Source organism: Lissotriton vulgaris, chromosome 3_1 (genome assembly GCF_964263255.1).
Source record: "Lissotriton vulgaris chromosome 3_1, aLisVul1.2, whole genome shotgun sequence".
NCBI lineage: Eukaryota > Metazoa > Chordata > Amphibia > Caudata > Salamandridae > Lissotriton > Lissotriton vulgaris.
The window spans coordinates 1,588,340,708-1,588,484,886 of NC_141689.1; positions in this window are offsets into that span (position 1 = coordinate 1,588,340,708).

The window sequence follows — 144,179 nt, forward strand, 5'->3', positions numbered from 1 at the left end:
TAACATACATTTTAAAAGACCACAAATATAATTTAACCTTGATATTTTCTTACAATTATCCTGAGTGAGACAATTCAGTATGATATCTCTCGTGAAATGTGTCTCCTCCCTAGTCCAGATACGATGCCACAAAGTTAGAGCAGCTTTACTATTTAGGTCAGTTACATATGGTGTATCATTCTCCCTGTGCAGTATGATAGTGGCTGTAGAAGTTGGGACTGCTAGCAATCTTCTTAAAATTTGATTCTCAGGGGTTTGCAACAGTGAGATAACTGACATTCCCCACAGGGCCCCTCTGTAACAAGTCCCAGTGATACACTTTGACCCATATAGTTTTGAAATTTCCCATACTGTTTTTTTACCGATGTTTAGCGCATCCATTTTATTTCAATGGACTAAGAGCCCGCATTCTCCGCCACATGTCACTTGGCATGCAAGTGAATCCCTAGGCCACCATTACCCTTGGGTAGGTAACTTTAATTCTGTTTCATAACGTGTGGGAAGTTGGCCTGATATGTGGTGTTTCCAATTCTGGAACCACCTTGTATCAGTCCAAACAATCCCTTATGGTGTCTGGTTGTAAGTCAACCTTGTTAGACAAGCTATTCTAGGGGTAGCATGGACTAAGCAGCCTTAAAGGCTTAACTTAAGAGGTCGTGTTAAGCGAGCTGTTTTACCACATACAATCCTGTAATACCAAATGAAAGGACACCACACAAGTATATATTATAAAAATATATGTATTTATTTCTAAAATAATCCCCAGTACTCTTTATGAGCAAAGGGGCACAAGCGTTAAATCAAAAGCACAGTATAACATACAAGTTGCACAATTATGGATGAGGGCGGGTGGCCACTCAAACCATATATTAAAAAAGTGGTATAAGAGATACCAATCGAACAGTGGTTAGGCCTAGCGCCTAGGGAATCGCTGGAAGCAGACTGGACTAGCAATGCTGAAGTCGGGAAAAGCCCGCGGGATTCGGGTGCAGCACGTAAAGTGCGGCTTGCACCAATGCAATGTCAATGGTGTGTAAAAGTTACACAAAGTGAGTTTAAAGATAATTCCGCTGAACCTAGAAGAACAAAACTTAAGACACAGACCCTAGAGGTGTGTACCAATGTGGGCACACCAGCGTTGCAATGTTACCTCACCCACAGGAAGCGGGTGCATAGGGTCGAAGTGGCGTCGGGTTTTGACACGCAGGCTCTTGGTGCTTGGAGCTGAAGATGCTGCAGGCGATGGGAAGCAGAAGTGTCCGGTGTGATCCAAGGGAGGATCGAAGTCGAGAAGTATCTGAAAGCAGAGGGGACAGAGTCTGGGTCACTCAGCAGTGACCAGGGTGGAACCAGGACGGAACCAGGCAATGTCGTGCGCAATCAGATGGTTGTCGAGGAGCTTCTCTCCGTTGTCACGTGGGCTCTGGGGCATCTGCACGTCCAGGAGCAGGTCACGATCTGTCCCACGCAGGCTCTCGCCGTCAGCGCCGTCGGCTTCAAGATTGGAGCAAACAGCACTTGGCAAAAGCAATCCACGCGGAACCGGGAGATTGCTTCTCACTCAGACCAGGAGGGTCAGAGCGGGGGCTCCTTTTCACAGGAGCTGGTACAAATCTGGAGCAACCAGTAAAGCAAGTCGGTTTAAGGTTTTCGTCGGCACAGGGGCCACAAGCCAGCTGGCAAGTGACCTGACCAACGTGTCAAGCCAACACAAGCAGAAGGGCCCCACGCAGCACTCGTCGAGTGTGGAGGGGGTAGCTTCGGTGCAGGAGCAGCTCAGGGATGGGGCTTCTCAAACCCCAGTGTACAGCTTCGAGGGTCACTCGTGGGCTGCACGGTCAGCGTCTCGTGGCCTTTCCAAGATGGCGTGCCCCACGCTTCCGGTCGCCTCCACGGGTCTCAGCTCTGCAGGGACTGTGGATCGGGCTGGAGGAAGGCAGGCAAGCTTAATCTCGTTGATCTCTGTCGCTCGAGTTCCGGTGGGAACTGCAACAAAGCAAGGGTCGAGGTGCTGGATGGTGCCTGTTTGCACAGGGTGGTCACTCCTTGGCCACAAGGGAGATTCTTCAGTCTTCTACGTTGAGTAGGATGTCGAAGGGTCCAGAGTTTCGTTTCTTATGTTTCTTCAGGATAATCTGAGTTGCATTGGCACTGCTCCCACTCTTATTCGAATCTGGTGGGCTGGATTACCTGCTAGGTCCCCTCCTATGGGTGGGACCCAGGAAGGGGGTGGATACACCCCTTTCCTTTGATCCAGGCCATGCTGGGACTGGGGCTGGTGTGCCCCAGAACCGGTTTGGCCGGATTATGCAAGGGGCAGCCTTGTGCTCCCCAGGCAGTGTCTGGTTTCTTTGAAACCTCCCTGCTACAATCCACTATCTCCTGTCTGGGGTGGTGTAACACCGCCCTGCGACAGGAAACCCTTTGTCCAGGCCACCATTGGCTGAGTTTTGGTCAGCAGCAGGAGGCCAGACCCGTGTCTGTGGCAGAGGCATCCATTTTGTGGATCTGAGGCTCTTTTAAAATCAACCGTGTTTCAGTAAAGTAACATGTCTTCTCCCTCTTGAAGGGTGGAATGCTACCCCCGTCGCCAGAACTGGCGAGGGGGTAGTATTCCAATTCGTATGACACCTTACACGACATGTTTTTATAAAGCCGAACCAAAGTTGCTATATAACCGCGAGGATTATAAGGCACTTAATAGTATATGGTATGGCATTATCCCGGATCAGCTTAGGGAGTTGTTCCCGACAGCTGCAGACAGGCTCAGCTCATGCCAGAGCTCCATCTCACATTAAACCACGCACTCTGCCTCCAGGATTGATAATGCCTTCCATAGGAGTGACTCACAGGTTTATATGTGTCCAGATATAGGTTTAGATATAGGTATACCATATCTAAGCAAGGGGTGATTACACCCACTTGCCCAAGCTGAGTGATCAGCCAGTTGTGTCAATTTAAGAACCAGCCAGGGGTGGAAAAAGCTATGCTTCCGGCCCTGGTAGGCCTTGGTGGCACCTATGCCCTGAGCACCTATAGTGCATGGTACAGGGGCTGACAAGGAGTCCATTTCCAATTGTGGTATGTACCTATAGCACATGTATTACAAATTTAGAGAGAAAACAGCAGGCTGGGGGTCTGATTAGCAGGCCTATAACCTCAGTAAGTCGAATACCAGTGAAGCAAAAAGCAAAAATTGGGGTGACCATAGGATAGCAGACCCTACTCCCCTACACAACCCCCCCCCCCAAACGCAGGGACATTAAACTTAACCTTGACCAGATAAGTCTTCATGTTCTAAGTGGAAGTACCTGGAGAGACAATCTGCATTACCATGGTCAGTCCCTGGGCGGTGCTCCACTGTAAAGTCCATCCCCTGTAGGGAAATGGACCACCTGAGCAGTTTGGGATTTTTACCCTTCATCTGATTTAGCCATAAGAGGGGCTTATGGTCTGTCTGAATTAGGAAGTGAGTACCAAACAAGTATGGCCTCAACTTCTTCAGGGCCCAAACCACAGCAAGGGCCTCCCTCTCAATAGCGGACCAACGTTTCTCCCTGGGGGTCAGCCTTATGCTAATAAAAGCAATAGGCTGGTCTTGACCATCTTGATTAAGTTGTGAAAGCACAGCTCCCACCCCCAACTCAGAAGCATCTGTCTGTACAATGAACTGTTTGGAGTAGTCAGGACTCTTCAGGATAGGTGCAGAGCACATGGCCTTCTTCAGGTCATCAAATGCCTTTTGACAGCTAACTGTCCACTGAACCTTTTTGGGCATCTTCTTGGATGTCAAGTCATTCAATGGTGTCACAATGGGCCCATAGTTCTTTACAAATTTTCTGTAATACCCAGGCAGGCCCAAGAAGGCTCTGACTTGTGTCTGGGTGGTTGGAGGAGCCCAGTCCTGTAAGGTCTGGATCTTGCTCTCCAATGGTTGAACCTGACCCCCACCTACTAGGTGGCCCAGGTACACAACCTTGCTCTGCCCTATCTGGAACTTGATAGCCTTGATAGTCAGGCCGGCCTTTTGCAGGGCCTCCAGAACCTTCTTCAGGTGGATCAGGTGATCCTCCCAGGTGGAGCTAAAGACAGCAATATCATCTAGCTATGCTGCGCAAAAGTCATCCAACCCAGCAAGGACTTGATTCACCAACCTTTGGAAGGTGGCAGGTGCATTCTTCAAACCAAAGGGCATTACCACAAACTGATAATGTCCACTAGGGGTAGAGAATGCTGTTTTGGCTTTTGACTCTTCAGCTAGTCTGATCCTCCAGTAGCCAGCTGTCAAATCAAATTTGCTCAGAAACTTGGCTGAAGCCAATTTATCAATAAGCTCATCTGCTCTTGGAATGGGATGTGCATCTGTCCTAGTGACAGCATTGAGACCTCTGTAGTCCACACAAAACCTCATTTCTCTCTTTCCATCTTTGGTATGAGGTTTTGGCACAAGGACCACTGGGCTAGCCTATGGGCTCTTTGATGGCTCAATCACTCCAAGCTCCAACATCTTTTGCACCTCAGCCTTTATACAATCCCTGACATGGTCAGGTTGCCTGTAGATCTTATTCTTCACAGGCAGACTGTCACCAGTGTCCACCTCATGGGTGCACCAGTTAGTTTGACTGGGTGTGAGTGAAAACATATGCCTGTGGGCCTGCAACACCTGTCTGCAGTCCACCTGTTGCTGCTCAGTGAGGCTGCCTGCCAAGGCTACTCCATCAACTGAACCATCATCAGGGTTCTTGGAAAGCAGGTCTGGGAGAGGGTCACTCTCTTCCTCCTGATCCCCATCTGTGGCCATGAGGAGACTCATGTCCTCCCTGTCAACAAATGCTTTCAAACGGTTTACATGGAGCACCCTGTGGGGGCTCCTAGGGGTTCCAAAGTCAACCAGATAGGTGACTTCTCCCTTTTTCTCAATGATAGGGTATGGTCCAGTCCATTTGTCCTGGAGTGCTGCTGGGCCCACTGGGTCCAACACCCACACCTTCTGGCCTTGCTGGTACTCAACCAGAACAGCCTTTTGGTCATGCCAAGCTTTCTGTAATTCTTGGCTGGCCTCCAGGTTTTTGGATGCTCTCTCCATGTATTCAGCTATCCTGGAGCGGAGACCAAGTACATAGTCCACTACATCTAGCTTAGGCTTTTTGAGAGGTAACTCCCATCCTTCCTTCACCAAACATAGGGGACCCCTTACAGGGTGGCCAACCAAAAGTTCAAAAGGGCTGTAGCCAACCCCCTTCTGTGGGACCTCTCTGTAAGCAAAGAGCAAGCAGGGTAAAGGGGTGTCCCATTTCCGCCTATGCTTCTCTGGTAGTCCTTTTATCATTCCCTTTAGCGTCTTGTTAACCCTTTCCACAAGCCCATTGCACTGAGGATGATAGGGTGTGGTAAACTTGTAGTTTACTCCACACTCTTTCCACATTGCTTTTAAGTATCCAGACATGAAGTTGCTACCTCTGTCTGAAAGAACCTCCTTTGGATAGCCCACTCTTGAGAAAACTGCAATGAGGGCTTTTGCCACCACAGGTGCTGTGGTGGGCCTCAGGGGAATTGCCTCTGGGTACCTGGTGGCATGATCCACTACCACCAGTATAATTCTGTGCCCAGATGCTGTTTGAGGATCCATGGGACCCACAATGTCTATTCCAACTCTTTCAAAGGGTACCCCCACCACAGGTAGTGGTATCAGGGGGGCCTTTGTTGTGCCACCTGACTTACCACTGGCTTGGCAAGTGACACAGGAGCAACAAAACTCCTTGACATTTTCTGACATGTGAGGCCAGTGAAAGTGAGGAACAAGCCTGTCCCAAGTCTTGTTCTGGCCTAAGTGTCCTGCAAGGGGAATATCATGGGCCAAGGTGAGAAGAAAACCCCTAAACTTCAAAGGTATAACCAACCTCCTGGTGGCACCAGGCTTGGGGTCTCTAGCCTCCGAGTAAAGGAGTCCATCATCCCAATAAACTTTATGGGCACCTTGAGCATTCCCTGCAGCCTCAGCAGCAGCTTGCTGTCTGAGGGGTTCAAGTGACGGGCAATCTAATTGGGCCTGCCCCAGGTCTGCCCTTGAGGGTCTCCCTGTCCCCAGAAACTCAACCTGATCAGGTTCAAGCTCCTCAGAGATAGTCTCCTCTTGGACTGCAGAATCAGTTTCCTGTGAAACTTGATCCTCAACCTGGGGCAAGTGGGAAGGCACAGCCTTAACCCTCTTGCTCCTTCTCTTGGGTTGTGGTTGGTCTAATGTTTCAAGATCCACCACTGATTCAGGAAGGCACTTCTTAGCCTGAGACCTTGTCACTGCAAGGACATGAGTTGAAATCCCTAGCATTTCTGCATGAGTCCTGTACTCCACTTCTGACCAAACTGAGCTTTCAATATCATTGCCTAACAGGCAGTCTACTGGGAGGTCTGCACTCACAACAACTTTCTTTAGGCCATTTACCCCTCCCTAGGAGAAGTTCACAACAGCCACACTATGTGAAGTAGTGGAGTTGCTTGCATTGGTCACTAGGTAACTCTCACCTAGTACAATCTGACCAGGGTCCACAAAGTCAGGTGTCACCATAGTGACACTGGCACACGTGTCCCTGTAGGCCTGAGCCAGTTTCTCATTGATTAAGGGAGTCTGCCTATATTTGCCCAGGTTACTGGGACTCACTGCAGTGGTCAAAGATAAGTCCACATCATATAGGAGAACTACCTGTGTGGGGATTCTGACTAGGCCAGATTCCACCTCAGTACCCAAGGTTAACCCTACTAACCCCTTAGGTTGTGCACTACCACTGCTGACTGTACTAGGGGGTGCAGTTGCTTTAGGAGCTGCAGTGGCAGGAACTGGATTTTTCTTAGTGCATTCACTGCCCCAGTGTGAAACTGATTTGCAGGTATTACACCAAGGTTTCTTTGGGCCATCATTCTTCTTTTTCTTTTTGTCATTTTGGGAGCCACCCTCCTTATTACTAGTTTGGGGGCCTGAAGACTTCTGGTCCTTTTCTTTATCTTTCTGATTCCCACCCTTCTGGTCTGTTTTCTTCTGGTCACCATGGTTCTGGGGTTTCTGCTTAATCCTTGTTCTGACCCATTTGTCCGCCTTCTTTCCCAATTCTTGGGGAGAGGTCAGATCAGAGTCAATAAGGTATTGATGCAACAGCTGGTTCTGACAGTTATTAAGGATCTGCTCTCTCATTATAATATTGTACAATCCTGTATAGTCTGAGACTGTACTTCCCTGCAGCCAACCCTCCAAAGCCTTAGTGGCACAATCAACAAAATCAGTCCAGTCCTGAGTCTGCTTTTTGGGTGTCTCTGAACAACAACCTGCATTGCTCAGTGGTTAGGCCAAACCCTTCAATAAGAGCACTCTTCAGGACAGAGTAGTTTTTGGCATCCTCAGGTCTAACTGTGAGGAGCCTATCCCTCCCTTTCTCAGAAAAGGAGTACCATAAAATTGCAGCCCACTGGTCCTGAGGAACCTGCTGTACCATGCAGGCTCTCTCAAGAGCAGTCATCCATTTGTGGATATCATCCCCTTCCTTGTAGGGGGGCACAATTTTTGTCAGGTTTCTATTATCATAGCTCCTGTCTTTCTCTTTAGGAATTTTGCTGCCACCAGTGGCATCTAAGCCACACAACTTTTGTTCTCTTGCTAAAGCAAGTTTAGCTTGAGCCAAGGCTATCTCTTCCCTCTCTATCTGGAGTTGGACAGCGATCATCCTGGCCCAATGCTCTTTCCTCTGGGGGTAAGTCATTCCCCTTTGAGATTCTCTTGAGACACTAGAAACATGAGAGTCTCCTGATGAAGATCTCCTCCTTCTATTGCCTCGGAGAATTAAGTTATGGGATCTGGGGAGGTGCTGGCCCTCTACACTCCCATGTAGGTCCAGGTTGGTCTGGTTAAGCCTGCCAACCTGTGCCTGGGTCACCCTCTGATCCTGATTCTCAGGCTCCTCTATCTCTGAGCCGTCTTCCTCCTCTTCCTCCTCCTCTTCTTCATCTTCTGGAGAAATCTCATTCTCAGGGGAGTTCACACCCTCTCCTGACTCTAAGGGAGCCTGACTTACCTTATCTAAGTCATCCTTTTCCAGGATGGCTATCAGGGAAGGAATGGTAGGACCTCTGCCATTCTTTAGCCCTCTTGCTGTGCATAAGGCACCCAAGTCTTTGTGGCTAAGGTTGTCATATCTGGAAGTTGCCTTGGTAAGGTCAACTGCTACAGGAGCAGAGCCTGAGGCTCCACCTGCATCAGACATGACTACTAGTGAGGTGTAAGTGGTGCACTTACCTACACTAAGTGTTTTCCTACTGTACCTTGCTAGTGAGTTGTAGTCAGGGTGTGCTAATCCCTTTAATCTACAACTACTAAGTTCAGTAGAACTTAATATGCTAAGCTTTTGATTTATATGTACCTAAGGTACTTGATGTGATCTTTTAATTTGATAAAAAGATTGCAATGGTAAAACAACAGCAAGCTCAAATCCGCACCGCTGCGCACCAATGTGAGAAGTTGGCCTGCTATGTGGTGTTTCCAATTCTGGAACCACCTCGTATCAGTCCAAACAATCCCTTATGGTGTCTGGTTGTAAGTCAACCTTGTTAGACAAGCTATCCTAGGGGTAGCATGGACTAAGCAGCCTTAAAGGCTTAACTTAAGAGGTCGTGTTAAGCGAGCTGTTTTACCACATACAATCCTGTAATACCAAATGAAAGGACACCACACAAGTATATATTATAAAAATATATGTATTTATTTCTAAAATAATCCCCAGTACTCTTTATGAGCAAAGGGGCACAAGCGTTAAATCAAAAGCACAGTATAACATACAAGTTGCACAATTATGGATGAGGGCGGGTGGCCACTCAAACGATATATTAAAAAAGTGGTATAAGAGATACCAATCGAACAGTGGTTAGGCCTGGGGCCTAGGGAATCACTGGGAGCAGTCTGGACTAGCAATGCTGAAGTCGGGAAAAGCCCGCGGGATTCGGGTGCAGCACGTAAAGTGCGGCTTGCACCAATGCAATGTCAATGGTGAGTAAAAGTTACACAAAGTGAGTTTAAAGATAATTCCGCTGAACCTAGAGGAACAAAACTTAAGACACAGACCCTAGAGGTGTGTACCAATGTGGGCACACCGGCGTTGCAATGTTACCTCACCCACAGGAAGCGGGTGCATAGGGTCGAAGTGGCGTCGGGTTTTGACACGCAGGCTCTTGGTGCTTGGAGCTGAAGATGCTGCAGGCGATGGGAAGCAGAAGTGTCCGGTGTGATCCAACGGTGGATCGAAGTCGAGAAGTATCTGAAAGCAGAGGGGACAGAGTCTGGGTCACTCAGCAGTAACCAGGGTGGAACCAGGACGGAACCAGGCAATGTCGGGCACAATCAGATGGTTGTCGAGGAGCTTCTCTCCGCTGTCACGTGGGCTCTTGGGCATCTGCGATGTCCAGAAGCAGGTCACAATCTGTCCCACGCAGGCTCTCACCGTCAGCGCCGTCGGCTTCAAGATTGGAGCAAACAGCACTTGGCAAAAGCAATCCACGCGGAACCGGGAGATTGCTTCTCACTCAGACCAGGAGGGTCAGAGCGGGGGTTCCTTTTCACAGGAGCTGGTGCAAATCTGGAGCAACCAGAAAAGCAAGTCGGTTTAAGGTTTTTGTTGGCACAGGGGCCACAAGCCAGCTGGCAAGTGACCAGGCTAAAGCGTCGAGCCAACACAAGCAGAAGGGCCCCACGCAGCACTCGTCGAGTGTGGAGAGGGTAGCTTCGGTGCAGGAGCAGCTCTGGGTTGGGGCTTCTCAAACCCCGGTGTACAGCTTCGAGGGTCACACGTGGGCTGCACGGTCAGCGTCTCGTGGCCTTTTCAAGATGGCATGCCCCACGCTTTCGGTCGCCTCCACGGGTCTCAGCTCTGCAGGGACTGTGGATCGGGCTAGAGGAAGGCAGGCAAGCTTAATCTCGTTGATCTCTGTCACTCGAGTTCCGGCGGGAACAGCAACAAAGCAAGGGTCGAGGTGCTGGATGGTGCCTGTTTGCACAGGGTGGTCAATCCTTGGCCACAAGGGAGATTCTTCAGTCTTCGACGTTGAGTAGGATGTCGAAGGGTCCAGAGTTTCGTTTCTTATGTTTCTTCAGGATAATCTGAGTTGCATTGGCACTGCTCCCGCTCTTATTCGAATATGGTGGGCTGGATAACCTGCTAGGTCCCCTCCTATGGGTGGGACCCAGGAAGGGGGTGGATACACCCCTTTCCTTTGATCCAGGCCGCGCTGGGACTGGGGCTGGTATGCCCCAGAACCGGTTTGGCCGGATTATGCAAGGGGCAGCCTTGTGCTCCCCAGGCAGTGTCTGGTTTCTTTGAAACCTCCCTGCTACAATCCACTATCTCCTGTCTGGGGGGTTTGTAACACCGCCCTGCGACAGGAAACCCTTTGTCCAGGCCACCATTTGCTGAGTTTCGGTCAGCAGCAGTAGGCCAGACCCGTGTCTGTGGCAGAGGCATCCATTTTGTGGATCTGAGGCTCTTTTAAAATCAACCGCGTTTCAGTAAAGTAACATGTCTTCTCCCTCTAGAAGGGTGGAATGCTACCCCCGTCACCAGAACTGGCGAGGGGGTAGTATTCCAATTCGTATGACACCTTACACGACATGTTTTGATAAAGCCAAACCAAAGTTGCTATATAACCGCGAGGATTATAAGGCACTTAATAGTATATGGTATGGCATTATCCCGGATCAGCTTAGGGAGTTGTTCCCGACAGCTGCAGACAGGCTCAGCTCATGCCAGAGCTCCATCTCACATTAAACCACGCACTCTGCCTCCAGGATTGATAAGGCCTTCCATAGGAGTGACTCACAGGTTTATATGTGTCCAGATATAGGTTTAGATATAGGTATACTATATCTAAGCAAGGGGTGATTACACCCACTTGCCCCAGCTGAGTGATCAGCCAGTTGTGTCAATTTAAGAACCAGCCAGGGGTGGCAAAAGCTATGCTTCAGCCCCTGGTAGGCCTTGGTGGCACCTGTGCCCTGAGCACCTATAGTGCATGGTACAGGGGCTGACAAGGAGTCCATTTCCAATTGTGGTATGTACCTATAGCACATGTATTACAAATTAAGAGAGAGAACCGCAGGCTGGGGGTCTGATTAGCAGGCCCACAGCCTCAGTAAGTCGAAAACCAGTGAAGCAAAAAGCAAAAATTGGGGAGACCATAGGATAGCAGACCCTACTCTCCTACATAACGCTCCAGAGCATTTGTTTACAACGCTGACTCAGTCTTCTTTTCTTCCTCCTTCAGGTCCATTTGCAGCAGAAGCGGTTCGCCGGCACCCTCGACAAAAGGAGAGAGACACACGTAAGGTTTTGTCCTTTCTTGTTTAGTTATACATTTTGGTTAATATTAGAGATCATATTATATCACTCGAGTGCAGTTTAAGCTATGCTTGTGCTCCACTCAGTGCTTTCAGACTGGCCTCGTCTTCCTGAGAGACCGGTCTAATAAACCAAACAAAATTGATCGAAATAAAGGGACCCTGTCAAGGTAAAAGTACAGGAAGGACCTTAAAAAGAATTGTTGGGCTTCCGCACATGAATCTGGTCTTCAAGGTGTAAGGCCTTCAATAGGTGGTTGGGAGAGTACTCTGAAGTCAAGGAGTCTCCTCTCCTGACACCCCGTGAGGTCCATCAATCAACCTGAGGAGCTCAACAGTGTTAGGTGAGTTCCCTGCCCGACTACACTCCTCCAGCAGTCTCCCCAACCTTCCTATTGGGATCCAAGAGATGGTTATGCACCTGGGCAATGCGTCTGGGCAAAGCATCCTGCCAGCAGCCTTTATTGGGAGTGCAGTCACACTCCATTTGCAGTTTTCCTTCTTCCCCTGGTTGACGTCCCCTCAACTCTACGGTGACCACAGGCCACTCTTCCTGATCCTCAGCGGGGCTTCCACTTTTCCCCACATGCTGCTCAAATCGTGATAGCATTTCAAATTTCCAGGATGGCTCTGCCCACTATCATCCAACATCCTCTTTTCTTCCTTTCTTGTCCGCTGCAGTTGCAGCTTGACATTGTACTTCTTCTGTGTCAGTGCCCCAGGGAATTTCCTGTAATGACAAAACGATCTCAGGCCATTTGGGACAGTGCATGTGACACAGCCCTGCCAAGCACCACGCATCAGTTGTTAGGCTAACACATTTTATTGTGGTGGTTCGGATCACCACACTATAATGTAAAGTTAAGCATTTATAGGACTTCCTTGAAAACACCAGGACTGAGGCAGACAGATAGAAGCAGGCCGAGAGATGCTGCCAAAGCAATCATATTGAGCAAGCAGCGCATACCGTGTACTGCTCTGGAGTGTGTGTTAGTACTAAGTAAGTTTTCATCATGAATACCAGGTCCGGCGTGTTGAGCGCTCCGTACATCATCTCCTTGTGTTTGCTTTGTTCACCCTTAGTTGGCAGGTTATGCCCATATGTTGGTCCCTTGCTCACTTTGCCCCTGGATTCAAGCTAGCCTGGCAGACAGCCACAGCCGGCAGTAGGTGTGCCTGCAGGGCGGTGACGTGGGGAGGGGGAGGGGCAGGGTGGGGGTAGTAATGTATGATTCCTGAGTTTTACAGGTAAGTAAACATTTAAATAAATAAAACATATTTCATTGCGCGCACTGCATCGCATTTGGGGCCACAGTGCACTCACCGGAATTCATTTTATTTATTTAAATGTTTACTTACCTGGGAAGCTCCGTAATCCATACATTACTACCCCCCCCCTGCCCCTCCCATTCCCCACGTCACCGCCCTGCAGGTACGCCCACTGTCGGCCGTGGTTGCTAGCAGTTGAGGGGTGTCACCCCAAAACCAGCCCCACCATGCTTGTTTCTGGTCATGGAAGACCTGGCTTAGCAGTTCGAGCTGGACTTCCCATGAGGAACAGAGTTTAGACTGATTTGATTATGGTTGGGTCTGAACTGGGAAGGCGAAGTGAGCTAAAAAACAATGATGGATTCAACCCAGATCTAATAGTGGTTGGGGGTGAGTGTCTGAAAAGTTTCCGCGCTTCTCAATCATCTCCTTTTGTTTGTTTGTTCACCCTAAATTGGAAGAGCATGCCCCGACGTGGGTTCCTTGTTCACTTTGCCACTGGGTTCAAGCTAGCCGGGCTGATGAGAGGTGTTGCCCCGAAACCAGTACCAGGATGCTTGTTTCTGGTCCAGGAAAGACCTGGCTTGGCAGTTCGGGCTGGACTGTTCCCATGATGAACAGGGTCAAGAAAGATTTTCATATGGCTGGTTCTGAACTGGGGTGGCGTACTGAGTTAAAGAAGGATGATGGATTCAACCCAGATCTAATAGTGACTGGGGCGAGTTTCTAAAGAGTTTCAGTGGTCCTTCCATCATTTCTTGTGTTTCGCATGTGTTGGTCACGCTGGCCAGGTGGCTCGGCTGCAGCATTCATTATCACAGCTATGCTGCTCAAACTCAGCCCAGACTGGCCGCGGCGGTATTCACATGACGGAGTCACGTGACTGCAACAGTCCGTGTATGTCCATTTGCTGGCAAGCGAAGTCGACTGTCTGAGAGTAGCGCAGCGAGCTGCGGTTATGTTTCTCTAGTTATTGCTGCTGCCTGCCCTGCTGCAGTAATACGGTGCCTCCTCATGCGCAACAGTATTCATTGACTGGGGACTGTGTGAATCGTGATTTTAAAATGTGTTAATAATCTTGTTTAGCATATTTAATTTACAGCCTGAGCCTGTAGATAATTGTTCACCTCGGACTGGCGGGCTGTGCTCAGCTGACTGAGACCACCAGTGTTATATTGGTTAATTAGCAGCTGAGTGATCTGGGCTGGTACCTCTCAGCCTGGTCGATCTTCTTAGAACTTATCCTACTCAAATAGGTGTAATTTCTGATATTTGTTTTTATATTTCCCTGGGCTTCATTGCTTGATTTTGCTCGCAAGAAAGTGGTACTTATAGTCGTTGAATGTACCTCATAAATACACTGAAACTATGAAAATGTCACACATGAGCAATCTGAAACCTTGGCAGTTATGGTGACGCAAGCCAGCCAGGGTGGTATAAATGGTAATTCCTTCTCCTCTGGGCCCTCTGTGTGACAAGGTCCTTTAAGATACACTCTAGTAAATACTTATTTTAGGCAGATGTACGTCGTTACAACGCATGCTTTTACAACGCATGCCTTTACGATGCAACTTTTACAACGCAAGTCGTTACAATGACTTGCGTTGGGGGGCGCTGGATAGTGAATAGTTTAATATACTATTCCAACTCCTGTCCCCGTGGATAGTAGGGAAGGTGTTGGATAGTAAATTAAAACAATTCCCTATCCTAGAGCACCCCCCAGCGCAAGTTGTTTAAATGACTTGCGTTGTAACGGTTGCGTCGTAAAGGTACTGCGTTGTAAAAGTTGCGTTGTAAACGCTGTTCCCCATTTTAGGCTAGCAATGAATAGTTAATACAGGAAGTTCAGCCTGTAAATGAATCGATGAGGTTAATTAAAGAAAAATGTATATTCTAGCTCATGTTTGCTGCACAGGTGTTTAATGACCAGTCTTCAATGGTCCATGGTGGTGCATCAATAGATCTGTTACTAAATGGACAGTGTATTATTTGGGTATCAATATTGACTGCTTCAACCTAATGAATTTATTCACATACTTATTAAAAGTGTCTAGAAAGGAATCATTCTCCCCCATTTAAAACACATATGTGAAGAAATGTCCCCCACCAATCACTTAGGTCCATATGTATGAACACATTTTCTTATAGACACAGAATGGGTAAAACCCTTTGATACATCTGGCCCTTAATGCTGGTATCTAGTTTGTGGGGCTGGCTTGCAATAATTCGTTTGTACATACAGTGACAAAAGTTCCCAAGCAAATGTTCAACAGATTTCTGAATTTCGATGTAATGTGATTTCCATACAACATTCAATTTCGGAATAATGAAAAATTACTGCATAAGGCAATAATGCAGTAGTAGTATAAGCTTATTTTCGACAAGGCAAATCATAAAAGCTAAAAAACACACACACCAGTTAAGATAACGATAAAAAGATAAGAAACAGCGGTTCGTGCACCACATATCACAATAGGCGTACAGGTTCTTCCTTCCACAACAGTATAGTTTCTACATCCTGCTTCCAATAACAAGTTGTCATTTTAAAACGGCGTGCGATAGTTACTTGAGGCGCTAGGTGCTGCTACATACGACACCTCAGATCGAAGCCGATCCAAATTGTAAGTCAATGAAAGAGTGCCATGCCCATTAAACATGAGCCACTTGGAAGCAGTTCATCGTAAAGACTCATTCTTACAATAAGAGCTAAAATTCATATGTTTTTAAATTACAGCAATTAGAAAGATGGAAGATTTGAAAACGAAGGCTAAAATATTCTTGATGCACGTGGCAATATCTCAGGTGTTTCTGGGAAACATTAGCCAGGTTAGGCCTGGTGCAAGATGTTCATGTAATATGATTACAGACACAGGCACAGAATCCAGGAATTACCTGGGAATAAAGGTTTTAAGACAGACATTGCTGGTATATCCCCCCATTCCAGAGTGATTTACTTGCAATTTTGAGTTAATTTCACATCTCACTGATACCCACATATCTTTCATTCTGGTGCAGAATCACCACACTGTAATCATGGATGCAGTTGTAAATGGGAAACCAATCCTGACAACATGATCATTTGTAATCTCAACAGGAGCAAAAACACAATGGGGCATATTATCAAGGGGGTTTATCTCCGCTTTTTTGGCTTTAACAGCAAAGAAAGCGGAGATAAAATTATCTCCCTATTACCTAGCTGTCGCTAACACCAGTTAGCGACAGCTAGTAGGAGATAGCGACCATCTTGGGCCCGCTTTGCATGTCAGTGTCGCCTCCTGCGCCTCCCTTCTGCCGCTGTTGCTGCCCCCGCCCCGCCACTCCAGCCGCCGCCAACACGATCGACCCCGCTCCCCCCCCTCCCCACGGTAGCCGTCACCCGTGGCAGCACTTTAGCAGTTTTCCGCACGGCAGGAGCCGCAACAGCCCAGCAACAGTCTAGCTCGCACAAAGACTCAGTATCCCAGCAGGCATATCAGTATATCGGCAGGAACCGTAGGAGCCACATACACCGCCTTACTGGCATACTGCCAAGAACTCATCCACACCCTTGGAGAGTGTACGTGAGCATCAACGCGGCAGGAGCCGCCAACTCTAACACCACACCAACGCCTCAGCTCTGGTGAGCGGCCGAGAGGTGGCGTGGCGTGACCGCAAAAGCGCAGTGGTGCACTACTAGCCTTGCTAGCCTTGCCAGCCATGCCCGTGGAGCACCCCCTCAGTAGTCTCTGCTGTCGTAGGGTTGGCGAGGGTTGGCACCGGCCCGCCGGACAACTGACGGCGGAGGGAACAGGGCGTAGGCGGTCCGTCATGAGGTCTGGAAGGGACAGAAGACCTCCAACAACTCAGCCAAATAAACGGAAACTGAACAATACAAGTACATCCGCAAGTCCAGTGTCCCCTGGAAAGACCAAGCTGACCTAGTTGACCCCCTGCGGAACAAAGGCACCCGAAAACACAAAGGGGTACGAAACCTCACCGGAAGGAGCTGACGAAGGACCCAGCCTCAACCCACTTGATAGGCCAGCAGAAGGACCAAGACTAGGAGCAGAGGACAGTCTCGCCACAACATCTGAAAAAATCGGAGATAACAAAACAAAAAATAGCCCATCTCCAAAACAAGGGAGGCGCAGAAGCCACAAAAGGAAAAACAATCAACAACTAATTAAACTGTCAGGTCAACAAAGTGAAACAAAATACCACTTCCAACCCAAAAATGTATACGAAATTTAATTTCCTAAAAAACCCAGGGACCGTAATCTACTCCTCAAACGACTCCATTACAGGCCTCCAATCCCCTCTGCAACCGGCCAGTGAGTCCAATGCTTGCCCCGCAACTACTAGCCACACTACAGCGGAAATTCACACGGCACCAATGTCAATGCCAAATGAAATAACAAACTCAACTGGAAATGGAGCAGTCAACAGGGGTAACCTGGCATAACAATACATCAGGACACCGTCAAAAGAAGGCCGCACCAGCCAGGCACTCCCACAAGCGGGACGCTCAGAGGAAACTCAACCAACAAGTCCACCACTGACACCCGTTGTATCGAACAACCAAGCAAAAGGGCATGATGGGAACTCTGGGTCCCCTAGAAACAACCCGCATCACCAGCTTGCGATAACAACCTACTCCCTACCCACTCAAGATGCAGCACCAGAGGAGGAAAAAATCAGAGAAATCCAAGAAATCGAGGACCTCGTAGCTCAAAATTCCCACGTAACCACAGAATCAAAGCCTCACAGCAATACAAGGACTTTCGACTCTCTAGAGCTAAAACTCGATCATGAAATTACCTCACCAATTAAGGCAGACTTATCCGCCTCACCCAGGGATATGACTTTCCTGGCCTCGGAGGAATGGATCGACCTGGAGGCAGTATATAACGGCAGACAGCCTATAAACAATATCAGTGAAGAAAGTTCACACCCGCACTCAGAGAGGACCGCGGACCCAGCTAATACTTTTTGGGTCACTCTTCTCAACACGATACAGCTATCTTCAACGGCCCTACAGTATCAATCCGACAAGTTGGACTTACAACTATCAGTCCTGCAAAGTCTAGCAGAGGCCACAATGGGGATAGATAGGAAACTGGCAGATCTCAATGGACTCATAAAAAGAGGACAAGAGTCAGTCAAATTAACCGAAATAGACAGAACCAGCTGTACCTGCTCCACAATAATCGACAAGTTATCATCATTACCCACGATGCTGGGCAACCTTTTGGATGAAATAAAACTAAACACCACAAAACTCCCTCAAGCTGAAGCCAGGTCAGAGAGGCCCGACCTAAATCCAAACGCGATGAAGCCATCTCCAACAAATGCAGGGCCTCTAGGAAAGATCGTCGACATGCAAAAACTTAACTCGCCGGGGCGTCAAACCCAAATTGTCACCCTCACAGCAGAAAAGACCATTCAGAACACAGTCACAACTGGACAAACCAATGAACCGGGGAGCCCGCAGAAGGCATGGGCTCATCGTAAGCAAAAAAGGAAGGGGCACAACAGAAAGGTCAACGAGGACTGTCAAGGAGAAAAACGGAATCCCACAGCACCGGAAGGCATGGGGCCACCAGCAACCGGTAAGCCACAAAGGAACGACACCCCCCTTTCACTGAATCCAGATACCCCACTGCCCTCAACGGGAACGTCAACAGAAGGATTAGGAACCCACATTTCCAGCGTGGGTCCAATAAACCAACCAGTGAGGAAACAGATTGTAAGCAGAAACGAGTTAACACGCCGACACCAAATAGAGCCGGCATTAGGACACCCGGATGGCCACTCAAGGGCAAATAATATAAACCTGGAGGAAGAAAAAAAGGATCAGGATGAGCCAAACTCCATCAAAGATGACGTGACACTGAACAATTTTATAACACCGTGTACTTGCAAGAAGACAAAGATGACACCTAGCAAAGAAAACCTCCAGACTCCACGCATCGTAAACCCCGAACATAAGCATCCTAGCGATCAATCTCAGCGGGATATTTCACACTGCAAACCAAACGAACAGAACATCAAACTCTTAGAGGGATCATGTGTAACCGAGGAACAGCCCCATCAGAAAACGTTGCCCTCAAGGGAAATAGACACGGAAACAATCTTCTTCATTCCCGAATACAAATCCAAGGGAAGAGTAGACATTTAAATGGGGCAATATACTAAAGCTAATCAACTCAATAGACAAACTAAAACCTATAAATTCCTCGGACCTGCTCTCAATCGAATTCCACCCAGCAACACACCCACAAGGGAATGAGAAAACAAGGGCCACGTGGAAAACCAGGGAGGTAACAAAATCAATCATGGAGAAAGCATCCAGCTTCTCCCAGTGGGGAATTCAGCTTGAACCAGAAAAAAAACCCATCTTATCCTACCCCGCTCCTCGAAGAAAGGAAGGAAGAACGACCCCCACTGGTCAAGTCAATACTTAAAGGAGCACGAAGCCACTCCCCAGGACGGGAAAAATACCTGGCGAGATCGTAAAATCCAATGTTTCAACAAACAGCTCCTTGTAAAGAAATAATAATTCGCACAATAACAGGAAGCGACACCAACTGACAAACAAAGTCAGTTTTAGACATCAAAACGGTGGCTTCACCCAAAAACAAAAACAAACTCAAAATTTGCAGTTGGAATATTAACGGACTAGCCGACAAACTGGAGGACCCTGAAATATCGAACTACTTGCAATCCTTTGACTTGATCCTCCTCCAGGAAACACGGGAGCCCAATGACATAGCCCTACAAGGATATACAGACTGGACACATCCGGCCCCCAAAGAATCACAGTACGGCCGCTGCTCTGGCGGCCTGGCAATTTTCGCGTCAATATCAGTTATTGGAGAAATCAAACCATCAAGCATAAATATTACTCCACCGAACGCAATACAGGCAATATCACTCACAATTGATAATAACCAAGGAAGCCATCAGTTACACATTGTAAATACATATATTCACCCTAAGAATAAGCTGATTGGGTCAAACAAACTAGTTCAAGAGTTAACAAGACTCATGGAGGACGGGGAAACGGATAACATACTACTGGCTGGCGACTTCAACCTCCATCTATTCGGTGAACTGGCAATCGATGACATGACACAGGAAATGGACACAGTATGGAAAATCCCAACTCAATCAATTCCCTCCCAACACAAACACACCAACACTGCCTCTCAGCTAGTAAAAGCTCTAGAGCAATTGAACCTGCGCGTTCTCAATGGACGATTCAAAGAGGATATTCCTCCAGCACCAACATACCACTCGTCAATCACCTCATCACACCTTGACTTCATGCTAGTAACACTCCCGCTGTATGACAAACTACAATCATTTAAGCTAGGAGACAGAACTCAGAGCGATCATTTGCCGCTAGAAGCCCACTTAGCCCTGACCTGTAAGAACGAAGCAGCAGAAACAAGAAGCATGTGAACGGAATATACCGCTAACTATAAGCGATTACGATGTAAGACCACGGATATGGAAGCACTAGCAACCAGTGCAAAAACAATAATACAGGAAATATCCAATACAACCAACAATCCCCTCGTTCTTTGGGAAGACTTCACAGCGGCATTAGGAGAAAAACATGCCGCAGTGAAGAAAACTCAAAAAGGGAACACCACAAGGTTCACGCTTGGCAAAGTTACAACTGCAGAAACAAAAAACATCAAGCTTAAAATAAAAAAGACCCTCAGGCAACTCCGCCATGATCCAAATAACACGGAAATTCAACTGGAGATTCGCAGGTCAAAAGCATTGTTACAAAGAGAAAATTGGGAAAGGAAAAGGCAATTGAACGAAGATCTTTGGGCTAAAATTCAACATAATTCAAAGCAGAAGAATAGCTCTAGTTTTTGGAAGACTATTCACAGGCTCCAACAGCCAGACCACACCGGCATCAATTCTGACATACCGGAATCCGACTGGGCTAACTATTTAACAATTCACTTTAACACAAGTGACCCTGCAACGAAGAAAGCCAAAGGGGCTGATTTGGAAGAGGGAGCCCTCCACCAAATGGACAAAACTGTCACACTCACCAAAAATGCAAATCAGGTGCTCAAAAAGAAAACAACCGGGTCCCCCACTCCAACGAAGGACGAAGCCGGTTCAACGATAACTGAGCCTAGAATAATCGAGAATGAACCATCAGCTCAGGAAACAGCAGACAACATTCTCAAACAAATCTCCAAGGGAAAACTTGAGGGGGCTCCAGGACCAAACGGGATCCTTCCGATATTATATAAACAGGATCCAGCATTTTGGAGCATTACCTTGGCTCCAGTATTCAATGAAGTAAGGGAAACAGGAAAAATACCAACATCTTGGAGCGGCTCGATAATAAGCCCAATATACAAAAAAGGTGCTAGGATCGATCCAAGCAGCTACCGTCTGATTGCCCTGATAGATGTAGAGGCAAAGTACTACGCAGGCCTCTTCCTGAAGGATCTAATAACATGGGCCACAAAAAAGAACATCATCCCAGCCACACAGACGGGCTTTCGGAGGGGCCAGGGTACCCTAACAAACATCATGGCGTTTACCCTATTGTTCGACGCAGCAAAAACGGCAAAAAGCTCCCTGTTCGTGTGCTTCATTGATTACAGCGCCGCATTCGACCATGTAGATCGGCACAAACTATGGCGGAAGCTGAGCTCATGGGGAATCCCTGGTCCCCTCCTACAGCAGCTGGTAATGTTACATACCGACACCTTGATCCAAATAAAACTGGGATCTGGCACACATCTATCAAGAAAAATAAAGACCAGCAAAGGACTAAAACAGGGCTGCGTCCTAGCCCCAACGCTGTTCAATCTCTTCCTTGTGGATCTTCCCGAAGAGCTAAAGACAGTTACATCACACGCACCTCGGTTAGGAAATATTACGCTCTCAAATCTGCTTTACGCAGTCGACCTAGTCCTCATTAGCCGGTCTCCAAAACCTTTTGGACAGAACTAACGCATTTTCGAAAGCAAATTCCCTAACAATCAATTTGAACAAAACCAAAGTCATGCCAATGAACCATAACAAAAAACGGAAGCCCGCATGGTTCCTGGACAACCAAAGATTAGAACTGGTGACCTCATATAAATACTTAGGAGTCATAATAGATGGCAATGGCTCCTTTAAGCAACAACTAGAGGTCATTCGCCGGAAGAGCATGACTTTCCAACTATCAACAAGGCCCCTGCAGAAAGCTCTCCCTGATAGGACATTAGCGCCACTCATACAGATAATAAAAGCTCGCCTACAGCCCATGCTCCCCTATGGCAGCGAATCAATGTGAGGTAAAGATGCAAGCACTCTAGACAATACAATCAGCCGTGCATATAGGGCAATCTTCCACCTTCCAAAAAACTCTTCGCCCGCACAAATTCGTCTCGAATTTGGATTGCAGAAACAATCTGTGGAGAGCAAAGGTCAATATATAAAAAAGCTGGCACAAAATTAAAGACGCCGAGCAAGGATCCTTAAACGCCAACCTATGGATTGAACTTACTGCCAAAGAAATTTCACCAGCAAGGGCCTACCTAACTAACTCACTGGAGAGCCTAGGATTAAAAACGCTCTGGGAAACAAGAACGGATTTTGGGACCTTTAAAAAAACTGTGTCGAAAGTCATCAAATTGGTCTCCTCACTTGAGGATAGAGCCACCCTATCCAAGAGAGCGCACGGATGGGTTGTGCTCGAAGTTGACAGAACCACAAAGCCACAAGAGTATCTATCAACGGGCCTCACACAAAAAACAAAAAATAAGGGGCATATTATCGGACAGGCGATACATTATCGGCGCTTTTATCGGCAGGAAACTGCCGATAAAGCGGCGATAATGGCCTTGGTAATATGCTCTATGAATTCCAATCGAAGCCCATGTTAGATGTGAACACATCTAACATGGGCTTCGATTGGAATTCATAGAGCATATTATCAAGGCCATTATCGCCGCTTTATCGGCAGTTTCCTGCCGATAAAAGCGCTGATAATGTATCGCCTGTCCTTGATAATATGCCCCTAAGTTCCTAAACATGCGCTAAGGCAACATACCTATAGCACGTCATTTGGCACCATGGAAAAGGCCTAATCCATCAAACGCATGTCGGCTTTGTCAATCTGCGAAGGAGGATCTTATACACATCATTTGTATCTGCGAAGCTCTTGTGGAAACAAGGCGTTCCTTGCTTCGGCCCATATGGAACCAGAAGGGCCTAAAAACCTGCAGGCAAACAGTGATGCTCTGTTTCAACCCTGAAGAGACCCAGTTAAACTGTAGAACAGTCAAATTCTTTGACATAGTGGCCAAAAAACTAAATGAAACAACACTTGGGTGGAATAACCCAATCGCATCAGGAGAAAAGCAGACTCCCCTAATGGCCTTAAAAACTAAAAGGTCTATAAGTACCAAAGCCACGGCAATCACAACAAGATAAGAAATCACTCAAAAGATTAAATGAAAAGACAGTTGGGTGCAACAATTAAACATATCAGGAGAATAGCGACTTCTCCAACGGCCTTACAACCATAAGAACAATAAGCATTAAGGCCACGGTCAACAGGAAAAGACTCACTAATTTACTATAGACTCTTTGTGATTTTTCAATGCGCAACACTTTTTTTAAAGTTTTTTTTTTTAAGTAGACAACGACTTTTTATCTATTGCTTAATATTGTGAGTTTTTATTAACTATACAATAAATAAATTCACTAATGACCTGCAAAGTGGGCGTGCCAAGATGTTAGCGACTGGAAACAGTCGCTTACATCGCTATCTCCTATTAGCGATGTTTTGGAGATATTCGCGCTAAGAGCGAATATCTCCAAAAGCTAACGCCTGCCCTGAGCAGTTCTTAGCCATGTTATCCAATGGTAGGTGGATAACATGGCTAAGAGCATTAGCTCGGTAATGAGCTCGGTAATGCCTGAATATCGCTGACTTTTCAGCGATATTCATGCAATATTGCCGATTTTATCGCATTTGCGATAAACCTTGGTAATACCAAGGTTTATCTGCGATAAAAATCACTGCAACTCGGCGATAACTTTTTCTCGCTAACCAAGCAATAGCGATAATTATCGCTATTGCTTGGTAATATGCCCCATTGTTAATAATGTGCTATAGTACAAAACTCTTATGCTATTTTAAACACTAAGAGCCATATTTATGGCAAAGTAAGTCACCTTGCTGTGTTGCGCTGCATTACAGGGAAAGGGCAGTAATGTACCATATTTAAAAGAATACTGCACATTACTGCCTTATCCCTGTGCTGGCACCGTTTTGGCTTCCTAGTGCCAACGTAGTCACCCTTATACCATGGTGCAAGGGTGCCTGTGTTGCATGCAGGATTGTTTTTGTGCAGGGAGAGGCACCATCCTGCACAAAAACAATCCTGAGAAGGAAATTCTTCTTTCTATGTGTGCTACAGAACGCCTTCCGAGGGCAGAATAATGCAACACAACGAATTGCGCCGAGTTGCATTACTCCAGATTTAAGGTGGCCTGTAGTGGCTTCTTAAATCAATGCTTGGCATCACGTTACTTTTATGCAAATAATGCCACTCTGTTATGAACTTCAAAAAGATGAAAGGACAAGCTGGTCTTGCCATCATGCAAACCTGTGATCTGCAGGTCCAAGCAGATGTTAGACGCACGAGTTTAAGCTGAACTCATTGAACTATCTTCTCAACATAACACTCAGGAAGGAAATGAAACAGTGCCAACCAAGCCAACATGACTATTTCATGCCTCAACCACAAGTATATGAGATCCATCTGGTCTCTACTGTACCTTATTATTTTGTACCATATTTAAAAATCCGCAGTCTTTCAAATTTTTTCCGAACCCTCACGTGTTTTTTCTTTATAAAGTACCGCCTACATGTTCTAAGTAGCTTTCAGTATAACAGACAGATGCTGCGAGAAAACTTTAAACAGGTATAGAAACTACACAAGTCCACCGCGTAACTTATTAAAGTGTACATTTCTGGAATGTCATTGCCCTTTGTGCCCATAGAACATACATTAACTCCACAGACAATACTTTGAAACACAAATTACATCTTACAAAGCTCGTCCTTTATAGAAGCAGTTTATAGGTGTGTCATGTCTGACACACACATTTGCAATTCATTAAAGATCTTACACTCGAAGCTCTGACATTCTGAAATCACGCATGAAATATTCTTTCTCTAACCTACTAAGGTTGAAAGGTTGAAGTTTCCCAGATGAATCCTTTTTGTCATCTAAGTTAGAGCTTAATTACTCCTTGATAAGACAACATGAGAGCACTGAGGGAGGATAGTTTTCATGGGCATATAAAAATATAAGGCCTATGCAACAGAGGAGTCTCTTTCAATCCCATGGCACTGAGGTGCAAGATACTTTGAAGTAGCCAACAGAAGGTGTTATAAAAACAGTTGTTTATTCTTTTTATAACAATCAGCTCTTATCCGTGTTGGAGGAATTACAAAAAGTATGACAAACTGTGTGGAGTCAGATAAGACTTCCCAATACCCACTGTGCTAAAAACATCTCTGGGTACTTGTTAAATTACGATCAAACCTATAATAGAAAAAGCTGTCAACTTCCACTGCGAGACAGAAGATAATTTCCATAACCAGTCTACCTGTTGTTCCTACCTCTAACTCCAGAAAATGTGTGCTATTCTTATGTTTTAGAGCTGTGGGGCTGCTTTATTGTTTGATCCCTGTATCCTGTAGATACTGAGAGTTATTTAAGAAGATTTGCTGAGACCTACTAATGTGAGAGAACGCAGATCAACCTATAGCGCTGTTTGAGGAGACACACAGAAGAGCTCAATGAATAGCAGAGCAGTTGTCCAGTACAGAATTGATAGTTTGCAGCAAATGCTTTGGTAGAACAATAAGAGATAACAATTTAAAATTTCTTTTAGATCAGCACATGTAGTTTCCATCTCAGAGAACTACTGTATCTGATTTACTTTATATATTTTAAAGTGTTTCTTCATGAAGAACCTTCCAAACTAATTTAAAACTATGAAGCCTTTTTCAACATCACCTTTAACAAATACCTCTCACAAAACCTTTGACTTTCAGAATCAACAAAGGGGCAAGCAACAGAGAAAGCTTGCTCTCTTTATCTAAAAACCTCACATCTGTTTCTGACTTGTGCCACACCTACTCAGAGTATGTTATCTACCCTTGAACCCTACACCTTGAGCTCAAGCTAATGTGTCATTTTAGAAGTTTCTGTGATCACTGGCTATTATTGATGTTTGTATACATTTTCCTCCAGATAATCATCAGCCTTAGACTGGACTGGTAAGCATCCTCCATGTGGAATGAGTGGGTGCACATCCTGTAGCTAACATAGGTGCCTTTGTTTTAGCTCAGCCTTCTTCACTTGTGGCTTAATTAGAAGAAAGCCTAGGCTATGAAACCTACTTCAGACAAGGTTATACCAGCTACAGATTTATTTAAATAAGCTTTTAGAAATATTATCAATCCTAAAGTGCCATTTCCATCAGGTCAAGCAGTACTTATAGTCCCAGGTGAACTGTGCAGCTCAGCCTGCTAATTGTTTGAGATTCATATTATCAATTCTTAATAGACTTTAATGAGCTGCAGTTGTGAACACATTTGACAAGGCTAAACAACTTTAACTATTTATATAGAAACCACAGTATAAGCCTTACATTTCACAAGTTTGACAGTGTTACATTGTGTACGGTAATTCACACATCTCCTATGCAATATGAAGTGTCTGCTTTTTATTTAATCTGTAAAACTTCTTTTCCTTTGCGTCAAGTGCCTGGCAGCTCTGTGAGCTGTGCCTATAGGTTTGGTTCACAGTGATTCCAGTTGAAATGACAGACAGTATGATTTTCAAGATCAACAGATGAGTTGATTTCTGAGACCAATAGACACTAACAGTTACTGAGTCAAAACAATGAGCAAACAGCACAAGAGAAGCTAATATATAGTGTGGGAAAATGGCCCTCTCTGCGGGGTCACCTCCAAATGTTTTACCTTAACCCTCCACTTGTTGCTAAGTTCAGTTTTGTTGGTTTGTTGGCTTTAGGACACTGAGCACTTTACCACTGCTAGCCAGTGCTAAAGTACATGTGCTCTCTCCTCTAAACATGGTAATATTGGCTAATACCCAACTGGCATATTCAATTTGATTGTACGTCCCTAGTAGAGGGCACTACATGTGCCCAGTGCCTGTAAATTAAATGCTACTAGCCGGTCTGCAGCACTGGTTGTGCCACCCACTTAAACAGCCCTTAAAAATGTGCCAGGCCTGCCATTGCAGAACCTGTATCTGTAGTTTAAACTGCCATTTTGACCTTGAAAATGAAACCTTTTGCAAGGCCCCAGCTTTCCTTTTTAATACATATGTCACCCCTAGGGTAGGCCCGGACAGCTCAGAGTGCAGAATGCAATGTATTTAAAAGGTAGGAAATGTACTTGTAAGTTTTACATGTCGTGGTAGTAAAAAGCACCAAAATTCTTTTTTCACTACTACAAAGCCTAAATCTCCCTTAGGATAACATTGGGATTACCTTATTACATTTTATAAGTGTAATTTCTAAGTGGGAAGATATTTTTGTTTCACGTTTGATGTCTCTGGAATCCTAATTTAAAATACTAACTTAAGGGCATTTTTTTACGGACATTTTCTTGTATTAGTCATTTGCTGCTTGTAGCCTGTCTCTGAACACATGACTGGGTGTAGTTGTCAGTTGAGTTTTGTGTATTCGTCCTAGAAAGCCACAAACAATGGGAGCTTAGGTGTGTCTTAATCGCCCATCTTTAAACAGGATGGTAGGGAGGAGCTGGGAACAGCCTCAATTGCACCTGATTAGACTGTGTCCTGTCTACACACAAAGGGCTGTATACGCCTTGTAGTAAGTCTGTAACTAGAGCAGAAAGAGAGGACATCTTTGCACTTCAAAGGCAAGTCTTCAAAGGCACCGCTAGGTATAAGTACTGGACCTCAGACACCCCCGGCTCAGTACAATTCTGGACCTATGGATACTCTGCCAGGAAGAAAGACGCCTGTGCTGCTAAAGGACTACCACTCTGCTGGACTGCAGTCTGCTGGATCCCTGCTTTGCTGTGCTGATTTGCTGCCTGCTGCTCTCTTGTCTGAGTGAGAGGGACTGGACCCTCTCTCTTGAATCCAGAACCCAGAGTGACTCAAAGAACTAGTTGCATGGCCTCCTGTTCTGAAGACTCATGGAAAATAACAGGTTTCCATCCACCTGCACCTGGACTCTTCATCTGTAAGTCTACCCGGCTGAGTGGTGCCACCCCAGGCCTAAAGTGCTTGCAAGAAGAACAGACACATCTTTCCCTGCTGAGCGGCACATCTCTGAGCAGAACCAATGCATCGCCACTGGTGCGTGGATTGGACCGATTGCAAAAGACTTGCATTGCTGCCGCAACCCGCATCATGAGACTGACGCATCGCCTTTGGAGCTGCAACTACATGACATTTTCCCTGGCACAGATCCTTGCATCTCTCATTGACATCAGCCTGGATGACGACGACAAAACTTTGCGTCATAGCTTCACTGCTCATTGGAATCAATGCATCACCACGACTGCGCATCGCATCCCGACACTGGACTTTACATCACAAGCCTCATCGATGGGATCCCTGATGCCGTCGCAACAGTACCTCAAATCGCAGCCTCGCCGCATCTTGGAACTGACACCTCGCTTTGGCTGTGCGACGCATCTATGATCCGGATCCACACAAAGCTCTGCAACCTGAATTTAAGGGACTGTGCAGCACATATTCAAAGTGGGAAAAGTGCTTGAACTTGTCTAGGCATAGTATTTTTGTACAGGAAGGTACAAAACCTATGCTAGACTAAGGAACGCGCCTTAGGGCTATTGCACTAAGGTGTGTGCCTGGTGCACGGCCGCTGAAATCAGCGCTGGCGCTAGGGAGAGGGGAGGAGAGAGCCTTATCTCTGTGTATATGGTGCTCTCCTGCTCCCTCTCTGTCACACAATGCACGCAGAATTTTTGGCTGCTCAGCAGAATTGCTTGACTTAAAGTACTACTTTCTCAGAGCTTTAACGATTTGTGAAATAGAATCAAATCTTCAGGATAGTATTTTCCTGAACTTCTATCCAAATATCCAAAGCAATATTTTCTATATCAGTAATTTTTCTTTAATGGGATAGGAGAAATATGATTTACTTATTAGTTATACCTGATTATTTCTCTCTTCTCTACTGCTCACACTCAGTGCTGCTACAGTCCTTGGTGCAGGATCAGATGCCTCTGTCCACCACCTCACAGCATATTGGTTGCTTCCTTAGATTATCTGTCATATTTTGTGCAGGCCAAGTACTATTCAACCATATATTGCTCTTGCAGATTACAGTGCCCCACCAAAATTCTAACCTTACTTGTTTCTTCTTATCATATTTTGATGCATCTGCATCCTCCCAACAGACAACACTGTATATTCTTCAATAGCATTTTCTTCCTCACTGTCTCAGGCAAACATTTATTCAAGTCCTGTTAAGAATACCTTTATGGTTGTGGATCAAGACCATGTCAACTACCGGTGCCGATTTGATTTAGTAATTATATTGAATATACAGGCTGCATACAGATTGTGTACACTGTGATATGCTCATTGTGTATTTGTATCACTTGCGCCTGAAAACCGACCATGTTTTTTGCCCTCCGCTGTTACTAGTGCAAATGAAAACGTTTTTTTCCATTTCCTTTATTAAAACATTGGTTTTGAATTAACAGATTTTGACTTCTGAACTGGTATTTCAATAATATATTAGGGACTGCTGTTCTTTTACAACATTATTTATTTCTCAGGCAAATGTAACATAATCTTCTGAATCTTCATACATTCCTAGCTTGTCCTCTAAAAAAACAAAGTAGCATAATTTTGGGTGGGGGGTTTATCGTGATTATTGTAAATAACAATGTAGTCTTTTATTATTCATACACTCTCCTGTGTGAATTGAATTATCTTAATATAACATTGTTAAAAATGTATTAGAATTTTAAATATTAATGTAAAGTACTCTCACCTCCTCAGACCCAGGGGTTCCTATTAGTGGCTATATAAGACTTAAAAACATTTTTAAACACTGGTGACATACGAAATGACATCCCTGGTCACATCAACTTCGACAATACTGAAGCCACAAGATATTTCTCTTTCCAACATGCTGTAAGAGAATGGAAATACAGCATTTCTTATATGGAGGACATTCGTCGCTGTACTCTTGCGGTGTAAAGTGGTATGAACTTCATTGTTTTGGATGTAGATCTCAATATCCAGAAACACAACACGTTCCTTATTGATATTATATGTGAATTTCAGATTTGTTTCTGTGTTGTTTAAGATCTCAAAATACTCTGTAAATTCCTCCTTGGTTCCATCCCAGATTTTCATCAGATCGTCTACATACCTCAGCCACATTACGGTTTTGTTTACACAGCATTCATTTGCATGGTTCCAGGCCAAGGTATTTTCCCACACCCCTATGGTTAGGCAGGCATAGCTGGGGCTGAATGAACAGCTTATCGCCGTTTCTTTCACTTGGCGAAAGATTTCTTCCCCAAACATGAATGTGTTTTGTTCCAGACAGATCTTTATCATCTCTAAAAACATTCTGTTGTGATTGAAAATTGGATGTTTATCTCTTGTAAGAAATAATCGCATGCTCTTCAACCAATATCATTTCTTATGTGTCCATAAAGTGATATCATATCCATAGTCACCAATTTATATGTTTCTAACAAAGGGATTTCCTGTATATGTCTTAACAGATCTCCTGTGTCCTGTAGGTACGATGACAATCTTTTCACATATGGTAATAAATACACATCCAGGTAATTTGCCATATTTTTCAATAACGCTCCCTTTGCAGATATTATTGTCCTACCTGGTGGTCTAGTGGGGTGGTTATGAGTTTTTGGGATAAAATAGAATGTCTCCATTCTTGGATGGTCTATTCTGAGGTATTCAACCTCATCTTCATCCAAAAGGTTGTTCCTCATCCATGATGTTAATTGTGCATCCAGTTCTTGTTTCCACTTCATTGTCGGAATTTCTTTCAGTTTCTCATAGTATTCATTATTCCTCCGTTGTGAATATGCCTCCTACATGTAAGCTTCTTTTTCCAAGATAATTACATTGCCTCCCTTGTCTGCCATTTTTATTTTGATGGTTTCGTCTTGTTTCAGATTATGCAGTTTTCCTCGTTCTTTGGAAGTTAAATTGTCTGTCCTGTTTGAATAGTTCAATTGGTAAAGATCTTTTATTACTGATTCATGTAAAGCATAGATTTTGTCGCCCTGTGGCAATTGTGGATAAAATCTTGATCGAGTTTTCTTGCCACTAGTTCCATCTCCTAGTTGAGGGCAATATATGTTCAATTCTCTTGTTTCATAATTGGGATCTTGAGCTAGTTCCATTAGCATTACAAAACTGTCCGAGTCTTTTGCTGCCAACTCCATACTTGGTCCAATAATCTTTATACTGCACTGTGTCATCTTTGGATTCTCTACAAACATGTGGGCCAATTTTATTTTTTGAACGTATTTATATAAGTCTATTCACATTTGGGCCAAATCAATGTTATTGGTTGGACGGCAGAAATTTAGGTTGTGTTTTAATAATTTGATCACCATTTCCGTTAATGCTTTTCTTGAAAGATTGATTACTTCCAGTTCCTGTGAAGTGGAAGTCAATGATGATATGCTGCCTGTTGTGCTCGTCGCCAGGTCTAATTTTTCTTGTTGTTTAGGCCGGTCAAATTTTCTTGCGTACGTAAAAATGCGACCATCCAAATAATCTTCTTTGTCACATTGGAACTTGGATTGTTTCCTCACCTGTACAGTTTCTTCGTGCTTTTCAATATGATGTTCTAATTCTACTTTAAATTCAATTAATTCTGAGTTAAGATTCAATGTGACTAGTTCTTTCTCCAGGTCTTTCGCCTGTGTTGTCGTTTTCTCCAGGGCTATTTCACTGTGTTTTACCAGTATTTCCATGAGTCCCAGTGAGGATTTTAGAATTAATTCTCCCCATTCATCGAGTAATTTGTTGCTCGTTTCTTGGTGGTTTGGCATTAAATTTATGCGCATGCCCCAAGGTACACGTTTAACTTCCAGATATTTTTTCAGAGAAGCTACTTCCCACTACCTATTTATTTGTTTTTGGGAACGTTTCTCCAATGTTCTCTGTTTATTTTTAATATCTGGATTTTTTGAGCTGCTAGATGCTCCAGCTCCTTTACTTTTCGATGCTTCTTGTTCAAAGAAAGTATTGATTAATGCAGTTGTTTTTGCCTCACTTTTATCCATATCTTACTGGCTCTTCTTGCTGTTTCTATGTGGTCTTATTCTTATTTCACTTCTTAGTTTGTCTCACAGTATCACCTCAACTCTGAAATCATTCATCAGCGAGCTTCTTTGAGTTTTCATTCACTCGTATTTATCCATCAGGTTCGGTTCTACTAAAAATGAGACCAACCGGCATTCATCAAATAGATACAATGTTGCACTAATCGGTGCTCACTCACCCTTCCAAGTGTCCCTGGTAGGTGCTCCTCTCCGGTTTCTGCTTTCGCGTTACCCTTGTTATGGTGTTGTCCATGAGTTCACTTTTCTTCTTGAATAATTGCCGGTGTTCACCCTTGTCAGTGATTCTACTCATTTTCCAAAACGGCCCACTTTTCCAACAAACTGGCGCTCCAGGCGGTGCGGACGCGGTATGGCAAAACCCAGCCGTTTCAAATTACACAAGCCATCTCCCAAAGAAGAAAATCCGCTCGCACTCACGAATAGAAGCAAGTTGGAACTTAATGCATTTTAACCTTTGATTTAATCAGCATGCAAGTGAGGGGGAAGGGGAGCAAAGCGAGGGATGCCCGAAATGCTCTTTTTTAGGAGAGATGAGATTGGCTCTCCAACAGAAAAACTGTGAAAAGAACATGGGGACCCAATCGGGAACAAATCGCGGAAGAGGCAGAGGAGGGGATACCCCAGAACAAACTCACAAGAAGAGGCAAGCGAACCAACAAATCCATAAAGAGCGGGAGCCACGACAAGAAGCATGAGGCAGAAATGAAACTTGGACCTCCAATAGAAAATCCCTCACAGGAACTGGAAGTAATCAATCTTTCAAGAAAAACATAAACTGAAATGGACATGAAATTATTAAAGAGCAGCCTAAATTTCTATCCAACCAATACATTGACTTATGTAAATACATTTGAAAAATAAAATTGGACAAACTTTTTGTAGAGAATCCAAAGATGACACAGTACAGCAAAAATATTATGGGACCAAGTATGGAGTTGGCAGCAAAAGACTCAGACAGTTTTGTAATGCTAAAGGAACCAGATCAAGATCCCAAATATGAAACAATAGAATTGAACACATATTGCCCTCAACTAGGAGCTGGAACTAGTGGCAGCTAAACTCGATCAAGATTGTATCCACAATTGCCACAGGGCAAAAAAATGTATAGTTTCCATTAATCGGTAATAATTGAACTATTCGAACAGGACACTTTAACTTTCAAAGAACAAGAAGCACTGCGAAGTCTGAAACAAGACGAAACCATCAAAATAAAAATGGCAGGCAAGGGAGGCAAAGTCATTATCTTGGAAAACGAAGCTTACATGCGGGAGGCATATTTACAATTAAGGAATAGGGAATACTACGAGAAACTGAAAGGCAATCTGATAATGAAGTGGAAACAAGTACTGGATGCAGAATACATCATGGACGAGGAACAACTTTTTGGATGAAGATGAGGTTAAATACTTCAGAATGGACCATCCAAGAATGGCGACAATCTGTTTTTCCCAAAAATTTATAAACATCCCACTCGACCACCAGGCAGGCCAATAATATCTGCAAAGGGAGCGTTATTGGAAAATATGGCAAATTACCTGGATGTGTATTTATTACCATATGTGAAAAGATTGACATCATACCTACAGGACACATGAGATCTGTTAAGACACATCCAGGAAATCCCTTGGTTAGAAACATATGAATTGGTGACTATGGATGTGATATCACTTTATTCAAACATAAACAATATCGGTTTTAGAGCATGCAAATATTGCTTACAAGAAAGAAACATCCAATTTTAGGATCACGACAGAATGTTGTTAGAGATGATAAAGATCTGCCTGGAGCAAAGCACATTCATGTTTGGAGAAGAAATCTTTTGCCAAGTGAAAGGGACGGTGATGGGCTTTTCATTCAGCCCCAGCTGTGCTTGCCTAACCATGAGGTGTTTGGTAAATACCTTGGCCTGGAACCATGAAAATTAACACTTTGGGCCCAATTCAGAGACCTAATCTGAGACAAAATCTTAAACTTGCTACTTTTGGTATTCACAGAATGCATTTACTACTTTTGGTTAAACTTACTACTTTTGGTTAGACTTACTACTTTTGGTATTCACAGAAGGCATTTAGTAGTAGTAAACTAACTTTACTACTACTCAATGCCTTCTGTGAATACCAAAAGAAGTAAGTTTAACCAAAAGTAGTAAGTGCATTCTGTGAATACTAAAAGTAGTAAGTGCCTTCTGTTAATACCAAAAGTAGTACTTTTAGGATTTTTAATCAGATTAGTTCTGTGAATCTGGTCCTATGTGAACAACCGTAATGTGGCTGAGGTATTATATAGACGATCTGATGATAATTTGGCATGGAACCAATGAGGAATTTACAGAGTATTTTGAGATCTTAAACACCACAGAAACTAATCTGAAATTCACATATAACATCACTAAGGAACGTGTTGTATTTCTGGATACTGAGATCTACATCCAAAATAAGGAAGTTCATACCACTTTACACCACAACTGTACAGCGACGAAAGCTGAAAGTTTCAACCAACCCAGTTTAATCAATAACATCCCGTGCAGGTTATTACTCAGAATAAAAAGAATATGTTCTCAGAAAGAGGAATGGCAAAGGAACCGATTGGCGACTGGCAGATTAAAAAAACAGAATTACAACTTAAAAATTGTCACTGCCTCCCCGCAGAGAACAATGGAGCTACCCAGAACCTAATTAATGAAGGAAAGAAACTCCCAAAGGAATGAAGAAAATGAACAAAAAATATGTCTGATTACTACATATTCCACGGAAAACAGGAAAACCAGAAAAATAATGTGTATAAATTAACCCTGGGCGTAGTTTGCGTAGTAGCGCTACTTGTAGCTACGCGAAGTACACTTCGCACTACGCGAGCTACGCAAACTGCATAGTGCACTGTGCAAAAATCTGTTCACACTGATTGAACAGTTTCGGATGCTTGTCCCCACTGTGCAATCAGTGCAAACCGCATCTTGCACAGTTCAAGCGGTCGTTTTCTTCTGCTCAAGTAGATTTCTAGTCAAGCGGCAGCTTTCTCAATGCGGACTGGTTGTTTCTCATTGCGAGCGGTCGCGAGCATACGCGACCACTCGCAATGAGAAACATTACCTCCCCTCATTGAGAATCTCACCAGGAGGTTTATTTTCCACGCTCGCGATCGGCAACTTGATGTTGCTGATCGCGAATGAGGAAAAGGTCTCGCCGGGATGTCATTTTGCTCGCTCGCGGTCGCCAACTTGACGTGGAGGACCGCGAGCAAGCAAAAAATGACTGTTATGCTACGCTACGCATGTTTGCACTGTGCTACGTACAATTCACTGAGTTTAAAGTAGCAAAAACTTCACAAACTACGCGAGCGTAGCGTAGTACTTCGCCTAGGGTTAGTAAAAATTGGCACATACTACGCATTGACCCGATAGTCTCTGAAATAGTAGGAGACCATCCAAACATTACATTTTGGAGGGCAATGAACTTGAAAGATTAGCTGGTCCACAGTCAGTTTTTAACCAAAAAAAAGCAGGAGACATGGTTGAAACCTAAAGGCTTTTATAAATGTACTAACTGTAAAGTTTTGAACAATTGCACCAAAGAAATCGTGATGGCAAACAAACAAACATGGAAAATTCAACAACTAATCATTGCATAAGCCAATATGTGATATATATCATTGAATGTCCCTGTTCATTATAATATGTGAGCAGCGCTATATGCAAACTGAAAAAGCGCATCCTTGAGCATGTAAGGGCTACGATCAACATTGATAGAAGCAATGCTGTTGCCAATCCCATAGAGAAAGAACATGGGGCAACTGGAAAGATTTGACATTTTATGCAGTGAAAGCTGTAGAAAGACATGCGAGAGGGGGAAACAGAGAAAAGACTCTAAGCCAAAAAGAATCGCAACACATAATTAAATTTGAACCCTGACCCACAGTGGACTGAAACAAGACGAGGAACTTCATTCATATTTGTAAATATAAAGGACTTATATCTGGAGGCTTTTGATACTATTTGTAAAAAATGTGCTTCCCTTGATTTCACAATGCACTTAAGATTATGGGTATGAAATAGGGGTCGCGTTTTATTAAAGCTAGTTGGGTCTAGACTAATGGTAAACCCACAGGTAGAAAGTTAGATACAATGATATGAACATAATATGAGAATCACTTTGGAAAAATTAACTAACGTGATTAATATGATCCGGCAGAAAGGAAAAAGGGTTGCTATTTTATGAGAAATTTATGAGGGATCACAGTTGCAACTACCACCCCCCTGGAGGGTAGGATTCAAAGTAAGAAAGATTGGGTGTGCCCACTGGAGGGCAGGATTGGGCAATTGTATATGTAGATGTGGCTATTCGAAGGTCAGTCTCTTGTATTATTCCACTCGCGTAACAACACTATTTAAGGAGTATGAACTCCGATAAAAGCACTTGAGTAAGAATAACATAGAGGCGGAAATGAGGAATTGTTGGTAGTTATATTATCAGTCTAAATGTCGATGTAACAGTACCTAACGAGGAAACAAATAGACAAGTTGCACATGTTTGATGAAAATCTATTTATTAGAACTAACACAGATTGCGTTATGGTTGAGGGGTTTTGTCACTTGCTATGATTTGTTTTTTTCACATAAATGTATTTGGTTTTTACTACATGCACTCCAGTATCCAGAATGCTTTTGAGATTGCTGCAGGAAGTGATCCAAGAGGTTGTCATACAAAACTTAAACAGAGAAAAAAATGTGGCATCTGTTGGTTTGTCTTTCTCGTGAACAAGGTCTCTGCTGAGACTGAAACGCGTAGAGTTACTGGCATGCTGATTAAATCAAAGCTTAAAATGCACTAAGTTTCAACTTGCTTATATCCGTGAGTGCTCGTTTCCACATTTGATATATGTTTAGAGGAAAGCAACATTTACTTAACTAGTATGAAGTTTACGGAGCTGGTCTTATTTCTCATTATGAATGGGATCATTCATGCACCAAACACAACAATTGATTCTCTAGTGGAATATCTGAACACATAGCTAACATTTTGCACTTGAAAATCAACTGGTGTTGCATATTTTCACACACTCGTTCAAAACCCAAAATAATGTGTTGCTATGTCAAATAAGGACATTTACTCCTCGTACATCAAAATCACTTTAAATTGCGCATCATTGCTATTCACACACAACACGTCCACCTCAGTGACCCATTTGAATTTATTCTGAGCCAACAAAGACATGTCATGTACATAGCACACTAATTAAGACCCTCCCATGTTAAAGCACTCCTAGTAAGTTATATCTAACACAGTTATAACCAATTTCCCATATAACGTGGATTTAGCCTACACCATAAAGTGTTGCATCACGGGTGCAGCTGGACCATTAGAGCACAGGCGAGTGACAGCAGGGTACGAGGGCACAGTCTGTTGCCTACTTCTCTAGCAAAAGCCATGCTCAGTAACTTCTGGAAGCCCAGTGTATCGCCATAGGCCACGTCTTTGCCCCAGCCTGCTTCCCATGGAGCAGGCTATATAGTGCTTATTATTGGGCTAGAGAGCAGGATGCATGACTCAGAGCGCCTTTGGCACAATTCAATTTATAAAATTAAAAAAGGAAATAAATCTGCTGAAAATACTGTGCTAAATCGATGTTATGATTCTTTGGTCTAACAAGAAAACATTGAAATTCCCTTAAAATGTTTCTAGGAAAACTTGCTGTGGTTATATTGTTAGACCTAAGAACACGCATTATCAAACAGTGAGTAATGCAAGCATAATTCCCCCATGCAGCCAGTGTTCATGCTCTCAAATGTGATGTTACAAATGACATCATCATTGTCATCTCAGGTGACAGCCAATAAAACCAGGAACAGAGTGGCCTGGTAGAGGCACTGAGTTGTAAGGGAATGGATTACCATTTAGTTGATTGTTATTCACTCCTACTCGTTCAGTCTCATTTGGTGGCATGTGTTTAGAAAAATTATAGTTTTTGTTAATTTACAAAACATTTTCATTTATAGGCTTGAAAAATGAAGACATAAGGCCATATTAGCAAGTAAGGGCGATAATTATCCCCCACTGTTATGTCGTCAGGGTAGTGACAGCTAGGGGCCAATGCTAGTGGGCCTACACTCAGGGGGCACCTAGGTTTGTATCTAAGGCCTTCACTTGGCCATACCATTAATAACACACGGACACTCTGGTTGGTCTTAATGGCTCTGCGCGCCGTCGCCAAGTGCCGACGTGCGTGCGGGGCCCTTCTTTATTAAAGTTGGTCACGTGTGACTCACGCTGCACGCCTGTTACGTCACAGGCGTGCAAAGGCTGGAACACAACATTCCTCCTAAAATATAAAACAAACAAACAAGCATGTATTGAAAACCATCAGTGTAGTCTCGAAACAAACTGCATTGTTCTGTGAGGTGGTGCAGCATTGTTCAGGTTCATGATCGGCAAAATATGACAAGTCAATCTCAACACATATTTATGCACACTGGAACAGTCTTACATGATGAAGTCTCGAAGGCGGCAGGATGGTGCTGGATTGCTCCTCAGCTTGTAGGTGGAAAGCCCCCGGGTTTTGGGGACGTCAGCCCCGGCTGGGGAAACTGGGCTGTGGCTGACAGAATCACCTTCCAGACCCTCTCGTGCCACACTGGAGTTCTCTGCATCATCTGGGCTTTCGCTCACCTTGGCAGAAGAAGTGTTTTTCAGAGAGTCGTTGCAAGGCTCCAGGATATTCTCAGCCACTGGACTCGCAGTCACTCGGGGCGCCGGACACTCGGAGCTTGTGATCGTCTCCGCCTCCGGATGAAATGGCTTGAAATGGGACACATTCCGGGACACAGTTTCGCGACCTCTGGTGGCGATGATGTGAGTGCCCTTTACGCTGATTACTTTCCACAGTCTCTTTTCATATGTCAGTCTAAATTTCCCACTGGTTAATCTGTTCTTCAACAGTACCCGGTCATCTTGTTAAAACCTAATCTGCAGTGTCAACATTATCAGCGCCATCTTGTTCCCCTTTTTGAGTCCATTCGTGCGCGTAAGCGGCAGCCATTTTAAATACCATGGCCTCTCTGCCCATCGCCAACAGCCAGAGCGTCTCTCTCTCTCTCTCTCCTGACCTCGCAGGCATCCCCCGCGCGCTGACAGCCCCCGCTCACACATGCTTGGGCCATAAACCCCTCTTCAGCGCAACCCTGCCTCGGAACCCCATCCTGTTCCCTGCTCAACACCTCCCTCCATTCCTTTCATGATCCCGGGTCCTTTGATAAAACACCCTTTCCTCTGTGCCGATTATCTTACTCATTCCCAGGCCGCCACCTGGCCCTGCGGATGCTGTTTATTGCCCCCCCCCATACAGTAGGAAGCTTCTCCCATTAAAGGATCCACGAGTTGATCAAAGCCCCCACCCCATGAGATCCGATCAACCACATACATTCCGTGAATCGGCGGAATGTCTAGCTGCGCGACAATCGTCACCTGTTGTGACCGGGGTGGGGAATTCTACTGTAAATGTGTGTGGGAACGGGCCTGAAGCGGGGATTCCGAGGATGCCTTTCCGTACTTCAAAGTATCTACGACAATGTGCCACATGCAATAAACTGTAATAAAGATCATAAACCGGTGTATAAGAGGCCAGGCCTCAGAGATGCGGTTAGAGCACCTCGTGAAGATACCCTGTTGTCTGAATTGATGTGTTTTGCTCCGTCGGAATAAAACTTCTGTTTCCTGCCTTCCAGTCTCCAGTGCCTGCCTCTTTGTTTGGTAACTTGAGTGGTATTAGAGGCGGTTAGCGCCGGGCAACTTTGAAAAAGGTCATCGGCCCGTACCTTTTTCCACAATTGGCGTCCCAAACGTGGGGCCCATCAGCGACTCGTGGATCCAGTGAGAGAGGTCCTGATGACAGAGTGAACGACTGCAACGATCGGGAGAGCTCCTGTCCGATAGACCCTCATCTGACAGCCGATCATCCGAACTTCCCTGGTTCCAAACAGAGTGATCTACGGTCCTGACTGGGAACCATCAGGAGTGCCGCGACGGTCACGAAGAATAGAGGATGAACGGGCGCTGGATTCGGAAGACAAGAAACTGTCCATGCGGTCCGGGTAAGGTCGTGTAACACGACAAATTGCTAAATGATTGTTTGATTTGGAAAATACTAGTATTACTCTTTGAATTGTTGGTTCTCTTTGGAGATTTGCTGTCTGCAAACGGAGAAGAACAGGTTCTCTCTTTGCAGGTAGTGAAGGATAGGTAACGCAGACTTTTGTCCCCGTTTTAATCCGTCGTGCCTATCTTCCTCCCCCACTGATTGATTGTTTGGCCCGAACTGTTGTCCGCGGATTGTTTTCTGGAGATTCTCTGTCTGCAAACAGGGAAGAACAGGTTCTCTCTTTGCAGGTAGTGAAAGGGTAGGTAACGCAGACTTTTGTCCCCGTTGTAACCCGTCGTGCCTACTTATTCTCCCCATTGATTGTTTGATTGACCGAACATTGACTGTTCGATATTGGTTCTTTTGAGGTATTCACCGCCTGCAAATAACGAAGAATAGAAATATTCTGTCTAGTCTTTTCACGCAGTGATAAGATAGGTAGTGCAGACTTTTGTCCCTGTTGTAATCCGTCATGCCTATCTTCTCGCAACTGATTGGTAGCCTGTTTAGCCCGGACCGCTTATTAGAGATGAACCATCCAGCTCCACTGGAAGGCACCCCTAATAAGGACATGTTTATGAAGCATGGATTGATCGCTATATCTTATAGCGAGCTGTGGCATAAATATACGAAGAAGGATCAGAAAAGTCAGTGGCCACTGATAGGATCCTTCGACGAGGATAAAATAAGCGCGCTAGAAACAGCCCTTGGGAAACACAAAACAACGCCCACTATGCTCGATAGTCTCGGCATGTGGCGCAAAGAAACAGAACAACGTAAAAAGAGAAATGAAAGTAGGTTGGAAAAAGAGCTGCGAAAGGCAGCCCACCTAGCAGCCAAGAAATTAGAAGAAGAGATTAAGGAGAGAGAAGAAGCCAAACAGAAACAAGAATTAGCGACATCAAGCCAGTGTCCAGTTAGAACGCCCTCTACGCTCTACCCTGAATTACCCTCGAAACAGCGAGCCAACGATGATCTTTTGTTAGGTTCTCTGATCATCTACATGCCCCCTCCATATGCCCCTTCCCAACCCTTAGCACAGCACCCACTACCCCCAAGCACAGGCGAGAATAGTACCAGAGCTTCGGTCCCCATGGCCTCCGCGCCGGCCGAACCCCTTGTACTAGATACAGCACAAGCGACAGTGTTAGATGACCCAGAGGCCCGAAAGACAGATTCTACAAGAACGAATAGGTTAAGCAAAGATGAGCGAGCAGGGATCGACAAGGTAGTGAGGACACTGGTAGAAAGAAAGGAGAGTGGGGAGCACATCACGGATATGTTCAACTCATATGCAGGGAGCCACAGACGGCACTTTGCCGTGCGACTGTGTTATCATACCCTGAATGCGTATGAGGACCGATATCGAGACAAAGGTCCCGAGAGCCTAACGACTCTGTATATAAAGGTCGATATCGGGGATGAGGGCGAATGTGACGTGACAGACCTCCTTACGCGTACGCTTGAGGTTTTCCGCCACCTCACTGAACAGGAATCGGAAGCTAAACCTACGACACCCGTAGCAACCGAATCACGAACTGAGTGAGCTAGCACCATGATGCCAATAAGAGAGGCTGCTCCCTACTGGGTTCCCCGACGAGGTCTGGGAACACACGATGACGTCAACCACCAAGATGCAAGAGGGAGGCTAGTTTACAACTGGGTCTAACCCTGGGCGGAGTTCGCGGAGTGGGGCTTCGCGGAGCTACGCGAAGTGGGCGAGAAACTACTCCCACCTCCGCACTCCGCGTAGCCCCACTCCGCAAAACCACTGGCCGCCAGCCCCGCCACCCGCCTCCCTCCCGCCCTCCCTAAATACTTTAAAATAAAGGAATGCAATAATTTTAAAAGCACTTACCTTGCCGCCGCTGCCCGCTGCTGCCTCGGGGCTCGCTATCTTCCGTCTTCTTCAATAATGCGCATGCGCGGGCGGCCGCGCATGCGCATTTTCTCGTGAAAATGCGCATGCGCGGCCGCCCACGCATGCGCATTACTGAAAAAGACGGAAGACGGAAGATAACGAGCCCCGGGGAACGCGGCGGCCAGCGGCGGCAAGGTAAGTGCTTTTAAAATTATTGCATTCCTTTATTTTAAAGTATTTAAGGAGGGCGGGAGGGAGGCGGGTGGCGGCCAGCTACGCTCCGTCTGCGGAGCGTGCGTAGTGCCGCCTGGCTCCGCCAGCTCCGCAAAATGCGGAGTAGGCGGCACTACGCACACTCCGCAGACGGAGCGTAGCTGGCCGCCCACCGTTAGGTCTAATAGCCATGGGATCGGCAAGATATTCTGACGTTCCGGAAGTCTTTGCCCGAGTTACGTAAAAACCCCACTGCCTTCTACACTGAATTAGGTAAAGCCCTAGGTTCAACGATTATGACCCTGGCTGACATCGACTTGTTTTTCGGGTTATGTCTGCCAGCTGATGTGTGGAAGCAAATCCGGAAAGTCGACCACCTTGAGCTGTTCGGACATACCTGGTCACAACTCGATGGCATAGATAGGCAACGAGAACCTGGACAGAAGCCTTTGAAACCCATTTTAGAACTTCCAGACAAAATTGTACAGAAATTGAAAACCTTATCCCAGAAAAGAAAGTGGACTGGTCAAAAGTAACGGCCTGTCGTCAGAAGCCCCAGGAAGACGTATCGGAATACTTCTCCCGGTTTGAAACGGTGTTCTCCGATTACAGCGGCCAGGACATGACCACTGCAACCGGACACCATCTGTTTGTCCAGAATTATGTAAAGGGTTTGCCGCAGGAGGTCTCTCAGAAACTGCAGGCCAGCGAGAGTAGTTGGGCAGCCTCCAAACCCGCGGCTATCCTTCAGATGGCCCAATATTACGAGCACCAGAAAAATGAAAACGATAGAGCGACAGAGAAAAAGAAGAACGACTTAAAGGAAAGGGTGATGATTGCTCAGTTGCAAGGGGTGACTGTAGGGCGAGAACAATACAAAGGGAACTTTCAGACAAATGTCCCTAGGAACGCACCCCCTAAAGACCGCACCCTGACACCCCATGTTGAACGAAGAGACATTAGCGAGGACCAGTGTGCTTTCTGCAAAGGATTCGGCCATTGGAAATCCCAGTGTCCGGTTCTGTTGGAGATGAACAGAAATAGGGACCCCAAGGACGTAGCGGGTAGACCGAGAAATAGAGGACAGCAACGGGGGTCCATGAATGACACGAATAACGATAGATCAAACAGACCGAATACATTTGACCGTCCCCGACAGAACCAGTACCAACAGTCTGACTGCGACGATGCCCGCGACTTCGCATAGGACTGCCTAGGGCAAGGGAGGGATCCAGTCGAGCTCTATGTTGACCAGCAAGGTCCTTATGTCACCGCTAAGGTTCTGGGTACAAAGTCTCCATTTCTGGTAGACACTGGCGCGACACGTAGTGCGTTATCTAAACGACTGATTCCAAGGGCACCCTTGTCTGGCTCGCTTGTAACATCGATAGGTTTCGATGGAATGCCCTCCACTAACCCTTTGTCCACTCCGATCTCCTTCGACTTAGAGAACAACACAACTGACACAACGTTTTTGCTTTCCGCCAATACCCCTGACACCATTATGGGACTTGACTTGCTGAAACATTTCCGAGCTACTATTAGATGTTCACAAGACGGAGTTCGAGTTTTCCTGTACGACAACCCAATTCTGCTCAGACATTGCCTTTCCCGACGCATGTTTTCCATCACTGACACTGACTCGTCCCTACTTGACACTCTCCCTCCTTATCTGTGGGCAAAGACAGATGCGGACGTAGGACGCATGATGATTGACCCAGTGCACATCACTGTTCGACAGGACGCAATACTCCCGAAACTTCCACAATATTGGATATCGCCAGAGGGCGAGAAGGCATTGGTAAAGATTATTCAGTCACTGATAGACGCAGGAGTGGTAGAGGAAGTAGTTAGCAATGTTTGCAACAGCCCTACCTTGCCCATCATAAAGAAACAAGGAGAGGGAGATGAGAAAGCGTACCGCTTCATCATCGACCTTCGAGAGATCAACAAAGTAGTTGTACCCCAGTACCCCGTGGTCTCAGACATCACCACTTTCCTGACTTTGATTCCTTCTACTGCCACCACCTTCACTGTCATTGACCTCAAAAATGCTTTCTTCTCTATCCCCATCCATCCAGACAGCCGATACCTCTTTGGCTTCACCCTAAAAGCCCGCTCATATAGATTCTGTCGAGCACCCCAAGGCTACACAGAAAGCCCCAGCATCTACAGTCAGGCCCTCAAGAGACAACTGGATGAAGTCCAGTTACCCGATGGAGTGTTGTTGATACAATACGTCGATGACATCCTTTTGGTGGCCGACACCACTCCACTTGCAGTCACAGCCACCATTCAACTCCTGCACTTCCTTGCGGAAAATGGCCACAAGGTCTCCAAGAAGAAGTTGCAATTCTGCCAACCCCAGGTCACTTACTTAGGCCACCTTTTGTCCAAAGACGGAAGGAAACTTACTCCCGACCGGATCCAAACCATTCTTGAAACCCCTGTCCCTAAGACTCAGAAACAAGTCCGCTCCCTACTAGGCCTCACCTCCTTCTGTCGGCAGTGGTTGCCAAACTTCAGTCTCATTGTGAAATCGCTGCTTTCTCTGCTAGCTAAAGATGTCCCCTTCCCACTCCCTTGGACCCCTGAATGCCAATCCTCCTTCACAGAACTACGAGATGCCCTTTGTTCGGCCCCTGTCCGATTACACGAAGCCCTTCTCCCTCTACACTCACGAAAGGGAGGGATGTGCTTTATCTGTCTTGACCCAGTCCATTGGCCCAAAGCAACGACCGTGCGCTTACTTCTCTGCCACACTTGACCCCGTAGCCAGAGCCTTGCCTGCCTGCCTTCGAGCTGTAGCTGCCGCTGCTATCTCTATCCGACAAAGTGAGGGGATCGTGCTCTCGAATTCCCTCACGGTATTAGTACCCCATGCAGTTGACACCCTTCTGAACCAAACTAAGACGCAACAACTGACGAGTGCACGACTGACTGGATACGAACTGACCCTGCTTGCACCCCACATCACCCTGAAAAGATGCACCACACTGAACCCGGCAACCTTGTTGCCCCTACCAGCAAACAATCCCAATGTGTCCCCTGTACATGACTGTGTGACCCTCACGGACGAATAGACTAGGAGTAGGGTCGACCTCAGAGACACAGCTTTTCCTGACCCTGACGGAGAGCTGTGGGTGGACGGCTCTTGCATCAAACTCCCCGATGGCACCACCTCGGCTGCTTATGCAGTCACCACGGCCAGAACTGTAGTAGAGACAGCCCGCATCACACAACGATCTGCACAGGCAGCAGAACTGATTGCCCTGACACGAGCATGCATCCTAGCAGCAGGAACCACAGCAAACATTTACACCGACAGCCAGTATGCCTTCAGGGTGGTTCACCATTTTGGACTCCTTTGGAAGGAGAGGGGATTCTTGACCTCACACGGCACCCCCATCTTACATGGAGATCTAGTCTCCGCCCTGATCGAAGCCGTCCTTCTCCCCAAACGACTTGCAGTCATCAAATGCCAGGCACACAAGAAAGTGACAGACATTATTGGACAGGGAAATGCACTAGCCGACATCACTGCTCGGACCACAGCTGAGAATAGGACGACGACACGCATGTACGTGACCAGGTCACAAGCAGAGAAATGGACAGACGCTAGGGACACTATTAGGGACATTCAAATGGCTAGCTCACAACACGGATTGACTGAATGGGCACGGGTGGGACTGAAAGACGATGAAGGCTGCTGGCGGACAAAAGACACGAACAAATGGTTGCTACCTGACTCATACCTGATTCCCATATTGACTATGGCACACTCCCCTGCACACATAGGATCAGCCCCCATGATCGAACTTGTCTCCAGAGTTTGGCACAACGACAAAATCACAGACTCCGCCAAACGTCTGGTCCAACAATGCTTGATATGCTTGCAACATAACCCCGGGAAAGGAACTGTAGTACCCGGGGAGGGTTTGGGGTTCCCAATCACCCATTTGAAGTCTTACAGATGGACTACATCCAACTATACAGATGCCAAGGCCTGACATACGTACTTGTTGTGGTGTGTGCATTCAGCAAATGGGTGGAAGCATACCCAACCCGTGACAACACTGCTATGGCCACTGCAAAGGTACTATTAAAAGAATTTTTCCCCCGCTACAGCCTTTGCCGAATTTTATGGAGCGACAATGGCCCCCACTTCGTAGCCGAAGTTATCCAGCTCATCTTGAAGGGGCTGGGAGTAAAACAGAAGTTCCACGCAGTCTTCCACCCCCAGTCTGCTTGACTTGTTGAGCGACACAATGCCACACTAAAACTAAAACTAGCTAAGATAGTGGCTACCACAGGACTAAAATGGCCAGACACTCTCCCACTGGCATTGCTATCAATGCGTTCCACCCCCACCAAACACCACTTGACACCTTACGAGGTCGTTTTTGGCCGACCCATGAGCGTCTGGTCTGCACCAAAACCGACTTCCATTCATGACGTCCCGGACGTCCTAATGTCTGATTACTTGTATAAATTGACTGAAACTCTGTCTGTCATTCACCAACAGGTGCTGCATGCCATCCCTGACGCTTCCAGGGGTCCCGGACACAACCTGCAACCCGGGGACTACGTGCTAATAAGAAATTTCCAGCGTGCCAAGCGTCTGGAACCCTGGTGGACGGGCCCCTGGCAAGTCCTCCTCACCACCCGAACAGCTCTTCGAGTGGAAGATAAAAATGGACCTGGGTACATGCCCACCACTGCAAACGGATCCCCCCGACTCTGACGACGACCGAAGACGTGACCACCCAGGAAGAGCTCCTGAACAAAGACCGACCATCACTGAACTGCTATCCAGACACAGAGACACTCGAACTAGCAAAGATTCCTGACCCCACAGTGCCATCCAGAGAAGGGTATACCCTGCGACGAAAGGAGGGAGTTTCGGCTAAGTAGACCATTGACTAAGTCATAATTCTCAGATCGGTGGCCTAACACTACAAAGGCTGTCAGGAGAGAAAGCCAGACGAGGTCTTTGGTTCTGCCCGCTACCGAGCTCCCTTGAAGTAATTGGAAGCGCCCGATAAGAAGATGATGGAAGCAACCGGACACCCGAAGATTCACTACAGAAACCCAAAGACTGACAAAATCCACAGTTCAAAAACAATTGCACTCTTTATCGCAATCCTCTTTTGCCTCCTCCTCATGACCACTCTCTGGATTGTGGAAGAAAGCGCACCCGCTCATGAGACATTCCTGACCACTGCACAGCCTACCACCATGAAGGAACATTATCTGATTTCTCTCTCACCCCAACTCAGAGAAAGGCGAAAAAAGTTTTGGAACAACTCCTTCGTGCAACTGCTGCACCAGCACAATCTTGCCACCAATGCCACCAACTGCTGGATCTGTGGGTTGCTACCCCACGCCACTGGACATTCAATACCCTTCATCTCTTCACCCTTCTCAGTTCACGGCTCCTGCCTTGCTTGGCTGATCCTCTTGCAAGAGAGCTATAGGGATAATGCCACCTCCAGCAAAACTATGACGCATTTCTTTCATGAGGTCTGGCGAAACAAAACGAAGACACACTTCTGCCGACAGACCTCCAACGACTCTATCCACATGGACATCCCTGTCAAAGAATGAATTGAAATGCAGGTGTTTAACAATCCGACCAGACCCACCTTCTCCTACCTTCGGAAATGAACAGCTGCCACCCTGACTGTGGCCCTATCCGTCATCAACGTCACAGGCCTTATGTGCATAGAAGGGCTTGGGACACAGCTGGTGGGCCGCAGTGTCTGCCGCATCACCAGAACTTTGGACTCCACCGATCCACCTTCCTTTGTATCCTCTACAAACATGTACTTTGTTTGCGGCACAAAAGCCTACACCTGGCTCCCCAAAGGCTGGGGGGGCACCTGTTTGATCTCCTTCATCCTTCCTCTGACCTATGTGGCTCCGGCGAATCACCATAGACAAAAACGAGCCGAGGACATTGAACAAGCCGACTCTACAGGAGCACAGTTCCTCGATGCAATAAAGGGACTTGTTCCGCTCTGGGGCCCGATGGCAAACAGCCGTGCCATCCGACATTTGACTCAGGCAGTCGAGACAACAATGAACATCACAGCTGGCATCCTTGCCTACAATACAGCCGAGCTTCAAGCGGTCCGCTTGGTGGCTCTCCAGAACCGCCTTGTTCTAGATGTGGTTCTAGCGGATCGTGGTGGAGCATGCCGCATTATTGGGTCCAGCTGCTGTACATATATACCGGACAATTCACCCTCAGTGTACAAAGCCATCGAACATCTCCACAGACTCTCCTCAGAAGTTCACCAGGAGCAGGAAGAATGGTCGCTTGGTGGATGGTTTTGGAGTACTGTTAAGAACTGGGGCTGGAGACTGTTTACTATTATCCTAATTCCTGTAGTTGTAATATGTGGGTTCTGCTTAGGAATTCAATGCCTGCAGCCTCTGTGTTCACTATGTGCGAATTGTATCTGCCCTAAGACTTTAGACTTTGAAAAGGAACGCATGAGAGCACTCTATGATGTCGAGGTTAGGAATCTGATGCAGATAGACATTGAGTAGACAAGCTGGCTAGATATGTTGAAAAGGGAGGACTGTTAAAACCTAATCTGCAGTGTCAACATTATCGGCGCCATCTTGTTCCCCTTTTTGAGTCCTGTCGTGCGCGTAAGCGGCAGCCATTTTAAATACCATGGGCTCTCTGCCCATCGCCAACAGCCAGCGCGTCTCTCTCTCTCTCTCCTGACCTCGCAGGCATCCGCCGCGCGCTGACAGCCCCCGCTCACACATGCTTGGGCCATAAACCCCTCTTCAGCGCAACCCTGCCTCGGAACCCCATACTGTTCCCAGCTCAACACCTCCCTCCATTCCTTTCATGATCCTGGGTCCTTTGATAAAACCCCCTTTCCTCTGTGCCCGATTATCTTACTAGTTCCCAGGCCGCCACCTGGCCCTGCGGATGCTGTTTATTGCCCCCCCCCCATACAGTAGGAAGCTTCTCCCATCAAAGGATCCACGAGTTGATCAAAGCCCCCACCCCATGAGATCCGATCAACCACATACATTCCGTGAATCGGCGGAATGTCCAGCTGCGCGACAATCATCACCTGTTGTGACCGGGGTGGGGAATTCTACTGTAAATGTGTGTGGGAACGGGCCTGAAGCGGGGATTCTGAGGATGCCTTTCCGTACTTCAAAGTATCTACGACAATGTGCCACATGCAATAAACTGTAATAAAGATCATAAACCGGTGTATAAGAGGCCAGGCCTCAGAGATGCGGTTAGAGCACCTCGTGAAGATACCCTGTTGTCTGAATTGATGTGTTCTGCTCCGTCGGAATAAAACATCTGTTTCCTGCCTTCCAGTCCCCAGCGCCTGCCTCTTTGTTTGGTAACTTGAGTGGTATTAGAGGCGGTTAGCGCCGGGCAACTTTGAAAAAGGTCATCGGCCCGTACCTTTTTCCACAACCTCGTTCGATTCGAGCGGGGACAGGTCTCTAGCCTGGGCATATAACTTTTGTCGCTTCGCTTCAATCCTGCTTTCATTGGCCCTAGCAGGTATCCACTGGGGATGATGGGGAATAGAGTCCGCTACTACCCGTCCCATTAGGACAAATGCTGGAGCTACCCCCGTGGTGGTGTGGGGCATTTGTCGGTAGCTTCTCAGGAACGTGAATATCGCCATCTCCAGCGATTGGCCCTTGTCATGTGCTATTCGGATAACCTTGTTGAGGATCATCATGAAGCGCTCGACTTCGCCATTTGCTTGTGGCCAGCGAGGGGTGATGCAGCGGTGCCGGGTTCCTAGGGCGTGCAGGTAGCTGGCTAGTTCCTGACCCTGGAAGGGAGGGCCATTGTCCGTTCTGAGTTCTTGCATTACCCCATGAGCCGCTATGATCTTCTCCAGTTTGGGTATTACTTCGGTGGCACTGGTGGTGGTTATTATTTCTACCTCGGGGTATTTGGAGTGATCATCTATTACAACCATGGTGTGTCGTCCATCGGGAAGACTTCCGAAGTCCATGCTGACACATTCCCAAGGTTGTTGAGGTCGAGGCTCAACTATGACTGGTGCTTCCCGCGGGGCGTCTCCTGCGACTTGGCAAGCCGCACAGTATCTTACAGTAGCTTCCACCAGGTCATCCATGAGCGGAAACCATACTTTGGTTCGCAGCCTTGCTTTAGTTTTCACCATTCCTTGGTGACCGACATGGGCCAGTTGCACCACTTGATCAGTCAGGGCAGAGGGTATCACCAGCTGGTGACCCCTTAGCAGGCATCCTGAGTTGTCTTCGTTCAGTTCTCCTCTCACGTGGTATAGGCTTTCCATGATGCGTTGGGCGTTTGGTGTCAGTACTTTCCATTCCTCTTTGGCCCGACGCCAGTTCCCACTTTGAAGGGCTCTCCTCACTCGTTGCAGGCAGTCATCCTTCAGAGTAGCCTCTGCAATGTTGCTGACAGACAGGGGCCGCGGGCATGACCGCGCAATGACACACCTGACGTAGGCTTCCGTATTCTCAGCCTCCTCCATTTCCGCCGGGGTGGCTGCTCTCGGGTGCCGTGAGAGGTAATCCGCCGGATTTCGTGACCCCGGTTGGTATTCTATCTGACAGTTGTAGTCTTGAAGCTGTAGCATCCACTTCTCTATGCGAGGTGGAGGTTTTGTTGATGTTCCCGAGAAGAGGGCGACCAGTGGTTTGTGATCTGTGACTACTGTGAATGGTTTCCCGTACAGGTATAGATGGAAGTGCCTGCACCTACAGTGTATAGCTATGGCTTCCTTTTCAATCTGGGAGTACCGTTGTTCCGTGTCCATGAGTGACCGGCTAGCAAATGCAACAGGAATCCAGTCCATCTCATCTTGCTGTTTTTGCATGAGTACCGCTCCTAATCCGGCTGGACCAGCGTCCACCGCCACCAGGGTCTGCTTCCGGGGGTCAAAGAATGCTAGAGTGGTGTTGTCTGAGAGAGCTGCTTTAATGTCCTTGAAAGCCTTTTCTTGCTCCGGTCCCCATGTCCAGGGCATGGACTCTTTCGTGAGTTCTCTCAGTGGGAGTGTTAGATTAGCAAGATCCCGGATGAATCGCCCACAGTAGTTGACCATTCCCAGGAAACTGCAGACTTCGGTGACTGAGGTGGGGGGAGCAGCGTCTTTGACATCCTTCACCTTCTCTGGGTCAGGGTTGACTCCGTCAGCTGAGAACGTGTACCCAAAAAATCCTAGTTTCTGCCTCAGGAATTCACATTTTTCCCTGTGTAAGGTGAGGCCAGCTTCCCTCAACTTTCGGAACACCTGTGCCAGGCGCTGGTTGTGTTCAGGAATGGTACGGGCATGTACCATGATGTCATCACTGAAATTGATCACACCCGGTATGTCGGCAATTAGATCTTGGATCACATTTTGGAATACTTCTGCTGCGCTGGACACGCCAAAGCTAAGTCGGGTGTACCTCCGGAGTCCCACATGCGTTGAAAATGTTGTTATATTCCGTTATTCTTCATCAAGTACCAATTGGTGGTATCCCGATCGGAGGTCCAACTTCGAGAACCAGCACGCCCCCGCCATTTCTCCTATGAGGTCATCGATGGTGGGTGTGATGTGGCGCTCTCTCTTGATGGCAATGTTGGGAAGACGCATGTCCACACATATCCGGACAGCTCCCGGTTGTTTTGGCTTTCGGGTGACCACAATGGGCGATACCCATGGGGTGGGGCCCGTCACTTTTTCTATGATGCCCGCTGCCTCTAATTTCTTGAGTTCTTCTTCTACTAGAGGTCGGAGGTGGAACGCGATGCGGCGATGCCTCAGTGCCACGGGTTGAACAGTCGGACCAATATGTAGGTGTATTTGGCGACCCGTGAATTTTCCGATTCCCTTGAAGATATCCGAGAAGTCGGCTATTAGCTGTTGTACCGACTCTTGGTGAACTCCGAATGCAAACGTAACCACTTCAAGATCTTCTGCAGCTCGGCATCTGAGTAGCATACCTTGTCCGTCCTCCGACACAAATATGTTGGTGGTGACGGTCCTGTCACCATGATTGATCGCCGTTCTGAATTTCCCTCTAATTCTTAGCGGAGTGTCCTGACCATATGCGAATACGGTGATGGGGGATGGACTCAGTGTTGGGGGACAAGTCATTGTCCGGTACAGGGCTGCACTCATGAGGTTGATGGTCGCTCCTGTGTCGACCACCGCCATGACCTCTTGGTCTGCTACACTGATGCAGCACTGGGGAAGCTTTCTGGCTCGTCGGGTGGCCGTGCCGATCATGTGCACTTTGTGCACCGTCCTTTCCTCCTTCTCATCATCATCTGTGTCACTCTGGCTGGGGTCCCCTTCTGGTATGGCGTTCACCACTTTCCGTGGCTTGCGGAACTTCTTTGACCAACATACTTTTTCAAAGTGATTGAATCGACCACACCCTGAACACCTCTTTCCTCGAGCTGGGCACTCGATGCCTGGTGTGGTGGGCCTCCGCAGTATCCACACGACTTCCCAGCTGCACCTGCCGCATTTCCAGGGGGCTTCTTGTTCCATTTTGCTGGTGACTTTGCCTGGATTTTGTTGACCGGCGCAGCTTTCACCGGCGCTTGGAGGGCCGCCTCCATGTGAGCGGCTCGGGCTTTGGACAGTTCTTTTGTGTGGCCCAAGGTCAGGATGTCGGCTAAGGGTTTCCCAGATTCCCCAGGATTCGTTCTCCGAGCTTGACCGAGGCACAGCCCTGAATTATTTGCCCCCGTATTTCTTCAGTGGTGTCCACAAACCCACAAGACATTGCCAATTGCTTCAACCTAGCGTGATATGTGTCTAGTGACTCCTCCGGCAGTTGTCTGGCTTGCCTAAAAATAAACCTCTCATACTCCTGGTTGGCCATTGGTTCAAAGTATGCGTTCAAGGCATTGATGAGTGAACTCATAGTCTTTGGCGTGGCTTCAACCAATGTTTTGGCGATGTTGTGGACATCCTTGCCTCCTAGGTGGAGTATCATGGCCTCTTCTGCTCTTTGTGAACCTTAGTGGCCTCGAAGAATATGAGTAGGCTGTCCATCCAGTCTTTCCATTTGGGGGCTAGCAAGGATGGTGAGCCTTCCACCACAAACGGCTCGATGGGGGGTATTGTGGCCATGACTCTTGTGTGGTATCACTGTGTCCGGGGTGTGGCCTTTTGACGAGATGATGAAGGGCGCGGCAACTAGCGCTTGTCAGGCGCTGGTGACTGAGTGCACCGGGTATGTGTGCTTGTTCTGGGGCCAGCCTGTATTGTGCCTTCCCAAATAGCGCCCGTAGGTCTGCACGTTTCTCTTCTTGTCTCTCTCAGAGACGCGACAGCCCTACTGTGCCTCAGGGTGCAGTCAGCCGAGTTATCCCTCACGTGCAGGCACGTCTGCGAGATGCGGGAGGAATTGCAGGCCGCGCCCGGCCCGCGCGGAAGCAAGGGGCATGGCCAGGCCCGTGTGCACCGCGGCAAAGCTTCACCCGGGCAGCGCGATTTGCGCACCCGCGATCTGCTCGGGTGCGGCGCTGCACGGGACTTGGGAGTGGGCGGAGGGACCGCGTGGCACCAAGCAGACGATGCGACACCCGCTGCCAGCGGGGTCAGGTGGGCGGTGCCGTGCGTGGGAGCGGGGCGCAATGTCGGGCAGTGGCTCACCTGTGGCCCGGGGGGGAGCCGATAACTTCACTCCTCCCCACACGGTCTGTGCGGGAATCGGGGCACGAGCACTGCAAGCGGGGTTTGGTAACTTGCAGCCGCCCCAGACCAGAATGCACAGCGAGGGCACGACCACCCTCGTCGCCAGTTGTTGTGTCGTCAAGGTAGTGACAGCTAGGGGCCAATGCTAGTGGGCCTACACTCAGGGGGCACCTAGGTTTGTATCTAAGGCCTTCACTTGGCCATACCATTAATAACACACGGACACTCTGGTTGGTCTTAATGGCTCTGTGCGCCGTCGCTAAGTGCCGACGTGCGTGCGGGGCCCTTCTTTATTAAAGTTGATCACGTGTGACTCACGCTGCACGCCTGTTACGTTACAGGCGTGCAAAGGCTGGAACACAACACCCCACGTCAAGTATGGGTATTTTTTTTATCGCCACCTTTTCACGATAATTTTAGTTTTCTTACTGACGTATTATCAACACGTCGGTAAGATGCGATAGTGGCAGGGAAAGGGCGCAATAACTCCGCTAACAGGCGATGAGTATTAATGCGATACCTTTTTTTCGGCGGAAATGGATGCGTTAGAGGCATTCATATTGCAGGTAACGCCCATGAAGTGCCTGCAAATCAATATTTTCCTGGCCCATTGAGTGATATCCGCCTCGCCCTCTGCAAAAGACACACACCAGTTAATACAGTACAATAAACAGTACAATGTACAAAGTACAGATTACAGTACAGTACAGGGAATGTTGGAAACTGGTACCTTTTGGGACATGCACATAAATAATTGCACTTTCCACATGCTAAGAGGCTAAGGGGCTATTGCTAAGGGGCTAATAATGCTGCATGAGGATTAACGCTTTGGTGTCTGTGGCTCTTCAGAACGAGATCAAGGCTATTCTCTCTTATCTTCCGACATGTAAGTCGGGTTTTTTCAGGTGTTAAATTCCTGCGTTGATGGGGGCTTAGCGCAACTTTTTTTCCTCAGGACATCTTTGGTAATAGTGCGAAGTGGGGTTAGCAACTTTTTCTGTGTAATATTTGTAAGGAGCGCCTACCTTGCATGCCATTAGCGATAAATAGTGCTGACATGCAAGGTGATAGAAAAACCGGTTGCTATTGCACGAAAACTAGCGCTAGCATTGGTTTGCGCGAGCTTGATAATAGTGCGATTAGAAAAAACACGTTAGCGGCACAGAAGTGCCGCTATCGCAGCGGTAACTCACTTGATAATATGGCCCTTAGTGAGTTAATTCAGAAAGTAAATCTACGCACAGATCCCGGCACATGTAGGGGGATGGTTTACACCTATGCTGGAGACAAATTCTCTGCCTAGATACAATTATCAAAGAGTGGGCAGAGAATTACACCGATCAGCAGGCAGCTCTGTCAGGTGGGGGGAGGGGACACAACTCAAAATAGGACTACTAGTAAATCTGCAAGTATATTTTACAAATTGGTTGGCCAAATGTAGATATTTGCCTATGCAATGTCGAGCTATAAAAACAACGAAAAAGCAGCCATCACCTGAGGATAGTAATAGACACCTGATTATCACAAGCGAAATCACATAAATCAGCCCCACTCCGGCCTCTGATCAGTTCCCCACCTGCAGAAAAATGTCGAGGAGTCAAACAATAACCACGGTGTGGTGTGTGCCATTATGTGTGAGTGTTTTGGGAACATGCAGTGTGCTATAATGTGTTGTTGAGTGTGTAACAGTTTTAGATGTGAGATGAGTCTAAGGGTTTTTTTAAATATTCATTAACAATGCATATATTGATAACTGTCTAAGTCTATGAATCTGCTTATCACTGTGATTACTGTTTTGCAATGTGGTTTGCATAAGGTTGTCCACAATGAATAAAACTATTTGTCAGTTCTTCAATTCATGTTTTAGGAGTGGGTCTTTATACTGGTAATGGCTTCTCTATGACATGCTTTTCCATTATCTGTGATTGACTTTTTGAGGTGTGTGACTTAGTCCAAGGCTTGGTTGGCGTTGATGTGAAGCTGTAGTTCCAATGGAGTAGAAATGACTGTGACTTTAGTGAATTGCAGCTTAGATGTGGTCTTTGTATTTGCATGCCTCTCCCTTTGTCCATCTTTAGTTTTCCCTTTCCTCCTCCCACTTTGTAGTTGTTATTCCAGCGTGCAATTACGTTTGCCTAGTTCTATGCGCTATCAATAACATTTCCTTTCATTTGCGAGTGTGTAAAGTAGTTCTACATGAAGTATTTTACACATACTCGTAAATTAATGTCACGCTAATTTGTTTGCACATAGGAAATTGTAGATTACTTGTTTAAGCGTTGTTAATTGTCATATTTCTGTAAATTCTGAATATAAATACTCACAGTGTAACAGTGTTCTCTCTGATTAAGTGCTCACATGTTTGAAATACTTACTACTAAGTTGAATAGACTGTGAATAATAGGCCAACCAAATGAAATTGTTACTACTGCCAAATAAGCAGCTAACTTTATCATCACAACTTTGCAAGTGAACGTTCCTTTATGGCTCAATTCTCTTTTGCAAGTGTTCCATTTTGGATGGCTTTGTTTCTTTTGTCACTTTTCGCTTTTACTCCCTGTAGAAGGCCCATTTTCTTTTGTTTTCGTTTGGATCTGAATTGACTCAGTGGTGTATTACTGTTCTCACTGCTCTTTCACAATTGGCACCGATTTGATTAGCTCATGTGTTTTAGTTGAACGGGGGAGTTCGTGAAAGCAGAATTGAATGCCCTGGATAAGACTCAAACTACAACGCAGGGATGCCAAATATTCAGTCGGCGAAGGAGGCACATGATAAAGACAGCGAACAGAAAGTCCACAAAATAATAAGGGAGGATAATAAACTACAGCGCTATACCAGTTCCCAGCAAAACAATGCGTTTGGTTAATCATATCATATAAATCTTCTCCCTGTTATTAATCCACCGACAATATATCTCTGACTTCTTTTATATGGCTGTTTTTCAAAGGGATGTCAAGATTAATGTGAAAATATAACAAAGCGAAAAAAGAAGGACGAAAGGTAACAATGAAAAAAAGAAATAGGATGGTATTGAAGGGTCGGGAATGAGAGGAAGAAAACACCGTGGGCCTCATTTATGAAAAGTGACGCACCGCTGCGTGAAAACAGCGATGCGTCACTTTTCACTGCGCACTCCTTGCGACACCAATGATGCGTCATATTTAATGTATGACGCATCATGTCGCAAGGACTTACAGATACGTCAGTATTTCTGACGCATCTGTAAGCGCAAAAGTGACGCATTGCTGGAGTGTGTCACAAAAGTGACGCAACTCCAGCAATGCGTCCTTTCACATGGGGAAAGCCCCATGTGAAAGGGCTTGCGTCAGTCTTATGCCTGCTGTGAAGCAGGCGCAAGATTTTGACGCAACAGCATCCTTAAAGTGACGCAGTGAAATCTCATAGATTTCACTGCGTCACTATTACGAGGCTTTTTGCGGGGGAACGCCCTCTCTGCATACATTATACCTGATGCAGGTATACTGTGGCGCAGGGGTTTAAAAAGTGACGCATCTACCTAGATGCGTGACTTTGTAAATATGGTGCAACAAGGCACATTTTTTACGCTGCTGGTGCGTCAAAAAAAGTGACGCACCGGCGGTGTAAAAGTGACGTACTGCCTCATAAATGAGGCCCCCAGAATGCAATAAGTTGTTACAATGTCCTGACCTGGAAACAGCGTCCATAATGAAATGGAGCGTGATGATCACCCTAGGAAGGTAGGAAAAGAGAAAGGAAGCAGGGAAGGAGGTAGAGACAAAAAGACACAAGAAATTAATGATGAAAAGAACAAATGGAAGGAAAGAAGGAAAGAGGGAGGTCAGAAAACAAAGACCGAAAGAAGGAATAAAGGAAAAAGGTAAAAAGCAACCAGGAAAGGAAGAAATGAAGAAACCAAGGCGGGATGGGAGAAAAAATAAATGGAAGGAAGACTGAAACAAAGGAAAGATGAAACAAACAAAAGAAAGGTAAAAGGAATAAACAAGCATTGGCAAAATGAAAAGGTCTTGCCGATGCTTGATGTGCTGGCTTTGTCAATATTTTCTTGCTATGTTATAATGTATGGTATGGTATGCTATAATGTGCCATTGTATGGGCTAATAGGTATGGTATGGTATAGTGTGGCCTGTTAATGTTTAGTATTGTATGAAATGGTATGGTGTGGCCTGTCATTGTATGAGATTGTGTGGTATAAAACAAGGGTCGTGCAGCCCAGTCCCTGTTGCAAAGGATTCCCACAGGGACAACACAGAAAGCAGACCAGCAAAAATTATTAAGGGAGAATCAGACAATGACGCAATAGCCTCCCTGGCCCACAACACACTAGGCCCAGGCCTTAAAGCCAGCAAACGAGCGCTAATTTCCGACATTCTCAAAGTATGCCACAGACTTTCCACAGGGAGCAGCAAGGAGCACTCAGAAAATAATGTTAGCTCCAATGCATATGTTGAAAAACACAAGGTCTCAGGGACAAATCAACATCCTCATTGCACAAATTAAGGAGTAAAAGCGAGCCCAGTAATGCCCTCAAAACAAAAACAAGAGGGAACCTAGGGGCCGTTGGCTCCGGCCTTCCTGGGCTAGACGACCAGAGCAGGTTACAACCAGCCAAAGGACCAGACTCACCCTCAGTACAACCACTTCCCCAGGCTCAACAAACAAGTCATCTTCAAATGGCTTGTGCCCTTGTCCACCGGGATCCCGACACAAGCAATGATCCTGTTTTCTCGCAGCAAAGCCTTTGGACAGCCCAGAAAACGACAATTAAAGAAGCAGAAGGATTCATTTTGCTTAACCAAAATTTCATCCAAGAACCGAGCCCACTTTCAATGGTTCACTTTCCCAGTTTAATGAGAGGCCAATTTTCACCAGAACAAGACAATATGGTGGAAAACCATAGTCTTCACTTCTTAGGGTTAGAAACCCAAGACATCAAAATTCCCAAGCCGCAAGAAGCAAATGTAATAGCAGACCTCAAACAAAGTAGGCGCCAGTCTCCAGAAACAAATGAGTTAAGTTGAGGAAAGGATGAGGGCACTCAAAACATGACACCTCAGAGGAGCGAGCAACTGCATGAGTACTACACCTACACCGAACATCCCGAGCATCTTGAATACTCACCCCTACTAACCCAAATACAGGGGGAAACACCGGAAAGTACCCAAATGGCCACCATATGGCTGCAATTTTTAAACACCATGGAAACCATAGGCAGAGCAATGTCCTACCATGCAGACAAACTAGACACGCAAGTCGATCTGCTTAACATCTTGGCCATCCACGTCCAGGGGATAGAATCAAACCTACAGGACCTCAACACCATGATAAAGAAGGTGCAACTCAAGAAGGACACCACTTTTCACACTTGCCATTGCCCCGAAATAATTGACAAACTGGCAACTGTACCTACGTTGATGACACAGATATTGGGGATCGTTAAGGAACCACCAAAAGAGACCAGAAAAACCACCAGCCAGGATAGAGTTGAACATGACTGCCGGGAGGGAATTGGAAGGGCAAGCGGTGCCTGGAGCAATGAAGAGAGCCTAGAAATACTGGAGAAATCATACTCTCCTATTTCAGATGACATCAAGTCGTCAGCAATCTTAGAAGAACGAGCTCAGTCTGGCACGCGAGAGGATGCACCACAAAACCAGGATCCACTAACAAAAGGCAAAATAAGCCCCAAACAAAACAAAGTTGTCAACCTCTCTCACAAAGAGAGAAAGGAAGCGCTTGAGAAAAGCAAGAAAAACTAAATCAAACATCCGAGGGCCGCCGGTAACTCAGCCTCAAAAAACAAATTTTGACTCTGACGATATCAACAACAAAGAGCGGATTGAGGGAGACCCTTCTCAAAATAAAACAAAGCCGGTGCTTGGGTCAACTCCAGCTGACAACTCCTCAACAAACGAGCCTACTACTCCAGACGGCCTAACTGAACGAACTAGCCCAACTCAGCAAGTAAGGAAACTGTTCAGTATATTCAACTTCCCAGTAGGGAAAGTAGAACTCAAATCATCAAACCCAGGAACATAATAAAAAACACAGATACTGAGCACGGCAATAAAGCAAACATTAACTTCTCTATCCTGCAAGAGACCTCCAATAGCAGACAAGTTGACTCAGATAAATTTACGAAGCCCAACGGAAGAAAGAGATGGGCTCGGCCGTCTGGAGCAATACAAGCACCACCAAATGTGAACTCCACCGGCCCTGAGAGAAATGGTTCCCAACATCAATTCAACTCTGCCCCACTTGACCTGGAGGCTGACCGAGCAGGCACAGCCACTTCAAGAAACGTAGAGAATAAAAGACACATAGACACAATACGATACATCCCAAGTAAAAAAGTTGAACTAATTCCGCGACACAGCTCGAGAGGGCCACATGACATCTTAAATAGAGGGTCCATTTTAAAACTCTTAGAAGAATTACCAGGCCTGCGCCATATACAATTAGGCGATTTGGAATCAATTAAATTCAAACCAAATCCTTACCAAACAGGCCCAGACTCCACGATTATAACATGGACCAAACACAGCTTCACAGAACAAATCCTGCAGCATAGGGAGGAATTCTCCCTGTAGGGCATAGAGTTAATAAAGGTGGAGCCTGCACAATACCCCAGTCCGCTGCAGAAACAAAGTCCGAAATGGAGTCTTCTAAAAGGTGCGAAAGTCCCAGACCAAAGAAGCAACATGGTAGAAGAAGGTCACCTATCTAGGCAAATCACAATCACATTTGCTCACCAGGAAGAAGCCACACTTGAGAGGTACCGACAAGCTCCCCTGGTTTTAAACCGGAGGAGCGTATAATGAATTAACGGAAGACAAACAGCAGGAAAAGAGCAGGGCTGCAAGATCTGTTCTTGGAACGTCAATGAATTAAGCACAAAGCTGGAGGAAGATGATTTCAAAGAGTTCATCACCCAATATAACATACTTCTGGTTCAGGAAACTTGGCAGACAAAAAAATCGCCACTTGTGGGATTCGAAGAACATTCCTACCAGCACAAAAGGAGGCACGGCTCGGTAGGGCAAAAGGAGGTCTATCAATCTTTACATCCACTGATTTCCTTTAGAGAGATACTTGTATCGATTTAGACTCAACATGGATCCAATACATCAAAATTGAAATCTCTCCTACCATGGGTTTATTGATTCTAAACTTATACATGCACCCAGGGGGAAAACATAAAGGGAAAAGGATTAAGCAATTAATAGCTGCAAACACCACGCTGAAAACCACCTACCCAAGCGATAATATGATAATAACAGGTGACTTTAATATGAACCTAATCCAAGGACAGTAGGGAAACTTAGCGAACTTTATTGAGCCACGACAGGGCAATCAAAGTAGACAAGATGCAATGGGGAAGAAATGTGCAGCAGAATTGGAAGCCCTCTTTCCTCACACTCTAAATGGAAGGGGCCCCTTGGATAGACCAGCAGCCCTAACGAAGGTTACAAGGAACACAGGCTCAACAATAGACTATACATTAGCAGATCCCGATCTATTTCCTTATATTAAAGACTTCCACATCCTGGAACGGGTTGAAAGCGACCATTATCCCTAGATATTCACATTATCAATCAAACTAAAAGAGTCTGAGCAAGCGCATCCTCTAACATTGAATACTCAACTTTTCAACTTACAAAGATTACATTGGAATGAAGACAACATTTCTAATTTAATGGAGACATGTCACTTATTGCTCCCACCATCAGAAGAACCCAAAGATATAGTAAAGGCCTGGGAGTCCTTCATAGTTAACATCAACAAAAAATACCAATTCAAGTGCAGAGGACACAAAACAACAAGAAACGGAGGAGGGAAATGGTACACGCCAAACATTGTTTCAATAAAAAAGCAACTCAACTCATACCTAAGGTCATTACAAAAAAAGGACCCCCAATTGTCTCAACAAACTCTCAAATCAATAGAAAATGTAAAAAATCTAAAACCCGAGACCAAAGCGGCCAAGCAAAAGTACAAGGAAAACCTGGAGTCCACCATACTTCATGCTAGCAAGCTGCAGAATTCTAAACAGTTCTGGGCAAAAATAAATCTCATGCTTAATGGCAAACAGCGACAGTTCAACTCGGGCATAACAGATCAAATTTGGGGTGCACACAGACTCAACATATATTTTCACACCGGATAAGCTCATGGCTAACTCACCTGCAATCCCAATAGAGTTCAATTTAATTTCCAGTTCGAGAAAAAACGCAAAAGCGTGGAAACCCAGCATGCAAAAAGACTCATGCCGCACCCACAGTCGGGTACTGGTGGAAGCTCCAGCCTCAAACCCAATAAAATCTTTTCAAACCAAAGCAAGCTGTATGCCACTCGTTCTGGAGCATACAGAAGAAACAGATCAGATTACACTAAAGCAGGTTCTGAGGACTAATACCCACCTGAGAGCAGATGGGCCCCCGGACCAAATGGCCTACCCAACTCTCTATTTATGCAAGATCCCACGTTTTGGTCAAGCCACTTATCCCCCTTGTTTTGTAACAGCTTAAGGACCGGGAATATTCCTGACTCCTGGAGGGGCAGCATTGTACAACCGATTCATAAATCAGGGACTCGCTCAGACCCTAACAACTACAGGTTAATAGCCCTAATAGACGTTGAGGACAAGATTTACGCATCCAATCTATTGGCAGATCTGGAGACTTGGGTCAGCAGTAAAAATGTTATCCCATTGACACAAACAGGTTTCCTGGCCGGCATGGGCACTCTAACAAACTTATCAGCACTAACTCTCCTAGCTAAAAAAGCAATCAAAAACTCTACCATTCTATATACATGTTTTCTAGATCTGAAGGCCGCTTTTGATAAAGTGCCAAGATCTAAATTATGGGTCAAAATGCAAGCTTGGGGTGCCATTCCCAATTAATGGGGAGCAATTATCAATTTATATTCCCATACTTGGGTCCAAATAAAAAAAGGGGACGGTCGGTGCCTAACAAAGAAATTTCCAACATTTAATGGGCTAAAGCAAGGATGCGTTCTGGCCCCCAGCCTATTCAACATCTACATCACCGACCTAGAGCGCGACCTATGCACAATCCAGGGCAACCCACCGATATTGGGACAAACACCCATAGCGAGTCTGCAATATGCGGATGATATTGTGCTTCTCTCACAAACTTCACTTGGTTTACAACGGCTGATTTCTCAACTTACGCTGTACATCTCCAATGCACAATTAACAGTAAACCTCAAAAAATCCAACGTCCTATGCTTCTCCAGCTCTCGCAACATATAGCTCGGAAATGATGGCTACCAAGGACTCTACAGTGCTAAACCTTGCTCAATCAGATTGTTTAAAAATCTCTTCTCAATTCTGCGACATATTTCCCAAGCACAAATAAACCTGGAACACGGTTTAATAAATCAGATCCCGGCCAGTCAAGGGGCCCTGGCCAAATACTATTGGCGCATGAGGGACACTGAAGATAATGCACTTGCCCATCTCTGTGGGAAGAAGTCGAAAAACAGGCGAGGCAGACCAATTCTACATACAAGTCTCCTAGGCAAGCGCTTCAATCACTAAATCTGGAAGAAGTTTGGCATTCACCAATGCCTTATACTGCTTTTAAACAAATTACCAACAAAGCAGTTAAACAAGCATCGCTGCAAATAGACAAAGGCTCACTGGCTGGCAAAAGTCATGCCTGGACCGTGATGCCAACATACAATCAACTGAAACAACAACCCTATTTGGAAGAATGTTCCAGGGATCACTACAAGAGGAAACTAAGTCTACTGAGGTTGGGGTGGTTCCTGAGCAAAGACCTTCCCCTAAATGGTTACGGACCTGGTCAACCTTGGATTGTCACCTCTGTGACAAGGGTGAAGAGTCGTTATTGCATCTATTATGTATTTGCCCGGCTTTACAAAATCTAAGGAAGATTCCACTCCTAAGAGAAACACAAGTCAGGACCTGCAGGGCAGCTTTGATAAAATGCCTCAGCCGGTCTTCGATACAACTTTCCTGCAAAACGATAAAATTCCTGGCATTTGCTACCCAAGAGCTTGAAAAAAGGCAGCAGCAAAAGATGAACTCGGACACATGGTCTCCCTGCGGCTGGACCCGGATTCTCCTTCATTTTCTCAATAGTTACCCTCCTCCCACTTCCCTTCTCTGATATGTTAATACACTGCAAGCATTCTATTTGAGACAAGAGGGGACAGTCACATCTAATCAAATGTATGTCGCACCCCTTGTCATAACAGTCATTTGTTGGCCCCCATATTTTAATGAGACAGCCACTGCCTTACAAAGTGTTTCCCCTGTTTCTTTTTTTTCTTTTATGTACATGTAAAACGATCCACCTGTTTTTTACTTATCATGTATATCTGTGCAAAGTCGCTAAGGACATGGGGGCATGTGTCATTTCATGTTGTTTTTATGCTGACTCAAAGATGTTGATGTCTATCACATGCTGGTAAGATCCACCGTTTTATGATATTAACAAATCAAATAAAGTATTATTATTATTATTAGATCGTCTGGTATGATATGGTACGGCCTTTCAATGTATAGTTTGGTATGGTATGTCATTGGATGGAATGGTACGGTACAGTATGATATGGACTGTCATTGCATAGTATTTTATCATATACATATATATGCCTGGCAGTTCGGGCTGGACTATTTCCATGGGGAACAGGCTCAAGGATGATTTGCATATGGCTGGGACGGACCTGGAATGGCATTGCGAGCAAAATAACAATGGTTAAACCCAGATATGTGACTGGGGATGAATGCTTGACAATGTTCAGCATTCCATCCATCATCTTTTTGTGTTGCATACATGTATAAATGTCTTCGAATTCATATTGCAATGAAAGGACTACAGCGCGTCTGCTCTGCACATGTGCACACTGCCAAGATCTGGATAACACCTGTGAACTGAAAATAACTTAAACTGAGAGGTAGGGGTGGGGGAAAAGAAATACAAAGGGGGAAAGCTGGAACTATTTTGCAAATAAGATGCCAGTTTCATCATTATCGCATAACTCTGTTGTTTCATAGGGAATTAGTTTTGCACTCTTCTTCATTGTATAGGCTGGAGGATACATCTTGGTAAATTGAATGATGGTTTAATAGTTTGAGGGAATAACAACCAACATACTAATCATAATCAATTAAACTGTCATACAGCAAATGCTAGCCACCCATGTGGTCACAAAAATCTCCTGTGCATTTGAAAAGTGCATGTTCACTTCTTTGGGTATTACAGAGCTGAATAAAACATGTTTATTGTTTCAGACTTAATGGTCTTTATTTAATCAAACTCCAAAGGATGAAAGGCTCATTGGAATTTGAACCTGTGATTATGAAGTTAAATGTAGTTTCCAGGAGTGGAGTTATCATTCAAATGAACCGCCACAACATTTACAAAGAAAAAAAATGGTGTATGTTGTCATATAGGAAAACAAATTCATGGTGGAAGGATGAATATAATAACACAAAAGCTCCTTCAGACAGAACCAGATCAGGGTCCCGAGTATTCCATGGAGCACTCAGTTAAGAAATTGGCAAGACTAGTGGTGGGAAAAATATGTTTTTCTTTGCTTCCATTAACTAGGGAAGATAAAAGTTCCTTGAACCAGCACTCGCCAGTTTGAGCAGCTTTGGTAAGTTCCTGGGGCTATCAATAGCAAAATGAGCTCTACTGGGGACCACACAAACTGAGCAAACTGCAGAATTTGTTGGGTTTTCAGGGAGTTCCTGTGGTTCTTACTGGATATTGCTTTGACAAGGACCACCATTAAAGGGCACACTAACAACCGAATCTGCCAGTTTCTCAGGTTTACCTACCTAGCAAATCTGGGCAGTTTTTGTAGTAACGGAACAAATACTTGGACAAACGCACCTCCACCCCGACATCGCCATCGCCATTCCCGACGGATACAAGATCAGGAGGAAGGATCGCCCCCATCGCCCAGGAGGGGGAATCTCCCTCACACACAAGAGCTCCCTCTGACTCTCAACCTGCGCATGAGCAACTCCCTCTCCAACACTGAACACCTCCACTTCAGATCCAGACCAGCCCCAGAACCACACTTTGCGACACCCTCACTTACAGACCCCCAGGTGCACTTGCGCCTTTTTCACCACCACCATTGCCGACCTCATCTCACCCACCGCCATTGCCTCCATGGACTACATATTAATCGGAGACCTGAATTTTCACCTCAATAACAGCAGCAACCCTGACTCCACAGCCCTTCTGGACAACCCAGCCAACCTCGGATTGGCGAGGTTGCCAACCTCGGATTGAGGCAGCTCGTCACCACCCGCACCCACAAAGCTGACACATCCTCGACCCCATCTTCCAGGAGGGACCAACGTCCACTTCACCCACACCTCGAAGCCCCTCTGGACAGACCACCACTGCGTAAACTTCTCCTTCAACCCTACCACTGCACACAAGCCTGCCCGTGCCCGCCACAAAAGAACACGAGCAAGATCACAGAGGAGCACCTCAGCTCCACCCTCATTCATGACCCCTGCTCTGCCACGACCAATGCCAACTCCGCAGCCAAGAAACTACACCACTGGATCACCAAATGCTCAGACAAGCTAGCACCCCTCCACCACCCCAACAGACAAAGCCCTCAAAAGGCCGCCTGGTTCCCCACTGACCTCCAAGAAGCCAGACGCTCCTGCAGATGTCTCGAAAAACGCTGGAGAAGTAGCTCAACCACTGAGGACCAGAACACCTACAAGAAGGCCATGACAGGACAATTAATCAGAGCCACCAATAACACCTTCCTCCAGAACCAAATCCTCACCAATGCCAGCAACTCAAAGGAACTCTTCAACGTCATCCAGCAGTTCACCAAATCCCCCATCGAAGCCACGGATGTGACGCCATCCCAGGACCTCTGCAACAAGCTTGGCTCCTACTTCCACTTGAAAATCAAGGCAACTTTAGCAAACAGACTCCAGAAACCACCTTCCCCCCCAGCAATGACAGCCAGTCCACCATCTCCACCTGGACACCGGTCACTACTAAGGATATCACCACGACCATGAAGAGTACCCACTTAGGAGACCCCACTGACAACTGTCCGCCCCACATCTTCCACAGAGCCACCATAGCACACAAACTATGCCGCACTATCAACTCCTCCTTCGAATCCAGCATTTTCCCTGATGACTGTAAGCCCCTCCTCAAGAAACCCTCGGCTGACCCGATGGACCTGAAAAACTACCTACCCATCTCTCTCCTTCGCTTCGTAGCCAAAGTCACTGAAAGATTTGCCACCGCCCAGCTGACCACCTTCATCGAAGAGAACGCCATCCTCGACTCCTCCCAGTCTGGGTAACCACAGCACCGAGACCGCCCTCCTTGCCACCAGCGATGACATCGGTGTGCTACTCAACCAGAGCCAGCCCGCAGCCCTCATCCTGCTAGACCTATCCGCAGCCTTCGACACCATCTCCTCCCACATTCTTGCAGCCATACTCCACGACGCCGGCATACTGGAACCGCTCTTAAATGGATTGGCTCCTGCAGAACCCAAAGGATCAGACTCCCACGCTTCCTCTCTGAACCCACAGAGATCAAATGCGGAGTACCCCAAGGATCTTCACTCAGCCCCAGGCTCTTCAACATCTACATGGCCCTCCTCGCCACCATTTTCAGACAGCATAAGCTAAGCATAGTATCCTACGCCGATGACAACCAGCTCATCTTCTCCCTCACTAAGAATCCCAAAGATACCAGACTCAGCTTCTAGGAAGAAATGAAAGACGTCTGTTAGACCTGGCACCATTGGCGTGGGTCTCCCTTCCATTTTTTCACTGTTGCCTCCTATATTTTGCTATGTTTTTGCTGGTCTAGCTGCTTTGGGCACTTTGCCACTGCTATTCAGTGCCAAAGTGGAGGTGCTCCCTATTGTAAAATGTTGTAATACATTAGTGACTATATGAATGGCTTATTTGATTTACTTGTCAGACCCTAGTACAGTGCACCATGTGTAGCCAGGGCCAGTAGATCAAATGCTGCTAGTGGGCTTGCAGCACTGATTGTGCCACGCACAGAAGCAGCTTGTAAAGTGTGTCTCAGACCTGCCACTGCAGAGCATGTGTGCAGTATGGTACTGCCATGCTGACTTGGTAAGTGCACCCACTTGCCAGTCGCTAAACCTTCCCTTTTCTACATGTTAGCCACCCCTAAGGTAGACCCAAGGGCAGAGTGCATTGTTTTTAAAAGGTAGGACATGCCCTGATGTGTGAGGCATGTCCTTTTAGTGAATTACCGCCAATTTCTTTTTTCACTATTGAAAGGCTACCTGTTCCCATAGGCCAAAATGTGCAGTTTGATTGTAACATCTTATAATCCTAACTGATCCAGGGAACATGGTAGAAAAACAAGTTTAGTGTGCCTGAACTCAGAATGATAAAATACATCTTTTAGCAAAGTTGGTTTTAACATTCTGTGTTTGAAAATACCACTTTTAGAAAGTGATGAAGCAAGGTTTCGCTCGTAAAGAGTCTTGCTCGGATTCAATGCTCTCGAAAAAAAATGTAATGCACTAATAAACATGTTTTGTATTACGGGGGGGTCGGAGCTTGCCAGCGTCGATGGCGGACGTCTAGGTGCAGAGCTCCGCACCATTACCCACTCCGATCCTGTTAAATATCCTTTATTGACGGAGTCAGACGGTACCAGAAGGAGATATCGTCCCATGAAGCTTTCGGCAACAGGAGCTGAGGTGTCTCCCGGCGACAAACGATTGCCAGAGGCGAAGATCTGCTCCGACGCTGCCTCATTTCGGACTAGGTCGCCATCCCCGGACTCTCCTGGGTAGCTGCCCGGGCTATGTAACAGTGCGTGTGGCTGGCTAGCCAGTGAAGGGCCCGGTCCTGCCGGTACACTAATAACGAAGAGGAAGATACAGACAGGAGCCGGCGGTGGAGGTCATAGAGGATGAGAAGTACTGCAGCGCAAAGCGAGATTGGACTCCCTCGTGATGCCCAATAATTACGGAAGACCTGGTGAGGGCCTCGTTTTTGGCGGTACGCTAGGCTAAGAACACACCGCTCACTGTACCAGACGACTCCCCGGGGCTGCCGCGCTATAGGCAGGATTGTCCCCAGACTTGAATCCGATCACACTGCCCATGACGGAGATCCTGCGCCACGCCTGTGTATGCTAGTTGGAAATGCACGTGGCTCCCACTGCAGAAGGTGGACCCACCCAGGCGTGTACCCTCGGCCCCTCGCCTCCACAACGACCAGAGTCAGCGAAACCCCAGATGCAGAAGGGCTGACATGAGCGTAGGCTACCACGCGGACAGGTGGCGCGCCCCGGGTCTGAGGAAAGAAGGTGTATTTTGCAATCAAAGGAGCCCTGCCCTTCCCCCCCTTCCCCGCCATCTTGCGATGCAGTAACAACATGTTGGGCCTCACACCAACACGACTTCTACGGCGGAGTGACGCAGAGTGCTGCTGAGCCCAAAGGCAAACGACGGACGCCTGATCGGGCTGTTCTTGCACACTAAGCCTTGCTGCTTCAGAGAGTGCGGCTGCACCAGGCAAGGGGGTTTGGAAAGTAGTTGTGATTGCGGCCGCATCAGACGGGGCCCATTACACCAGCGCCTGACACCGCGACTACCCCATTGAGCAGCGCGACCGGGAGGGCAGAAGGAGGCATAACTCGAGCGCCATTGCGCCAAGGCCTTTCAATCCACTAGTCACCAGGCCAGGAGGGAGCTGTAGAGTGGAGTCCACGCTGGTTTGCGGGAGAGGTCTGACACGGGATTGTTGGCTGATGTATCCCCTCCGAATTGGTCCTTGTCCGAGTGCGGTGAGACCAGTGTTTTGTGTATTTCTTGATGACCTGTATGTTCGTCATGGGCAAGGGTGACAAGACCCAGACCAAGCTGGCATTCGACCAGCGGCGGGTGAAGGGGCAGGAATCCCAGGCACCTGAATCGTCGCCACGAGGCAGTACCCCTGAGAGCTTACTGTGTACGGACATCAGAGAAATGCTGGTGTCCATGGATAAGGGCGTACAGGACAGCATGGCGTCAATTGGCTCCAAAACTGATGCCCTCACGTACTGTATGGATCGTATGTCAGAGCGGGTGGGCAAGCACGCGGAACGCCTCGACATGTCCGAGAGGCGTCTCACTGAAGTGGAAGTAGCCCAAACGGAATGGGACAAAGACCGCAAACAGTTTGGTAGACTACTCCAGGTCATCCAGGATAAGTCGGAGGACTTGGAAGCCCGCTCGAGGCGCTCGAACATTCGCATTACGGGGGTTGCGGAGACGACGGAAACTGGAAAAATTGAACTCTTTGTGCAGAAACTCCTAATTTCTCTCTTGGGTGAGGACGTCTTCTCACCAATGTTTATTGTTGAAAGAGCCCACCGCACACTGGGACCTCGTCCACATCCAGGGGCACCCCCAAGACCGATAATAGCAAAACTATTGAACTACAGGGACAGATATGCAGCGTTAAGGGTGGCTAGAGACAAAGGGAAACTGCAGTTCGAAGGTATGGACATCTCTTTATATCCTGAATCTACTGCGAAAGTCCAAGAGGAAAGACGACCCTTTGCCCCGTACAAGAAGCAACTTCGTGAACTCGGCTGGACTACGCGATGATGTACCCGGCAAGGTCACTCACATTATTTCACTGACCCCAGAGAATTCCAGAAATCCTTAAAGGAATGGACTAATGAACAGAGGAAAACCCCAAGAGGTCAAAATGGAGAACAAGGCGAGGCCACCCAATTGGATGAGCAGGACTAGTAAGGCTACGACTACTCAGGCTTTCACACTTTTTGAAGGCTGAGGCTGAATGTGGCGGTATGTACAGGGGACCCCTACTGCAGTGACCCTGAGAACTGTTCTGCATCGATTTATGGACACTAAGGGGACCTGCACAGAGACTATGCTGCTACGGCTGGGTGAGATCATTTCATTCTATTTGTGTTCCCCATTAGACATGTTAAGCTGATTATCTGTAAGCGGACTTGGCTGCAGAGTATACCCTAATGCAAATAACGGGTGAACTTTAATAATACGGGGTGGAATGTAGAGATAATGGGGGGATGCCCTCTGAAGACTCATGGAATACAGATGTTGACTCTTGTTGAGAGACACTAAAGTGGTAATGGTGTGGGGGCGGTTTTGAAATGTACAATGCTGAAGCATGGTTATTTGTTCTTTCTGGTAACCTCTGCCCTTGTGCTTTTAGCTCACATGGTCCAAAGAGGGGCCGGTTTGGGGATTGCTAAGGGGAATTGCAGGGGGGGGCGAGGGGGGAAGAGAAAAGGGACTATCTGGCCAGGTTGGGGTTGGTCGGCTGTGGGTGGAGGGGAGCGAGTTGGGGGGGAGGTTTGGTTCTGGGAGGGGGGACTGATAGTTACGCCAAGCAGTGTGTTGCCCGGTTTTACTTATCGAAGACTGGCTATGATAGTTATGGCTTTACAGAGAATGGTGTACAGGGCCGAGAGAACCCCGTTTGTTGACTATCAAATCTCTCTGCTGGGATGACAGATACAAAGGAAATGACCACAGTAGGCAACCCTGAGTCGCTGAGAGCATTGACTTGGAATGTGAGAGGGCTTAATGATTATCACAAGCTTAGAAAGGTGTTAAATTATCTACACAGGCATCACATTGACCTCGCCCTTATTCAAGAAACCCACCTCCCACTTAACAGTAAGATGCTGTCGGCTAAGGGGTTTGGGGGTAACAGTGTGGCAGCAGGGTTCACTACACACTCCAGAGGGGTGTTCACTTGGGTCAGCCCTCGATCCAAACTAAAGTTAACACTGATTGAAGCAGACGCAGAGGGCAGCTACTTAATTGCCAGATGTGTCGGCAAAGGACACGATCTTATAGTAGTAATGTCTATGGGGCCAATTATGACAACCCTGAGTTTTACGCTGCTCTGGCTACGCATTGCATATCCAGTGTTTGCTCCAGAATGCTGTGGGGGGGTGACTTCAATTTTGTGTTCAATCCGGACCTAGATAGATCGGCGGGGCCGCCCCGACGACCAGCTGCTGCGGCCCTTCACATACAGGCGGAATTGGTAAAATTAGACCTTGTTGACATCTGGAGACATAAACACCCCACAAAGGGCGGTTATACACACTACTCAGCCTATCATGATGTACACACAAAATTGACTACTGGCTAGCATGTCAGTCAATGCTCAATAGTATTAAGAAGTGTACGATATTACCGCGTACTCTCTCGGACCACTCCCCCTTACTCTTGGTTTTAGCGGTGCCAGTGAAGAGAATTCCCCCATTTACATGGCGGTTTCCCCCTTGTTCGCCATTGGATGATGTATTCAGAGGAGAACTGGCAGAGGATATAGACAGCTTTCTCGAGACAAATTTGGGGTCTGTTGATAGTTTTCAGACAGTGTGGGACACATTTAAGGTGTATGTCAGGGGTATGGCAATGGCCAAACACTCAAGTGTACTTACGACTATAAGGCAAAGACTGAAGAATCTTGAGGCCCAACTGTTGGACCTTGAGGGATGGCAGCAGAACAACCTTGATGCTGACACTGCAGCGCAAATCAAAACACTACTCGCTGACTATAATGAGGAGGCGGATAGGGAAGTGCAGCACATGGGCAAGTATGCCACGGCACGCACGTACGGGGAGGGGGAGAGACCTAGTTCTTTGTTGGCCAGAATAATGCGTAACGACAGATGACCTCTGGTGATCGATGAGCTGATAACGACCGCATGAGATGTAATCACTGACGAGGCGGAGATCCTTGAAGAGTTCAAAGATTATTACGCTGGACTATATAAGTCCAGATCCTCACAAGTGGAGGAATAATATAGACGATTATCTTAGCTACATTAAAATGCCCTTCTTACCCGATTCTCAAAGGGAATTTTTGATGATACCCATACAAGAGGATGAGATCTTGGAGGCGTTGGCAGGGATGCGATCTGGCAGTGCCCCAGGGGCGGATGGGCTGACAGTGGGCTTTCATAAGGCTTTTAAAGACAAACTTGTGCCACATTTGATAACTCTCTTTGATGACATCTGTGCGGAGGGCAGCATGCCTGCTTCTATGAGGGAGGCCCTGCTTGTCACTATTTTAAAACCTGGGAAACCTCCTTTTGCATGTCGTTCTTATAGACCACTCTCCCTGATAAATGTGGACGCCAAATTGTATACTAAGGTGCTAGCTACGCGCCTGGCACTGCTGGTACCGGAGCTTGTGGCACCGGAGCAAGCTGGATTCATCCCTGACAGAAACCTCACGTATAATATTTGCACGGTGCTAGGGACCATACAGCATGTGCGTCAGGAAAACAAAGCGTTAGCGATTTTCCTTGACATGGAGAAGGCTTTCGACTCTGTGGAATGGCCGTTCATGCTGAGAGTCTTACGAAAGCTGGGGCTGGGAGAACCCTTTCTGCAGATGTTGGGGGCATTGTATTACAAGCCCACAGAGAGACTAAGGATGGGGGATAGCGTCACAGATGCCTTTGAAATAAGCAGGGGAACTAGACAGGGTTGTCCCCTCTCACCCCTTCTATATGTGCTGGTTACGGAACCTCTGGCATGTGCGATTAGGGAATATCATAGTCTGGAGGGTATCAGCTTTCCAACATACAAAATTGGTATCTCTATGTATGCTGATGACACTCTGCTGTATGTTCGCGACCCGGAAACGAACCTCTCATCAGTACTAAGAGAAGTGGTAAGATTTGGGGCCCTTTCAGGGCTGCAAGTGAACTGGACCAAATCAATTGCGTTCCCATTAACCCCTGTAACACTGCTATTTGAGATGGAATACCCATTGCTGTGGACTACGGACTCGGTCAGGTACTTAGGGATACAACTCCACACAGACCCAGACATACTGGTAAGGGAAAACTACGGGGTTGCGTACACAAAACTAGTGGAGGATGTTGATACATGGTGCAAGCTCCCATTATCCTTAATGGGAAGGATAGCCATCATGAAGATGGTGGTCTTACCAAGATTCCTGTTTTTGTTTAATAACATCCCTGTGGTCCTATCCAAGGCCTTTTTCAAACAATTGACTCAAGTACTCATTGAGCTTGCCTGGGGGGGAAAACAACCCAGAGTCCAGTGGAAGGTTTTAATGCTTCCTTATGAGATGGGGGGACTGGGCGCTCCGGACATGGAAAGATACTACAGGGTGGCACAGGCAGCTCATCTGCATACATGGATACACGGAAATCCGGATATCCCTCACGTGACTCTTGAACGATTATTCGCAGACCCTTCCCCCTTACTGGCCACTGTCTGTTTTCCGGTTGACCGCGGCATTGGTAGGCTGGACTCAATCATGCCTGGCATTCGTTGTTACAGGCACAGAACTGCGAACTGCTGTATTCCCCACTAATGCAGATAGACTGGGCGGTATGGCTTTCCCCGCTGAAAGAGAAAGGAGTCACGAGTGCACTGAATAAACTGGGAATCACAAAGATGGAAGACCTATTCATTGACGGGGCGGTGAAAACCTGGGAACAGGTTCTCCCCTTGCAGACAGAGGCTTCACTCTTATTACGCTTTCAGTTTCACAGGGTCCGAAGTGCGCTACTAGACCTCGTAGGCCCGGATCTGGCAGAGCCACCGTATGTTCCTGAGCTTACATACGTAATTAAAACGGTTCCATCTCGCAAACTGGTTACGAATCTCTATAAACTAGGAGTCCAACATAAGCAGCACCAATACTCCAAAGCTAGGACAGAATGGCAACGTGATCTGCAAATGCAAATAGATGACGAGATGTGGAAGTATTGTTGCACCAGCACTAGGAAACTGTCTCTAAACGGAAGGCACAGATTGGTTCATTTCAAATATCTACAACGTGTTTACTATATACCAGAAAGGCAATATAGGTACGGGCTTAGACAATCAGCAGAGTGTGAGCGCTGTCATGCGCAAGTAGCAGATTTTATACATATGGCTTGGAACTGTCCTGGCATTAATAAATACTGGAAAGAGTTTTTTTCAGAACTGAGCCAGATATTAGACATAGAGATGCTGGCCAACCCGGCACTGGCTCTGCTGGGATATTCCAAGACACTCCTGGTGGCACTGCAACGCCTGGCAGATATAGCTTTGCTAATAGCCAGGCGGGTTGTTGCTGTTTGTTGGATGAGGGGACCGTTGCCAACTAAGAAGAGATGGGCCAGGGACATGTTATATTGCTGTACTCAATCGGAAATATACAGCGAATTACTCCCACCTAAGAGCCATCCCAAGAATTTCTGGGGTCTATATCAGACATATGTACGCGCAGGCTAGGAGGAGGAGACAGAACAGGGTGAGGTAATTGATATGCTTGAAACAATCGAGGAGCACGCTGAGCATGATTAGCGAGGGTCCTCACTGAATGTAGGGAGTGTACTGAGTAATGTAGGAACCAGGAGGGGAATGATATTAGCCTGCAGGGAGAGCAGGGGCGGGGAGCACTAATCTACCTATCTATAATGACAGGGGAGCTGAACGGAGGGGAGATCTGAGCACGCTGTACTAATGATACGGGCGTTTAGAATCCGGGTGGGGTGCAAGCTTTCCCCTAATAGGCAGAAGGAGGGGTTGTTTGATTGCATACTTCCGGGTACTTAAGTCGGGAGGGCGAACAGCTGGCGTGTTGAGGGTGGGGGGGTTGTTAGGGTAGGACTTAAGGATTAAGATTTTATAAGGAAACTGCTTCCGGATTACGGCCTACTGGGCTTGGCGTGATAATTGTCCATATGTGAGAGAATGCATTTGTGCAGGGAGCTCGAGACAAGTATAATACCTTGGAACTGACGATAAGAGCGGAGGCTCTTGCATTACATCCTAACTGAATGCCGCCGGGCCTCCGGGATGTCGGCTAATTGGCTGTGTAAGATGTGTCTGAACTATGCGGACAAATTTGCTGCCGGCCCCAGGGTTGTAGGCTGCACGCTGTGTAAAATACTTTGCAAGAGAATAAAGGTTTTTGAAAAATTGAAAAAAAAAACATGTTTAGTATTACTAAAAATGCACCACACGACATTTCTAGCAACTAGGGAAGCTTTTCAATGTGCTTTTAACTAACCGTAACTTAACTCGAATGTCCTAAAATGGCTGTCGCAATGTGGGAATGTTTCTGCGCATGCGTCTGTCACACTCACGTGACATGACATATTCTCTGCTTTGGTGGGAAATCTTTGCTTCTGCGCACTAGAACTAAAGATGGTTGCTCTATGATTTCAAATGCTAATGCTTGCATTGCTGCTTTTGCTAAATTGTTCATTCTGCTTAATTCCTAATGCTGTAGTTAAAATAAAGTAATGGGAATAGAGTATAGATAAGTGGTATACAGTGCATTCATGAATTCTTTGTTCTAAAACTGTTTCTCTTTGACTTTACTATAAGCTCGTATTTGGACCTGATGTAATCTTGCTGCACTCCATTTTGCAATCCTGCGACTGTGCAGAAGAGCTCAAGAGACCACAAGTAATGGCATTGAACCTGTGCCAGTAACTGTCTTGCCCGAAGATGTGTCTGGGAAGCTCACCCTTCGACCTCTCGAGAGGAAGCTAAATTGAACATTTTACATACAATGTAATTGTTATTGAAGGGAACAATAATTCGAATATATGAATCAAGTGACCTCATAACTGGTGGTGTGATGACCTCTCCTTGTCTTTTGACCAAACAAATTGAGGGAATACACACATTTGCAACATTGGGGGGTGGTACACTGCCAAGGCCGCCCGCTCATGCGCATTTCTCGTGAGAAATGCGCATGCTCGGGTGGCCGCGCATGCGCATTGGTTATCAAAACTGCGGCGTGAACGAGCAGAGGGAGCCGCAGGACGCAGCGGACAAGGTAAGTGCCTTTTATTTCTTTTTAATTGCCCATTTAGTAAATTTAGGTATGTAGGGGAGGGGGGCATGCGGAGCGTAGTGGGGCTACGCAAACTGCGTGGGTGGGCGTAGCTTCTCGCCCACTTTGCGTAGCCCCACTACGCCCAGGGTTAGACAGAATGTAAAATTACTATTGATTGGCCTAACAACGAGTACCCAAGAGACCCAAAGACAAGAGCACCATCCGATGACGTGATGGAAAAGTATCATCAAGTCATAACCTTTCTGAAAGGGAAAGTACCCCCAAAAAAAATTCATTGGACCAGAATAGATAGAACTACCCAAAATAAGGATGAATTAGTACATGCATATTATGAACACCTTTTACAGGTATTCAAGCAGTACAGTGGGTTAGAGAGGATTGATACGAAAGATATGACATATTTTATTTATCGGTTTGTGTCAGTGTTAAAGCCCGAAATTTCACAAATGATTAAAGATCATAAAATCTGCTGGCAGGCCAAGCTGGTTGACGAAATACTTAAGTATGCAAAATATTGTGGGGATGAAATTGACAATAAACAAAAGAATTCAGAGGAAAAGGTAATGTGGGCACAAGTAAAGTTAGCAGAACAGCAGGAACTCCAGTTAAATCAATTGAAAAATAATCAGAATCAAGGAGATGGAAATGGAGGTAAACCGAGAAGAAGAATGAACAGGGAGGAGGCAAAGAAAAAGTTTCCTTGTCATGGGTGCGGAAAAATTAGGTATTGGAGAAATGATTGTAAGGCTGTATTGAGTAATAATGTGCAAAATGACAATTTGAATCCACAGACGCAGAATGGGGTATCAAGGAAACCACAGCAGCAGGTAATACAGAACTTGCATCTATGCCAGATTCCGGGAGCCAAGTAAAATACAGTGTGAATACCACTAATTGGGAGGGAAGTGGAAGGAGAGACGCAGTGACATCACAATTTCATTTGAGTGACGCATTTTTCGAGAAAGATAGTTAGTTACTGACAGGGGAGGACGAGCAGTGCGTGCTTGGCGCATCCTTGCCGGTAGATCAGTTAGGTCCATACCTTGAGGGAAATGTTGGGGGAAATGATGTTACCTTTTTGTTGGATACTGGCGCTACCTGTTCTACTGTGAGAACAGCAGACGTTCCAAAACTACCCCTCTCGGTAGAAGGGATCCAAGTAGTGGACGTTTCTAATAAACAAATTAGTACCCCTGTTACAGAACCTATGGAAATCCGAATCATTTTTTTAAAGAAATGCACAAATTTGTGGTGTGCGACTCCAGTCCAGTGAACCTATTAGGTAGGGACTTACTGTGTAAAATGAATTGCACAATCTTTTGTACCCCAAGTGGTGTTGACATTCAAACCCCAGACGAAGATGGAGTTTTTAAATTAATGTTAGCCAAACAAGAAACTGAAAATAAAAAGATAATAGTAGAAGACCTCCCAAAAGAATTGCAGCATACGGTGAATCCTGAAGTGTGCAATTTCACTGGGAAAGATGTAGGATTAATGGCAAAAGTTGACCCGGTAAAAGTGACAGTAAAAGAAGGTGCAGTTTACACAAATATCCGACAATACAAAATGAGCCCAGAAATAAAAGCAGGTGTTGCAGCAGAAATAATGCGTTTGGTTGAGCAAGGCATTTTACAAGAAATAATGAGCAGTCCCTGTAATTCACATATGATTGGCATAAAGAAACCGAGCGGAAAATATAGTGTCGTACAAGACCTCCGCAAAGTTAATAAAATTGTCGTCCCATGTTGTCCAGTTGTGCCAAATCCTGCAGTGATTCTGTATCTGGGAAAGATGTAGGATTAATGGCAAAAGTTGACCCGGTAAAAGTGACAGTGAAAGAAGGTGCAGTTTACCCAAATATCCGACAATACAAAATGAGCCCAGAAATAAAAGCAGGTGTCGCAGCAGAAATAAAGCGTTTGGTTGAGCAAGGCATTTTACAAGAAATGATGAGCAGTCTCTGTAATTCATCAATAATTGGCATAAAGAAACCGAGCGGAAAATATAGGGTCGGACAAGACCTCCGCAAAGTTAATAAAATTGTCGTCCCATGTTGTCCAGTTGCGCCAAATCCTACAGTGATTCTGTATCATATAGCGTGGGGAGCTGGATGGTTCACGGTAATTGATTTGTGCCATGCATTTATCTCCATACAATACATCCAGATAGCAAATTTATTTTCTCGTTCAAATTTGACGACCATGTTTACGTTTGGAATCATGTCCCTCAGGGGTACACAGACAGTCCATCGATTTTCAATCAGATATTAGAAAAAATGTCTTCAATCTCTGATTTTGCCCGTCCAGTCTGTCCTGGTGCAGTATAGAGATGACCTACTGGTGGCTTCTAAAACTCTATATGACTGTGTTGTTGATACCATTGCATTGCTGAATCATTTGGCTGAAGGAGGGCATAAAGTGTCACCTGAAAAGTTACCCTTTTGCACCAAATCAGTAAAATATCTTGGGCACTAGATAGAGAGATGTGTCAGACGAGTTACCTCTGAAAGAATTAAAATAATCAGAAACATGAATCTACCTCAAACACAGAAAGAAATCAGAATGTTTCTTGGATTTGTAGGCTACTATAGGCAATGGATTGTGGGATTTGCAGTCCTAGCCAAACCCCTGACACAAATGACAACGAAAAGAGCAAAAGACCCAGTTAAGTGGGATGACTTCCTTCTTGAAGCTGTCTCTGCTCAGCTCCAGCCTTAGGGATGCCTGATTATTCAATGGAATTTGCATTGTTTTGTGATGCACGCGACAATTGTGTATTGTCTGTTCTGACCCAAACTCATGGTTTAATGAAACGTCCTGTGGCATATTTTTCATCCACACTAGATCCAGTGGCATATGAATTGCCAGGATGTCTGAAAGCAGTAGCTGCAACCTACACGAGTCTTGAGCAAAGTGAATCCATCATTATGGGACACCCTGTAACCGTGTATGTCCCATATTCAGTGGGGATTCTGTTAACCAGAACACATACCCAATATTTGACTCCTAGTCGGCTGACTAAGTATGAGCAAATCCTTCTAGGTGCAGGAAATGTGACCATTGCCAGATGCACTGTCTTAAATCCAGCCACACTGGTACCTGATTCACACTTTGAAGAGGTGAAAGGGGAAGTTGAGCATGATTGCATTGACCTCACAGAATACAGTACTAAACCCCGTCCAGACATAAAGGAAGAGCCATTATTAAATTCAGAATATGAGCTATTTGTGGATGGTTCATGCCTGAGACATGAGGAAGGAGGATTAAGGGCTGCATATGCTGTGTGTACTTTGTGGGGTCCAGTTGAAGTATCCTATTTACCTGGAGTCAAGTCCGCACAAGTAGCTGAATTAGTTGCATTGACATGAGCCTGTAAATTTGGGAAAAATTGGAAAGTGACCATATACACTGATAGTCAGTATGGTTATGGAGTTGTGCATGACTTTGGCCAACTTTGAATGCAAAGGGAGTTTCTGACTTCTTCGGGTACTTCTATTAAAAATGGACATTATGTAAAAGACTTGCTGGAAGCAATTCAATTGCCAAAAGAAGTGGCTGTGGTCAAGTGTGCTGCTCACCAATCTGGAAATGACAGCAGGTAATAAATATGCTGACCAACTAGCCCAGTACTGTGCCAAACATAAGATGGCAATTAATAAGAAAATCGATGCATATGGAAACCGCTGCCAACTTATGTTGCTTGAAAGAGTGAAAACATGGGAAGAAGTGAGAGATTTGCAAAATGAGGCAGAAATAAAAGAAAAGTAAGAGTTGGAAAAAATAGGATGTCAGATAGTGTTATTGTGTACCTTGATGGGAGACCTGTGTTACCAGATTGTATGCTTGCTCTTATGGCTAGGATGTATCATGGAAGTTCACACATAGGTAGGGACGTGATGATTAGGCAGTTTAGACAGAGTTGGTTCAATGCAAGATTCAGGAACGTAGCAGAGAGTCTTTGCCAGAGGTGTATACCATGCCAACTAATGAATCCTGGTAAGAGAACTGTAGTGTTGCCAGGAAAGATTGATTTCATCCAGTTACCCCCTTGCCGAGGACTTAAGTACGTCCTTGTCATTGTCTGCCTGTTTTCAAAATGGGTGGAAGCCTACCCTACCCGCAGGAATGATAGCATCACTGTAGCTAAATTACTATTGAGGGAAGCCATACCACATTTCGGTTTTCCAGTAACAATTGAATCAGACCGAGGGTCTCATTTTAATAATTAAATAATTTGTCTGATCTGTGAAGCATTCCAAATTTAGCAAAGGCTGCACAGTGCATACCGCTCATAGGCTTCTGGAGTGGTAGAAAAACTAAATGGCACAATCAAGTCACGATTGGGAAAGATGTATGAATCTACCCGATTGGAGTGGCCTGATGCTTTACCTCTTGTTCTGATGGGACTCAGAATAATTCCAGACAGAAACACAGGTGGCTTGAGTCCCCATGAAATACTCATGGGAAGAGCAATGAGGCAAGCATGGGTACCAGGACACAAGCTGATAAATATATCTGATGATTTAGTACTCGAGTACTGCAAAGAACTGGCTGACCAAGTGCATTCTATCTCTCACCAGGTTCAGGAAGAAGCTGTAGCCAGACAATCAACTCCAGCATATGACCTGAATCCAGGTGACTGGGCAGTGATAAAAGGACATACTCGAGAATCTTGCCTAGTACCAAGGTGGGGAGAACCACATCAAGTGATACTGGTTACCATCACAGCTGTAAAGTGCAGGGGAATTCCAAACTGGATCCACGCAAGTCATACCAAGAGGGTGACAGAATCTGATGAAGTAGAAGCTGAAGGTTGTGCAGCTGAGGGGTCTCAAGAAGTTGATCCCGAAGTAGTTGATGAAGAGTAACCGAGCACCAGTCAGGATGAATGGATTCCAGTAGTCGACATACCTGCAGAATTTGTGAGAACCGGAAGCCAAACCTATCTAGATAGACAGAGTGATAGTGAGGATGAGTCAGGAATAGAAGAATTTACTCAGATTACAGAAATCCAAGTCAATAGTAATTCTGAGGAGCACCAGATAAGGAAAGATCAATGTACTCAGACATTTGAAACTCCAGCCAGAACTCCAATGTCTTAGGAGGGAAATATAGGTATTAGGGAGAAAGATCAGGCAGAAGACAATAAAGAAATCCAAAGACCTGAGCAGGACCAGACAGGAGTAGAAAAGCATGTTCAGGAAGAAGAAGGTGAACAAAATCAAACTCACTCTCAAAGTCAAAGTCAAATACAGCAAAATCCTGATCAAGACCAGATTAGTATCCAGGCAGAAGAAACAAAATTAAGCCCTGGACCAAGTCAGATAGAGAGGAATTCAGAAGTTGATGAAGAACAAGTAGTGCCACAACTGAACGAAAATAAGAGAGCATCTGAAGAAAGTCGAAGCACAGTGCCAGCTAAATTAACTCAGAAAGGGAGATAAGTGGCCTACGTTTGTCAAAAGACTGACATTTCACCCTAAAACCATAAATGAAGAACCAGAGAAAGTAAATGACATATCAAGCCAAGCTGCTGGAACGTCTACAGAGCAACCACGAAGGAGAAGTCCACGTTTGAAAAGACTGAATAACAAGTTCAAAGGACCTGAGTGGACCTACATCAGACATATCTGAAGATTTCAAAAATCTAGAACTGAGTGATGATAAACTGATTGTTGTTCAGACTGCCGAAGAAGTGAGACCAACTTGAGAAAAGAATCACAGGTTAAGTCTGTGGAAAAGTTATAAAGAGGGGATAAAATCTCCTTAGTCAGAAATGGCTGATTATAATGTTAACGGAAGACCAAAAAGAAATTGTCTAAAGACATGTTGTAGAATATGCACATGTAGCATATTAATAGTAGTTTTAGTATGGTTTGGATTGACATTAGCTATACCTCACTTAATGAGTAAAGAAATGCAGAATAACACTAATATACCTGAGCAAGTAGATTCACCTAAGAAAATAGATACACATACGTATGAGAGAGCAGTTAGTCTTAAGCAATCTGGAGTAGGTTTAGAAGCACCAGATAAGGGAGATTCACATTATAAAAGAGCTAGAAATAGAACTCATTTAAATGTGTTTGCTAATTTGTTAATACATTATGTAGAAGATATGGAAATCAGTGATTGCTATGTGTGCATGAAGTTGCCCACATCAGTAGCTGAAGGGGTCACCTATCATCACTTACCCCTTACATATGGTATTTCATGTAGCATTTTAGCTAGTCTGTTTTATAGGACTGGAAAATATCAGTATTATTATTCCAATTTTTACGTGATTGTTTCTGAAGTTCCTTTACATAGAAATGTAAATCGTATTTCTAGTACTAGAGACTCTACACACTTCATGGGTGATTATTTTCTAACAGTAGGATCAATAGATATAGCTAAGGCTCACAAAGATAATCTAACATACTTATTACAAAGAAAGAAAAGATGTTTTTAGATTTAGTAGAGAAAAGGAGACATGATTTTCATAAGAAAGCATCTGATCATAAACGAAAGATTCCTAGATGGGCTGAAGATAAAGAGTTTAACCCTAATGGCAAGACTCAAGCTGCTATATTGCTGGATTTCGAAAGAAAGGGAAACTCTCTCTCCATAAAGAGAAAACAGATTATTATAACAATATATTCATTGGTTCCAGTGAATATGAACATCATTTCAAAGTTATTGGGGATTGGGGTTTCAAGGATGAAACTGAACCAGTATTCCAGGGAATTTATTACATTTGTGGGAACAAGGCCTATTTTAAATTGCCTGATCATTGGTACAGGAGTTGCTATTTTGGAATAGTATTCCCAAAGGTGTACCACATAGAGAAAATCACTGGAAGCAATGAAGAAACGAATGAATTAACTCGTAGTAATAGATCATCTTTTGCTGAAATTGTAGGTGACATATTTAGTACAATAATACCTTCAGTGGGAGTGGTTCTGAACACTCAAAGAATTTGCAAATTGTCAACAGTGGTGGATAGCTTATCGACTGACACTGCTAGTGGGTTTCTAATGATCAATACCGAACTAGTTGCGGTAAGATCAATGATTCTACAAAATCGACTTGCTCTTGACATATTATTAGCAAAAGAGGGCGGAGATTGTCCAATGTTGAAGACGCAACATTGTTGCACTTACATTCCAGACGAATGTGTTGAAATTGGGAAATATGCAAGAAACATTACACATTTGGAAGAAGAATTGAAACCACTGGAGGTTGACAGTGCATGGAAGAGACTAATTAGTGGTCTCTCTTCAATAGGTAGTTGTTTCTCTAACGTAGGAAAAAGTTTTGTAGGTAGAATACTTATGCCAATGCTGGGAGTATCCCTACTGATTTTAGGTATAATAATTTGTTGCAAAAGTCGCAAACAGAAAAAGATATATACAGTAAATAAGAAAGGGAAGTAAAGAAACTTCAGTTAAATTGAGCTTGAAGAATTAAATGGGGATTTGTATAAAAAGATGAAATATTCCACATGAATAATGGGGAAAAACCTAAAAGAGTGTTTGAAGAAATAGAAATGAATAAATGTTGAGAAGTTGGCATCTGTTTCTGTAATTTGTGATGATATAAAAATGTCATAAAAGAGGTGATTGATGGAGCAAGGTTTCGCTCGTAAAGAGACTTGCTCGGATTCAATCCTCTCGAAGCAAAACGTAATGCACTAATAAACATGTTTTGTATTACTAATAATGCACCACACGACATTTCTAGCATCTAGGGAAGCTTGTCAACGTGCAGCTTGTTAACTAACCGTAACTCGAATGTCCTAAAATGGCCGTCGCAATGTGGGAATTTTTCTGCGCATGCATCTGTCACACTCACGTCACACGTATTTTCTGCTTTGGTGGGAAATCTTTGCTTCTGCGCACTAGAACTAAAGATGGCTGCTCTGTGTTTTATAGATAAGAAGGGGTGGAGAGACTTCAATGCACATATAACATCACAAAACAGAAAAATACAACTGTTTTGAACAGTACACCCCTCCAGGTACTGCTTGTGCCAACATATTTCGACTGACTTGCTGCACCTCAAAAGGTCACCACGGTCTTCTTCAGGACTGCGGTAAGGCCATTATCAGGACTGGGAACGACATACGTCCTGAAGAAGACCGGGGTGACCTTTTTTTGGCGCAGTAAGTCGGTCGAAACATGTTGGCACAAGCAGTACCAGGAGGGGTGTTGTGGGAACTCTAATCTTCTCCTCTAAACACTACCCATCCTATTTTCTTTTAATCCTGGTTGTGGAACCCACTAATAAAGGTTCTAATGGTATCCTCAAACCAGTTTTAAAGCACTTCTCTATTATCTGCACTTTGTCGTATCACTAGTCCTAGTCACAGGGTGACACTCACTGATCAACCACTGAATTATGCTGTGTTTGTATTGTGTCTCTTACAGGCATATGCATCAAAGTAAATACCGGGAGCAAATGGGCAGATTCTCAGAATCTGCCCCTTTGCTCCTGGTATTTTTGCATCTGGGATGCATCATCCCAAATGCAAAAATCGCAATTTAAGGAATCTCTAAATTGAGATTCCTTAAATTGCGATTGCATTTAAGGAATCCCAAACTGAGATTCCTTAAATGCAATGCATGAAAGTAAAAAAAAATAGCGAATTCGCTAATAGGGGGAGCAAATTACCATGAAGTTGGACTTCATGGAAATATGCTAAACTTTGAAAAAAGCACTTTTGTCCAGTTTTCAAAGTTTCATGTTGCGCACACACATGTGCATAGATCAATTTCAGGGGTGCAACAGGGTGTCATTTTGACACCCTTGCACCCTTGAAATTGCATGAGCAATTTGCGAGCATCTACTGGTACTCGCAAATTGCTCATGCAATCTCCAATACATTCCTATGGGCCTGTAAGTCCATAGGAATGAATGGGACAGCATTCCTTAATTGCGACTAGCAATTTGCGAGTAGCAATTAAGGAATGTTAAGGAATCGCTATTTTAATAGCGATTCCTACATGTATAGGCTTTTGCTATTCCTAAATAGCGATTCCGTAAAAATTGCTATTTAGGAATAGCAAAAGGCTACATTGATGCATCTGCCAGTCTGTCTTTTATGTTTACCCCCTCCCTTATACTCCGTCCTGAGTGTGGCTACACCAGGGCGTTTTGTAATTAGACCCGATGATGAAGCATGTCACACACTTCGGTGTGTGAGTGAGTTTTTTTTTTAAACAATTGTATTTTTCTGTTTTGTGATGTTATATGTGCATTTGAGTCTCTCCACCCCTTCTTGTGTGTATAACATGACTTAGGGGGTTCGGGGTGGTAGAGTTGTATATACGGTTGACCCTCTCCCCTTCATTGGGGTTAGTGCTCTATGTTTTCACATGCTAATGCTTCCATTGCTGCTTTTACTAAATTGTTCGTTCTGCTTAATTCCTAATGCTGTAGTTAAAATAAAGTAATGGGAATAGAGTAGAGATAAGTGGTATACAGTACATTCATTTATTCTTTGTTCTAAAACTGTTTCTCTTTGGCTTTACTATTAGCTCGTATTTGGGCCTGATGTAATCTTGCTGCACTCCATCTTGCAATCCTGCGACTACGCAGAAGAGATCAAGAGTCCACAAGTCACTGTCTTTGCCTGAAAATATGCCTGGGAAACTCACCCTCTCGAGAGGAAGCTAAATTGAACATTTTATATACAATGTATTTGTCATTGAAACATCCATTGTCGGGTGGAATAAAAACTGCATGGGAAAATAAAATGATGTGAGCGAACATTAATTTAAATATATATGAATCAAGTGACCTCATAACTGGTGGTGTGATGACCTCTCCTCGTCTTTTCACAAATCAAATTGACGGAATGCACACATTTGCAACATTGGGGGGGTACTGATGGAGCTGGGATTCGCGTGCAAGCGCCCTACTCTCATGCAAAACCCTTGTCTAAATAGCATAATCGTATTAACACTAATGTTCGTCAATTATAAAGTGTTTTTTCCAACACGCGGGTGTCCCCAGGATGCTTGCTTGTATGTCTTTTCTCGTACTAACGAAGCTTGCACTAAAAGCGGCTGCCTCGCTGAAATTCAGTCTGCGCATGCGTCGGTCATACCCATGTGATGTGACGCACTCGCATTCTGGAGGGAGTTTGTGCTCATGCGCACTGTTGCAAATATGGCTGCTTGTCTCTCACCATGCTCTCCGCTTGTTGCTGCTGCTTTTGCTTATCTATCCTTTCGCACTAAACAATAATGCTATAGTCATTATAAAGTAAGGGTTGGTTAATATCTCATCATGGTATACAGTGTGATCATTTTATATATGATTTTAATTTGTTCTCGCTTACTTTTCATGTACCGCGTCTTTATGGGCTGGGGCATACGTGAGCAACGCCATACTGAGGCTCCTCTGAACCCTGTCAGCTGACCAGGGAAAGTCCTAACTGCGCAGAAGCTAAAACTAGCCAGCTGGCTCCTGAAGCACAATGCGCCTGGGAACCCATCCCGAAGATGCAAGATTGTACCTTGAACTGTCATACACTGTTGCTATATGCTGTACTCTTGTATTGTATTCTGTATTCCTATGCCTGGGAAAGTGAACCCGAGGGGCGGGTGTGGAAAATTGAATATTTAGTATGGGAAAGCTGAATTTAGGAGGTGGTAATGATCGCACCACCTCTCTTGACCAATCATAATATGAGAAGCTGTCACTTGCAACATTAGTGGGTGGTCTGAGGGTCCCCAAAACTGTATAATTGCCCTAGTTTAGCTTAGGAAAATTGTCCGACTTGTCCGAGTAGCAGACCTGTCACTGACCCTACGAACTCTATAGGTGCTCAAATCTGAAGTGCTGCGGAGCACTCTGTCCATACTTTCCACAAACTCCTAAGGGGTGGAAAATCCTAAGTGCTGGCGAAGCACTTTGCTGGGAAATTTCGAAACCCAAATCGGGGTTATTGGCGGATTACTTGCAGAGAGGGGTAACGCTGGCGTTGCTTCTAAAGCTGTGGGAGTTGGTCGTACCTTGGTGAGCCCAGTCCTGATCCCAAAGCCTGAGGGGTATCCTGTCCTTACTGTCCGTGAGCTGTACCTGCTCGCATTCTGGTATTCCTTCCTGAGGGTCCTTGTCCCCGTCTTCCCATCTGACCCGTGGCCAGGGTTAGACTTCAATCTGAACTTAGGTAATTATTAGACCGAGGGTTTGCATCTCTCTCTCTCTCTCTCTTAAAATTCTTTCGGTAAAGCATTACTTGCCAATGATATTGCTCTATTCTCTTTTATGCGAACTATATGTGATTTGTTCAATAGGCTTGTTCCACTTCTCTCCCCACCCTTAGCAAATTGTCAATCCGTTATATAAATAGTATGTTCCCGTTTTTCCCTTACCTTTAGTTGGTTGCAGTGAATTTAGTAAGAATAGTTTGAAGATTAAGTACATGTTTTAGGTCCCAACCTTAAACTCGTGTCCTAGTGTAAAGTTGCAGTGATTAGTTCTGTTCTAAAAATTCCTACCCTTAGTCTTCCCATATACTCTAATGGTTATAATTCTAATACAAAGTTACATATTGGGGTTGATGTTGATGTTTGATATATTATTCTGCATATCGCTTATTGTCTTGGCATCTTCCCTTTGAATCTTTATATAAAGTTTAAAACTACATCAGGTGTCTGTGGTCATTTTACAGAAATTGTGGATAAGTATGGTAATATTGGTAGAGAGTATTTGATCTAGACCTGTCTGCCCTTTTCCCTGCTAAGCTCCAGATCTGTCGTAGGAATTGTGCCTGTGGTAAGTCAGGTACATGGTAAGCAGAGGTGAAACCAACCTTAATTACTCATAAGAGCGTGTAGCAGAAGCCAATCACCCAGTTCACCCCAAAAGTAGGTGGTGTATAGATCTTGTGCACGCCGTGGGCCCAGTGCGTGTAAGAAATAGGTGAACTCGGTGACCCGGGTGAACTGCGCGCTCTATCAGTAATTTTCTGGCAGCCAGAGGATGGTTTGGACTAGTTAGATTAGGTAGACAGGATAAGTCATAAACAAACCGTAAAAATAAAATGTGCTGCTGATTTGCTACTGTATTAGGTTCAAATATTTTTGAAATGTTTTAAGGATTTATATGTAAATGTATATGATTTTTACATTGCTGCTATAAATGTTATATTAACCCGAAAAGTTGTTTGTGAATGTTCAGTGTAGTCCGAATCCCCGGGGAAGTATTTTAGCTAACGGTGAGCAGAATCCGGTTAGCTGTTGAAGTCACTAGGGTTTGAATCATTAGTCCAGGGTTAGGATAACTGGAAGCACTAATTAGGACCTTTGTTTTCTAGAGTGAATGATAGCTACGAGTCCTTTATAAAACTTTCATTGCGATATCACCTAGTAAGGGTCGCATACGGGAGGAGTAGTAGGGTCTCCGAGGCTTGTCTGGTAAGTAAGATAGTTCGCTGGTGAAATCCTGGCTCAGTACATATCCCCGACTGAGGTGGATGAGTCAGAAGAATAACGGGTTCTATGTTACTAGTGTGAAGGGACAGGCAAAGAAGTCTATCCAGATTGAATGAGAAGTAGACAGAAGTGGTTTACTTGTAGCGAGAGAAAGTTTTTCTATCTTTTTAGAACACTCAGACATAGTGGCAAACGTTGCGTGTTGGTAAATAAACTCTGTATTTGCACTTTAGGGAGAGTAAAAAGTTTCCGTTACCTTGTGAAGGAGGGAGTCAGTCGGAGAGCTGCTCTGACGTCACTCCGTGCCGCGCTGGTATTCGTCAAGACAGCGGGTGTGTAGCGGAGCTGAATTTGTGAAGGAGGGGTGAGTGCCGAAGCGTGAGACTCTGTCTTGCGAAAAGGCCGCGCACCCATTGGACAAGGGAATTTGTAATCACTGACCTGATTGGGTATTGTGAAATAAAAGTCGCGCTAGCATTGGAAGCACAAAGGTAGACAAAATTAATCAAGCCGAGTTAGAAGAGAGTCTGGAAAATTATATGTGGTATCCAGATTTTATACCGAATCCAAAGCACCTAGGATTTTACAAGGATCAGCTTATACGAGGTAGACCGCACATGATGTATGGAGTAAAGAGGAAAATGTCTCTTTCCGATAAAATCAAGAATTTTTTCAAGTCCGACAAGCCCATTAGAACAAGGGAAGGCGTGCTCATTCCCCCGCCGAATACCCCTGCTTCTTTTATGTTGTTTGATAAAGGGTATCACACTTGTGTCTGGTTAGAAAATTGGGCAAAGTATACTGTAGATGACGGAGTCCTAGCATTCCCTGTTGAAGGTACATTTAATGGTCGGATCCTGTTTAACCTAAGGACCCGCATGAATGAATTACACCCCAGACCTAGGTTGACCCAGTACGAAGCTCTGGAGGAATGGGAGATTGAGGCTGCAGAGCGAGATAAACCCAGGATGGATAAGGGAGTGAGTAAATGGTATCCCAGGCTTCCTACACCAACCAAAGAGCAGAAAATGAAACAGTGGAGGCAATCTATGTTGACGGAAGGATTGTTTCCCATGATGGGGGTATTAGAAGAGAAAGGAGGTAAATGTAAAGAGAAGACCCATCACCTAATGACTGTAGGGGACTCAGAAGATGAGCACCTGGAAGATTTGTTAATGAAAAATCCACCTCCCTATGTTGCAGAGTCAGAACCTGTGCATTCCCCAAATCCCTTTTCAAAATATCCCAGATGTAGGAGGGATAGTGATACAGATGGAACAGGTACAGACAGTAAAACCAGTGACGGGGATGGGTTTTGCAGACCTAAATCTGCGGTCCCAAATTATCAGCCGTTCGGAGAAGGTCCACCTCGAGTGGTCACTCCGACTGCCCCGAGTATTTATCCGTCCCTAGTACCACAGGTATTGCCGTGGGCCCAGTGCGTGTAAGAAATAGGTGAACTCGGTGACCCGGGTGAACTGCGCGCTCTATCAGTAATTTTCTGGCAGCCAGAGGATGGTTTGGACTAGTTAGATTAGGTAGACAGGATAAGTCATAAACAAACCGTAAAAATAAAATGTGCTGCTGATTTGCTACTGTATTAGGTTCAAATATTTTTGAAATGTTTTAAGGATTTATATGTAAATGTATATGATTTTTACATTGCTGCTATAAATGTTATATTAACCCGAAAAGTTGTTTGTGAATGTTCAGTGTAGTCCGAATCCCCGGGGAAGTATTTTAGCTAACGGTGAGCAGAATCCGGTTAGCTGTTGAAGTCACTAGGGTTTGAATCATTAGTGCAGGGTTAGGATAACTGGAAGCACTAATTAGGACCTTTGTTTTCTAGAGTGAATGATAGCTACGAGTCCTTTATAAAACTTTCATTGCGATATCACCTAGTAAGGGTCGCATACGGGAGGAGTAGTAGGGTCTCCGAGGCTTGTCTGGTAAGTAAGATAGTTCGCTGGTGAAATCCTGGCTCAGTACATATCCCCGACTGAGGTGGATGAGTCAGAAGAATAACGGGTTCTATGTTACTAGTGTGAAGGGACAGGCAAAGAAGTCTATCCAGAGTGAATGAGAAGTAGACAGAAGTGGTTTACTTGTAGCGAGAGAAAGTTTTTCTATCTTTTTAGAACACTCAGACATAGTGGCAAACGTTCATTGCGATATCACCTAGTAAGGGTTGCATACGGGAGGAGTAGTAGGGTCTCCGAGGCTTGTCTGGTAAGTAAGATAGTTCGCTGGTGAAATCCTGGCTCAGTACATATCCCCGACTGAGGTGGATGAGTCAGAAGAATAACGGGTTCTATGTTACTAGTGTGAAGGGACAGGCAAAGAAGTCTATCCAGAGTGAATGAGAAGTAGACAGAAGTGGTTTACTTGTAGCGAGAGAAAGTTTTTCTATCTTTTTAGAACACTCAGACATAGTGGCAAACGTTGCGTGTTGGTAAATAAACTCTGTATTTGCACTTTAGGGAGAGTAAAAAGTTTCCGTTACCTTGTGAAGGAGGGAGTCAGTCGGAGAGCTGCTCTGACGTCACTCCGTGCCGCGCTGGTATTGGTCAAGACAGCGGGTGTGTAGCGGAGCTGAATTTGTGAAGGAGGGGTGAGTGCCGAAGCGTGAGACTCTGTCTTGCGAAAAGGCCGCGCACCCATTGGACAAGGGAATTTGTAATCACTGACCTGATTGGGTATTGTGAAATAAAAGTCGCGCTAGCATTGGAAGCACAAAGGTAGACAAAATTAATCAAGCCGAGTTAGAAGAGAGTCTGGAAAATTATATGTGGTATCCAGATTTTATACCGAATCCAAAGCACCTAGGATTTTACAAGGATCAGCTTATACGAGGTAGACCGCACATGATGTATGGAGTAAAGAGGAAAATGTCTCTTTCCGATAAAATCAAGAATTTTTTCAAGTCCGACAAGCCCATTAGAACAAGGGAAGGCGTGCTCATTCCCCCGCCGAATACCCCTGCTTCTTTTATGTTGTTTGATAAAGGGTATCACACTTGTGTCTGGTTAGAAAATTGGGCAAAGTATACTGTAGATGACGGAGTCCTAGCATTCCCTGTTGAAGGTACATTTAATGGTCGGATCCTGTTTAACCTAAGGATCCGCATGAATGAATTACACCCCAGACCTAGGTTGACCCAGTACGAAGCAGAGTCAGAACCTGTGCATTCCCCAAATCCCTTTTCAAAATATCCCAGATGTAGGAGGGATAGTGATACAGATGGAACAGGTACAGACAGTAAAACCAGTGACGGGGATGGGTTTTGCAGACCTAAATCTGCGGTCCCAAATTATCAGCCGTTCGGAGAAGGTCCACCTCGAGTGGTCACTCCGACTGCCCCGAGTATTTATCCGTCCCTAGTACCACAGGTATTGCCGTGGGCCCAGTGCGTGTAAGAAATAGGTGAACTCGGTGACCCGGGTGAACTGCGCGCTCTATCAGTAATTTTCTGGCAGCCAGAGGATGGTTTGGACTAGTTAGATTAGGTAGACAGGATAAGTCATAAACAAACCGTAAAAATAAAATGTGCTGCTGATTTGCTACTGTATTAGGTTCAAATATTTTTGAAATGTTTTAAGGATTTATATGTAAATGTATATGATTTTTACATTGCTGCTATAAATGTTATATTAACCCGAAAAGTTGTTTGTGAATGTTCAGTGTAGTCCGAATCCCCGGGGAAGTATTTTAGCTAACGGTGAGCAGAATCCGGTTAGCTGTTGAAGTCACTAGGGTTTGAATCATTAGTGCAGGGTTAGGATAACTGGAAGCACTAATTAGGACCTTTGTTTTCTAGAGTGAATGATAGCTACGAGTCCTTTATAAAACTTTCATTGCGATATCACCTAGTAAGGGTCGCATACGGGAGGAGTAGTAGGGTCTCCGAGGCTTGTCTGGTAAGTAAGATAGTTCGCTGGTGAAATCCTGGCTCAGTACATATCCCCGACTGAGGTGGATGAGTCAGAAGAATAACGGGTTCTATGTTACTAGTGTGAAGGGACAGGCAAAGAAGTCTATCCAGAGTGAATGAGAAGTAGACAGAAGTGGTTTACTTGTAGCGAGAGAAAGTTTTTCTATCTTTTTAGAACACTCAGACATAGTGGCAAACGTTCATTGCGATATCACCTAGTAAGGGTTGCATACGGGAGGAGTAGTAGGGTCTCCGAGGCTTGTCTGGTAAGTAAGATAGTTCGCTGGTGAAATCCTGGCTCAGTACATATCCCCGACTGAGGTGGATGAGTCAGAAGAATAACGGGTTCTATGTTACTAGTGTGAAGGGACAGGCAAAGAAGTCTATCCAGAGTGAATGAGAAGTAGACAGAAGTGGTTTACTTGTAGCGAGAGAAAGTTTTTCTATCTTTTTAGAACACTCAGACATAGTGGCAAACGTTGCGTGTTGGTAAATAAACTCTGTATTTGCACTTTAGGGAGAGTAAAAAGTTTCCGTTACCTTGTGAAGGAGGGAGTCAGTCGGAGAGCTGCTCTGACGTCACTCCGTGCCGCGCTGGTATTGGTCAAGACAGCGGGTGTGTAGCGGAGCTGAATTTGTGAAGGAGGGGTGAGTGCCGAAGCGTGAGACTCTGTCTTGCGAAAAGGCCGCGCACCCATTGGACAAGGGAATTTGTAATCACTGACCTGATTGGGTATTGTGAAATAAAAGTCGCGCTAGCATTGGAAGCACAAAGGTAGACAAAATTAATCAAGCCGAGTTAGAAGAGAGTCTGGAAAATTATATGTGGTATCCAGATTTTATACCGAATCCAAAGCACCTAGGATTTTACAAGGATCAGCTTATACGAGGTAGACCGCACATGATGTATGGAGTAAAGAGGAAAATGTCTCTTTCCGATAAAATCAAGAATTTTTTCAAGTCCGACAAGCCCATTAGAACAAGGGAAGGCGTGCTCATTCCCCCGCCGAATACCCCTGCTTCTTTTATGTTGTTTGATAAAGGGTATCACACTTGTGTCTGGTTAGAAAATTGGGCAAAGTATACTGTAGATGACGGAGTCCTAGCATTCCCTGTTGAAGGTACATTTAATGGTCGGATCCTGTTTAACCTAAGGATCCGCATGAATGAATTACACCCCAGACCTAGGTTGACCCAGTACGAAGCAGAGTCAGAACCTGTGCATTCCCCAAATCCCTTTTCAAAATATCCCAGATGTAGGAGGGATAGTGATACAGATGGAACAGGTACAGACAGTAAAACCAGTGACGGGGATGGGTTTTGCAGACCTAAATCTGCGGTCCCAAATTATCAGCCGTTCGGAGAAGGTCCACCTCGAGTGGTCACTCCGACTGCCCCGAGTATTTATCCGTCCCTAGTACCACAGGTATTGCATGACAATTCTGCCGAAAAGGCATTGCGGGAAAAAGAGAAAGAAGCCCTGGCTAGACAGCGGGAAGATTTAGTTCGAACTATTGCCCAGATACATCCCCATCCTGATTCTCTGACTATTCCAGTAACTATTGGCCCAGCTATTCCACTGTATAGAAATGACCTGACTAGTCCCCATCCTACTGTTATCCCCCCAATACCGCCTACTCCTAGTGTCCCTTCCTCGAAGAAAGAAGTATTCATAGATGAGGACCAGGAAAGTGAATGTGAGTCTGTGGTGCTGATGGATTTGCCCATTAGAGAACCTAGGACTAGCACAGTAGGGGCAAGAAGTCAGCCTAGAATAAGAGAGGTGTCGATTGAAGGCGCAACTGGGATTAGGAGTGCTACTGTAGTAACCCCAGAAGAATTAGACAGATGGTCAAAGGAGCTGGAGAAGGAGACTACCCCCCAACCCAAAGCATTAGAGATATATAAATTGAGAATAGAAATAGAAGAAATGATGGCTGGAAATGTAGGAGTTGAACGCCTAAGCTCGTACAATGAAGAAGAGTTACTGTTCATCAGCAAAAATCTTACCCGGAGTGCTAGGTTGCTCCATGAAAGGATAATGGATACAGCCACAGAAATGGGAATTGATGTCAGTCGCTCCAAAATTCTTCAGAAACCCTACAGAGTAGACTTTTCAGACAAAGATTTAGAAAGCCTGAATGTGATGGGAAAACAGATCCAAGTAAAAGAGTTGTTGAAGCTCCTGCAAAAGTGGGGAGAGGTGGGAAAATGGAGAACCCGGTGGGCAAAGAAAAGGGAAGACAGCAGGGCGAAGTCTCAGGCTTCAGAATTCATGTTAAAGGAAGTAACGCCAACAGAAAAATTGTGCCCCATGAGAGAGGTCCCGGGAGGGAAATATGTCCATGTCCCTTGGTCCCGACAGGATATTGTGTCATTTACAAATGACTTCCCGAAATTACGAGAGAAGCCAGTTGACTGGTACAGGCAGGTAGAACGCTTCATAAAAGTTCAGAAATGCCTCTTGAAAGACCTGGATGGGTTTTTCGACATTGTTGTCCCTGTAGACCTATGGACTGAATGTAAAATAGAAATTGATTGGCCTAATGATGAATATCCCAGAGATGAGAAAACGGGAGCCCCTTCACCTGATGTAATGAGGAAATATGACCAGGTCATACAGTACCTTAAGAAAAAAGTGCCAGCAAAGGAGACAGATTGGACCCGAATAGATAGAACCACACAGGAACGTGATGAAACGGTGCATTCATTTTATGAAAGGCTGTTGCAGGTATTTAAAACTTACAGTGGTATTGATAACGTAGACATGAAAGACATGACTCACTTTAGCTACAGATTCGTGCTAGGATTGAGACCTGAAATCTCACAATGGATTCGAGATAACAAAATCAGTTGGCAGGGAAAGCCCATAGATGATGTCCTGAAATATGCTAAGTACTGCGAAGATGAAATCGAAAATAAAAAGAAGGCCCTCAAGGAAAAGGTCATGTGGGCACAGGTAAAATTAGCTGAACAACAAGAAAAACAGTTAAGTCAATTGACCTCTGGTAACAATGCTCAGAATACCAATGCTGGGGGAGGAGGGAAGCCCCGCACTAAAATGAGTAGGGAAGAGGCCATGAAGAAATTTCCGTGCCACGGGTGCGGCCAGATGGGGCATTGGCGAGACGAGTGTCCACACCTGCAGGCCGGTAATGCCCCTGTAAATGGTTTAAATCCACAGGTGCCGAAAGAGGGGACGAGAAAGAACCAGCAACAGGTAAAACTACCTCCAGTACCTCGCGCTCCCCGACAGAATTTTAAGAATCAGGGTCAGCAGAATGAGAGGGCGGAAGTATGGGAAGTCGAGAGTGAAAGAAACGCAGTCATTCCACAGTATTTGTTAAATGATACCTTCCTCTGTGAAGATCAAGATTGACGGGGCCTGAGGGGGGAGGATGAGGAGTGCGTGCTTGGCGCCTCCTTACCGGTAGACCAGACTGGACCATACATTGAAGGAAAGGTTGAAGGAAAAGATGTCACCTTTCTGTTGGACACTGGTGCTACCAGATCTACTGTAAGAACAGTGGATGTTCCTAACCTACCCCTCTCGGGAGAAGCGATCCAAGTAGTGGGCGTCTCAAATCAAATAATAAGTACTCCAGTAACTGAACCAATGGAAATTTCTATAGGAAATTTCAAAGAAATGCACAGATTTGTGGTCTGTGATTCCAGTCCTGTAAACCTGCTAGGACGTGATTTGTTGTGCAAGATGCGTTGTACCATTTTCTGCACACCAAATGGCGTCGAAATTCAGACCCCTGATGAAGATGGCCTGTACAAACTGATGTTAGTCAGACAAGATTCTGATATTAAGCCTTTGACAATTGAGGACTTACCTGAAGAGCTCCAAGTAAGAGTAGTTCCAGAAGTATGGGATTTCACAGGAAAAGATGTAGGCTTAATGGCAAATGTGGACCCAGTTGAAATAGCAATAAAAACAAATGCTATATACCCGAAAACCAGACAGTACAAAATGAGTGCAGAAGTGAAAGCTGGAGTGGCGACTGAAATTACCAGGCTGCTCGAAGCAGAAATAATAGAGGAAGTGATGAGCAGTCCCTGTAATTCACCAATCATAGGGATAAAAAAGCCTAGTGGAAAGTACAGGGTAGTGCAAGATTTGCGCAAGGTAAACCAAATTGTTGTGCCTTGCTGTCCTGTTGTGCCCAACCCTGCAGTGATTTTATATCAGATTCCCTGGAATGCAGAATGGTTCACTGTCATCGACCTGTGCCATGCGTTCTTTTCCATCCCATTGCATCCAGAAAGCAAATTCCTTTTCAGTTTTGAATTTGACAGCCATATCTATGTCTGGAATCGTGTCCCCCAGGGGTACACCGAAAGTCCATCGATTTTCAATCAGATATTAAAAAAGTGCCTTGAATCCCTAGTGCTGCCAAGAGAGTCTGTCTTAGTGCAGTACATAGATGACCTGTTGGTGGCGTCTAAAACCCAGACTGATTGTGTCACTGACACAATTGCCTTGCTGAATCACTTAGGAAAGGGAGGACATAAAGTGTCGCCTGACAAGTTACAATTCTGTAAAAACTCAGTAAAATATCTGGGGCACCAGATAGAAAAAGGAATCAGGAAAGTCACTTCTGAAAGGATTAAAATAATTAAAGCAATGGAACTGCCCAGAACTCAGAAAGAGGTGAGAATGTTCTTGGGAGTCGTGGGTTACTGCAGACAATGGATCGTAGGATTTGCGGCTCTAGCAAGACCCCTGATAAAATTGACCAAGAAAGGAGTAGAAGACCCCGTCAGCTGGGACAACGAAAGCATGAATGCTTGGGTAACTTTGAGAAACTGTCTATGTACCGCTCCTGCATTGGGTATGCCTGATTACACCAAGCCTTTTGAACTATTCTGTGACACAAGAGAGAATTGCGCTCTTTCAGTCCTGACCCAGGAGCACGGGCTGGTTAGAAGGCCAGTGGCCTATTTTTCAGCCACTCTAGATCCGGTGGCTGCTGGATTACCTGGATGCTTGAAGGCAGTGGCTGCTACTTGCGTCAGCCTGGAACAGAGTGAGAACATTGTCATGGGACATCACGTCACTGTATATGTTCCTCATTCTGTTGTAATCCTACTGACCAGAACTAAGACCCAGTACCTCACGCCTAGTCGGCTGACTAAGTATGAGAGAATTTTAATTGGCGCCGAGAATATAACTATTTCTCGGTGCAACGTCCTGAACCCTGCAACCCTGTTACCGGTCCCTCTGGATGTAGAAATCGAAGAGGGAGGGGAACATAATTGCATTGATTTGACTGAGTACAGTACAAAGCCCCGTCCGGATATCCGTGAAATAGCATTACTTGATGGGGATAAGACAATGTTCGTGGATGGCTCGTGTTTAAGACATGAGAGTGGGAGTCTGAGTGCGGCCTATGCTGTGGTTACATTGACAGAAACGATAGAAGCATCTTACCTGAGCGAGGTGAAATCTGCACAAGTGGCGGAGCTCATCGCGTTAACTCGAGCATGCAAGAGGGAAAAAAACAAAAGAATTACTGTTTACACAGACAGTCAGTACTGTTTCGGGGTTGTTCATGACTTCGGCCAATTGTGGCTGCAAAGAGAATTCATGACTTCCTCAGGCACTCCTATCAGAAACGGAAAGGTGGTGCATAACTTACTGGAAGCTATTCAATTGCCCAAAGAATTGGCTGTGGTCAAGTGTGCGGCTCACAGATCTGGAAATGATGATGTGACTGCCGGTAATAGGTACGCTGACCAAATTGCACAATTTTGTGCCCGACACCAGATGTCACTCCAAATTGCCTTGGGAAGTGGAACCAGCTGCCAACTTATGTTGTTTGAGAATGTGTCAACGTGGGAAGAATTGAAAGAGTTGCAACAGGCTACAGACAGACAAGAGAAGGGAAAATGGGCAGCAGAAGGATGCAAATTGAGGGATGATGGTGTGGTGGTAAACCCGACTGGTGTGCCCGTACTGCCTGATAGCTTGATTGACCCCATGATCAGAATGATACATGAACCCACACATATGGGAAGAGACGCAATGTGCAGAGTGTTTGACAAGGTGTTCTGTAACTCAAAGTTCAGGAACCAGGCGGAAAGGCTGTGCCAGAGGTGCCTGGTGTGTCAGCAATTCAATGCAGGAAAAAGGACTGTAGTAGAGCAAAGTACTGTTGGAAAGGCAGTAGGTCCCTTTGTCAGAATGCAGGCAGACTTTGTAACCATGCCCAAATGCAAGGGATATAGATATATCCTAGTCATAGTTTGCCTGTTCTCCAGGTGGGTGGAGGCTTACCCAGCAAAGAAAAATGATGCCCTAACTACTGCCAAGCTATTGCTCAGGGAGTTGATACCTAGGTATGGAATCCCAGAGACTATCGAAACGGACCAAGGTGGGCATTTTGCCAACGATGTCCTAGAAGAACTCTGTAAAGCATTCAAAATGAAGCAAGGACTGCATTGTGCCTACCGTCCAGAGGCTTCTGGGGTAGTGGAACAAATAAATGGCACCCTGAAATCCAGATTGGGAAAAATGTGTGACTCCACAAAGATGAACTGGATAGAGGCTTTACCCCTTGTGCTGATGAGTCTGAGGAGTATCCCGAACAGAAAAACTGGCCTAAGTCCCCATGAAGTGTTGATGGGAAGAGTGATGCGACAGGCATGGGTACCCGGACACAAACTGCTAAGCATTTCTGATGATATGGTATTAGAATACTGCAAGCAGCTGGGTGACCAAGTGCGTTCTCTCTCTCAGCAGATTGGAGAGACAGAAGACGAGTGGCCAGAGACTCCAGCACATAAACTGCAACCAGGAGATTGGGTGGCGTTAAAGAAACACACCCGGAGCAGTTGCCTGAAGCCAAGGTGGGGAAAGCCACGACAAGTGATCCTCGTCACTACTACTGCTGTAAAGTGTGCTGGTGTACCGAAGTGGATCCACGCCAGCCACACGAAGCGGGTATCTGGAGAAAACGCGACTGGAGCTGAAGGCAGCACAGCTGAAGACGCTTCTGAGGAAGAGAGTCCGGAGCTAGCTGACATTGAACTGCCGAGCACAAGTCGAGACGTTGAATGGTATCCCGCCGACGAACAGGTTCATGATCCAATACGAACCAGGAAATATTCCTACTTAGACAGTGAGTGGGATAGTCCAGGTGAGCTAGAACTAGAAGAAGAAGGTCAGGTCAACGAGAATCACATCACACCTGATCAGGAAGTAGGCCAAGTAGGGTCAGACCGAGACCTCGAGAATTCTCCTGAGACTCCTGAAAGTGGAGAGGGACAGTTAGAAATTAGAGCTGACGTTCATGCAGAAGAAAGCGAAGAGATCGAAGAGCATGAACAGGAACAGATAGAACTAGATCAAAGTGCTCAGACAACGAAAACAACAGTAACCAAAAATAAAAATAAAGTGCGATTTGAATCTGAGCAGGGTCAGAACAGGGACCAGGCAGAAGAAGTAGATGAAAGACCTGGAACTAGTCAGACAGGTAGGAAAACAGAGGTGCCACAACAAAAAGTGAAAAGAGTGCACGAAGAAGGCCAAGTCTCCTCAACCACTGGGAGGCACGGAGGAAGAAGTGCACCCCGATACGTAAAGAGACTAAGGCTCAGACTAAAGACAGTCGAAGAAAACGATAAAGACCGAAAAAGGGCTCAAAGTGAAAGAAATGCAGCCCAAGGCAAATCGCTGAGAAAAAGCGACAGACTAAAGAAACAGAACCGACGGTATCGAAGCCCTGAGTGGACTTACTTTGTGTTGGAAGAAATAGACGAACCCCACCACAGTGGCAACAGTGACGAAGAGTCCATTGCTGATCGGAGCTCTGACGAAGACCCTCCTTGAAAAAGCCCAGAAGTGAGCCTTTGGTGCAAAGAAACGAAGAGGGGTAGCGAAAGCCACCTGTAAGCTAAAAATGTCTGATCCGAGTGTCTCTGGGAGATCCCGGTGTGGGTGTCTCAAAACCTGTTGTAAGATATGCTTGTGTAGTATAGCCATGCTAATAGTAATGTGGATAGGACTAACAGTTTTTCTACCTTTTATGATAAGTAAAAATCCTAACTTGTCCCCCACTGAACCCGAAGCAGTAGACGTAGGAGATGTACAGACTGCAGAAACACCACGAAGCTTAGAAAGACGCGACAACCAAATCAGACTGACACACACACGACCTAATTTAGAAGCATCAGATGAGGATGGACTACATTTTCACAAAATGAGAAACAGGACGCATCTAAATGTTTTTGCTTACTTATTAGTGCATTACGTAGAAGCTATGGAAATAGAGGACTGTTATGTCTGCATGAAGCTGCCAACTTCAGTGGCTGAAGGCGTGACATACCACCATCTACCTTTAACCTATGGAATCTCCTGTAGTATATTAGCTAGCTTGTTCTATAGAAGCACCTTGCAGTACTATTATTCAAATGATGACGTAGTATTTTCTGAACTGCCTGTTAGAGGACACTTGAACCGTGTACATACTACAAGTGACGTGACCCGTTATATGGGAGAATATTTTCTGACTATAGGTAACATAGATTTAGATGAAGCTAGAGAATCTAATCTGACCTGTTCTCTGCAAGAGCAGGAAAAGATGTTCATTAAGATGGCAGACAGAAGGAGAGAAAAGTTTCAGAAGAAGGCGAATGACGAAAAGGATAGAGTCCCTAGATGGGCTGAGCACATGGATAACACCTCGCAAGGCGAAGCTAATCCTGCCTTGTTGCTGGATTTTGAACGAAAGGGGAAACTTTGTATCCATAGGGAAAAGACAGAGTACTATAACAATGTATTCATCGGTTCCAGCGAGTGTGAACATAATTACAAGGTAATTGGAGGTTGGGGTTTCAAAAATGGGTCAGAACCTGTGTTTCCCGGAATATATTATATATGTGGGAACAAGGCGTATTTCAAATTGCCGGATCACTGGTATGGAAGCTGCTACTTTGGCATTGTTTTCCCGAAAATATACCATGTGAATAATGCAGCTGGAAGCGGTGAAGATACTAATGGCTTAGTGCGTAGTAGACGTGAAAGTGTAGGTGAAATTATAGGTGATATTTTTAGTGCACTGATACCTGGAATGGGGGTAGTTCTGAACACCCATAGAATCTGCAAATTGTCTACAGTAGTGGACCGGTTATCAACGGACACTGCTGCAGGATTCCTGATGGTCAATACCGAAATGGTTGCGATCAGATCAATGGTTTTACAAAACCGTCTTGCCCTTGACACCCTATTAGCAAAAGAGGGCGGAGTCTGTAGAATGCTGAAAGCGCAACATTGTTGCACTTACATTCCAGATAAAAGTATCGAATTAAAACAATATGTGAAGAACATAACTAATTTGGAAAAAGAACTCAAACCATTGGAGGTTGACAGTGCCTGGACGAGACTGACTGGAGGTCTCTCCTCTATAGGTAGTTGGTTTGCTAACCTAGGTAGAAATCTTTTGTGGAAAATACTGATGCCAATAGTTGTAATAGGTGTAATTGTATTGATCATTTTTATCTGCTGCAAATGCCAGAAGTGTAAAAAGAAATATACAGTAAATAAGAGGGGGGTGAAAAGAAATATTGATGATTTAGAATTGGAAGAATTGAAGAGTGAAATTTACAAGAAAGTGAAAAATCACCACTCTCATAGAGAAGCTGCAAGGAAACTCAACGATAAATTTGTTGAGATCCCGATGAGTGATATGGATGAGTGAGAAAAGTTGGCATCTGTTTCCTTCTGTGTGGTGATGATAGTAAATATCATCAAAGAGGGGATTGATGGAGCTGGGATTCGCGTGCAAGCGCCCTACTCTCATGCAAAACCCTTGTCTAAATAGCATAATCGTATTAACACTAATGTTCGTCAATTATAAAGTGTTTTTTCCAACACGCGGGTGTCCCCAGGATGCTTGCTTGTATGTCTTTTCTCGTACTAACGAAGCTTGCACTAAAAGCGGCTGCCTCGCTGAAATTCAGTCTGCGCATGCGTCGGTCATACCCATGTGATGTGACGCACTCGCATTCTGGAGGGAGTTTGTGCTCATGCGCACTGTTGCAAATATGGCTGCTTGTCTCTCACCATGCTCTTATCTATCCTTTCGCACTAAACAATAATGCTATAGTCATTATAAAGTAAGGGTTGGTTAATATCTCATCATGGTATACAGTGTGATCATTTTATATATGATTTTAATTTGTTCTCGCTTACTTTTCATGTACCGCGTCTTTATGGGCTGGGGCATACGTGAGCAACGCCATACTGAGGCTCCTCTGAACCCTGTCAGCTGACCAGGGAAAGTCCTAACTGCGCAGAAGCTAAAACTAGCCAGCTGGCTCCTGAAGCACAATGCGCCTGGGAACCCATCCCGAAGATGCAAGATTGTACCTTGAACTGTCATACACTGTTGCTATATGCTGTACTCTTGTATTGTGTTCTGTATTCCTATGCCTGGGAAAGTGAACCCGAGGGGCGGGTGTGGAAAATTGAATATTTAGTATGGGAAAGCTGAATTTAGGAGGTGGTAATGATCGCACCACCTCTCTTGACCAATCATAATATGAGAAGCTGTCACTTGCAACATTAGTGGGTGGTCTGAGGGTCCCCAAAACTGTATAATTGCCCTAGTTTAGCTTAGGAAAATTGTCCGACTTGTCCGAGTAGCAGACCTGTCACTGACCCTACGAACTCTATAGGTGCTCAAATCTGAAGTGCTGCGGAGCACTCTGTCCATACTTTCCACAAACTCCTAAGGGGTGGAAAATCCTAAGTGCTGGCGAAGCACTTTGCTGGGAAAATTCGAAACCCAAATCGGGGTTATTGGCGGATTACTTGCAGAGAGGGGTAACGCTGGCGTTGCTTCTAAAGCTGTGGGAGTTGGTCGTACCTTGGTGAGCCCAGTCCTGATCCCAAAGCCTGAGGGGTATCCTGTCCTTACTGTCCGTGAGCTGTACCTGCTCGCATTCTGGTATTCCTTCCTGAGGGTCCTTGTCCCCGTCTTCCCATCTGACCCGTGGCCAGGGTTAGACTTCAATCTGAACTTAGGTAATTATTAGACCGAGGGTTTGCATCTCTCTCTCTCTCTCTCTCTCTCTCTCTTAAAATTCTTTCGGTAAAGCATTACTTGCCAATGATATTGCTCTATTCTCTTTTATGCGAACTATATGTGATTTGTTCAATAGGCTTGTTCCACTTCTCTCCCCACCCTTAGCAAATTGTCAATCCGTTATATAAATAGTATGTTCCCGTTTTTCCCTTACCTTTAGTTGGTTGCAGTGAATTTAGTAAGAATAGTTTGAAGATTAAGTACATGTTTTAGGTCCCAACCTTAAACTCGTGTCCTAGTGTAAAGTTGCAGTGATTAGTTCTGTTCTAAAAATTCCTACCCTTAGTCTTCCCATATACTCTAATGGTTATAATTCTAATACAAAGTTACATATTGGGGTTGATGTTGATGTTTGATATATTATTCTGCATATCGCTTATTGTCTTGGCATCTTCCCTTTGAATCTTTATATAAAGTTTAAAACTTCATCAGGTGTCTGTGGTCATTTTACAGAAATTGTGGATAAGTATGGTAATAATGGTAGAGAGTATTTGATCTAGACCTGTCTGCCCTTTTCCCTGCTAAGCTCCAGATCTGTCGTAGGAATTGTGCCTGTGGTAAGTCAGGTACATGGTAAGCAGAGGTGAAACCAACCTTAATTACTCATAAGAGCGTGTAGCAGAAGCCAATCACCCAGTTCACCCCGAAAGTAGGTGGTGTATAGATCTTGTGCACGCCGTGGGCCCAGTGCGTGTAAGAAATAGGTGAACTCGGTGACCCGGGTGAACTGCGCGCTCTATCAGTACACTGCCCTGGAAAATGGTATAAGTAAGGTAGGCTTAGCTAGTTAGATTGTCCGACTTGTCCGAATAGCTGACTTGTCACTGACCCAACGCACTCAATAGGCGATAGAAAGCACATGTGCTGGCGGAGCACTCTGTCAGAAGATTTGATAACCCAATCGGGGTTCTGGGAAGAAGATTCCATAACCCAATCGGGGTTCTGGGAGGGAGTTCGATAACCCAATCGGGGTCCGACTGTTAGCTGCAGAGACGGTTGCGACGCTGGCGTTGCACTTTAGCTGTGGTTGCTGGTCCTGACCTGCGGTGGTCCTGTCCTGATCCAATTTGGTCTGTACTTGTCCTGATTCTGTTGGCACCTGAACTATCGGGGGTCCTGTCCTTTATCTCAGTCCATGGCCAGGGTTGGTCTTCACTAACCCTGGGCAAAGCACTACGCTACGCTCGCGTAGTTTGAGAAGTTTACGCAACTTCGCACGACGCGAACTGCACGTAGCACAGTACACACATGCGTTGCGTAGCATAACGTAGCATAGAGCAGCGGTCATTTTTTGCTTGCTCGGGGTCCTCAACGTGAAGTTGGCGAACTCGAGCCAGCAAAATAACATCTACGCAGGACTTTTGCCTTGTTCGCGATCAGCAACATTAAGTTGCCGATCGGGAGCATGGAATATAAACCTCCTGTGAGATACTCAACGCAGGGAGGTCAGGTTTCTCATTGCAAGTAGTCGTGCATGCTCGCGACTGCTTGCGATGAGAAACTACCAGTAGGTGTTTAGAAAGGTGCATCTCGAGTAAAAATCGATTCGAACGGCAGAAAAGTACAGCTCGCACTGTGCAAGATGCCGTTTTCAATGATTGTCTGCACTGTGCAATCATTGAAAATGACATCTTGCACAGTGCGAACATGCTACTACGGAGTTCGCGTAGTGCTACGCGCAGCTCGCGTAGTGCGAAGTGCACTTTGCGTAGCCACGCGTAGCGCAACTTTGCGAACTACCCCCACCCTTAGTCTTCACACCATTCTAGGTAACTATAAATCCATGAAGGTATGTCATTGTATTGTTTTCCTTTCTTACCCTTCCTATGTTTCAATGCTTAAAGAAAATCTCATAATATTTTCACATCATCTTGCCTTGATCATATACTTTTTAATTGAATGCGCTTTCATCAAATTGGTTTGGACTCTGACATTTAAGAATTTACATAGATAAACTATTTAAACCTTTCCTGAGTCTGTGGTTATTTATAAATCCAAAAGTTTATTTTACTGCCTATTATGCTAACAGCCTTAATCCCTTAGGACTTTAGGTACCGGTGACTAGGATTGGTAAGTCAATTGGTATAGGTCCTAAATGGTTAATTAAAATGTTCTGATTAGCGTAGGTTTAACTGTTCAAAGTGTGTATGTTTTATGGGCCCAGGTAAGTATGGTAAAACGAGCAGGTGAGCCCGCACTCTATCAAAAGTAGGTATTTTCTTGCCTAACCGTCCAGCCTGCCTCTGCTAGGTTTGTGTATTTCATGTCTGGTTTGTGAGTGATAGGGGCTGGGGCGGCTCCAGGAGTCAGGGTGAGTCAGCAGTTAGCTGAATAGACCTATCTATATAGGGAGTGGTGGGAGGGGTAGCAGCTGGGCCTGAATAGGGCTAGGCCTGCCTTCCACAATGCTGGCTCCACCTCCTGCGGTGCGTCTGATGACCCTGGCCCGCACTGACAAAAGAAGAAGTTGTGCACTGGCAGAGTGCACCCAGAACTGGTTTGGACTAGGAACAGACAACTTCTGCCTTCAGAGACAAAGGATTTGTGTGTATAAAAAGGGGGACCCAGACCCCAGATCTTTAGATAACTTCTGGGAATCAAGGCGACCCTTTGCCAAGGAGAAGAACCAAGGAAACTGAAGTAGGAGACTGCCCCTGTGCTGTGCTGGTGGGGTTGACCTGCAGTGGTTAATTTATTGTCATGGAAAGGAGAAAATTAACTTTGTGTTACTTTTGCAATTTTGAAGAAGAATCTCCAAGGGCTTGAAATGTGCTTGCCTCCTACTTGAAGTCTTAGGGATACAAGACTTCACCACCAGCCCCCTGAATTTCCTTGCTGGGAATTCTACCTGCAGAGAGGTACCTACTGTTGTTTGGGCCCTTTGAAAAGACTGCGTGTCACTGGGAGCTGGAAGTGCGACTCAACGAGGAGAAACGTGTCGCCACTGCAGCAGTTGCCATTGCATTGCTGAAGAAGTGTGCCTCCGCCACAGCGGTTCGCTATTGCATCATCGATGAAGCTTATCGCATCACTGGAGAAGCGTGTCGCTGCTGCAGAGGTCGCCGTCGCATCACTGGAGAAGCGTGTCGCAGGGCCTGTTCCGGCTCAGAAGTTACAGTGTTTGGCGCACAGTCATCGGGTGTGCACCCATCACATCCAAAGTTGTTGCATTGCAGCAAGATGCCATTTTCTCGCGTCGCACCAGATTGTCAACTCACATCGAGGAACCATATTTTTGCATCGTCACTGGGCTGCAGTAAGAAACGATGCATCAGCTCCCCACAGAGTAAGGAAGCAACGCATCACATCCCCTGTGCAGCAGTACGGAACCAATGCATCCACTCCCCTGAGTGTAAGGAACGGCGCATCAACTTCCCTGCAACCCTTTTGTTTGATTTGCGTGACGCATCTAAGGTACTTTGAGAGTAAAGTGTTGCATTTACCATCTACGTTGAGCTAAGCTATTTCTACCATTTTAAAGTCTATTTTTGATTACAGTATTGTGGAATTTTGTCGCTTGGTCTTATGCTAATTATAGTAAAGATTACTTATTTTTCTAAACTGGTGTGGTGTCCATTTGTCGTGTTTTCACTGTATTACTGTATGTGTTCACAGATGCTTTACACACTGCCTCTAAGATAAGCCTGTCTGCTGGTGCCAAGCTAGCAAGGGGGTGAGCAGGGGTTATTTTAGAAGTTTAGCCCCTTATTCTGACTAGAATCAAGGGTCCCTATTTGGTGAAAGGTACCTATGTCTGCCAACTGGAGACCCCCAGTTCTAACAACGTTGCAGCCTGAATGAGCAACAGTTGCCTAAAGCTCAACTCGGAGAAGATAGAGGTCCTTGTCCTTGGACCCTCCCCCACTGCCTAGGACAACACCTGATGGCCCTCCACCCTCAGAAATCCTCCCACCAGACAGACCACACCTGGAACCTCTGCATCATTCTAGAATCCTTCCTCACCATGTTGCCTCCACTTGCTTCAACTTCCTCCACACCCCTCCACAAGACATTCAAGTGGATTACCCCAAAATTCAGAAAGACCACCGCCCATGCTCTCATAACCAGCAGACTGGACTGCGGGATCGCCCTCTACGCCGGAATCAACAAATCCCTGCTACACAAACTCCAGACCATCCAGAACACCGCAGCCAGACTCGTCCTTGGAACCTCATAACATGAGCACATGACCCAGCGCCTTGGAGGCCTCCACTGGTTCCCCGTCAAGAAGAGAGTGACTTTCAAGCTACTCACCCACTCACATAAATCCCTCCACAACATCGGACCCAAATGCCTAAAAAAAAGTCTCATTCCATGTACCCAAAAGAAACTTCCGCTCCACCGACCTCGCCCTAGCAGAGACTCCTTGCATCCACAGTACCAGAGCAGGCAGAAGAGCCTTCCCCAACATCGGGGCAAAGGCCTGGAACGAGCTACCAATCAACATCAGACCCTCCCCTACCCTGCACACCTTCAGGAAGAGCCTCAAGACCAGTCTTTTCAGCTGATCCAGAGCTGCACTGCCCCCTCCCCCAGCGCCTTGAGACCCTCACGGGTGAGTAGCACGCTTTAAAAGCCCCTGATTGATTGATTTTTGCTCTGCAGGCAAATAAAAAAATGGGTAGGTTTTGCCTATTTCACGATCTGTGAAATAGTTTTGCCAATTTCTAGTCAAGACACTAAGCACGTGCCACAGAATGAAAACTAAAGAAAGTGTATTTACTAACAACAATGAAGGAGCACGGACAGTGATCTTCAGTGTAATGGATTGAAGAGATGCAGACAGAATTGCAGCAACTACTAAATAGTAGAAATTACATGAATATTAAGGTTAGAAGATTCTGGTACTGCTTGTTCGGGTCTAGTAGTAATCAGGAAAATGATGTTAAATGCAATTATGCGTTGTTACCACATTTTACCCACACATCTTATTTTCCTCCCTTTATTGCTCCCAAAGAATTGCTCATCTTTGTATACTCCATAATTAGTCTGGTCAGCATAAAGGTCAAAGCAAAACCTAGACTCTTGCCAGCTGATTAATGCTGCACCTTGGCATTTCAGACAGCAATTGTTCATTTGAGACTGTAGCAGCATAGATCTCAGTTAGACATAACCTGACATTGCAGCTAGTGTCCCAGGTTTGATCTCTGGGCAGCCTTAGCACTGCCCTAGCTACCCCTGGTCTAAGAAATCAGAGTAGCAGCAGCAGGAACAAAAAGTACCCAGAGCTCCAAAAGAACAAATATATTAGGCTTCATGCAGTACCATGAACACAAACTGTTAGGAATGGAGTTTTAGGTTGGTGGCAGTATGAACCCTTTCCAAGCATGAACCACCAGTCTATTCAGGGTAAGCTAGATACACACTAAAAGATAACCTGTGGTCACTCTCAGAGGCTATAAAGTATTTGTGCAACACACACACACACACAGTAACACAATGCATACACCACAAAAAGACTCCACAAAGGTTTAAAAGAATAGATTATTACATTTTGAACAAAACAAGACCAACATGACAAAAATCCAGTAAGTACAAATCGAGTTATGAATTTTAAATGAATAAGTGAAAAATAGTGCTCACAAGCAAATAGCGCTTTAGAAATTACTTAAGGTTGTGCTGGACCGGCGCAATGTTGTTCAAGCCTACCACGATGGAGCGCATGCCAGGTCCAGGCGCCATGCAGGCCCAGGAATCGGTTACCATGTTTCTGGTCACAAACACGAAATGCGCAGGTCGCAGTATTGATGTCACTTCCACAGTCGAGGGGATGTGCTGATTACACTCACTCGTTGATGGCGATGTGTTGGCTTCCAAAGATGAACTTCGGTGCCGTGATTTGATGGTACCGAAGCCGATGTACCTTGTTTCTCTATGCTTGTTGTAGGGATGCGTAGAATATCCTTATGTGGTGGCGACAATGTGTTGGTCGATATGGTGGTTCTGGTGACCCTGCTCGAGCCCCCAAATGTGATGCACTGATTTCTACTCCTGCAACAGGGCTGATGCATCAATACTGCTTTCAGTACGCAGGAGATGCGTCGTTTTCACTAGTGCAAGTACTTAGGTCCACGTCCAGTGAATCAGGCACAGGAGCAGGGATAGAGACTTTGATTTCCTGGAGTCTAAATAACAGGAGGCAAGCCAACAAGCCCGTGGAACACACTTGGATAGGAAGACAAAGTCCAGCTCTCCTTCAGCAGAGTCACAGAGCAGCAGGACAGCACAAGGGAAAAGAAGGCCTTCCAAGTTAGCAGTCCAGCAAGGAGTCATTTAAGCAGCACAGCAGTTCTTCTGACAGCATTTCAGTTGTAGATCCATAAGTGACTAATTTTAGGGGGTCAGAGACCCAGTACTTATTTCCAGTTGTGCCTTTGAAGTGGGAGTGATTTCAAAGCAGGCCCTTGAAGTACGCAGGTCCCCCTTTGTATCGAGACTTGGCTCCAGACTAGCAATGGGGGTAAATCAGCCCTTTGTCTGGGGATATTACAGTACTTATTGTGGGAGCGTTACACTACTTATTAAGTGAAATGTTAGTCCATCCCTTCCGTCTTTCCAAGGCGGGGTCATCAGAATGCAGATGTTTGTAGATGGGTACTCAGACCCAATTAGCATTCCTGTGTTTGTGGCTGTCTGGAGGGATTGCACAAACTGTATCTGTAACCGACCCCAGATGTGTATTGGAGATAGGCAAGGCACACAGAGCTCTAAGTGCGAAATAATTTGGACATTCTAAAAGTGGTATTTCCAAAGCAGTAATGTTAAATTCAACTTCAACAGTAAAGAGGATTTATCATTACCATTCTAAAGATATAAAACATGAATCAAATACTCCTTTCTATTCAGGAATTACAGCTTAAACATGTATTACGGAATCCCAATGTTAACCTATGAGAGGAATAGGCCTCACAGTAGTAAAAAACAAATGTAGCTGTTTGTTACTACCAGGACATGCAAAACATAAATGTACATGTCCTACCTTTTAAATACACAACAACCTTTAGGGCTGCTTAGGATCTTATGGGTAGTAAAAGGGAAGTTTAAGGCTTGGCAAGTAGTTTTAAATGCCACGTTGAAGTGGCAGTAAACTGCACACACAGGCCTTGCAATGGCAGGCCTATGGCAGGTTTGAAAGGCTACTTGGGTGGGTGCCATAATCAGGCCCTGGGTGTATAGTATACCGATTAACAAGACAGTTTCAGGTAAACTAAATATACCAATTGTGTATACTCCACTGTTACCATGTTTAGGGGAGAAGCACATGCACTTTACCATTGGTTAACAGTGGTAAAGTGCTCAGAGTCGTAAGGCCAGCAGAAATAATCATTAAAAAGAGGAGGTGAACTCAGAGGCTGACAGGTCTAACACCAAATGTAAACTGTCTGCTTTTACAAGTTTTTCAGACTTTATCTAAAAAGTAATGGAAAAATAACAAAAATGAGCTAGAAAAATTGAAAATGCTCTGCATATCATATTGCAAATTAGAGCTTGCCAAGCAGCCTGCAACCCACAGTAGTAAAGTAATGGTGCTTTTATAGTTCAGAGATTTACACAGGAGGAAGAATGTACTAGAAACATGGAAAATATGAGCAGAATATGGGTTTACATTTTACCACCCAGACACAGACAAACAAGATGATAATTCATCAATCAATATGACAGCAGGACACAAGGCTCACACTTCTAGAAGTACCATTACACATCTACTTATAAAGACAAAAATGACCAGCAGCAATAGTGCTCAACATTCGTTGATTCACTTAGAGGGACGTTTTATGTGTTGGCCCTTGCACAACTGTGGTAATTGTTGGTCCCTACTTCTGACAAAATATTGGGCCTTGTATGGTGGTGATTCCTAGTATATTGTGGTTCCTATGCATTGATAGTGTCCACTCCTAGCATAATCCATTGAATAGAGTCATTTGATGTGTGTAAATTACTGGAAAAATGAAAACTGAGAAACCCCATTGGAGGAAAGCAATTTCAAGGAAAGACAAATTAAAGGAAATACAAATAAATCAAAAATAAAAGGACATATTTGAAAGGAAAGATAATTTGAAGAAAATTACATTACACTTGTGTAGAATTTAGGAGTAGTGGGGGATTTTTGCGTTCAAGGATGAGGAATGGATTGACTCTGGGGTTGGTGACGGTTTTTTAGTGTTCACAGATGAGGTCGTTTAAGGTTGGTGAGATCTTTTTGTGTTTAGGGATGGATGAAGTGTAGGGGTTGAGGGACTTTTAGGATTCACAGATGGGTAGCGTTTGCAGCTCCTGAGAGTTTTTTTAAGGAACAGTGATCGGTAAAATTTAGGGGTGATAAAGGGTATTTAGGAAATAGATGGTAGGTATGGCAGAAATAGTTTTGAGGAATGGGCGGTTAGGGGTTTTAAGAGTTCAGGGAACTGTGGAGATTAGATGTAGAAAGGGGATTTTAGGATTTAGGGATGGATGGAGCTTAGGGGTGGTGAGCAGTTTTTAGGGGTCAGGGATAGGGTGATATTTGGATGGTGAGTGGCTTAAGGGTTCAGGGAAGGGTGGAATTTAGGCATAGAAAGGGCTTCTTTAGTGTTCAAGAATGGTTGGAGTGGAGGGGTAGTGAAGGTTTTAGATTTTAAGGATGTGTGGAGATTTGGAATTGAAAAGGCTTTTAAGGTTTTAAGGTTGAAAGGTGGGTGGTGTAGGAGTGGTGTTGCATTTCTAGGGACTAGGTATGGATGTGGTAAAAGGTTGTGTGGGGGTAAGGGATGGACATGTTTAGGGGTGGTTAAGGGACAGCAAATTAAAGAATCCAAAATAATTTTCCAACAACGTAAAATATATAAAAACACTGTAAAATCGCCTGAAATAAAGCACTGAAAAAAATACCTCAGAGAAAAACATTTCTGAAAGACTGCCAACCATTGCATTTGCACCTCAAAGAATAAACATGCAAACACAAATTTAAAAAAAGCTTTCCATAAATTGGTTTCTAGGAAATGGTAAATGTCATTCATCTTGCAAATTTCCATTGAACTGTTTAGGTGAAATGGTTTCTCAATAATGGTACTTACTGAAGTTTGTCTCTGAAACCAGATACAACTGGAGTACTGTGTTAATTCTTAGAATAATGTGGGGGCATATTACCAACAACCAGCGATAATTTTTGTCTCTAACTTGTTTAGAGACAAAAATTATCGCCGCACATCGGCGATTTTTATCGCAGATAAACCTTGCTATTAGCAAGGTTTATCGCAAATGCGATAAAAAACGGCCGCAATGCATGAATATCGCTGAAAAGTCAGCGATATTCATGCATTATCGAGCAAATGCTCTTAGCCATGTTATCCACCTCCCATTGGATAACATGGCTAAGAACTGCTCAGGGCAGGTGTTAGCTTTTGGAGATATTCGAGCTTAGTGCGAATATCTCCAAAAGTTGGTAATAGGAGATAGCGATGTTAGGGACTGTTTCCAGTCGCTAACATCTTGGCACGCCCACTTTGCATATCATTAGTGATAAATATCACTGACATGCAAAGCGGGGCCCAAGATGGTCGCTATCTCCTATTAGCTGTCACTAACTGGTGTTAGCGACAGCTTGGTAATAGGGAGATAATTTTATCTCCGCTTTCTTGGCTTTTAAAGCCAAAAAAGCGGAGATAAACCCCCTTGATAATATGCCCCGTGGTATTCACAGCAATATGTTACCCACATCTAACTTATACTTGCGGTGGCATAATGGTGGTAATTCTTACTGTTCTGTGTGAATCCTTTGCACAATAGTGACTACTCTAAGAATAATACTGGCCCTAGCACGATGTTGACAGTTTTATCATAGTATGGGCATCCATTTGCATATGCTAAGAGTTTTTCTTTATTTATTCAAAGTGTTTGGTAAAGTACCATCACGTCTCCTTTCTTCCGCTCCACAGTGCTTAGAAATCAATGTCATTAGAGGCAAAGACAAAGAAGTTCCTGGCATAAGGAAATATATTTGATGAGTTGAGGAACAGAAGGACTTGTATATTACTCACTTGCATATACTTGCACACAGCCCCAGGCAAAGAAAACTTTAATAACCAGTTCTCTTCAACAGCCCATCTTTCCAAGCTATCACACATCAACGTATTGTTTCATTAAGGCTTTATTCTTCACAAAGGATATGCAATGCATATTATGAATAGCTATACAATACAGTCCATCCATGCACTCACTGCCCTACCATCCTTTAACACCTTGGCTGCTAGGTGTTTTCCCCCTCCTGTGCTGGAAATTGCCATTTTGCTGCTAGGTGTTTTCCCCCTCCTGTGCTGGAAATTGCCATTTTGCTGGCACCATGACGAGCTCAGCTCGTCATCAGCACACGACACCCGTGGGTGATGACGAGCTGAGCTCGTCATCAGCATGGAAGGGGTTAATGCACTTTTCAGTTCACTTAGTCATCCATCCAGTCTTCCAACCATTTCCTTATTGTCAAAGTTTCTTACTCAACCATCAACACATCTTCTCACAAAGTTACCAATCCTTGAATAATCAATTTTAGTAATGGAAAAAACAGACAAATTGGCTTTACAACTATGTTTTACCTAACCCCTTAACTGCTGGGGCTCCGCCTCCTCTACCCCCCCAGTGTTAATACCATTTTGGACTATGTGGGGTGGTTTGCGGTTAGGGCTCCAAAAATTTTTCCACACAAGGTATGCATGCTAAATGTGCGTCCTTTTTTCCAAAGTCACAAGATTCTAAAGGTACCCAGGGTTTGTGAATTCCCCTGGAGGAGACTGAGAAAATAGGCAAAACATAGCTAAATGTTGAATTTTTTGGGGGATTGGGAAAAACTGCGTGGATGAAAATGTCTGTTTTTTCCCTAAAAGTGGCATCAATTAATAGTTTCCTGTGCCAATGTAACCATCTTCCTAGCTTTCAGGTACATGAAGAACTGAATAAAAAAACACATTTTCTTTTACCACAGTTTTGACATTTTTCAAGAGATAGCCCATTTTCCCTATTGTTTGTGCTCTCAACCTACCTCCAGTTTGTGGTGGAAACCGGTGTTAAACCCATGAGTGAGCCATAGAAGGTATAGATTTCAGGAAAAAAGACAAATTTCCAAATTCATCAAGGGGTCATATGTGCAGATCCTGTTAGGCTCTCCCAAAGAAACTAACTGTTGAAATAAAGAATTATTGAAAAGGAGTGGGAAAAACCAGGCATTTGTGACGTTTTCATCTGTAAATGTTTGCCATGACTGCCTGTTTACAAAAGCCATATACCATTATGTCTGCTAAACCCTTTTGGTTGTGGAGTTATAGAGGGTTTGTAGGTTCTCCAAGAATCCAAGGTACCCAGAGCCAACAACTGGGCTGCACTGTACAATGGGGTTTCATTGTGTTCCAAATATAGACCAATATATGCAGAGTGACAATTGGGTATCAAGAAACCTTTGTATTTCTAAAATGGGCATAAGATATTGAGTTTAAGAGCAGTAGTAATTTATACTTCTCTGAATTTGCAGATACCCTTGCTCGCATATGGTTTAGAGTGTGTTTTTCAAAACGTCTTCTTTCTTATACATTGGCTATATTTCGATGGCACAAATGGAGCGAAATCGAATGGGTAACATCAAATTGTTAGACCTGGCATCCTTGGCGAGATTTCCACTGGCTTTTTGCCTTCTGACCTCCTGTTTCCTGACTTCATTTTGCTGGCTTTAGGACTCAGAGCACTTTACCACTGCCAACCAGTGTTAAAGTGCATGTGCACTGTACTTAAAACATGGTAACATTGACATAGCCACCATTATCATATCTCATTTACTTATAAGCCCCTAGTGAAGTGCACCACATTTACTCAAGGCCTGTAAATTAAATGCGACTAGTGGGCTTGCAGCACTGATTGTGCCACCCACTTCAGTAACCCTTTAAACATGACTCAGGACTGCCATTGCAGGGCCTGTGTGTGCAGTTTTAAACTGTCATGTCAGCCTGGCAAGTTAACACTCTTGCAAGGCTCAAACCTTCCTTTTTAATCAATATAAGTCAGTGAACTTAAAAAGTAGGACATATACTTTTAATTTTTACATGTCCTAGTAGCGAAAAACTCTTAAAATCGTTTTTCACTATGGCAAGTCCTATCTCCCCCATAGGTTAATTCATCTTATACATGTAATTTCCAATTAGAAACATGTCGGACCCCCACATTTGGTGTTTTTGGAATCACAATTTAAAAACCTAGACTATGTTAAAGTTAATTTAAAATAGTAATTTAGAAAATTCCACTTTTAGAAAATTGTCATCTTCTTACTTTAGCCATTTGGTGGTACCTTCTGCCTGTCTCTGAACGCAAATCCAGTGTGGGTGGCAGCTGGACTCCAGACAGCCACAGACAAAGTGAGCTTAGGTGTGATTGATTGGTAATCCACATCCTGATGGAGGTGCTGACAAACCTGAAAGGGATGTGTCATGTCCCCACACAAATGCATGCCCCCCCCTGTAGAGAGTCTTGAGCTATGACTAGAAGGGCAGAGATTCTGTGCACTTCAAAGGCCTTTCCTTGAAGTCGTCTCCACTTCATAGGCAAAACTGGGTATAAGTATTGGATTCTTGTCACCACCAACTCACTACACTTCTGGACCTGTGGATACTCTGCCACGAAAAAGGACTGCTGTGCTTCTACAAGCACTGCCACTCTGCTGGACAGCTACTCTGCAGGACTACTGCTCTGCTTGGCTGACTTGCTGACTGCTGCCCTCTTACCTGGGAGTGAAAAGGATGGGACCTGCATCTCTCCTACCCAGAATCAGAGTGAGTCAATGGCTTGTCTGCTTTCCTTCTGTTGGAAGTCTCAAGGACATCAAAGACTTCATTCCACTTATCACTAGCACCTGTACTCTGCCGTCTGAGGGCCCGATTCAAAAAGGTAAATTTAGACCTGAACTTTAAGTTTAGGCATTCTGTCTAAGTTTAGACCTGAAGTCTAACTTTATAAATGAAGTCTAACTTTAGACCTAAATTCTAAGTTTAGATGTTAAGTCTGAAGTTAGACTTCAGGTCTAAAGTTGGACTTTAGGTCTGATCTTAGACCTCAGGTCTAAAGTTAGACTTTTCGTCTAAACTTACACTTCAAGTCTAAATTTAGACTTTAGGGCTAAAGTTAGACTTCAAATCTAAACTCATGGCCCGATTCACAAAGGTAAAGTGAGATGAAAATCTAAGTTTATGACTTTCGGTATTCACAAAGGGCATTCACGGGTAATAAAGTTAGACTTTTGTCTCTATTCAACTTAAGTTTTGGTCTTATATTTAACTCAGACTAGACTTTTGGTCTCAGCTACATTTAAGACCAAAACTTAAGTTAAACTGAGACAAAAGTCTAATTTTACTAAGCGTAAATGCCTTTTGTGAATACTCAAAGTCTTAAAGTTAGACTTTCATCTCAGTTTACCTTTGTGAATCTGGCCCTTAGACTTTAGGTAAAAACGTAAACTTCGGGTCTAATTTAGATGTCAGGTCTAAGTTTAACTTTGTGAATCAGGCCCAAAGAGTCTTGCCATGCCAAGTGGCGCCAAAACAGTCCTGGGCCCTTGGAAGAGGATCTGAAGGGCTACAACTTCCAAAGTCCACTCATCTCGATTAGTGCGTGGCTCGGAACTGGTGTATCACCCTCAACGTTAACGCATCACCACTGCTGCAAGGACTGAAGACATTGCATCGCCAACTACTCAGTGCCTCGTCTTCAGTCGCTGACGCTTTCTGGACCTGCACTGCTGGACGATAACACATTGCCTCCATCTTGGGGTTCGCTGACAATGCATCTTCGAGCTGGGCGGTTCGGAACCGACGCATCGCCTACATCCGAAGGGATGAATGCTGATGGATCTCCTCTTCTACTCCACGCATTGGGTCTTCAACATGGTGTTTTCTGTGGGAAAAGTTGGTCCCTGTATCTGCCCGCACTCCAACGTGGTCAGCCAGAACTTTTGGACTTGACCTGGTATAGCCTGACCAGACAGCCCCGGTTGGAGCTTTATGCTCTATATTTCAAGATATTCTTTAAAAATCCATAACACCTGTTCTACGTTGGATTTTTTGTCATTTTGGTCTTGTTTTCTTCAATAAATTAGGCTCTATGTTTCTAATCAGGTGTGGTATCTTTTTGCGAGATGTCATTGTTTTACTGTTTGAAGTGTTGCACACATTCTTTACACATTGCCTCCTCGGTTAAGCCTGACTACTCTGAGCCAAGCTACCAGACGGCGTGCAAAGGTTAATTTAGGGTGTGTATCTGACTACCCTGACTAGGACTGTGGTTACTGCTGGGACAAGGTGCATACCTCTGCCAATCACAAACCGAATTTCTAACACAAATGTTCTGCTCTTCTATGCTCCAACATGTCTTTTGATAAAAATGTCACTTCACTTTTGTGGGGAGGCATAGTGCCATCTACAGGACGAGGCAAAAAACAATATGGACGTACCAAGTTTACACTGAAAAATAACTATTTTTTCCAATGTGGGTAGCTGTGAATTTTGGGCCCTAACTCAGCCAGCTTCTAGGTAAAGCTATTAAGCTTGCACATCTTTCACAACTAGGCACCTGGAAAAATTTAGGGTGTGAAGACTTATGTGGCTCTCATCAGGTTTTTTAATTCAGAATCCTTTGCGAACCTCAAACATTAACTAAAAAAACACATTTTCATTACATTTTTGTGATGGAAAGTCCTGGAATCTGCGGTGAGCCACAAACCTTCTCGACGTCCCCCCATCTCCCAATTAAAAAAGGTACTTCACTTCTTTGGGTAGGCCTAGTTCCTGCAACAGGAAATGGCCCAAAATGCAACATGGATACATCACTTTTCCCCTCAAAACTGATCCTTTTTTTGTAAAGTGGATAGCGGTGGATTTTGGGCACTAGCTTGAGCCAGCACATAGCATATTTTTCAAAGGCCCACAGGGAAGTATAGGGGTGCATGATTTGCGAAGCTTTCACAAGGTAATTTTGACCTAAAAGCCCTAGCAAATGTCAAACTTTGGTAAGAAAAACACACCTTTTCTCACATTTCTGTGACGAAAAGTTGTGGAATCTCTGGGGGGGGCGACAAATTTCCTACCACCTTGATCACTTGTCCCCCACTTGTGTGGGTGGGCCACAAGACCATGACACAAAATGCCTATGTTTAGAAATAAGCAGTCGGGTAGCTGCGGTATTTGGGGCCGTGCCTATGGTGCCACCCATGCAACCCCACCAACTACAGGCATTTTTGAAAACTAGACAACCAGGGGATTTGAGGGTGGTGTGTCTTGTGTGGATCCCATGAATTTTTCTTATCATCAATGCCCTACAACCCTCAAACTATCATCAAAATCACACATTTTCCTTACATTTCTGTGAAAGAAACTCATGAAATCTGTAAGAATCCACAAACATACTACCACCCAGCATTACACCACTTCTGCTGATAAAAAGACTGCACTCCTTTTTTGGCTGGATCTAGTGCCTGTGACAGGAATGGATATCAAACCAAGGTAATTGACTGTGATTTGATATCCATTCATGTTGGGCGCACTAGCCCCAGACACACAAATGGTGCAGTGTTTTATCGGCACAAGTGGGGTATCACTGGGTGGTAGGAATTTAGTGGATTCATGCCGATTCTGGAAGTTTCCATCACAGGAATGTAAGGAAAATGTGTGATTTCAGGCATAGTTTCAGGCTTGTAAGGCACTGTGAGTAAGATAATCTCATAGGATCCACACAAGGCACCACCCTGGAATCCCCTGGTCATGTAATTCTCTAAAATGTCAGTGGTTGGTAGTTTTCCTTGGGTGGTGGCTGAGCACGGCCCCAAATTCTGTAGCTACCCCTATCACTGATCTCTCCAGGGAGAGCTTTAGGGCCTTTGGTGTAAATATCGTGTGTTCCACCCACACAAGTGAGGTGTCATTATTATCAGGAGACTTGGGGGAAGGCTAAATGATATAGAGTTTGTGGCTCCCCACAGATTCCAGATGTTTTTCTCACCAATATGGGAGGAAAGTGGGTGTTTTTAGTCAAAGGTTGTGGTTAGCAGGGCATTGTGGGAAAGGAAATGAAATGGAATCCATAGGAAGCACACCAACTTGGACTCCCTTCAGGTGTCTGGTTTCAGAACGGTCTGGGTCTGATAGATTTTTCTAGGTGACAGCCTGCACAGGCCCAAAAAGTGCAGCCATTCACTGTTGCAAATAGGACAATATTGGGAGTTTGCTACACTCTCTTGGCCCATATGTAAAAACAACACCAAAAGGAACCAAATGCCCTCTCACTTGCCAGTGGGATTAGATATTCTAGGCCGCTGAAGAACAGACAGACTATTCAGGCTTTAGGGGTGAGGGTGGAGTCGGTGTTAGGATGTGCCAGAAAATTAAAGAGAATATATTCCTGCATACAGTAGGCTTTCTGGCCCCAAGGGCAAATTGGGGCACACAAGTGGGGGCCACAAAGATTGGTTTGTCCCTCTTGGGCTGGGGAAATGGCCAATGCTAGGGTGCAACACCCCCACTACTTTTTTCCCCAATGGCAACATTCCTGGTATCAGACGGACTTTCTATCCCCGTGGGGGAGGGGCAGATGTTGGGCATTCTCCACAGTTGGGACAAACCTCCTATCTACCCTCAGGTGGGCAGCAAGACACTATTGCTCCTTCTGGGGCAGGTTTTGGCTCCGCGCCAGAGTGGGATGCACCATCCTTTTTTTTGTTTTGGTGCCAGTTTGAATTGCCTGTTGTGTTGGGGCTTTCTGCTTCACTCTATGGCAAATTAAAGGCAAACCACTTATCTGGCTTGGGGGTGAGTGGTGGTGTGGAAAAACTAGCATAGGCCATCCACAGCCCAGAAGGGGCAATGGTGTCTTTCCGCCCCACCCAGTGAGCAGTTAGGCATTTTCTCTCAATTTGGGAGGTTGCCCCAAACTTGCTGCAGGAGGGGGGGGGATATAGAGTCTACCTGACCAAGGCATTTTGCATTTAGGGTAAAAGAAAGAGGTATGGGTGTTGCACACCCTCACCTCACATGGGACAAACCAGAGTGCAACACCTGCACCACTTTCTTTTGCTCCTAAGCCAAAATCCCACATGTCAGGTGGACTTTTTACCTATTTGGGGTAAACTCCCCAGTTGGCAGAAAGCCACTATTGCCCTTTGTGGGGAGGAGGAATTACTCGATATCAAGGTAGGCCGAACCATCCTTTTGTTTGTTTTGCTCTGTTTTGAAATCTCTAGTGTTCAGAGGGTTTTCAGCCCACTTGGTGGTAAGATTGGGGGTATTCACCCCCATCCACCCACCGGTAGAGCAAATATACCGTCTCCAAAATATTTTTGTGGGGTGTGGCATTTCCATGCCCATAGTGGGCAGCCTCACCCCTATATTTATTTTATAATTAGACCGTTGGTGTCTAGTGAGCTTTCTGCCCCTGGGAGGGGAGGGGGCAGAGTGTGGTAATTACTCTGATCTGCCCCCTGGGGACCAGAAAGACAGCTATCATTAGGGGGTGGGGTGCACAATCCATTGCCTAAGGAGCCTAAGGGCCACTCGAACCAAAATCCCTGGTGTAGTTGGTGTAGTGGTTGGATCTGGTTGGTGATCGCTCTCCTGTGGCAATCCCCAAGCAGGGATCCACAGTGCAGGGATATCATTAGAAACGGGAGAGTCTCCCCTTTCCAACTATATCTCTCCAAAGATATTCAGTGCTTGGGGGATGAGATATGCCCCTGAGTACTGATTCAGTGAAAGTAAAACAAGCCCATAGACTTGTTGTACTTTCACTTTTACTGTAATTACGTCAGCATGCCCTGTGCGCTGATTGTCATTAGAGAAAAAAAATGACTCATGCTGCTCGGTAAGCTCTTCTGGAGCAGCCCAAGCTAAAAATCAAATAAGGGACTCCCTCTGGGGCAATGGGGAGGTAATGCGCCCGTCCACCATTGGCCGGCAGGAGGTAATGCGCCCGTCCACCATTGGCCGGCAGCTGCACATAAGAGGCTAAGCAAGTCTTAGGCTTTGTCTCACTGTGAGATATTATTCAATCTCGTTTGCTCATTTTCTTTTTATTCATGTTGCAAGTAGAACCACGCACCAAAGGGAACCTGTCATGTTAAGTCAAAACAACCCTTTGTGTTATGATATATTATGTCATGTTATGTTGTGATTGAATCTACACCTAGGTAAGATTTCCAATGACTGCCAAGACTGAAGGTTATGTTTTTTTATTTTGGAGAAAACCATGTACCATATTTTTCTACAGTTGAATAACAGTGCTAGTTAAAATGGCTCATACATTTGGTCATTTATGTATGATCTGTTAATTAAAATGTAATGTTTAGGGGCATATTACCAACAACTAGCGATAATTATCGCTATGTTGGCTTAGCGGCAATATTTTTATCGCTTAGGAACCTTGCTATTATCAAGGTTTATCTACTAAGCGATAAAAATTGGCCGAAATGCATAAATATCGCTGAAAAGTCAGCGATATTCATGCATTACCGAGCTAATGCTCTTAGCCATGTTATCCACCTACCATTGGATAACATGGCTAAGAACTGCTTAGGGGCAGGTGTTTGTTTTTGGAGATATTCACGCTTAGCGCGAAAATCTCCAAAAGTTGGTAAAAGGAGATAGCGATGTTAGCAACTGTTTTCAGTCGCTAACATCTTCGCACGCCCACTTTGCATGTCATTAGTGATACATTTCTTTGACATGCAAAGCGGGGCCCAAGATGGTCGCTATCTCCTACTAGCTGTCGCTAACTGGTGTTAGCGACAGCTAGGTAATAGGGAGATAATTTTATCTCCGCTTTCTTGGCTTTTAAAGCCAAAAAAGCAGAGATAAACCCCCTTGATAATATGCCCCTCAGTGAGGTCAAGCTGGGAGATTCTTCAATGTTGCTTAAATGTCCAAGTCCATCTAAATAACCCTACTCAAATACATCAAACTTCATTAAGTGCCTGTATTTACAAGCAATGTGCTCTGTTGGCTCTTAAGATGCTTACTGAATTACTGTAGTAGGCTGCTGTCTTTTCTGAAACTACACAGAGGCCTCAGCAAATCACTAGAGAAAAGATGATGTGATTTCAATTCATTAATATGTACACAAATCAAGTTGCACAAACTAACCAGTCCTAACCTCGTCACCAACAAAACGTGTAGGACACAGATCTGTATGTTGAGCTGGACAATTTCAACTATTAAACAATGGACAGACAAGGACAAGGCAGGCTTACAGCCCTACAGAAGTTCCTCTGAGAATACACATTCCTTACAAACGTACATGATCGACCGTCTACTAAATGTTTTCACTCAACACTAAGAAAAATGAAGTAACTATGGGAATTCCTCTTTCCATGTTTTAAACTAATTGCTGCGGAAGCTGTCAATTAAAGTGTAGACATTTTGAAAGCAACGAGAAGTTTTTTGTATAGAGGTCATGGCTAAACTTGGGGGCTCTCATATATGAAGAAATGTTACGAACTGTAAGGCTCCGCTTAGTAAAGTCTTTTCGACCCAAAATGGAACTTTTTGATTCACCAAATCCAAATAGCGATTATGTAACATGTTACCAAATAACTAACTGATTTGGGGAATAAATACAGATTTGGTATTCCGAAGGCTCATGTTTAGGACGTCCTTTCCAGATACCGAATCTTTAAACTATGAATTAATGTTTTACGACAAAAATCCGGTCTCAAAACATTAATATTTGAACACATTCTCAAAAAAAGGTGGTAAGCCACGGGACCCCTTTCTCGATTTGAATGTTGATGAAAATATTTTTTATAGGCAGGCAGTTGTTCATAAGCTCACTGCCTGATTATAAAAAAGTTTAGTGTCATTTTTCTTTTTTTAACTCGCATCCATTTTTCCTTTCAGGAAAATAGGTTCATTTTTTTATTTTTAAAAGAAAGTTTTTTTAAACGCAATCACAGACATGGTGGTCTACTGAAGCCAGCAGGACACCATGCCAGCCATTATAGACAATCATAGTAGGTCGCAATCTCTGACCTCAATAATATAAATGGGGTAGGATGAACTTCGACCTACTACGAATTGGTATTTTGAGCACTTGGGGGCATATTATCAAGGGGGTTTATCTCCGCTTTTTTGGCTTTAAAAGCCAAGAAAGCGGAGATAAAATTATCTCCCTATTACCTAGCTGCCGCTAACACCAGTTAGCGACAGCTAGTAGGAGATAGCGACCCTCTTGGGCCCCACTTTGCATGTCAGTGATATTTATCACTAATGAGATGCAAAGTGGGCGTGCCAAGATGTTAGAGACTGAAAACAGTCGCTAACAACTTTTGGAGATATTCGCGCTAAGCGGGAATATCTCCAAAAGCTAACACCTGCCCTGAGCAGTTCTTAGCCATGTTATCCAATGGGAGGTGGATAACATGGCTAAGAGCATTAGCTCGCTAAAGCATGAATATCGCTGACTTTTCAGCGATATTCATGCTTTGCGGCGATTTTTACTGCATTTGCGTTAAACCTTGGTAATACCAAGGTTTTTTTGCGGTAAAAATCGCCGCAGCGCTGCAGTAAATTTTTGTCTCTAACCAAGCAATAGCGATAATTATCACTATTGCTTGGTAATATGCCCTTAAATTATTAATACATAGGGCAGTTTGTGAAATACCAATGGATTTGTTAAAACTTGGTGCGCAAATTGCAACCAGTCATAACAAATCCATTTTTTGTACATTCCATTCAAGGAATCACAAATTGCGAAAAGTGATTTGTAGCAATTTACAATTCCTTAAAATTAATCTTTGTACATGAGGGCCTTAGCATGTTACAAACTGAGGGGCTTATTTATGAGAGCCCTGCTTCACTTTTACACCATCTAAACTGTGTGATGCAGGGCTCTCATAAACATTTATGAAGCCACACAGAGCCTCCCTACGTGGCTTTGAGTGTCCTCATAAATCATGAGACGTTCACAGGCTTTGCGGCGGGTTTTACAACACAACACCCATGAAATTTGACACTGCCCCAGATTTACAAAATCATGCAGACCTGGAGAATTGACAAATCCGTATAGCTCCCGATCTGAGGAAAAATATGTTAATTTCTCTTAGTTTCTTCCTCTTTCTATGTGTGCTGCAGCATAGAGAGAGGAAAACTCCTCCTAGGATTGTTTTTGTTCAGGATGGTGCCCCTTCCTGCACAAAAACAATCCTGCCTGCACCAGAGGCCCCCTTGCACCATGGTGCAAAGGTGCCTATGTTGGTACTGGGCTGACAACACTGCACCAGCACAGGCACAAAGGACAGGAATGCACCATATTGCGTAAATTAGGTGCATTCCAGCCATTTCACTTTCACAACACAGCAAGGTGCCTTTCTGTGCTGCCCTATGCCAAAATGTTATAAAAGAGCCCTTGAATTTCTACTCACTACCAGAAGCGGCTGGCAGGGGACGGTGGCAGAGAGGGGCTAGTGAAAGTTGCAGGGGTAGTGTATACATAAAAAACACAAAAATTACCTGCTTGTCTCCATTTCCGTCGCCAGCTGCTACCTCTCAGCACGAACAGGAAGCACCCAGGCTTCCAGACTTCCCTAACCAATCACAAAGCTGCTGATTGCAGCATTGTGATTGGTCTGAGCGCTGTGGTTCGGTGCTCAGAGAGGAAGTGAAAGCCACAGCATGTTCTCCATGCAGGCTGTAATGCAGCCTGGGTGGAGAACATGCAAAGTGCTCATGACTCCTTGGCCGGCCCGAGATGGCCGGCCCAACAGTCTTTGTGAACTTTAGGTGCAGCATCAGCCACTCCTCCTTCTTGTGACGCAAGGAGCCCAGCCCCACCACCCTAACTTGGCAGCAACTCCAATACAAAAAATAAAATGATAATAATTCTTTGTTATTATCATTATATTTTTTCCTTTGCACTGGTGTGGCAGCGCTCCCCTGCCTTAGCGGAGGAGCCGCCGGTGCTCACTACGTTCCTACCTCCCACAAAAAAATGTGCGCTTCACAATTCCACATCCTACTGCAAAATATCGAAATGTTATGCTACATTAACGGAACAAAATTCAAAAAATGTTTAATTGATGTTGGTGAATGACTCATTCGAGCTGTAAACATCTTGCAGGAAATAATTTCTCCATGGAACACTCCTGCCGGTATCTCCGGTGACCTTTGACTGCAATGTGTGTCCTTGTGTTTAATTGTCACACAAGATATCAACAATTTCATCAAAAACGTTCATAAATTTGCAGACCTACTTTAGAATTACCTCCAGGCGTCAGACTGGATCTGGCGAAAATTTTTCGTAGCAGTAGCCCTGCACGTCGGTAGGTGGCGTAGGTCGACTCCATGTTCTTTGTCAGCGTCGTGGGCGCCAGGAGGACGGCGCGGTGTCTACTCAGATGCTGCCCCTGCATGCTGAAGTCAGTTCTGACACGACTTTCCACGCCAGAAGCGTAAAACCATGCAGAACACTGGCCCCTGGTGCACAAAACTAGGGCCCTGTAAGGGAGTCCCTTTCCCTAGAAATCAGTTTGCAGAACAGGAAGTGTTGGTGGGGCAGTAAGGAATCTATAATGTAAATCTCTTACAGATACATAGTCACCAAAGGTAAGTAACTTGTTCATCTGAAAGATACCACTTGTTATAGATTCCTTACCTTAGAATAGATACCACAGCAATACCAACCCCGGGGTGGGTCTGCAAACTAAGGGGCATATTATCAAGCCCATTTTTTCTGCTTTTGTGGCCGTTTTCGGACGAAAAAGCGGCAATAATTCCATCACAGTATTAACAAGGACACTCTAGCGCGTGTTTCCTTGTCTAAGCACCCGTTCCTATTACGCTGTGTTATGCATCGCTAATGAGATGCAAAGAGGGCGCTCTCGGGCAATACAACAGGGAAAAACTCACAAACCGCACATCGCGGTATTAGCAAGCCCATGCATGCCCTGATACCCATAGCAATATTGAAACCTGCGCTAACCCAGCTTATCGCTGTAAGCTAAAGTCTGATACATTTCAGAATTAGCTGTATGTGTAAAGGGTGGTGTATTTTCAGGCTACGCCCATCTTGGGCTATCAACTAGGGATTCCCTATCGCTGCAGGAATATCGCAGATTTTCCAGCGATATTCCCTCATTTTGCTGACTATCACTGGATTTCTATCGCCTGGGTGATGAGCGTGGTTAATAACGTGCTAACCGGGCGATATAAATTAGCGATAATAAAAGTCGCGCTGAGCGTGCATAGCGATATGCCTTTAAGAGTGCCCAGCGCAGAGCCTTGCTGGGCCAAAGAAAGAATAAAGAGGAGAACCTCTGAAAGAGGGGCAGAAAGGGGATCCACAGCCTTTGTTGTGCACCATGCTACAAATGCAGTCTGATTGGAGGATCGATAGCCATGCTGAGGAGATCGGGTACCAGACTCTTCATGCCCAGTCCGGAGCCACAAGAATTCCTTGGGCCTGGTCGCACTTGATCTTCTTCAGCACTCTAGGTAGAAGTGGAACTGGCATTGTGGGTTCTCTTCAGTGGCAAACAGATCTAACCAAGGCTCTTCCCACTGCAGAAAGAGACCTTGCACCACCTCTGGATGAAGACGCCATTTGTGATCCATCATGCACCGGTGGCTGAGTTCATCCGCCCTGACGTTCAGGGAACCTGCCAGGTGTTGAACCACCAGGGATATGCCCTGATGTGCCAGACATGTCCAAAGGCTAAGAGCCTCTTGACATAGGGTCCATGACCCCACTCTGCTCTGTTTGTTGCAGTACAACATAACAGTGGTGTTGTCCGTGAACACCTGCACTACTCTTCCCGGAGCTCCAGAAGGTTGATGTGAACTCTGGTTGGGGAATAGAGAGGAATCTGCTGCTGAACCAATCCTGGTTCATGAGTAATCACTGCAATTAACTTGCAGTCCCCTCCGATATCTGGACGACATCTACAAGATTCCCCTGATGCTGCGCCCACTGGAACTTCAGGCCCCACTGCAGAGCCCACATATGCCATCTGGCAAGATCCACCAGCAGGCTGCAGGAGGCCATAAGGCCCAGCAGCCTCAGGGTCATTCTCACTGAAATCCAGGATAGAGGCCGAAACATCTGTGTCATAGCCCGAATATCCAGGATTCGCCTCTTGGGAGGATAGACCTGAAACTGCTCTGTGTCCAAAACTGCTCTGATGAAAAGAAGCTTCTGAAAGGGTATCAGGTGTGACTTCGGCCCATTGACAGTGAACCCAAGCTAATGCCGGAGGTCTGCCATAGTCTGGAGGTGGGAGACAACAACCTGGGCTGAGCCCGCCTTCAACAGCCAGTCGTCAAGATAGGAGAAGACTGGAACCCCAGATCTGCGCAGATGAGCTGTGACCACCGCCATCACTTTTGTGAACATCCGAGGGGCGCTGGTAAGGCCAAAGGGGAGCATAGTTTTCTGGAAATGTTTGTGGCCTACCATGAACCATAGGTAGCGTCAGTGGGCATGCAAGATGGTGATGTGAAAATAAGTCCAACTCTACCATCCAGTCTCCAAGGTCGAGGGCAGACAAGACCCGAGACAAGGTTAACATCTTTTACTTCTCCTTCCGGAGGAAGCAGTTGATGTCCCTGAGGTCTGTAATAGGACGGAGGCCTTTTTCTTTCTTGGGCACCAAGAAGTAGTGGGAGTAACAACCACAAACTACTTCTGGCACAGGGACGCGTTTGATAGCTCCCTTGGCCAAGAGAGCCATAATTTCCGGGCGGAGAAGGGCCAAGTTATCATACGATGGAGTGTAGGAAGCATGGAGGGAGGGGTAGTCTTGATGGGGAGGGAGTAGCCCCTCTGGACTATCTGCAAAACCCACCTGTCTGACTGGATATTGTGCCAGTAGAGGAGGTGATGGTGGATCCTGCCGCCCACTGGTAACTGGTGATTCTGAATGGTCAGACTAGGAAGGTTTGGAGGCTGCTGCAGAGGGGGAATTGGTGGACTGGCCTGCCTGCTGGCCCCCTGTACCCACAACACTGGGGTCCATGTCCGCTGTCACACAGAGGCTGGGTAGATTGCACGCAGCCCTATGGCTCTGGGTGGAATGTGTTGGGGCACCCCTTATGTATCCGCAAAAGGCAGGCGGCATGGGGCGAAAAGTGGCGGTGAGGCCCAAGGATGTGGCTGTAGCCCAAGAGTCCTTGAAACGCTCAAGCGTGTTGTCCGCCTTGTCACCAAACAGGCAACGCCCATCAGAGGGCATGTCCAAAAGGGTAGATTGGACATCCCCAGAGAAGCCAGAGGTTCTCAGCTAGGCGTAGCACCTCTGGTCTATCGACTTGGAAACCGTTCTACCCAGCGAGTCGGCGGTATCCAGCCCACACCGGAAGGTGAACTTTGCTGCGTCCCGACTTTCAGCAACAAACAGCATGGGTGAGCATGAACCAAGCCTCCCCCGGCCCCCGGCCACTGTAGCAGCACATGCGCGACCTTATACCACATTGTGTGTGTATAAAGGCCCAAGAGACCGACCGCAGTCTTAAGCTGGTGGAAGAAAACAGCTTCTTGGATTCCCTATCTGGGGGAGCTATAGGGACTGCGCCTTTTGAGGATGAGGCTTGGACCACCAAGCTCTCAGGGGTATGGTGTTGTGAGAGGAAAAGAGGGCCGCCCCGGCCAGGCGGTGGCATCGGGCAATCATCCTGTTCAAGGAGCCCCTGTGCTGGGCTTGGACCAAGTGCCCAGAAGAATCACGGTGAGGGATTCATTAAAATGCAGCAGGGGATCCAAAGAGGCTGCTGCCAGCTGAAGCACCTCAGTCAGGAGGTTAGTCCTGACAGCCACTGCAGGAAGCTCGAGGCCCAAGGTCTCACCCAACCTACACAACACCAAAGCGTAGGAAGCTCTGTCCTCTGTAGCCACGGTAGGGGATGAAAGCGTACCAAGGTTTGGGGAGGTATCCAGACCACTGGCATCACCCAAACTCCTCTCCAGTCCAGTTCCTTGGGTTGATCTTCCAGACGGTCAGTAGACCCCTCCTAGTCCTCCTCTCCCTCCTTTGGCTGCCACTCAGGTTGGTGCTGCACACCAGGAATGAACAGTGGGACAAAAGTTCCCTCCGGCGCCGGTACCGACGTCAATCAATGTCAATCCGGCGCCATGTCCAAATCAAGAGTGAGGCTGGGGTCGACGTTAGTCGGGGGCACAACCGACGTCGGGGGCGTCGTCACTGGAATCAGCGCCAGAGATGGTACTATGAGGTTGACCTGCACCTTTCCAGATCCAGGCTTGGATCCATGGGGGCCCTACGTTGCCGGAGCCGCTTGCATCATAGGGCCAGGGCTGCCAACCAAGTCCATGGGGCCCAAAGGCGCACCTGCGGAGTTGGGCTGCCCAAGATGCTTTGCAGCACTCGTAAAATTGACTATGCTGGGCAGGGGTAAGGCAGGGAAGCGCAAAGCCGTCCTAGCGTCCTCTGAGGAAGGAGCCGGAGAGCAACAACACTCCGGGTCCCATGTCACGTCAGACCGCAGACGGGGAGAAGGCAAAGACCGATGATCCTTCTATGCCTTCTTCTTGTGCTTTGACTTACCTGAGGAGTGCAGAGACTTCGATGGCGAGTGGTGATGGCTCTCTGACCAATCACGCGACCTTCCCCATAACTGGGACCTCGTGCGGCATGGAGCAGACTGCCTGTCCTCCAAAAAAACTGCTCCGTCATCAGCCACGGTAGCGCCGTGCTGATGATGGAGCGGTTCCGTCATGGCCCGCTCACCACGTCTGCGTAGCGCGGATTCCGCGCCTGCACTGGGCCTTCCATTGAGCGGGCGGGGCCATGACGGAACCGCTCTGTCATGAGCACAGCTCAACCGAGACTGGTGACGGAGCGGTTCCGTCACCAGCATGGCCGCGCGGCCGCTCTGCCCCCTTAGCGCTGCGGTGGAATAGCTGCCGCAGCGAAGGTGATAAAGTAGGTGGGTGTGAGAGTGTCTGCCATTTACGCCTGCATACCTTTGCTGCTCGCTGTTCCCTCCCTGACGGGCTCCTGTCGTCTACCGGGTTCTTCGCTGCTCATTCTGCCTGCCTCCTTGCTGTGGGCTATCGACACCTGCCCAGGTTCTTCGCCGCTTTGCTGCTTGCTTGCCGTGGGCTCCTGACATCTGCCCAGGTCCCCCCCTGCCGCCAGTGATGCCACAACATCCGGCGTCGTGGCCGCCGAGTGGGGGGGACTACAGCCCCCAAGAGCCTTTGCGGCCGACGCCCCTACCGCCACCTGGCGCCCGGAGGCGCATAAAAAGGCCGGACACCTCCCGCGACGCGGGAGCGCGCCGGGAGAAGCCAGGACAAGGGTTGGGCCATCTGTGGCCATCCGGGGCCAGAGAAGGCTGGGCTGGGCCACCCCCCTGTAACCTGCGATTACGGACTTGGACATTTTACAAGCTAAGTGATGTGTTGCCCTAATTGATTTTCATTAAGGTGTATACTTGTGTATATCCCAGCGTTAGAGGGAACTACGAGCACTATTAGCATAAACATCGAGCTCAGTGACATGAGTAAAGTGACTTGTAAAGGGGGGGTAGGGACTAATGGGACACTGGATGCCTATCTGAAACAGGCCGTTATTGAAGTGGGAAAGGAGATAGAGCTTGTAGAAAGGAGACTCTCAATCGACCCTTTGTCCTCACTCCCGAACCTGGCTGACACCCTGATATGAGTGGTGGAAACAAACTGCAGGTTCCCCCACAAGCACACACGGTCACCCCCGAAAGGGCCACATCCCTGGTCACTAGCTCGAGCACACCCATAGCGTGCACCTTACCTTCTCCCCCTAAAACACGCACCAGGCAGTTAAGGGCCACTACTTGCCCCACCAACTGGGACCCACCAGGGAAAAGAAAGGCTAATAGTGCCCCCAAAGGCAGCAGACTTGGTGCAAAACAGGCAAGGATAGGGAACTCTGCATCGGGGTCCCAACAGGACACAGTAGTTAGTCAAGTGACCATGCGTGTTATTCAGGGGGGGTTTAATTGCCCCACCCATGTTACACATGATACCATGGGGGGTCTCAACCTAGAGTTATTGAATCTACTGGAGGACAGGTTGCGAGCGTTAATCGCCCCTGTCATGGATAAATTGGTATTGATAGAACATAGACTGAGGTCCTCGAGGAGCGGCTTCTTAAAGATCAACCTGCTCCATCTGTCAGAGGCAAAAGCAATGTTGGTCAGAGTCATTATACAATTCCAACACGGCCAGGTCCTAGTAAAGGCCCCGTGGGCCAGGCTGCTTTAGCTATCAATAATAGCGTCCCACCTTTAAACAACCATTCAAGAGCAATCCCCAGATCTAGGGGCCCACCTGGGAGATCTGACCCTACAAATAGTGGCCCATCGAATAAACGACCACTCTTACTTCCCCCTGAAAGCCTGCCCCTACACCATCATATTGGCTAACGTTCCCAAAATATCTAATGAAGGGGTAGAACATTGGACGTCACTAAAAAACAAAGTACTCCATCATTTGAATACAAAAACAGTTCTAGGACAACACCTTTTTAGGAACTTTAAGATGGCAAGAAAGGTGACCTGGGTGGGGAAAACCAAAAAACATTTGTCGGGGGATTGTGTTGTGGTAAATTTCTCCTCTCTCCAATTGGTGGACCACATATTGAGACAGGCAGGCTCATGTAGGACACACAATGATTCCATTAACATCCTTCCATTGGGTTATTTCTATCCCCCTACCCTAGCCCCGGGGCTGACCAGAAGAGAGCCTAGCGTGCAGGCCACAAATGAGCTAACAACTCTAATACACAATGGGCTGGCCAGAAGCAAGTTTAATGGACAGGTCATAAATTACTTCTATATTACCACACAAAATAGATATGAGTCTCTTAGTAACCTCGAGGAAAATGACTGACTGGACCATCCAGCAGCAGATGAGCTCACGCTGTTTAGTGGGACAGCAGCCACTGAGGGGGATTCCTCATTGTGTATGCCAGTTAGGGCTATCCAGTTTTTGGAGACAAAGGTCCTTAGCAATGGTAAAATAATAAGCAATTGTTATATAGACCACAATAGGCTGCTATATATTTATGTTCCTTGCCCAGCCGGACAGGGAATTTATTAATCAAAAAATATAAAAGATTCTTTGTCAAAATACATTTCTACAACAACAGTTCATTGCAGTAAAGCACACTCCTGTGCCGTACCGGGAGAAATAAGAGCATAGAAATAGAAGAGAGTGAAAGGGGTGTTTCAGGCAAAGGAAAAGAGCAGGCAGGGTACTGTTTCGAGTCAGAAATTAACAGTATCGCCTGGAGTAGTACAAACAAATTCAGATAAATATTGATTCAATGTATGCCCACTCATAGGAGTCGACGTTTCGATACGACGCTCAATTAATAAAGGGGATCATCTTCAGGACTTAAATAATAGTTTTGCCTGGATTATAACGGCCTTGTGTTGGAGGTGTGGAATTTAGGTTTCCGTAGGTAATGCCAACGTCACGGGGGCTTTCCTTGACAATGCAGGTAAGGGCTTAGTACCTGTGGCTTGGGCTCGGTGGTGGAGAGCCTGTAAGGCGCTTGACACGGATTCGCGTAAGAAAATTCCTTCCGGCGTAACTGGTAGCCGTGTGTGGGACCAGTGGTCGGTGTAATCGTGATCCTTTGGGTTGCGTGATTCCAGTCTGAGTTCGATATAAGGCTTGAGGGGCGGCTTGATGGCCATCGCCCGGATGCGGTCAGATCAGTAAACGATCCGCATGTGGATCGTTTACTGATCTGACCGCATCCCGGCGACGGCCATCAAGCCGCCCCTCAAGCCAGACTGGATTCACGCAACCCAAAGGATCACGATTACACCGACCACTGGTCCCACACACGGATACCAATTACGCCGGAAGGAATTTTCTTACGCGAATCCGCGTCAAGCGCCTTCAGGCTCTCCACCACCGAGCCCAAGCCACAGGCACTAAGCCCTTACCTGCATTGTCAAGGAAAGCCCCCGCCACGTTGGCATTACCTACGGAAACCTAAATTCTACACCTCCAACAAGGCCGTTATAATCCTGGCAAAACTATTATTTAAGTCCTGAAGATGATCCCCTTTATTAATTGAGCGTGGGAGTGAAACGTCGACTCCTATGAGTGGGCATACATTGAATCAATATTTATCTGAATTTTTATGTACTACTCCAGGTGATACTGTTAATTTCTGACTCGAAACAGTACCCTGTCTGCTCTTTTCCTTTGCCTGAAATACCCCTTTCACTCTCTTCTATTTCTATTCTCTTATTTCTCCCGGTATGGCACAGGAGTGTGCTTTACTTCAATGAACTGTTGTTGCAGAAATGTATTTTGACTAAGAATCTTTTATATTTTTTGTTTAATAAATTCCCTGTCCGGCTGGGCAAGGAACATAAATATATAGCAGCCAATTGTGGTCTATATAACAATTGTTTATTATTTTACCATTGCTAAGGACCTTTGTCTCCAAAAACTTAATTGACACCCATGGCCCATAGCTACCCGGTGGGTCCCCCTTGTTCCTTATATTAGTTAGGGCTATCCAGGCAGGGACCAGGTTTCTTAGTTGGAACATTGCGGGATTAAACTCCAAATTAAATGACCCAAAATGGAGTTCCTGCCTTATAGAGTGCAACATTATTGGGCTTCAGGAAACCTGGGACACCAAAAATCAACTTTCTCCTGGATGGATATGCTGCGTTTTGCTCACCGATTCAGAAAAGGGGGTGGTGTTGGACAGAGTATCTGAATTAAACAGAACACTCATACCCAGTCAACAGATCAGGGCTTGATCCATCACCGTTTTTTAGCTCACTGCACCATCCCAGCTCAGAATCTGGCTATATGCAAATTAGTCTGTCCCTGGCCCAGTGCATCATGGGAACAGGGCAGACCAAACTACCAAGCCAATTCTTATACTGGGAAGGAAACAAGCTTCCGGGGACCGGTTTCTGGCATTACAGCCGTCTTCGGCCCGGCTTGCTTGAATCCTGATGGTGCAATGAGCAAGGGACTCACATCTGAGTATACCCTTCCACGCTTATGGTGGACAAAACGATTCAGAAAAGGGGGTGGTGATGGACAGAGTATCTGAATTAAACAGAACACTCATACCCAGTCAACAGATCAGGGCTTTTTCTGAATCGTTTTGCTCACCGGCAGTAGCATCCCCTATGGGAAGGGCGAAGGGAGGGCTTTTAACCTTAATCTCCCTGAAAATTCAGGGAATTCATACCTTGGTAGAAACAGGAACACACTACTGCCTGGCTGTTCAAATCTCAAGTAAAGCCGCTGGTATTTGGCTTGTAGTCAATTTTTATAATTCCTTTGATAAGGCTTATTTTAACAAGCACTTAGTCAGTCTTCACGATTTTTTAGATTCATATAGTAAAAATATTGCAAGCTGTTATTCGGTTATAGTAATGGGTGATTTTAATGTTCATTCCTGTATAAAAAACTTATGTTTGGGACTATTTGGGACCAGCAGAGCAAGAGAACACACACTTTGAGCATACCCCAGCGGGGACCTATTTGGCTGAATTGTTGGTGGGCAATGATCTGACTTCCCCAAGACAATCAAGGGGGGTAATTCCAACCTTCAGAGGAAATGGTCAGGGTTCAACCATCGATTTTATCTTTGTAAGCACCACTTTGGCTAGCAGGGTAATCCAACACAGTGTTTCCTGGTCAAACTATAGTGACCATAACCCGGTAACGCTGACATTGGAAAATGACTTAAAGAAAGTGAGCAAAATCTATACAACAGCTGCTAAGTTAGACATCAGACCCACTGATCAGGCCCGACAACTAAAATGGTGCCGGGTGGTGCCCAAGGAGTTCTACAAAAATCTACGGGCAAAGGTTGGGCGCGAAATCTCCCTTTGCCTTACAGATGGGAAACTAGATAACGAGGTCCTCGAGGCCTAACCTATTATCTGTAATCAGATTAGTTGCGACCTAAAAATCTTAGGCAAGGGCCGGGAAAGGTCAGGGGAGAAGTGGATTGACCACAACTGCTCAGCAGCCCATCGTAAGTTGCTGGCAGCACTGAAATCCGTAGCCTCCGACAAATCAAAGATCGCCACTCTTAGGAATTTATATAAAGAGACATTAGGGAAGCGGAAAAAAGAAATCAGGGAGGATGCCTGGAATGAGCTCCTGTCTGTGGACGTGGTGAAAAATAGTGCCAAATTCTGGGTGGTGGTAAACAAGCCCTTCTTTCAAGATACAAAAAACAGTGAGCTTGATGGTGGGATACAGGAGGAAGGCTGGCATAGACACTTTAAGCAGGTATATGAGGGAGAACGAAATCCTGCAGACCCTGTTTTCAAAATTGAAAAATATACTTTGTCCTTCACAGAGTCAGATGTAATAATAGCGATAACTCAAATGACGCGCAACAAGGCCCCGGGACCAGATAGGGTTCCAGTAGACCTCTTTAAATCAGACATCAAGACATGGTCAAAAAGTTTGTACAACGTGTTTGTAAACGCTTGTCAATTGGGCTTGCCAAATACATGGGCAAAATCGGTAATAGTACCAATTTTTAAGAAAGGCAATAGAGGGGACCCTAGTTGTAATCGTCCGATATCACTCATAGACTCCTCTGTAAAGGTACTAGGAAGGGTTGTGCTCAGCCAACTAACTGGTTGGCTGGACGAGACTGGCTCATTATCTGTAGCGCAGTATGGCTTCAGAAAAGGGATGGGCACTATAGACCAATGCCTAAACCTGCAGTTATTAATAGGAAAATATACAGTGGCAAAGAAGGGAACACTCTTCCTGGGCTTTATGGACTTGTCCTCGGCCTTTGACCGAGTGAACAGATCAAAGTTGTGGCCTATTCTCCTAACTTTGGGAGTCGATAGAAACATCGTCCACTTCTTAGCTGATTTGCACAGGGACCTATTTGCCACCGTGAGATATGATCAACAGGGTAACTGCACTGAAGGGATACTGATTGCTTTGGGCATCAGACAGGGCTGCATTCTGGAACCATTGCTTTTCACATTATACATTAATAGCCTAGATTGCACTTTAACTGTCTCCAGCAAGGACATTCCCCATGCAGGGAAATGCATGATTCCCGCATTGCTACATGCGGATGATGCTGCACTTTTAGCTAGAACGGTGGTGGGACTGCAGTTACTTTTAAATTCCTTTGCAGCCTTCATGAGATCATTAGATCTGGGTGTGAATTTCGCCAAATCCCATGTAATGGCTATTGGGCAGAGAAATTTAAAGGTGAGAACTATGTACTGTGAAGGGAACATATTAACCAAGGTCTCCACCTTCCCATACCTAGGAGTCTTCTTTGACGACCGGGGCACCTGGGGAACCCAAATTCTAGCCAAAAAGAATGTCTTGATCAGGGCCACGTCGGCCGTTCTAGGATTTACCAGGAAATTGGGAGCAAGACCAATGAAGGCACTCTTTCAAATATATAGAGCAAAGTACCTTTCACTTGCAATGTACGGGGCAGATTTGTGGGGCATCAAAAATGCTAAGGCGATCCAGACAGTTGAGGACAGGTTCTTAAAAAATGTCTTATCTGTCCCGCAATCAACATCCAACTACATCGTCCACCAGGAATGCGGAATCGGTTTTGTGGAAGACGCAATTGCAGTAGCCCCGCTCCTGAAATGGATAACGACCTGGCTAAACCCAGACCTAATATTAAATCATGAAATCTTGAAAGACTGCATGGCACTCGATTATGGGCATTGTATTCCCTGGCTCAATTATGTTCATAAGCTCTCGCACAAGCTGGGTAGACCAGAACTTTATAATCACCCAGATAAATTATCCAAGGCAGACATAAAATGGGCTAAGGATGCATATCACTGTATTGCTACTACAGATACAGAAGAGAGAGAGCTGGGAAAGGCAACCGTAAGGGCTCAGCAGTTGCGGATAACTACACCGCATATGGAACCATATTTTTGTATCGTCACAAATTCTAATCACCGATTCCTATTGACAAGATTTAGATTGAACCAACTTCATTGTTTGATTGGTGATAAGCAAGGCTGGAAGAGGGTCGAAGACCTCGGGGTCTGCTCCTGTGACAATGTTTCTGAGCAGGATACTTTGCACCTTATGTTCTTCTGTGACCACCTTACCAATATTAGGAAGCGTTTTATCATCCCAATCCTAGCTAATAAGGGTTTCATGCAAGCTAGGCCAGCCTTACTTTACCTCCAAATGCTGACAAATGTATGGGAAATTTTTAATATTGCCAACTTCCTTGCTGCTGCTGTTAGAACTGTTAGAGATTGAAATAATACTATGAAATTATGTATGTTTTAGCAATGTAGCTCTAAGATGAAATACGCATGAATGGTTTTATTTGTAAACATGCATATGTTATTGTATTAATCGTTTTTAATCATGGTCTTTTATTCACTGTGTAAAATTGTTTTATAGTATGCTTTTATGGTTTGTACTTAAACCGAATAAAGTGACATTGACTGACTGTGTGTGTCTTTTGTAAACTATCGTAATATTACCCAGTTATAAACTGCAAAACTGCAGATTGAATTGTGCTGTAGGGTGTAACAATGTGTGTTAATATTGTAAATTATGATGGTATTTGTGATATAAAAATGCTTTTTTTATTGCACAACTTGAAGGGATTCTTGCTTTAACAATGGATATTTTTGCTTCAAAATATACTGGTAGTCATTGTATAACAATAGGTGAAACTATTCCACAACTTAAAAGAACATTATATTTCAATAGGTGTTATTGCTCCACAACATAAAGGTAGTGGTGCAGGGCAAAGTTGCCCATTCTTTACACATCACAGATTACGGCAGAAAACGGAAACGAACACCTGATTTAAACGTGCTCTTTGCACATGTGTCTTACGTGAAATAATGATGAATGACATGACTCAACATTGCTATTAAGGAATGCCTTTATTTTAGAATGTGTGAATTTACTCATCTAGTGTTTAATCTTTTTAATTGAAATATTAATTTAGAGTCTGTCCTTAATCAATAGACATGCATTTAATATGATTGATTTAGAAATAAACATTTGATGAAATGAAAGAAATTGTTTCCTTCACTTTATTGTGCCTCATGATTAACACATGGTTTATTAATTTTAAACGTATACCAAATTGCCAGTGTAACCTTTAGAGTCATAAATATTAGTTCCTAACCATCGTCACCTGTATAACTTATAATTTTATTAAAAACACATTGAATTATGGAATGTATGCATTTATGTTACATTTAGGTGCCTTAGAATGTAGTTCTCAGTCATACTTATTATTGAAAAATGTGATTATTCATTGTATGCTAATGTCATATGAACTCAAATACTAAAGAAAGCACAATAGATTATGTTTATTTGAGCACATGCATACTAAAAGTCCAATCTTTCATTTAAATAGTTTAAGTTGTCCTGCTTCTGTAGGCCTGTACTACACCATACTGCATATTAAAAGTTCATTGTCTGCTGTTTCTGCTAACCCGACAAATACTTACAGGTGTTCTCATGCATTGCTAGTTTAGAATAGATACTTTCTTGTATTAGCGATAGATACATACTCTGGTAAAAGGACTTTGATGGAGAGCACACGCAAACTGTAATGTCAATGAATACACAATGGATCCCAAACCTGGGTATGAGAAAGAAAAGCTGTTCCCAGGTCCAGTGTGGGAGATTTCATGACTGTTGCAACCTGCAATGTGTGGATAATTGATTCTTCAGAATGTTGCAAATGAAGGTGGTTTGCCAGCAGTTTTACGGACAATAACCTATCATTTGCCAGGAATGGGGAGAGCTTTTCCCTGAACAAGAGCAAAACTCTGTCTCCTTGACTCTTGTGGACTTCCTTGCCGAGCCCCATCTGCAGCCCCATGCAGATTTTCCCTTGAAACCCTTTTGCCGACCCCTTTTTCATGATTTCCCACTGCCCCTGAGTAGACTTTGAGAGTTTTAGACCTCAATGACTCTTATAGACTCTACCTTAAGTGTGGCTTAGGCTGATGCTTTCCAGATCCCCTGAAGGCTCTTGACAGAGCTTCTGCAATGCAAATGCTTGTCCCTTCATATTTGTTGTGCCATGCTTTTCTTTCCCATATCGATCTCTTTGACTACTGAGACTATCTGAATAACTGAATCATTGTTCAGTTGTGTACTGTGTTAGGTATATTTAGATTTCTAATGTAAAGTCCAAATAACTTTAGGTTGTTTGCTGAAGATCAGGTGTTAGTGCTGTTGTTCTGCATAGCAGCTGTACTGGTTTCTTTAATTCTGATTCACCTAAATGTTTTTAGGAGACATGCTCTTCCTGTTGCTATAATGTACTTCTATAGCATGGTGTTGAGAGTGATTTTTTGCAACGAAATTACTAATATAGCCTTCGAACCCAACATAGCACACTCTACCGGCCATTAAAGGCCCACTCCAGCATTTGGCGCTTGCCTTTAACAAGGGAGCGGGCCTTTAATGGCCGGTGGAACCTGCTACGGAGGGCTCTAAGACTTTTTGGCCTCTAGGGGTAGAATGTTCTAATTTCTAAAACAAAGGCTTCATGGAGCTTGGGGGGATGAAATCACCTCGGTCTCCGTGAGGCCTTTGTTAAACATTGGAAATGTTGATGCTCCCGTCTTCTACTGGCCATTAAAAACCCGGAGGATGCCATTGTTTTCAATGGAGCGCTTAAAATTCCAATGTTTTAATTTGTACTAAAGCTTGTTTAAACTTGGCTACCGATTCCAGGTCCTCATTGTGTAGACAAATGGGTACACTGTCTAAAGAAGGTTTACCACTAACTCTCTTTCCCCTCAGTGCCCACATACAAGATGTATCAAAGGGTCAAGAGTAGGAGAGCAGGTTGTGTAAAAGTGTGTGCCTAGAAAAGGCTGGATCAGTAGTCATGATAGTGCCCTCATAAAATGGAAAGCTGCGCCTTTGATTCAAATCTATACTGATTTTTGAATGAGGTGAAATAGTTATGGATGAAAGAGAAAACGCTTGGTAGGGTTTGTTATTTTTATTTATTAAAAGTAATAATGCATATTAAAAGTCTGGAGTCCTGCTTATGGATGCAGCACCTGGATTTGTCAGTCCAGTTTCTTATGGGAGCAACTGAACAGTGACAATAGTAAACATTACAAGAAACAATACAAATCAGCTTCTTATTTTAACAAATTGAAACATTGACAGTGATAAACAATACAACTTGCATAGTAGAAGCCTGTTTAAAGGAGAGGAGAATGTGAATAGAGTGGTGAACCTATCATAGAAGTGATCTGTTTAACCTCTTCGCCGCAGGGCTAATTCCCCCGTGACGCGGGGGGAGGGGGGCGCGCGCGGCGCCACGGTGCTTGTGACGAGCTCAGCTCGTCATGCAGCAAGATGGCAATGTGCTCATGAAAAGCTGAGCCTGTCATGACCACGCCCCCTTAATGAAACGCCCACCACAGCAGGGGAATTATCCCCACGTGGGTGTTCCACGGCAGTTATGACAAGCTCAGCTTGTCATGAGCACAGCTCCACTGTGCCTCATGGCGAGCTCAGCTCGTCATGAGCGCCAAAGGTGTTATCAGAGGGGAGAACTAAAGTTAATCAGATTATTTTAATTAGCATTGATGAGTAAATATCTTGAAAGTAGCAGTTATTTAAAGCATATGAAGTTGCTCATAGAAATGATTCTAAGAGAAGGTTGTTTCATAGTTTCTCTACAGTCACTTTCAGGATTTTACCTCCAAATCCTGTTAGCCTCCATTTAGGGATGAATAGTTTGAGCTCTGAAGAGGAACAAAGCACTGGTAATGTTTTCTGGAACTTGAGGTCTGATAGGCAACAGGGAGTTTTTGAACTGATGACTTTCCACACAAGACAGAGGAGCCTGACTTTTATTTAGTGTTCGATGGTTAACCAAGATAGCTGTGACCTAAAGGAGGAGACATGATTGTTTTTCTTCAATCCAAGGATGATCCTTATTGCTTGGGTTTGGGCATGTTGTCATTTTGCAAATTCTATGTTTGGGAGTTTTAGGTATATTGACATCCAAAAGTATAGTCTTGATAGGACAACCATTCTGTGTTGGATGGATAGGAGAGGATTGATTTTAGAAATGGCATGTAAATGCAAGTTTTTTGAGTTGACGGTACCTTGACTTTGAGTGTTGAAAGATAGCTGCTCATCGAATAGTACTCCAAGTACTACAGAATAGTTCAGATATTTTTGTATAGAGATCAACAATAGTTTCTAAACATTAGGTGAACCCTTGTCTTGATATACATGGGCTAAAATCAATGGGAGGAAAATGTTATTCTATCCCCAGTTGTTGAGAAAGATTTTGACTAGAATGGCCTGTACATGTTTCCATTTCCTTTCCAGAAGATCTGGCCTTGACTTGTGCATGTACTCACTCTCAGGAGATCTGGCCTTGACTTCCAGGCATTGCTAATGGGTTAGGTCAGCGAGGCTCCAGTTACTTTGAAGTTGACTTCCTGGGGAAACAATGAGTCCATAACTGTGACTCAGCAGACAGACAACTCACTAATAGTGTACTTTCCATATGTGTGTGCAGTTCTGGCTGTTTCTTTCGACCTGCATTGCTGTTGGATATGCACCTCCTGCTTTGGTTTAGACTGTGTTTTTCCCATTGATTTTGATTAGTCAACCCGAGCAAGGAGGCATTTTAGGGAGCATGTGGAGCTGTCGGGTGGCAAGATATCTTTATTTAAGGCACCTAAATCCCCCAAAACCTAAACCAGGATGTCACTCCACCTCATTGATCCCAGTAAATGTTTACCTCAATATTCTGAGATGCTTCTCCCAGTTTTGAAAGTAAAGAAATACTACAGACTCATTTGTTTCCATACTTAGGGGCCAATTAGGATGGCGGACGGACATTGTCCGTCCGCCATCCTGTCATGGCAAGGGACCGTCTGCCATAATGGCGGAAGTCCCGTGCGCTGAATTAGGATGCACCCGCCACAGTGGCAGGTGCATCACGCATTTTTAACATTGCGGCGGGCGATGCTGAAAGCACCTCCGACCACAATGCTAAAAATGCATGTTGTGCGTTTCAAAGCACAACATGACAGGCACCGCGCGGTGCCTGCCATGTTGTACTTTGAAAAGCAGGGGGGGTACCATAGGTACCCCCCATGTGCACTCCCCATTCACCCTGGGGGCCCGCAACGGGCCCCCAAAGCAAAGACCGTATGCCTTTCTGTGGCGGCATTGCCGCCACGGAAAGGCATTCCCCAAAGCACATCGAAATATGGCTGGTGGTGTCTGATAGACACCGCCCCCATTTTAGAGCTTTTCCGCCATGGTCGCTGGCGACTGCGGCGGAAAAGCGGCGGACGGTCTTTCCGTCCACCGCGGTCCCCCCCCATTGTAATATGGTGGGGGGGAAATAAGTGGCGGACGGGCATGGATGGCGGACGGATCGCCACCGCTTGCATGGCAGTGGCGATCTGTCCGCCATCCTAATCGGACCCTTATTTAGGTGTTTATCAACATTAGGTTTGCAAAACCTAAATATCACCAAAGTACTACAGCAGACAGTGTCAAAGAGAACTCCACCCTTAGTGTCAGCCAATCTCATAAATAGTTACAATGCACCTGCCTTCTTGAAACCACCACCGCCATTCGCTACCAGGCAAAAAGCTGAATATTGGCGACAGATGGACTGCCTGGATAGAGACACTTGATGATTTCATTGATGCGATAGAAGAAGCAGATAACAAGAAGATTATGAAGTACCTTAAGAATGATAAAGTCATAAAGAAAATACAGTGAGCTGAAGAAATTACATACAGTCAATACAGTTAGATCAAAGCAGCCTTGAATCTCAAGTTCAATCCAATGCCAAATATAGATTACAAAAGGTACATTCAGTTAAGAGTGACAGAAAGCTGGTGAGACCACTGACAAATTTGTCGAGAGA